The following is a 144,179-nucleotide window of genomic DNA, read 5'->3' on the forward strand; positions in this document are numbered from 1 at the left end:
GCGGTATTTTCGGACGGGCTGGAGACGAAAAACACAAAATAATATGCAGGTGATCGATGTAAATCACGCCTAGCAGTTGCCTGTGCCCGGTAGTATTTGACTAAAGGTGTAGATAGAGGCTGTGCCACCAGTAGTCGTGATTAAATACAGGTTGTCGTGCTACAGCTATGGTATTACCGACAATATAACTTTCCCTTCCCTGTGGCGTTCTATACCAGCTGTTGCCTGTGGGGTTGATTGAGTGTGTCATCGAACTCCGTGGTGTGTCTATCAGTGCTTACGTCACAGTTGTTACCCTGCTACCTGTCAAGACAACGCGGTGTTACTGAAAGCGGTGGCCATGCATTTAAAACACATTCCACATTGTCCTATATTTGAGAAACTATACAACACGCTGAGGCGAGGAACACGGGCCACCGTATGTCTGACAACAATACATACCCCACCGCCTGTTGTATAACGTGTGCCGCTGCTTGGGTAGATGTAACTACAAAGGGCACGTGGGGATTTCGGAGGACAGGTATCCTGTATCCAGTGCTTAGGTCTCCTATAACCCATGCTTAGATCCTTGTAACCCATGCTTAGGTCTCCTGTAACCCATGCTGAGATCCCTGTAACCCATGCTTAGGTCTCCTGTAACCCATGCTTAGATCCTTGTAACCCATGCTTAGGTCTCCTGTAACCTATGCTTAGGTCTCCTGTAAACCATGATAAGGTCTCCTGTAACCCATGCTTAGATTCCGTAACCCATGCTAAGGTATCCTGTAACCCATGCTTAGATCCCTGTAACCCATGCCTAGGTCTCATGTAACCCATCCTTAAATCTCTATAAGCAATGCCTAGGTCTCCTGTAACCCATGATTAGGTCTCCTTAACCCATGCCTAGGTCTCCTGTAACCCATGCTTAGATCCCAGTAACCCATGCCTAGGTCTCCTGTAACCCATGTTTAGGTCCATGTAACCCATGCCTAGGTCTCCTGTAACCCATGCCTGGGTCTCTTGTAACCCATGCTTAGATCCCTGTAACCAATGCTTAGGACTCCTGCAACCCATGCTTAGATTCCTGAACCCATGATAAGGTCTCCTGTAACCCATGCCTAGGTCTCCTGTAACCCATGCTTAGATCCATGTAACCCATGTTTAGATCCCTGTAACCCATGTTAAGATCCCTGTAACCCATGCTTAGGTCTCCTGTAACCTAGAGGTCTGCATAGCGAAATGAATTGCTTTAGAGAGGGGGGTGTCACAGTAGAGTCCACTGTGCCCTTCTAACAATATGATGTTATATGGAATTCTATCATCAAAATATTTATATGATATAACATAAAGTCCATTTAACGTTTAAAACATCATTATTGAAATATGGTGTTACCACTGTACGTGTGAATGAGACTGAGTCTACCATACTGATATGACGTCATATAGAAGTAAGTGTGTATTGAATAACCAAATTATACAAAACCAAGTAATGTATGTTTTTAAACCTTCCACTAGCCTCCAAGAGTGTGTGTTTTCACAAAGCTCCTCTGCATTAGCTTCTTGATCAATCCAGCTTGCCAGTGTTATCGTGAGCGTTTTTTTTCTTTTTTTACTTCTCAGATTGTTTGAAGTTAAACATAGATGAAATACAAGACACATACATACGTGTTGTCAATGCTGAAAGAATAATGACATTTGTTACAACTTTATTGGATTGGCGAGCTGAATTAGTTGGAGGGGATAGAATGTATTCTCACAAAGAAGCCGGCATGTGGAGATAACAATTACTGAAGGTGGTGTAATTTGCTCAGCATGACCAAAGTGCCGAGACGCGTCACTTCACACAACTAGCCAATACCATAACCCAAATGTGTTATAAATCAAACAGAGACATATGCACCAAAGTTTCAGGCGGCACGAATGGTTTGTCTTGCAATGAGGAGGAAAAGAGGGGGGGACACGCCTCCCAAATCCCCCATGGCAGTTGCCTAAACAGACGCGTGCATTTCAATATTGCCTCCACTCGCAACAGAAGCTCGTAGCATGGGATAAGCGGTTTACAATTGCTATCCATACCCTTCTGTATGTATCGAGGATCGATAGCATTGTGATCTCAGTGCATAATGAATGTAGCCTACGCCGACACCCTGAGATTGATTCAGGTTTCGAGTCTCAGGGGGAAACCAAATTGACTTTGGAGAGCCCGTAATAGACTTTGGCAAGCAGGCAGGCGCGTAACTTTCATGTCCATGTACAAAACGTGTGGTGTTTGCTGGATTCGAACCTCGGTGGACTGACTTTTGTTTGTATAGACGTCACATTCAGACTGTCCCTCTGGTTCTGCAGAAGGACGAAATTCTAAAGCCATTATTGCTATTGGAGTTGCGTGCATAATCATCCCCCAGAAGTGTAAGCGTTAGCAATGGGGATAATGGTTGGTCCTGACACCTATCAAATTTGTCAATTTCGAGATTAGTTTATCTTTTTTATCAAAAGAGTTTTCGAAGCACGTATGATGAGTGAACTGAGCACGTCGATGTGTTCCATATGTAAATGAGGTAGGTCGCGATTTCACAGATGGCGCTGCATTCATATCACAACAGAAAGTGATGCTTAGAAAATCTGGTAAATATTTCTTAAAGTTCGACACACCAAAGGTCCAGGTTCGAATCCCGACTGATGAAAATATGTAAGGTGTCCTCTACTGTGATAAAACTGTGGTTGTTGAAAAACGCTACGTAAAACTACACTCACTCACAAAACGTCTAATGATGACATCTTACGCGGACACAGGGGATTGGGGTGATAAACTACCAGGCAAAAGAAAGTATACACCCATGTTTGATGGTGGCTAAGAATGAAACAAACAACAAATGGTTATTCGATGTATTAAAACGGGTATTATAGTTGTGTTTTGGACTCTTCGGTGACTGTTTTCACCCAAGTTATGTTTTGATAACGTTTGTAATCTTTTGGTCAAATCCAATGTTCAGGTGTATACTTTCCTTTACCTAGCAGTTTATAAAATACCACGATTACTGAATGCATTTTGCCAATCACAAAATGAAGCCCTTCGTATCCTTTTGTAGGTATATATATATTGCACTGTGTGTGTTGGGGGATGGGGGGCACAAGACATGTACTGCACAACTGGGAGGGGTGGGGGCGCACACAGGACATGTCCTGCACAACTGGGGAGGTTGGGGCGCACAAAAGACATGTCCTGCACGACTTGGGAGGGGTGGGGGCGCTAACAAGACATGTTCTGCACGACTCGGAAGAGGTGGGGGCGCACACGAGACATGTGCTGCACGACTGGGGAGGGTGGGGGGTCACACAAGACATGTGCTGCACGACTGGGGAGGTGGGGGCGCACACAAGACATGTGCTACACGACTTGGGAGGGTGGGGGGGTCACACAAGGCATGTGCTGCACGACTGGGGAGGGTGGGGGCGCACACAGGACATGTCCTGCACGACTGGGGAGGTTGGGGCGCACAAAAGACATGTCCTGCACGCCTCGGAAGAGGTGGGGGCGCTAACAAGACATGTTCTGCATAACTGGGGAGGTTGGGGCGCACAAAAGACATGTCCTGCACGCCTCGGAAGAGGTGGGGGCGCTAACAAGACATGTTCTGCATAACTGGGGAGGTTGGGGCGCACAAAAGACATGTCCTGCACAACTGGGAGGGGTGGGGGCGCACACAGGACATGTCCTGCACAACTGGGGAGGGGTGGGGGCCCACACAGGACATGTCCTGCACGACTGGGGAGGGGGGGGTCACACTGGGGGAGGGAGAGCGAGACATGTCCTGGACGACATACATCGTTGTCTATGTATCGAGTGCATCTCACCCTAGAGTTTATTCAGTGTAACTGTCGTACATATACATACATATTGTGTACTCTTCGGAAACCATCACAGCTGGCGAGCAACAGCTGCAGAGAAATGCCCGTGGAAGCGACTTGCGTTGTGACTGGTGTTGTGACTGTTGCTGCGACTGGTGGTGTGACTGGCGTTATGACTGGCGTTGTGACTAGTGGTGTGACTGGCTTTATGACTGACGTTGTGACTGGTATTGTAACTGGTGTTGTGACTGGTGTTGTGACTGTCCTGTCCCTGTAGCATAAAGGGAACCATGCAGCCAACCTCTAACTCTTGCACGATGTACATACAAAGTTTCACGAAGAAATATTGAACGGTGTAAGAGTTATGTAAGAAACGATACCCTTATTTGAATCTATGTCCAACTTTATCGCCAAACATTTTTAAATAACAAATGGCACCAGTTTAGTACATGCCTGGTGTGTATGCAAAGTTTCAGGAACAAATATTAAACGGTTTATGAGTTACGCTCTGGAAACTTATCCTACCCTCATTTTTACTAAAACCCAACTTGTCCTTTGAAACGGACAAAAAAGGAGAGGTAATTTCCGAAAAGACAACAGTTCAGCACATGTTTGATGCATATCTCAAAGAATATTGAACGGTTTATGTGTTTTGCTCCGGAAACGAAACGTGACGGCCGAACAGAGATCGTTTCTTCGTTTGGGCGGGGGGTAATTACAAATTTTCCATTTTTGAAAAAATGTGTTTTACTTCCAAGGAAGATTGTTTTAACAAACGCAAATCATTCATATGAATGTATGTCAGTATATGACATTGTACTTTATACTGAAATAAACAATTTGGGAAAAAAATAGTTTGAAAGTAATGCGAGACATGTTTTATTCAGTGAAGGTTCGTCATCTCGAAGTCCTTCAGGACTTTATGTCGAGTTCTACGTATAGCTCGAGACAGGGGTGTGTGTATTATTTCATATATTGTGTAAAAATGGAACTATACCCCATGCGTGTTTGTTGTTTTACGCCGCACTCAGTAATAGTCCAGCTATATTGCCGCAATCCGTACATAATCGAGTCTGGACCAGACAATCCAGGTTTTGATATTATGAGCAACGTCCAATGCCGTCAGGATGTGGTCACACGCAAATCAACCAGGTCACTGAGCCTGATCACCCGACCTGTCAGTCACCTCATGCGACAAGCGTAGATTTTGCTGCTAACGTATTAATACATACGTATTGCATACATTCATACATAACCCTACATTTCAGTGGGGACATTGGAAATAATAATATACCTCGATTCAGGGGAGTTCAAGATGAGCAGGGTGTCTGCCCGGATAGCGGAAGGTAGGTAGTTCGATCCCCGGCCGTGTCACACCAAAAGACGTTAAAAGATGGTACTTGGTGTTACCCTGCCTGGCGCTCGGCTAAAGGGGCTAAAACAAGAACTGCTCGGCTCGGAGTCAGTATGCTGTGTCTGGTTGGAGTATCCGTGCTCAACTGTGACATGTTATTTCAGTGGGCTAGCACAATATAACCAAACCAGTACGAGCACAGTACGCGCACCAACGCCACTTTATAAGTCCTTCAATAATCTTGAACCGACATTAAATCCCATTTCACCTCGACCCACTGTATTCTAAAAAAAAGCCATATGACACGTTGGCGGTTCAGCCAGAACCTATATAGAGTTTGGTATAACTCTTTGGAATTATTTTTAATCATTGAGTTATGCCTTGTCTACACTGAGACGGAACCCAGTCGAACTAATGATCGGAAGTAAGCTGGCCAACCCCATATCGGTTACTTCCCAGATAAAGTCAGCTGCGTCAGTCAAAGGTTGTGTACTTGTAGCTGTCTATGTTTTTCTTAATAAATTTACATAAAATTATTGTTGACATGTGCTAAGGATAGCGTATTTATGCAAACTATTAGACCTGTTTGCTAGCAATTTGGCTTTCTGAAACGTAATGGTATTAGTGTCAGTATACGGCCTCATGAAATATAAGTATGTATAGATCAGATGCACTAACACCCGAGAAGGGCATATATAGTCAGTGTACTCAGTGAGTTGGCAAAAGCGTTTCATGTTAAACATCACACACTGATTGTAGTTTAAATGTTTTGATATTTAAAAATATATATAACATGATTCAGTTGAACCTATGACCAAGGCACATTCCACACACCCCTGCCATTCGTATTTACAAGGGTAAACCCGCACACGCGGTGTACATAGGTAAGCTCGTTCACCACGTGAGAATCGTGAAAACATGCATATTGTGCACGTGCTAGTGTGCCCTGAGTGTTTTACCTGACCTAAATATACCTTACAGTATATGTTACCTTCGTTATACCTCGCGGGTGTTAAAAATAGTGGTCACAGTGAGTGGGCAGTTTGAATGTATTTTTTAATGGTTTCCACTGTAAATTTGATGAAGCTGATTTGAAAGTAAACTTCTATACACAATACAACCAATCCCCATTACAGAGAGACACCCTGTTTAATCCGGCCGGTAACGAGACATTAATAAGCTATACTCGTCAACACACATACCTGGGTTTTTTAATAATTTTGCATAATTTCACAAAAGATTTATATACCAGCGTGCGCACGCACGCACGCACGCACGCACACACATACTCACACACACATTCATTCCCGTATGCAGGTCTGTGTCGGGGCCAGAATGTACTACATATATTGTTGTTATGAACTAAAAAGGACAAGCTTCTTTGAAGTGACTCCCTGTGTCTGTCCTGTCAGTTATAATCATACTCATGTGACTGTTCTAAAAACTGCCACAACTGAAACAGTCAATGTTATCTAGTGAACTGACTCAAATGGAGCATACAACAGTGGTTTTTTATCACTAACTTTGCAACAATGAGGTTTATTAGGAAAATGGTAAACTGATATTTAGAAAAACATGTGCGGTCGTCCTGTGCAGATAGCCAGGCAAATGAACTTAAGGAACCTGAAGCCATTCTTGTCATTCCCATATGTAGGTACATTAGACAAATACATACACGATACAACTGCTGTAAATGATACCAGCAACCTTTCTGTAATATGTGAAAAAGATAATAATCTCATGATTACGCTATATATATTAAGTAACAGCACTATCCTTCCTCTAGTAACTATTACCTATATGTAATATTTTTACATCATTTACCGATTTAGAAAAATTCAAGTAAAACTCTTCACCATGAAATGTCAGATAAATATTGTTGCCTGCGTGAAACATATATCCAGCGTTAAAAGGAAATTTATGAATTTAGTTTGATTGCGTTTGACTCTGGAATGTCACACATTTCATTTATTTTTCGTATGTGTAATAGCTAACTGTACCTAACGGTTTGATAACACCACACTAACCAAACAACGTTTTATCTTGAAAAGAATAGATGGAATTTGAAAGGGTATCAAAGGTGAAACTCCATCCAGGGTCAAGAAAGGTCATTGCAGCGTGCAAGCAGAATTTCTGTGAAGTGTTTTTATCTGATAGACAGCTCGACAAATGATCACAAAAAAGCTTAATTGTTAACACTGAATCGGCATTTTGCAATTCGGGTAGTATGGCATACCATAAACCCTGATTTAACGCCCTTAAACCTACAGTTTTAAAACGACATAGGCTGTCAATTGTCCCATTTTCGTCGCGTCTCCACATGGGCGCCAAAGATGATGACATGATAATAATAATATATTCATTTTAATTTAAATAGCTGTTGATTTTTTTCTATATCCTTATCATCAAAATTTGCCTTAAAGCGACCTTCTCTGGAGCTAATGGGACAACTAGGTGCATTTACGTCAATTTCATTACGTTTCTATTTTCTAAGCATTTGTTCTGTGACGTCACTTGTTTACCACGTGCGCCTTCAAGATGATGCCAAAAACAAACAAAACGAAATAACAACACGAACGTTTGTTGTCTTGTCATTCTAAGACTCTTAGCTTTCTTTGTCAATCTTCTTACAGCATTACCGTTTCATTCGACAAATTTCAACAAACCGACCGGCGTCTGAATAACGTAAAACCGTCAACATGACAGCATATATGACATCATACAATGAACTGAGATTATCATAAGTCTAACATGATTTAACGTTTACGTTTATGTAACAACGCCTCAAAATTAGCAACCATCTTCATTACAAGCCAACTATAACCGAACAAACGTTGTTTTCCTCGGGTAAACAAATCCATTGGTTAAACAAGTGTAATCAACAATGGGAACACGTTGTAAATTTCAAGTGACAGCTGACAGTAAAATATTCAGAACCAAATACTCTGCGGGAGGGTATGTCGAGCAACACCCGACTCCACACTTCATATTTCCACAATATAACTCTATAAGGGTCACGGTGTTTGGCCACAAGTAGTAACGAAGTATCTCTATCGTCCGACCTGACTACACCTGAGTGATCGATAAATTCTACCTGTCGTCAAACTGCTGTGCATATATGGTACAGGCTGCGTCCGGCGTTGGCTTACAACTATCTCTTATGATAACTCATGTCAGCTGATGCTTAATCTTTAATTTGATTTCTACCTCCTGTGCCTTATTTCCAAATGAGCGGTTAGATTGACATGGATCGATTCAGGAACGGGCCAATGAACGCAGTTCGATAGAAGGCAGGTGTCGGGCCGCTGGGTTTGGCAAAACAAAACATCGCCCAGCTTTCATCTGTGGGCCCCAGCGCATCCGGGTATTGTTTCATCATTACAGAGGTTGGGTAAGCTTATTCTCTCGGACGTAGAACGGGGAATTTACCAGTGATAAGAGAACGGATGCAGGTTTGCGGAAACGCGTGCCCGCTTGGTGTTGTGAGTGATTTTGCGGACTGTGCCGAGTTTGATGACTGAGTTAGCATTGGGAGTAAGCAGCTGCAACCGCGAGTGACAACGGAGGCGTGATTTCCCGATATTCAACATGGCGGAGACCATAACTCAAGTTTCGGGGAATGGACCTGCCGTAAAGATTGATGAAAAACTTATGAAATTGTTTACTAGAGACCCTGCGAAAGAGTTTCTTCTACAGAAAGAAAATTCAGGAACACAGACAATGCTTCACATAAACGGAACGAAGGAAATTAACGAGGAGAACAAAGAAAACAGAACGAATGGAGAGGTAAGCGTGTTTTGAATGATAGCTACTGATGACAAAGAAAAGGTGTGCTATCACAAGGACTTTGTTTAGTGAGGGGGGTGTATATGACCCAGGTAAACAGCGAGGGATTCTTTCCTGCTCGATTTGTCAACTGTCACGTTTGTCTTGGCTAAAAATGAACCTGTGGCAAATAACTAAGGAAACTAGTGTTTGAATCCCGCGGTTTATTTTCGCTCGGTGTTCTATCAATACATATACATGGCTCCGATATCATATTTGTACAGTTGTTATTCGTGGGAATTATGACTTGTGAGGAATATTGTGAACAGCTGCATCTTTATTGGAAGTATTTTTCATACACGCATTGGGGGATTAACATGAGCGTCCAATGTATTCACTTCCTTGAAGCAAGCAGGAAAATGGAGCGTCATTAGTTTCATTGTCCGATAGCCTGTCAGTGGTGGTGGCTACAGCTAGGGTTCATTTCACATTTTATTTACCCTGTACTTCACTTCATTCCCGTATGCAGGCCTTTGTCGGCGCTAGAATTACTACATAATTTCCCATGGACAAAAGCCAATATTCACCGAAGTGACTCCCAAAGTCTGTCAGTGATAATCATTCTCATGTGACTGTTTTATGACTCAACCTATTTCACTTCCTCCTAAAAACTGTTTAATACTGAAACTGTCAATGTTATCTTGTGAACTGAAACATATACCAATAGTTCTATTAATAACTTGCAACACTGTGGTGTATTGGGGAAAATGGTATGTTGAAATTTAGAAGAACTTGTGTTGTTCTGTGTAGATATCATCATGAATATGGGCAGTAGGAATCTGAAACAATTCTAATATGAATGTTAATTATACTAATGAATAAATGACACAGCTTTTTTAAAATGATACCATTTAATCCTTTCTGAAATAGGTTTTTTTTTTAAATCACATGATCAAACTATTCAGTGATAAATCTAGCACTGTACCTCTTACCAGTAACCATTGCCAATATGTTATTTTTTACATCATTTAGCCAACAGCTTGAGAAAATTCAAGGAAAACCATTCCCCATTAAATGCCAAACAAATCTTTTTCCCCAAGTTAAACATGTATCCAGCTTTAAGAGGACATTTACATGATTTCGAGACTTGAATATAAATCAACCCCATATACTTTTATTAATAGAGACTCCCAAGTATTGAAAACATATATCTGCGTTTTTCTCAGTCACACTATTGGGAGCAGTAACAGTTAAGAGGTATCTGCTGCTATGGTATTATAAACTGATACGTCTAAACTTATATTGATAGGGGGGTTAGCTGAAGTGCTTATAATCTCCCTGCAGATCAGAGGTTATCTATGCCCAGTGATATATCACCTGGGCCCTTGATACTGGGATCTAGATTACACTACTTAGGTGTCGCCCTCTTACACACTGTGCCAATCACATGTCCACTTTGTTTTTGTTGCTTTTGACGTTGTTGATGGTTAGGACTGACGCTGTAATGACCAACGGTTGAGTCTATTTTCTTTAGTTTCTGCTGTGTTTGTGTTGGGTTTTGGTGTTGGTATTGGACATATAGGGATAATTCTAGGGTGGGGCCATGTGCTTTTAGACCCTAAATTTTTTAAAAAGCCAACATTTTCAAATACAATTAGGCATTTCAACCTTGTGCTGTATGGGCATACCTCTTGAATATTTGAAATTTTCACATAAAGGGCCCATGTCAGAAAATTCTAAAAATGAACCCTGGACATATAACCATTAGAAAACAGAGGTGGATCCATAATTTTGAAGTAGTGGGGTGCATATAAAACCCATGTCACAGAGCTGACTTGGTTGAGGGCCCCATTTAAAGGGGGTGGGGCACTCCCAGCACGCACACACACACACACACACACACACACACACACACACACACACACCTCTTTCCCAACACCACCCACCCCTCTGTTTCCACCTTTGTATGAATCAGTGTAGGTAAGAACATTGTATCTCCTCAACTTAGTAGTGTGTACTCCATATGATAAATAAACATAGCTGGTATTCTACTATTTCATTGATCATTTTTATGGACCTGGTAATTTGTACTCTAACATGCCTTGTAGTATTTGATTCCATGATTAGGACATTTTATGACATTGGTGTGCTCAACTTTCATCTTTATTATATCCTACCCTAAACATTTTTTTTCAAAAATCAATATTTTTGTGCTGGCTATTTCACACAATCTGTGAATTTGTCACATTTTCATCTTTAAGAAATTATGTGAAAATCTGTTTGGAAAATGTTTTATGTTTGTTTTTGGAAGTAAACACGTCAAGTCACCTTGAGACTTGATGTAGGACCGCTCACTGAATCCGCAGCTTGTTGTGACATAGGTAATCCTCTTATGGCTGTTGACCAAACCCACATCAATAAGGCTCACCTGCATGCATGATGGATACCTTGTGCCAGGTAGTAGGATACTGCAGTCTTTACCACAAGCCTGTCGTGTCATTGCTACTCGTGCTGCAGGGTCTTAAGCCATGTTAAAGGTGCACAGCACAACTTGACCTCCAAGACTTGGCACATGAAGGGTTAGAAATTTATTTCCATTTTCGCTAGTCTTTAAACGTGATCTTCTATAGATCTCCCATCTTCCATGTTCCTAATGACAAAAGTGGTAGTCCACAAGGAAATGACACAGTACTTCCTGAACTTCTTCAGTCTCAGACTTGTGGACTTGGGTTAATTTCGAATCCTGAAATGAGTTAAGCACAGCTCTTCAGCTTCCAGGGGGTCTTGCTGATTGACCCCAGTAAATTAATAATAGCTCTCAATTTCTAAACGATATGGATTCTCTGCCCTATATTTCATACACAACGTTTTTACTGGGAACGGGTCATTTGAGTATTCTAGCCACTCTGAAGCTCAGTAGGTGCACTTATTTATGTTTAGCACTGTTACAGTATGTTCTGTATAGTAAGTAGTAGATAAAGAAATAGTATAGTAAGTATGGATGGTCTGTGTCTTGTGGGAGGGCATCCCAGAACAGACAATGTCACCTGACATCCCAACATTGGCACTTGCAGGGTGTATTGATGTTTAAGTTGTTGGAGCAATCTGATGACAGATTTTTCATATCCATGGAAAACAAGGTTCTGTGGGAGAACCATGGCTTTGACAATTATCACCGTTCAACTGGTCAAAAGTGTAAATTAAAAGGCTGATTCAGGTTTACACAGACACTCTGTTGTGTGATCAGAGACACTACGTCCTGATTCAGTCCTTGCTAACGAATGTTGAATATCCTCATTACTGGCCAGGGGTTTGTTATCAGTCGTTTACACGTGGGATAAGCATGATAAGTATCCATTTTTATAAGTCAGCGTCAGATCAATGTATATGTGGGCTGCATTCAAGGAACAAAATATGGGCTCAAAACACATAGCTAAATGTGGGCCTCTTACACAAAACACTATGCTTATAAAAAGTCATTTATTGTTTTGTTTCATGGTTTACTGTCCTGCCAATGCTACATTTCATTAATGTGGAACACAGGAACATTTCAGAGTCCTTTTCTCCCACTCAAATGACAATCTGTTAATATATTTCATTAAAACAAAAGTATTAGTATCTCTGGGATTTTCCGGTCCTGTAAAGTAAATGGTGTAATAGAGACTATGCAGTAATTGTTATAGTTGTGTTTAGGTTGCAGCAGATTTCATTTTCATGGTATTTTCAGTCTCACCTTGGGACCCTGATGTAGTGCAGAGCTCCCAAATCTAATGTTAACATATTCAGTTTCTTTATCTATTCATACTACTAAAGAATTGAATCCATGATTATCTATGTGCTGTTGAAATCATTGTGACAAAATGCTGATTCTTATTTTCGGCAAAACGAGATGATGGATCAGTTTGTAGTTAATCTAGAAGTAAAGTTATTATTTTTCAGTCAGAAATGATGAATATGAAAACTGTAATTCCCTAATCCATTATCCCTCACTTAGAAAGGAATGTTCCTGTGTAGAATGGAGGCTAATTAAAGGGATATGGTTGAATGATGGTGAGAGCTCTTGGCTGCAGAACTGTGAATGTCGATCGGTACAAATGTGCTTTGGAGAGAATGGCGGAATTGATTCCATTATACCCAGTGGTTTCAAGAGGAGGTATTATGTTTCAGTCACACCCGACTGTCTCCTTTGTGTGGTTTACATCATGTTAATATCAGGTGGTGATATAGACAATATACAATGGCCATATCAGGTGGTGATCATGGTGATATAGGCTATATACAATGGGCTATAGGTGATGATATAGACAATATACAATGGTGGTGCCCAAGTGCTGACAGTGTGTTGATTAGTCGTTGATTGCTATGAATATTGGGTATTGCTACTTTAACAACTAGAGTGCTGGGGCTGTGGTGTCAGGGCCGTAAAACCATGTATTGATCTGCTTGAAAGTATAAAATTGTTTTGTACATTTCAAATTAACATCGAAATTTTGCCATTAATCTACACTAACTGCTTCAACGATGTCAATATGATAAGTGTTAAATTCAGATATTAATTAGTGTGGTAGACTGATGGGTATGGATCAGTAGGCACACATGTGATGCTTTTGTTATATGCCATTTCTGGTGTCCCCCCTGCTGGGTTATTGCTGGAATATTGCTAAAAGCGGCAAAAAAACACATTCACTCCCTTTAGTGTGTGTGTGTGTGTGTGTGTGTGTGTGTATATGATGATTATTTTAACTGTTCCAATGAAATATTTTGATTATTATTGTAAGGTCAATGCTGTGTTACCATGGTTACAGGGCATTATATTCTAAAGCCAGAATTAACTGTCTATGAAGACAGGGAGCTTCTGCAGATGATAATGCCCGAAAAAAATAATGTAACCGTTATAATAGCTGAAGTGGAGAGAATTTGTCCATAGCATGATATATCCCTGAACCAACCCATTGAAACAATGTTTGCCAGTTGTTATTCACACGATGGACACGGCTGAGGTCGTCGGCATGACAGTTGCCTGGACACACGTCGCCAACAATGGATTACGTCACTATGTCATGGCCTTTGTTTCCGTCAGCATCAGGGGGAAACGGGTTTCTAAGTTACAAGAATGTATGTTGTCGGAGTTTGATGGAGATTGACATTGATATTGAAGTGATCGACAGTGCAATGATGGATACTGGCACCTGCAAGGAAATTCAGAGTATCTGAATACTGCCTAAACAGTGCACTTAGCTGTGGAGCGTGCTCCACCTTCCCTCTGCAATCTGAGGAGGTTTTACTCATCTAAGTCGCTACTGTTTTCCCTGAAATAATTGCACGCTACATCATCAACCCAATTATCATCGGTTGACTCTGGAGGCACTCTGTCAATCATGTGACGTTCCAATACAGTCAGACGCCATGGTTGTTTACGTTAGTATGCAGATTAGCCATGGTGTCATATGGCAGCGTGGTTGATAATGGCAACTTGTTAGACAAAATGAGGGCATTCTCATGTTGCAGTGATAAATGATATTTGCCTGATAATTTGCAGGATGTTTTATGATAATTCTATCCATTTTAGTCATAATGTTTAATACACTGTTATGAATTTGTTCAATCATTTTTTGTTAATGATTGCATACTTATACAGTTTGTGCTGGACCTGACAGCCGTGCCATCAGGTTAGCCTAACGCCAGTAAATCTGTTCAAGGACTGGTTAAAGCAAATGAAACGGTGTCACATTATTCATTTTATTGAGTGACATATCTTAATAAATGTCAAGGGTCTCAAGTTTTAGCTTTTCAAGAATGGGTCCCAGGATTTGGTACTGACTGAAGTCTCGGACTGCTTTTATTGTGTATATATCCTTTTGTATTGTCTCTGTTCACACTCAAGAGTGCTTGTGAATCTGGGGCGGTGGGATGGCCTTGTGGTTAAAGCATTTACTCATCACGCCAAATGCCCAGGTTCGATTCCCAACATGGTGAAGTCCAATTCTGGTGTACCCTACTGTGATGTTGCTGGAATATTGCTAAAAGTGGCATAAAACACTACTCATTTGTGTTCAAAGCTACTTAACGCCATTGATAGAAATTGGCACTAGTCCTAAAGACCTGACCAAAGTGATCAATAGTTAAGGTATCATAAGGACTAGAAGAAATTTGTCATTTTTAAGGGTTTCGTAGTATGTTACCATAATGACTAGTGGGATAAAAATGTTAGTTTCTATCACTGGAAACCAAAAGCAGGACAGGAATTCGTAAGAAAGATAATGACTAAGTATGCCTAGACATGTTAAACAATTCTCACGTTCTTCAAGATTTGTTTCTATTATTTGTAGCAGTATCTGATTTGGTAAATTTATGTAAGATGATGAATCATTTGCTTAGAGTAAATTCTGTGACCAATAAGCAACTACTTAAAGCAATCAGCTTGATGCCAGGCTCCAGGCTTGTGTAAAGAATGAAGGGGGAGTGTGTGGAACTGCCTGTTGTAGACTCTGCTCACACAAGATAGTGTCGGTGTGACTCATCCAGTGTCATGTGAAATAGCCATGCACAGTCACCAGGCCGGCAAATGGAAAGCTTGTTTGGGAATGATTTGGCATGAAAATCATTATTAGTGATTTTGTGCTAATATTTGGGAAAAAAATCTGATACAATGTAGAGTATTAGATTGCCATTTATAGCTATGAATCATCAAATATGACTTTATTGGACTCGAGATGATTAACACTGCATCGTGTGTCCCAATATCATACATTGCTTTAATAAGGCTAGAGCTCTCGTCATTGTCATCTGGGGGGTTTGTCCATTCATTACAAAAGGCTGTGACATTCAGACAGATGGTCAGGTTGACTTTTATGGTCTTTGAATTTCTGATGATGAAAGACTTCATTACATTGATAACAAAGGAAGGAATAGCTAAATAATCATGAAATCTGTAACCTCAGGTGAAAATTTGGAAAAGGGAAATAATGTTCCTTGCTCCAGAAGTGTAGGTAGGCAAACTTTAGATGTGCATTTATACCTTCTCTTTGTACTTTGTTATTAATGTGTGTATCATGGGTGGTGCAGTTACTAAGCCTATTGGTTAAAGCATTCACTCATCATGCCGAAGACACAGGTTTGAATTGTTTTTAATTCCGAAGTGGGTCCTGAAGGACTATGGTGTTTCCACCAATCTGAGATGTACGCTTCCAACAGGTAGAGTCAGTATAGACATGATAAAGGTAATCAACTACCCTCAGACTCAAGAGTGGAAGGAAACGCTTTAAGGAGCCACTTGGATGTAAGGAGCCAATGGTGTGTAAGGACTCACTGGTATGTAAGGAGCCAATGGTATGTAAGGAGCCAATGGTATGTAAGGAGCCAAGGTGTGTAAGAGCCAATGGTATGTAAGGAGCCAATGGTGTGTAAGAGCCAATGGTATGTAAGGAGCCAATGGTATGTAAGGAGCCAATGGTATGCAAGGAGCCAATAGTGTAAGGAGCCAATGGTATGTAAGGAGCCAATGATATGTTAGGAGCCAATGGTATGTAAGGAGCCAATGATATGTTAGGAGCCAATGGTATGTAAGGAGCCAATGGTGTGTAAGAGCCACTGGTGTGTAAGGAGCCACTGGTATGTTACGATTCACTGGTATGTTACGATTCACTTGTATGTAAGCAGTCACTGGTGTGAAAGGAACCAGTGGTATGTAATGAGTCACTGGTAAGTCACAGATGTAAGGAGCCAGGACCAGTATCTGCTAACAGCTGTTTCTGTTATAATCACAGTATATTCACCACATAGATTGTACAATAGAAAGCCAATACAGTAATATCAACTAACTTTATCAGCCTCTGTGGACAGTTGGTTTCCATTATAATCACAATATATTTGCTGTGTATTGCAAGGTATAATTGGCGATACTCATCTGAAGTAGATCATGTATTTTGTCTTGAATGTCATTGGTGACTGATGCTGTACTATGTGTCCAGGCTGACAGATATTTACAGATCCTCACAAGGGCTAGAGTATTGAAGCTAGGCCTTGCTGTTTAATTGTCTCATCAAAACTGTTGTTGCTTCTAGATGGCTGTGATAGCCTCCATGCAGACCTCCTAGTCGACAGGTTTACCAACATAGTCTGACTACAGTGTGAATATGGATTCCTTGTGCTCCACATACTGGGGACTTGTGCAGACGCTGACTGGGGTCCATTATACATGGGTGTATGGCATAGCTCTACTCTTGTCACCCCAGTGGATGTGATGTAAGCTGAGTATTTGATTAACACAAGCACCGCTCCCATACGTCGAGGTCAGCAGTGTTCACACTTGTCCAAGACATCCAGTCTTGAAATAAACTATTGATAAAAAGTTTCTCCTGAAAGGTTATGATCCCAAGTGGAGGCCCTGGTCTAGTTTGAGGAGAAGACTAGTATTGGCCAAATTAATTCCTTTAAGATGAAAGGTGTGTCCTATTTATTTTTTCATTTTGCTGGAGAGGACAGAGAGGTGCCTCAAGATAGTGCACTCGTGCATTGACTCATACCCAACCTGACATAATTTATTATAAAGGTATACACAAAAATAGGAAATTGGCACAATTGGAGAAAGAACTACGGACCCTAGAAGCATGCTTCAACTCTTGAGACTTAACCTCAACATGCAGGTCTAACAAGACAATAACCCTCGTGTAAACAGACTGCATTCTGTACTTTCAGCCCTGACTTGTGGCACTGTTATAAACATGAAATGGCATGGGGTGAATGATGGCAAGAGGATCATGTTTTCATTGTGATTATGTTTAAGATGGCGATTGTTTGTTCATTAGAGGACTGGGATTGGATCTCATAGTTTTTCCCTGCTTATTTTGCTCCCAGTCGCTATCATTTTATTATGGTAGATTCACAAGGTGCCAATAATTATTGTCCTTTGCATGCTCAAAGCAGTCATACTGCTACGATGATCGTAACTCCCATACTTTAGTGTAGACATGCGACAGTCTAAGATAGCTGTGTGGAAGTAGACCCAGGACCTCGAAGTTGCTGATGGTTTCAGCAGAGTGAGAGAGTCAAATCAACATCTTTGAACTGTTCTGTTGACATTGTGATAGAACTATAAAAGTTCATCACTGTTGTCTGCTCCTAAGGGGGAAAAACCGTTCAAGTCCCAGTGGGTACAGGTGTCCCATTATGCTTAGGTGTCCCAGTCTGGAGGCGTAGGCATTTGCTGTGGTTAGTTGGGTCCCTTAGCTATGCCAGAATCCTATGATTATGGGTTTGAATCTGAAAGTCATTCTGAATCTTGGTTTGTCAGCACCACACCCAAACTCTTGGGTTTCCACAAGTGGTAACAGTCGGTTCCTGCACCTTAACATCTGACAGGCTGTGATAGGGCTGAACAACTGTTCCAAGCTTTGTTAAACCCAACTCACTCCCCCTGAGTTCACACTGCATGAAAGTGATACAGAAATGCATTGGCATAGCGTGATTCACCTGCTAGTATCGCAGATTACGGAGTCCTATCCCAAAATTGTGTAAGCCGAAGTCTGTACTGAGTCGATAATAGAAAGATGTCACAATTATGAGTAGAAGAGCATCAAAGAGCGTTGTTCATGTTGTGTCAAAGGTCAACAGAAGCACAGATCCCTTTGTCTCGAGGGGATTGTGGTGATGAGGATCCTCTGCCTTGGGCCCTTCAACAACAAGGGAAGTAATCCTGTTAAATACCAATGGAAATACTTAACGGGATTTGTCTAAAGTCCCTGAGATGGTTGTTGACTTTTCTATTATATAGAACATTGATCCTGCCTGTGTTAACGGAAAGTTGTATGCAGAATGGCTTAACCCTTGCTGTGTTGTGATGTGATGGAGGTTTAATTGAGTGCCATCAAGTCGTGTCTGCATAAGGTTGTGAACCATGCAAGGGAGACTAATGTTCTGTATCGATTTTTGGTCGAACTGTTTGCTTACAGGATTTTCAATTTTCATCTTGCAACCCTAGGTGCAGGCAAACTGACAAGGAGACTATGTGGGTATCATGTGTAAATTTGATGAGATTTCTTGTTAGATGTAGAGATAGTGTTACACGATGTCTTCTCAGTTTAGCTGTGTAAGAGTTAGCTGGTGTGAGACATCACCGGTGTATTGGCAAGTGGCGAGGAGGTTTTCTCCCTCAGCCTCCCATTAGCTAGTATTGATGAAATAAAAGTCAGATGCATTTGAGGGAAAAAACTTTTAAGCATTCTATGATTGGAAAATTCATGACTGCTTTGAAGAGTAAATGTTGCTGATTAAATGGACTGCTCAGGTTCAAAGTAAACATTTGACTGTCATTGTCCGAATTGAAAACTGGATCATTTGGAATTCAAATAAGGCACACACCATCATCACATGGACTGTTGAAGTATTTGTTGATTTTTTTCGCAATTGAATCACAGGAGTTTTGTATGGCAGCTTCTTTGGTACGATTCTCACGTCGCTACTGTTCTGGTTCTTTATTATGATTCACTCACCTGATGAAGGGCAGCTGCTAGCACTGAAACATCACGAGAATAACAATGAAGATTTTTGTCATGTGCCCTTTTCACTTCAAGATAAATATAAAGAACTTCAGGACAAGAGTTGGTGTAAATAGGTCTATGTTCACTTGGCAGTGAGGCTGTTTCAAGGTCTCTCATTAGCCAGCTCTGATAAAAAAAACCATTGGGTAGTGGGGAGTTATTTTGCCCCAGATTCCCCACAAGGAGACCAGAGTTGGGTACTGGGGACTTATTTTGCCCCAGATTCCCCACAGCTAGACTAGTGTTGATCTTGGGGACCTATTCTGCCCCAGATTTCCCACAAGGAGACCACAGAGTTTGGTACAGGGGACTTGTTCTGCCCAAGATTCCCCACAAGGAGACCAGAGTTGGTTACTGGGGACCTGTTCTCCCTCAGATTCCCCACAGCTAGACTAGTGTTGATACTGGGGACTTGTTCTTCCCCAGATTCCCCACAAGGAGACCAGAGTTGGGTACTGGGGACATATTCTGCCCCAGATTCCCCACAGCTAGACTAGTGTTGATACTGGGGACTTGTTCTGCCCCAGATTCCCCACAAGGAGACCAGAGTTGTGTACTGGGGACCTGTTCTGCCCCAGATTCCCCACAGCTAGACTATTGTTGATACTGGGGACCTGTTCTTCCCCAGATTTCCCAAAAGGAGACCAGCATTTAGAACCTATTCTGCACAAGATTTCCCACACCTGGAGACAAGCAGAGAACATGTGCTGAAGATCATTAACAATTACCTCATCTGTAAGAAAACAATGTAATGCCATGTCTTTGGGGTATCATGTCAAAAAATATAGATTATACATGAGAAAAATAATGTTTGCCAACCGTTTAAAAACATAGTAATGTCTTAGTGTGGCAGAGAAAAGTTGCCTTGTAGAATAACAATGCCTAGTGGCAACAAAAAGCAAATATAAAATATTTATTGGACTCTGTTAGCTATCTTCTTAAAGGATCATTACTCTTATTTCAGCAATCTAACAGAAATCATTATGGGAACTGAAAGTCGTGTTTTATGTGCTTGGTAATTCCCATACTGATAGCCATGTTTACTTTACATGTTTAAAGACACTCTCTTGAAAATTTCGCCCTTTGAGCAGCAAAGTGTTCTAAAATGTATTTATGCTTTTCTGTTTGAATGTCATACATCGTTTTAAAATGTGTCAACTATCTTGAAAGAATCTGAGAAAAGGTGTGAAAGAAATCTGTAATCTAAGGAAAGTCATCGTAACTTTGAACAATTTAAAGGTGGGGGTAATCAAGCTTGGAAAGTCTGCTGTGATGAGGTTATCAACTAGGGAAGAAGGGAGGCAGGAGAGTGACTTGTCTATGAGGATGTATTTCAATTAAGTTCCATGCAAAACTTTGGCCCAAGTTAATGTTCCTTTAGACTTGATTGGACTGGAATTAGGCTTGCACAAAAAAACACTTCCTGTGCTGAATACATTGTGAAATGAAAAGAGTTGATAAGTATGGTGAACCTGGTTCATTCAGAGGTGGTAAATGGGTTCATTCAGAGGTTGTAAATGGCAGATAATAAGCGTGTGATCATTACAAAAACTGTCAAAAGTTCAATTAGCATCACTACAGAACAGTTTGTGAGTGGGAAGTGAGAGATTTGTTCAAAAGATCATTGAACTTCACTGCATCCACAAAGTCAGGTGTTCTTCATGTGTATTTGTGTTGCCATGTGAAGCAGCCGATCATAGATCACCCACTCGCAGACTATGCACCGTCCATCTTGTTTACACGAATCGGGGTGACTAAACATCATGGACATTGAGTTTTTGCTTATATTACTTAAGAATCTTCCAATTCTTTTTCAGGTAGATTTTAATCGTAGAGATGTCTCTTTGAAGTTGTAAAATCACTACTTGAAGTTGAATGAGTGCAGTTTGCCAGACTATCCATTTTCAGGCATTGTGTGGAATAGATCTTTAATAAAACATTGGCATAACTGCAAGAATCTATGCACCTTAAGTGCATTTGAATTCAAGTCTGTGTATCAGATTCCAACATGTCTGCCGTATCCATGGTTCATGGTTTGTGGTTATGGTCCAGTGAGTTGATAAAACTCTATACACAGCATGTGACGTATCAGGACTTCAACTCGCTGCCTGTTTGGTGGGAACATCAGAAGGATGTCCCAGAATCAGAAGCATTCTCCCTTATTTCACTTTGTGCATGTTAGTGCTGATCGTGAGATCTCATTGAAACAGCTTTAGTAGATGGGTTGTTTTTCCAAATTACCTCTATGTATCAACAGATATTTGCTCTTTTTTGTAACAATTTGTGCTTGTATTTATGCAGGATTATGTTGCTATAGTAATTCAGAACAGATGAAAACCATGGATCGAAAAGCTCTGACCAACATCTTTACATTTCAATAAGCTTCTCATGACAGACCCATGTTGCTCAATGTTTGATTAACTCTACAAAGTACTAGATCAATCCCACTATAAAACCCAGGCTATGGCCATCTAACAATATCTGTCCAGGGGTTTACAAACTCCCTCAAGTTTCATCAGCACTACCATTTTACCCTTAAATGCCAATACAAATCATTGGCTCGTTCCTTTTTTGTGTTTTGGAAGTCCAGCATCTGCTAGCATCCTTTAGATTTAATCAGAAAGTAGCTCCTGGAATATTTAGTCAGCTTAGTCACTTGATGATCACGGTAAGACCAACATCCAATTCAGGTCCGATTTAGATCAACCATTGATATCATATCACTGTCTCAAGTTCCATCGACACATTGATGCTTTAATTTTCCAATGCCACACTGAAGGCTGTTAAAGCTTGATGACTTTGAGAGATCAAAGGCTGGTCAAAGAGGGCTGTAAGTAATTATCTGCTCATCAATGTTTGAGTAGCACTGGCACTTGTAGCTTATCATGCATGTTGCGGGGCTGTAGAGCACTGGACTGGTTGAAGGAGGACCGGGTCGACCACTGACTCTTATGATGCCTGTCTCTGTGGGGAAGTGTGACCCTCGTCATGGCAGCTGCCACCATGCACTGGAGTTGCCATTCAGGCAGAGAAGGAATGATTTATTTATGGTATTCATTGAACATGTTACATGACAGCAGATACAATTTCAAACTCTGGAAAAAATCATTAATTACAGTATGAGGAAATTCCTACCATAATACTGTGGAATATTGCTGAACTGATAGCTTGGCAATTTTTTATTGGGTTCATACCTTCAGTGTAATGAAATATGCAGGTATGAAAGCTATGGAAGTCGTTATCCTATTTTTGCAGCATATGGAGTGAGTGAGTGAGTGTGTTTGGTTTTACTCTTCTTTTAAGAATGTTCAAGTCTTATCACATCAGGGATTCGAACATCCGATATTAGCTTCACACCAAGGGAATGAAACCAGTGTCTTCAGCTTGACCAATCTACTATTTAACCACATGGTAGATTAGCCCGTTTTTTATTGGTTGGTTTACAAACACTCAATGTAGGTGGTCCAGGGAAAATAATATAAAAATTCAACTTCCAGATATGTACTGCTACTCATGAAGGAAAAACAATCAACTTTTGACATGGCAAGATACCGAAAGATAATTGATTGGTTTAAGAAAGAATAACAATATTTATGTATTGTATACATATTATTATTATTCATTATTTTTTTTTATGAACAGCGGTGATAAAATCTATTGTCCGGTGTGTTTTTTCAACCCATGAAAAAGATTGTTTTGTTAATACATGTAGTCCTTTTTTTGGTGTTCTAATTTCATAAGTTTTTGTCGGTCGGTCTTGAATACCAACTAAATATATATAAGGCCTTAAGATGTTTTTCATGGGTCTACTGCCTGTCTTGTGACAAAATGTAAGATGAACCCATTCACATGATCGCAGTCACTGCAGTCCCCTGTTCTGTAGGGCTGAAACGATACATCGGTACACCGGTGCATCATCAGTTTTCATGTGACGGCCCTATACACAATACATGTTTTCCTGCATTGATACAAGACAATACACTTATTAAAGTAAATTACTTACCCATTTAATGACTGCCAACCCCAACACAACCCCGCTCTTAGTAGCTTTGCATGAATAATCCAGACTACATTGCTATAGTTTGTTTGGTCCAGACAATTCAGTGATTGATATCATGAGCATTGATCCACAATTGGGATTGATGACATGCTTCAAACAAGTCAGCGAGCCTGACCACCTGATCCTATTAGTTGCCACCTACGACAAGCATAGTCGCCTTTTATGGCAAGCATGGGTTGCTGAAGACCCTGGATCTTCATGGGTCTCATTGCTATGGGAAGTACTGTCAAGAAGACCTCTAGTGTTAACTTAGAATGACTGTATACATGGTAAATCACAATAAGATAAGGTTAGCTTAGCTTTTACTTTGACTGTTAAGAAGGACCTCCAGAATTACATTACATGAAACAAGGACAGTGAACACGTCTTTCATCCTCGATTTTCAAACATTTTTTCACATGAAAATGGCACATAAGTAGTAAAAAATGTAACTTAAAATAGTGATAATGCAGACAAATTTTCCAAAATCTTGGGAATGATATTTTCTGGGAGCCCTTTTCAATGCCAGCTTAAAGTCTTCCGTTTCCAAACCCAGAACAGGTCGCAGAACTCAACACCTTTCCAAGGTGAAATGTCACGAGGGTGAGCAGGGCCATTAGAAAGAGTCCTCTCTTTGGCGGTGGCTGTAGCTCCCTTGTCCCTCACAGCCTCTACAGTCAAAGCTATTGGTTTTTTGGTTATTGCTACAGGCAGGGTAACATGGCTCATACGTCAAAGTGTCCAAAATGTCTGGATGTCATTTTGGCTTGAAGCCCTAAATATTGACGTCCAGATGAGATTGTTTTAATCTGTACACATGTTTCTCACACAAGTTATTTGCAAATACAAACAAGAGGATGTTGATTTTGTGTACAGGTAGTTACTTTTTAGAATTGTTGAGTTTTAAACTTCATGATATTTATGAGTTCAATGGTTTCCCTGCTATATATCACTGCACTAATGGTGCCGAACTGCTTCTATTCCGCTACCACATCGTCTCCCCATACAATGAAAGTACTGTAACCAACCCAGAGCATTGTCCGCTTCAATCAATTCCCTTTTTAGGAATATTCATTACACTTTGCATTTTAAAGGTCTATATAATCTAGATGTGTTCATGGCAATTTGGCATAATTTGTGAATCCCCAAAGACAAATCCATGTGCATTTCCCCTCCTCATCTGTACATTCCTGCGTTCTTGGGTTTGGGATGTAGATGCTGTTTATACTTCTGATGAATAGTGTCATTGAAGTCTGTCATTGTAAGTATGATTGATCGTGGAGATTTGCACATGTCGTATTGGTTCGATTGGAATGAATGCAGGGGGAAAATGAGCTTTGTTACAACCAAGGAAACAGTTATGGGAATGTGTTTTATTATGTTTTATTGTGTTTTATTGTAGCAGGCTATATTGTTGTACAATGGGCTGGGGATTGGTGGATAATTCACAACATGCCCTGGATCGATGGTGACGTTGTGTAGCTTGCTGAGGTACAGGTTATTGCCTGGCCATCTCTATGTTTTAAATGTGTGACGTCCCCTCCCCTTCCAGCTGAAATACTTTCATTATATGTAACAAGCCTTGACTATATTCCAGCTATGTTAATTGCAGGTACTAGTGTGGTGGTCAGACTTTCTATGTGTATTAATAGTAGGTACCAGCGTGGAGGTCAAACTTTCTCTGTCCAGCATCAGTAGGTGACTAAGCCTAGTGTTTGCTGGTCGGAGATCCTAGATTTCTTTACCATTAGGGTACAATGAGTAAAGCTCATTCTCGGTGACCCTGGCTGTCATATTACTGGTACACTGCTTAAATTCTAAAAATATGTCATGTACTTGGAATATTGCCAAAAGCAACCAAATCTCAGTTCCTTCAGTGGCAACATGCACTCTGACAGAAACATATTTGAACTGATGATGTTGACCCTGTTTCCCCCCACCTGTCCCAGGGTTTGAAATATACATATAGTCTGCTGGTCCAAGACAAGTGAAATTCAGGAAGGGCTGCTGACATTTCCCTGTTGACCACTACTTTTACCATAAGGTAGATGGAAACTCAGTAGCAGATCATTTTTGCACACAAGTGAAATAAAAATTTGTTTCTAACCCTGTAACCTACTTATCCCTTGAATTTTGCTACTTAAAAGAATTAAAAAAATAATGTGGGTCAAACCATTGATGCTAAGTAGTTCTTGTCATATCCATATATGTAGCTTTTTCGATTGATAGTTTTGAACAATGTGAAAAGTTTTGGCCTTGGTGAAAAGTTGACCACACAAAGAGTGAAACAGAGTGAACAGATTTCTCTGGAATGAACTTGTTGGTTGGTTTGATGTCCTAAGGAGTGGTCCTCCTCAATCCTGGACTCGGTTGAATGACCATGGTGCTGGCTAGTTATTCCTGGATGTGTACTTTGTCTGGACTTGTTTCCAGGCGTCATGAATTATAAGAAGGCATACACTTATGTGAAGACAACCTGTCTGTCCAGACAATGAAACCAGTGTATTCCCTATCTTCCACCCTTCACCTCCTATTCACAGCCCTCACATAAGCCTGTCTTAACACATAACCTAAGGTCTCCAAACTGTTGCATTATTTCATAAGGACCTGAACTAGAAAACTATGCTGTACACTGAACTCTTGACTTGAAAAATCCATCTGCCCTGAACTTGCGGCTGAAGCAATATTGTTTTAATTTTATGAAAAAAGTATCGTTAATGCTTATCATGCTTATGCTTAGCTTACAATGTCTTTTGAGGTGATGTCTGTTTCATACAGTGTTGACTGCAGCCTCACGCGCATGTATATTCATCAAGTCAATGAAGTGTGACATCTGGATCTAAGCGATACGGTTGTGAATTCCCCTGCCGCTTTAGCGTGTTGTCTTCATCCATGGCATATACCTCCTGGTCGGACATCCGTATGCTTAGCAACTATCAACATAGCAAAACAATGAGGGGATTAAATATTTACAACCATGGAGCGAGGATTTATAGCACGGTCCGATAACAAGTCATAAAATGTTTACTCCTCCTCTGCGTACAGAGAGATCAAAGGGTGTTCAGGTGTGAGATCATCAACTATGGCCAGGCAGGCTTCAGTCCGCATGGTACACTGAGAGCTATGTGTAATTAGCTTATGATGTTCAGTTTGTGTGCATTCTTTCCCTTTGGTGATGAGTATTGTTCATTTGTTGCTTGGTTTTATTATCACCATGACTATATCACCACCGCAGGTTTCAGTGGGCGGTAGGGTAGCCTAGTGGTCAAAGCGTTTGTTCATCACACCAAATGCTAAAGTTCGATTACCCACATGGGTACAATGTGTGAAGCCCATTTCTGGTGTCCCCTGCTGTGATGTTCCTAAGAGCGGCATAAAATCCAACTCACTCACTCATTCACTCTCTTGTGTCATGATGGCTGCCCTATATCACCCATACACATTTTATTGTTGGTTCAACTCTCCTCTTGATACGTTTGCTGTTTCATACTAGTGGTTAAAGCGTTAAAGCCCGTCATGCCGAAGACCCGGGTTCAATTCCTGACATGGGTACAATGTGTGAAGCCCATTTTTGGCGTCCCCCGCCGTGATATTGCTGGAATATTGCTAAAAGCGGTGTAAAACCATACTCACTCACTAATCAATTTAATCAATGTCATCAGTGTCTAGTAGGTAGGTTAACTGATCGATTCTCTGAAGATCGATTTTGTTGGTTAATCATTTTATGCAGGCCTTTACTCAAAACGTTTACATCATTTGATGGTTCTTGGTGACAAAAAGGCAGGAAGACTCAAAACTAAGATGAATAGTTACTCATCATTGATTGCTTGTCTGTGAAGATCAACCCTGATTGATTCCCAACATCATTGTCTGTTTGGTTTACTGCTGATGTGATGCAAAACGTTTAGCCCCTCACTATATTTGGTTTATTCTGCATTTTTTCAGCCATACTTGCCATAAGAAGCGACTATAATAGTATTCTTGTCGAAAGAAGCGACTAACGGGATCAGGTGGTCAGGCTCACTGACTTGGTTGATGCATGTCATTGTATACCAATTACATGGATCGATGCTCATGATGTCAATCACTGGATTGTCTGGTCCAGACTTGGTTATTGATACAGACCACCATCATGTAGCTGGAATATTGCTGAATTTTTTATTTATTAAATTTGTTTAAGTCTTTGGCCTGTGAGGCAAACACTTTCTTTGAAGAAATAGAAATGTTTAATATATTTTGCAATTGTTAAAGCTCATGGCGATACCAGTCTTCATTGTTTAATGATTGTTGTGAATGACTTGTCATACACTTTCTCGCTATCTTTAGTGAAACCTCTAGGTCTACAAAACTTAATAGGATGATGAAATAGAGGATACCAGTAGTTGTGTCGAAATAAGAAGCTTTAGAAACTGGCACTAGTCCAGTAGTCCTTACCAAACTGCCCGATAGTAAAGGTATCCTAAGGACTAGTAGATATTTGCCCAATTTAAGGGTTTTGCTATATGTTATCATTGTAAGGACTAGTGGACAAAAACTGTTAGTTTCTAACCCTGATAAGGTTCTCTCAATTCATTATTAAACATGGGAATATAGAAATTCTTCAGCTGTTGTTGCTCACTCAGCCATTTATGTTTGTTTTTGTTGTGTATTTGCTGGCTGAACAACTCTCAACATTTGTCTCAGATTGTTTTCACATATATTTATTTTTAGCTCTGGTATGACAAGAACTGTGTCTACTGCGGAATTGTATTACCATTCAAAACCACTGGGCCTATGAAAGCCGTTGATCCAAGTAATGCTGCCTTAAAATATAGCTCAAATAAAGTTTAACCTTGCATTGCACATGCCAGCCAAACGAGACCATGGGGGTGGACCACCTGATGCCTGAGGACCGTGTTCTGTAGTAACCTTGGCATGGTTCTCTCAAGAAACACAAGTCGGAGGGAGGTCCTGTCGCTGGTGTAATTGTATCCCATATATTGGGGAACTCACGGTCCAAGTTGTCACATAATGGACTAGACCCCTCGTTGTTCTCTCTTTAAAGTGGTGTACTGGTTGCCACGGTCACATCCAGTTAAACATTGCAGTAAACACACCTGTCGGAAATGTCCTGATTGGGTAATCACATGTAATCTTCTCAATGTGTCTGGCATTTATTTACCTGTCGTATGCATGTTAGTAGGTGTTGAGGGAGGGGGGAGCATTGTCTGACTCTCATTTAGCTGACTGTGGGCTTGTGGTCATGAACATGTGTCTGGTAGGCCATGAGAGGGGGCGTATTTGTCTGACACTGTTCCATGTCACAATGCCATTGCAGTTGTTCTTTGTAGGTGTGTTTGTGTTCCAGGGTAAAGTGAAATAGTCTACTCAAAAGATGTTAAGGAACACCTGATTCAGGCTTTCTTTAACTTCTTTCGAGTTGTATATCGTTTTGGAAGTATTCTATTTGATATTGTTTTCTCATTGCTATGTTGCATAAGGGTACAGATAACGATTACTTTAAATTTGTACAAGTTTCCCCTTTTCATTCATGATCAATCATTTTTTCAAACCAAAGTTTTCAAATTTGACCCATTACAAGCACAAATGTGCCCTTTTGAAGGACTTGGGTCGGAGGACAATCGTCTAAATATTGTTTACGTGTGTTATACTTTGTTATTGGATTTGGGTTAGTGACAAGTGTACCTGTCGTGTATCGAGTACTGCTTCAGGCGGTGTGATTTTGACAGAACATGAATGAAATGAAACATGACAATTGTTTGAGTTCTGATTGTTCGTTGTTTAATGCCAGACTCCGCAATATTCAAGGACTTGGCTCCACAACGTGCTTTTAGCTCTAAGATGATCGTAACTCCCATTCTTTAGACCAGTGCTACATCACTTTGTGGGACAAATATATGAATGCGACCTGTGCATATTAGTTTGGAACAGACAAACCAGTGATTAATATTATGAGCATGGCTGGGGTACAAGGACACAATGAACCAAGACACTAAGTGTGACCATCAGGGGGCACGGATGGCCCAGTCGTCTAAGGCACCGCAATTCGCTTTGCAGAGTTGCATCCCTTGGGCACGCCAGAAACCTATGATAGTGGGTTTGAATCCCCGTTTGCCCCGATTATGTTTCTATGTCTGTCAGCATTGTACCCATGCTCATGGGCTTCACCGAAGCAGTAAACGTCTAAGACCTGCATCACTTGGAACATTCCTCCCACATTAACCTGACACAACGTGATATGACTGGAATACTCTTAAAAGTGGCGTTAAACACAGCTCACTCACTCTTTACGACCATCAGGGGACACAACATGGACTCCCAGTGGCAGAGACAACTGTCTGAAGGCGCCATTGGTATATTGTGTTAGTTGGGAGAGGAAGGGAAGGTCAACATCTCAAATTCCACATTGGATTGAGAGTTTTTATCTATGGGTTGCAGGGTTCTAGACGACGTGGCATAAATATTGAATATGTTAAACCACACCATCACACACCCTGATCAATCCATCTTAATGAAAGTTTATCCATACAGATTATGTCTCCATGCTTGTGTTAGTGAACCTGAACAGGCTCCCAGACATCTCCGAGATGGAGGTTACTGTTAATAATGCAAGGCCGTTAAGTTAATAATAGTTTGTACAATCATCGTGTCATAGGACACTGGTTGACGAGTTGGTTGCGGAACTCTGGGAGCTGATGAGTGTAGACTATGGATTTATTATAGGTTGTTGATAACCTCTGGATCCAAAGTTATGGGTTGTTGAATGTAGCCTTGTAATATGTATGTATTGTAAGCAGAATGTGCAGTTTGTGTGGTGGTCTATGGGTTTCTGTGGCTTGGTTTTGCCATGCCAAAGACACCCATCCTTTGTGATATTGCTGGAGTATTACTAGAAGCTTAGTAATCATACTCACTCGCTTGTCACCTGGAGCCCTTGATGTCCTTGACATTGTACCAAGCCAGTGAACCCGTGAAGATCTGGGTTAGAATTGGTCTTCAGAAACCAATGCTTATCATAAGGGGTGACTAACGGAGTCGGGTGCTTAGGTTCACTGACTTGGTTGATGCATGTTATCGTATCCCAATTGCATAGATCGATGCTCATGATGTCAGCACTAGATTGTCTGGTCCAGACTCGATTATTTACAGACCGCCATCATATAGCTGGAATATTGCTGAGTGTGACAAACATACAAACCAAGCCAGTGATGATGGCATGTAGAGGTCATTTAGAAATTCTGTGATGTCATGGAAGATGTGTTAAAGACTTAGGGAGCACAGAGGCCCAGTCGTCTAAGGCGCCACCATTCGTTGTGCAGAGATCTCTGATTACAGGTTCGAATACCGGTTTGTCAGCACCATAATCGTGCTCGTGGGTTTGGTAAACACCTGAGACCTGCACCACTTCGTGGCTCTCCTCCCTTTACTAACTTTGCCCTTTTGGGGCAGTCTTTTTATCAAGGCTAATATGCAGGTTTTTGTGTACATAAATTAACATTTTCTTCACTAGTTTCATTACAGTATGGTAAATAAATTGCCTGATGTGTCGTGTAGAAACAGGTCAGATGCATCATGTCTAATGTGACTGTGGTATTTCAGTATGTAGCAAATTAGGGATTGTTCAAGACATGGACAACTTTATGAAAACAACTTTGGACTGCAGCAGTGATTAGTCTTGACCTTTCGAGTTCAGACGTTAACTAGACAGACAATATAAACTAGTGCAACAGGAACACTGGGTGATGTTGAGTGAATCACCTACAGACGCAGGCTCTTGTGTTTAAATGTCAGTGTTACTTCAGCAACAGCTCGTAAAGTATGCAGTGTCCCCTCTAACAGTTCAGCACATTCAGTTTTTGCATTCTGAAATATTTTCAATTCCTCCTGATTTTTGCTACAGTATTCAAAGCAGGTCTAATGACGAGATGTTTGATTGACATAATCAATATTTCATTCCAATAAGACAGTTACTCAGCCACAAGAAGTCAATTTCTTGCTCTGTCAAAATTAACTGCCAGTGTACAATCAGTCCAGATGGCATCTTGCTATTTTCTACCTTTATTATTAAGAATTTTTCTTTTGTTATGCAGTTCGTAACTTCAGCTACATGGTGAATGTGTCAGACTTTCCGCAAAGCTTTTCGAAATAATCCAACGTTTTACGGAAGTAAAGTATGCCAGTTATAGGGCCTTTCAATTTGAATTTGGCGCAGACTTCACTTATACAAGGTAATCCCTCTCGAGCAAATTCATTAAATCCTTGAATTAAATGTAATCCTTCTTTTGTATGATAACGTCAACTTGTTTTCCCAGAAGGTTTCCTCAAGTTTGATTTGAAAGTTTTTGTTGTGTGGCTTAGTCCTATAACTAGATGGAGACACGATGGAAGTAGGGGAGAAAAAACTACTTTATCCAGGCTTTTAGCCTTTAGTCTTTAACTGAATTGGCTAAGATGTAAAGATGCCAATGTTATATTTAGATAATATTTGCCTCTGTTACTGAGGGGTTATGTCAGTGCACAGTTGGGCAAAGCAAAGTATAGTGTTTACATTCAGGATTTTTCCGCAAAAGCCTCTCTCTGAATCTATACTGGAGTTGTAAAGTGTAACAACAGTCATTACTGGTCAATCCCTAGCAAAATTTATGTATTTGATTCATACAATTTAATCCCTTGTCTGTAAATTTCTTCGTTGTAAGTAAATCTGCTTTTTAAGTGCAAGTAATGGTTTTGGGAAGGGGAGGAGGATTGTGTGGAATGAAGCCGTGTGATGTGGATTATTTAAAACATGCTTCCAAGGATTCTGGGTTGAACTACTCACTTTTATTCATTGACCAATCAGAGATTCATCGAAAAGAACGTGGGTAATGATCTGGATCCACAAATTAAGTCTGATTGTTTTATTGACATTGTGTTGGAGGCTCATCTGTGAGCTCTGGCTAAACTCCCTGCTGCTTTGAAGGAGGAATTTACGTGCAGATAATGGCCTTATGATGTACACTATCGTAAATTGGTAGATAAAATCAATAACGTCAAACTTTGTAACTCATTTGAGTTTGATAATGAGAAGGTATTGAGGTGGAGTGGTGACATTTTGGTATGGCTTCTACTAATGGCCGGCGCTGGGAAGCTTATTGAGACAATATAACTTCTATTTGTATTGTCAGCCAGATATATTTAAATGTTAAATGGGTGATAAACATTTTGTGACTTCTGATTGGGTGTAGATGTACTTAATGAAAGTGGAAGATGAGGCGATGTTGATGATGGCATGTTACTGTTTGTACTCTTTGCTGTAGGGAATGACAGGGTGGTGGATGTTTATTCTTGGCAATATTAGCCGTTTTAATCATCACAGTTCACATCAGTAGGATGCTGAATGATATTAGCCATGAGTTCGTTAGATTACCATTGCCTGCTACTACTTGATTCCTGCTGATGTGATGGCGGTAGTCTAGAGGTGGAGGTGTTAGCTCATCACGCCAAAGGCCCAGGTTGGATTCCATACAAGGTCTCATTGTGTAAAGCCCATTTCTGGTGTCCCCCTCCATGATATTGCTGGAATATTGCTAAAAGCTGCATAAAACAATACTCTGTTGCACCATACTCAGACTCTGTGGTTGAATCAATGTGTTTTAAGAAGAAAGTACTGACTCATGTGAGGTGAGGTGAAATGGGGTTTGAAGTCACGTTCAAGATTATTGCACTTATATAGCGACATGCATGTACACGTGTGTGTGTCTGTGTGGCTGCTTGTACTAGTCCGGACCGATTAAATAGTGCAAGCCCACTGAGATACGATGCCGCAATTTAACATGAATACCCCACTCAGACAACAGTCCTTGATTTAGCCCCTCATTGCCACGCACCAGGCAGCGTAACAACCAGTACCATCTTTTAACGTCTTTTGGTTTGATGCTTCCGGGGATCAGACCCCTGACCTTCCGCTCTCCGGGTGCTCTACAACTGGACCACGGAGGGAGTTGGTTGTATCAAGTGGTAAACTTTGTAGACACGTCACTTGAGACTTCTCCCTAAGTTTTTTACACACTGACATACCTTGATCTGATTGAAATCAGGGGTTCATCAAGACCTGCTCAGAGGTCGATAGTTTCGGCTCCATGTCTGCAGCAAATGTCACTCAAAATTCCAGACTTGAAATTAAAGATTTCCCATTTCACGTTAATATTTTTATTTCTGATGTTATGACTTTGTAGGGGCAACATGTATATCACTGATAACAGGACCAATAAAGACTAGGAGGCGTTAAAGCTTGGTATAACATCATTGCACTGAATGCAATATTAAACTGTCTCAAAAGTTAAGGAAACAAGAACGTAAACAAAATCCCATTTTGGAACAAAACAATTTTTTTTTCCCAGTTCGCCTGCCAAGGGCGCTTAGTTTAGAACCCAAGATAAATCAAATACATTTTGAAGTTACATTAAAATGAACTCGCCCATGATAGAAACAATAGAAACTAACAGTTTTAGTCCACTAGTTTTTGTAATGATAAGATATAGCAAATCCCTTAAAATGTGCAAATTTATAGACTGTAGGACTATAGGTTGATATACCAGTCTGCCAGCCTGAATTTGCATGGTATTGATATTATTATTGTATTGGTTGCCTTTATCTTGCTTGTTTTTGCCTCCTACTTGTTGCCATTAAAGCTTTTTATGTTTTTATACTATTTGGTGACCCTGATAACCAAAATAGCAACCAAGAAAATCAGTTTGTGTTGATGCTCAGCATTTCAATAGGCTATTGTATAACAATGCTTGACATTGAACTTTGACTTCTATACATCCTCACAGCGCCTCCCAGTACCTGCCAGAGCACATAGGCCAAGAGGGAGGAAAACATGCACTTCCTGCGTAGCCAGCCTGTTTCCTGTAAGATAAGACATGGGTCCTTGGCTTGTAATTAGCCATTAAACCCTGCTTACAAAATTAACTTGTAGTGCCCACAATTAATAAAGAGGGCCTGTACAGTATGGCCAGGAAGGCAACAATACTCAAATCAATATGAGAGACTGAAGCAGTAGTAATTTGTTAGTGGCAAGGCTTTTAGTGGGTCGCATTGTTGGATTCTTGCGTGATTTCCTGACTTGTAAGATTCTTATCTTCTCAATCGGATCAGGTAGGGTTTTTGCAATGTTCTTCAGCTGCATCTAGTCCAGTTATTCAGGTCTTGCAACATTCGCAATTTCTCATTTCAACACAGGTTCAGCGCTGTGGGCAAGATGCAGGTTTAATCATCACCAGGGGTTGATTTGCATCTGATATTTGAAATTGTGTCTTCGGGACTTAACATTGCTTAATGCAGAGTAATGGTTACTTGACTTAACGATGTGGATTTAGAGGATGTCATGAGGAGAATGGCAAAATTATGCATGCTCCAATTCATCTCATGCAGCTGCCAACAAGTAATGGGAATTTTCTGTTGTTGAATACGAACAATGTTGTGCTGTTGGTGCGAAGCCCCTTTCATTAGTTAGGGCAGTGGGGTAGCCAAGTGGTTAAATATTTGCTCGTCATGCTGAAGGCCTGGGTTTCATTCCCCACATGTGTACAATGTATGATACCCATTTCTGGTTTATCAGATGTGATGTTGCTGGAATATGGTTTTAAGCTGCTTAAAGCCATACTCATTCAATCACTAACTGACTCACTCACTCACTCACTCACTCACTCACTCACTCACTCACTCACTCACTCTGCCACTGAGACATGAAGTCCCTTCTGATTTTCAGTGATCTCAGGATTGATGGACCTGTGGTTGTGTCTAACCCTGCTAAAACATGGTGATGATATTAATTTTTCACAAATGTCTGTTGTTTACCACCACTCATCAGTATTGAACTGTTTGATAGTGGCCTGAAAGTAATCGAGTCTGGACAACAATCCACACCTCAGGGTATAGTGACTCAGTTAGCCGAGCATGCCCACCTGATACATAGTCAGCTCTCTTTACCTGTTTAGGTTGCTGGTGACCAAATCGAACCCGGAATCCCAATGGGATGGCTTTTGGTTTGGGGCTAAAACATGGTCACAGTGTAGACAGTGGATGGACAACTGATGGGCTGAGACACTGCTGGTGTTTGAACAATAAACAGTGAACTGCAGTTTTGGGCTAAACCATGGCCAAGCTGTAGACAGTGGACAGGTGACTACTGTTTTGGGCTAAACCATGGCCAAGCTGTAGACAGTGGACAGGTGACTGCTGTTTTGGGCTAAACCATGGCCAAGCTGTAGACAGTGGACATGTGACTGCTGTTTTAGGCTAAACCATGGCCAAGCTGTAGACAGTGGACAGGTGACTACTGTTTTGGTCTAAACCATGGCCAAGCTGTAGACAGTGGACAGGTGACTGCTGTTTTGGTCTAAACCATGGCCAAGCTGAAGACAGTGGACAGGTGACTGCTGTTTTGATCTAAACCATGGCCAAGCTGTAAAAAATGGACAGATGATTGCTGTTTTAGGCTAAACCATGGCCAAGCTGAAGACAGTGGACAGGTGATTGCTGTTTTAGGCTAAACCATGGCCAAGCTGTAGACAGTGGACAGGTGACTACTGTTTTGGGCTAAACCATGGCCAAGCTGTAGACAGTGGACAGGTGACTGCTGTTTTGATCTAAACCATGGCCAAGCTGTAGACAGTGGACAGGTGATTGCTGTTTTAGGCTAAACCATGGCCAAGCTGAAGACAGTGGACAGGTGATTGCTGTTTTAGGCTAAACCATGGCCAAGCTGTAGACAGTGGACAGGTGACTGCTGTTTTGGGCTAAACCATGGCCAAGCTGTAGACAGTGGACAGGTGACTGCTGTTTTGGTCTAAACCATGGCCAAGCTGTAGACAGTGGACAGGTGACTGCTGTTTTGGTCTAAACCATGGCCAAGCTGTAGACAGTAGATAGGTGACTGCTGCTTTGAGCTGAACCATTGTTTGGGTCTAAGACAAGGAAACACCATATTGTCCATCTCCTGCTCCTAATATCTTTATTGATTTCCATACTTGTAATGGATAATAATTTTCTGATTTCTATTCACATCATATATTTTTGGAATTGAGGTCTGTGCAGGGCACTCTGGGTTTTGATTGCTGGTGATAAAGATGATAGCCGAGGAACTGGCTTACAAACATCAAAGCTTGCAAAGTAGAAGGCATTCACTGCCACACTTGTTAGGTGTAGGAAGGCAGGTCTTGGACCGTACACACCATTTGGTGGGGAGGGGATATTTAGGATTATGAATTTTTATGACTTTTTCTGTTTAAGATGATTGAGGATATGGATTTTCTCATTGAAGGAGCAAAAAGAATTTACATTTAATAGAGAATGATGAAGTAATGTTGAGCTAAGGTTTAAGAGCAGCTTATGGAGCTGGCAGCTTACATAATTCAGCTGTCAGCTCACAGGCAGCTCAGCTGCGAACTGACCACCATTTCTGAAAGGAGGTCAGACTTTTGCCTTAAGTCTTACCGACAACATCTCTTCAGACACTAAATATAGTTGTTGTTTTTTCAACATTTTTACGATATTCTAAATGGTAAAAAATTTGGTCTACATATTTGAGTGGCCTTATCACGTAGAGTATCATGATCTTTATACACTTTTTGAAATTATATTTTTTGCAAGATTGCGAATACTATTCAGCCAAGTAAAGTTATGAACAGAAGCTTTGTGCAGTATTGCCTGAATTCTCAATCTCTTCAGCCTTCTAAAACATTACACTGTCTGACTTTAACCACTGGTCCATAGCCAGAATATAGTAACATTTCTGTTGGTCAAGTAAGATCTGCTAATTAAAAGTCCATACATTGACATTAAGACCTACTGGAAAGTGACAGGTCAAGCTAGTAGACTTACATGTTTTTGGCACAGACTGAGTACATGTGTGTCATATCACATGAATTCATGTTAATGAGATGGCGTGGTATTTAAGTTTCAGCTTGAGATCCGGTTTTGATTTCCTGTCCTTAACACAACACGAATCCCACTCCTTCTACCCTGATTGTTCTTGTAGAAGAGCCAGCTTAAACAGCAATAACATGCCGAAAGAGTAAACATGTTGAAAATTGTGATCTGTTTCTTCCATTTTCACTTAGCCTTGACAAACACAGCAAGTGAATCTGATGTCTAGACTGTAATATTATTAGCAGCTAGAAGCTGATCTTCAGTGTTCACTTATTAAGCAATTCCTATATCATCCCAATAGTGTAAAACTCTATTTTAGCTACAACATATAGAGTTCTCCCTACATTACTTACAAAGAGGGTCGTGCATTATTGACCTCTGATCTTGCTGATTAATAAGGTAAATTTATGTTTCTTAGTTTGTCATTTTTAACCAATGAACTGAAACAAGTTTTTCACATCATCATGTTCGCTGTAATAATAATGCTTAGAAAATGTACATTGGGAGATGCTTGTAAAGACCACACACAAGTTAAATTTGTCAGAGATTGATTTGTAGAGAACAAAATAATACAAATAGTTACTAAGCAATTACACATCCGTTCTACTCTGCTGTTACTTATAGACACAAGAAATAAGAATGTCATGTAAATTTTCGGGCTTCGGTAGTGGAGCACCGGAAGATGACTCTCAGTCCCTTCTAGTTGGTACTAGGCACTGATTGGAGTGAGTGCATAATTCGGCGAATATGGTGTAGATTCATATTCATACAGACTGAATTTTCTACACGTAAACCTCTGACCTAATTAGATGAAAACTCGATCCGGCTTTGAGTGTCACTTGATGGAGCTGACTTCCGCTGGGGATGTGAGACTGTCAACAACTCACGCACTTCCTGAATCAGTAACTAAGTCACTTAGTCATACTGGTTTGGACAGTGTGAAACATTTTCAGTTTGTTTTTTAACTCTGTGAAAATAATAAGCTCTGGGAACAGTTTCAGGAAAAGGGAGTGAGTGAGCATATACATCACATCGACACTATCGCGGCAACAAGAAAAAGGTATATTCCAGGCACCAGCTTGTTAACGCATTTCAGTTTGCCTCAAGACCCATGAAGATCCGGGGTCGAATAGGTCTTCAGCAACCCATACTAGCCGTAAAAGGAGACTATGCTTGTAGTAAGAGGCGACTAACAGGATCGGGAGGTGATGCATGTCATCGATCCCTATTGTGTGAAACAAACAAACAAACAAACAAAACAGTTAGTCTCATGTTAAATGTATCTAGTAGGTTTTCAGGCTATTTAGGGATCTACTTATATTTTAACACTATTCAGGCTAGTTAGTGTATGTTTTAGGTTAAGTTGCATAATATATTCATCAAAATCATGCTCAGCAAAACAGTAAGGTAAGTATTACAAACTGGATAGATGATAGTTAAGCATGTCTAATTCAATGTTCGACACAACAATGGTCCCCTATATCTGCTTAAGGACCATTAGTATTAAATAAATAGTGGGGGGTGGTCGGGCGTTATTTTGGAGACAAAGTAAAGCTCCAACAGCACCAGTAGATTTCTCTGTGGGCTAATCCTTTGGCCCACAGACAAATTTTGAATGAGCTTGTTTGTTTAGTGTAATTTACAAATGTTTGTTTGTTTTATTTGTTTGTTGTTTAACACCACACTCAGCAATATTACAACTATATTACAGTGGTCTGTAAATAATCGAGTCTGGAACAGACAATCCAGTGATTGACATCATGAGCATAGATCCACACAATTGGGATACGATGATATGCAACCCTTGAAGATCCGGGTTAGAATGGATCTCCAGCTACCCATGCTTGCCATAAAAGGTGACAAGGGTTGTCGTAAAAGGTGACTAACGGGATCAGGTGGTCAGACTCACTGACTAGGTTGATGCATGTCATCGATCCCAATCGCATGGATCGATGCTCATGATATTAATCACTAGATTGTCTGGTCCAGACTGGATTATTTACAGACCGCCATCATATAGCTGGAATATTGCTGAGTACCAACTAACGATGATATGCATCAACCAAGTCAGCGAGCCTGACCACAGGATCCTGTTTGTCGCCACTTTAGACTGGCTGGCATAGTCGCTTCTTACGGCAAGCATTGGTTGCTGAAGACCTATTCTACCCCGGATCTTCATGGGTGTAACGGATCTTTGTTTTCCTTGATACATAGATATTTATATCTGTAATATTCTTTCTTGTTCTATTAAGATGATAATGTTGTTCTGTTATCATTGGCAGAATAACTAGGTATCACACTGAGGGAAATGATGTCTTAAAACACTGCGATACATTGTCCCCATATTCCCATATGTTATGACAGTATAGTGGCTGAACATTTGAAACGGAAATACACATTTAACTTGGACAATGTTATGAATGTGATGAAATATTTGTTAAAGTATGAAATATGGTTATGCGGTGTTGGTGTGTACATATTTGTGGGTTGATGTGTTAGGGGTCCCTGTCATACTTGTCAGTAGTTCATGCTGGTTACAAGAGCCAGCTAATGAGAAATACTTCTTTGAGTGGCGAGGTGGTTGGGTAGCCTAGTGGTTAAAGTGTTTGCTCATAATGCCGAAGACCCGGGTTCGATTCCCCACACTGTACAATATATGAAGCCCATTTCTGGTGTCCCCCGCGGTGATAGTGCTGGAATATTGCTAAAAGCGGCATAATACCATACTCACTCACTCTTGGAATTATGAGTGGCTTGTGGAGTTTAGTATGATGAACAAGGACATCAATAAACTTCTCCTAAGTTGTAATAAGGAGTACAATATAATATCCTTGTATAATGAGGATTGGATGGTCTCATTATGACCTGGCTAATTAGTCACCAGATGCTCATGCTATCAATCACTGGTTGTCCTGGCCTAGGCTTGGTAATCACAGGCAACTGTCATATATCTCTATTATTGCTGACTGAGGCTTAAAACAACATTCACTCACTCGTTCCAAGGTGGACGGCTCCTGACTGGACACTGTCTGGGACTTTAGCCCATAGCCAAGGTCCAGGGAAATTCTTTTTGTCAAATAAAGCACCTCATTATAGCCCATATATACTCACTGACAAAAGAAATGCAAAAACCATACATGTTGGTTAATATATGAGGAATTACTCATATTCAAGAGATATTGGAATGGTTCCATGCACAAACGAACACACTTGTATGTTGCGTGAATCGACGTTCATGAAAGCATCACAAGTTACATCATATAGACCCATGACTCGAGTGCATTTGTCTGAGGAGGAGCATTTAAAGTTTGGAAATCACGTGTCACATATCACGATAAGAATAAAGACACAATTTGGTAACACTTGACTGATGTTAGTTTTGTCGTTAAGTGGTACACATTGGAAACATCTCTCCTTAACATATATATACTTCTCTATGTGTTTCTATGGTTCGTGTTTCTTTTGACACTGAGTATATCAACTCATCTTCCCAAGGCAAGGGAGTAAACTGACTATAAAAGTACAGTTTCTACCCTTGCCGAACAAGGTTGGAATTTCTCGGTTCGATTGCAGCACCACAGTGGCTAATATGAGTTATGTCCCTCCTATTAACCAATCAGATTCCACCTTTCATGTTACTTGCATTTGCTTCAAACAGAATGGCGGTGCCCATTGATAATCAAGATCTGTATTGTGATAAGACAGGTCTTACTTTGTGAAGTGCATCAAATCATGTGAGCACCTTGATTAAAAGCATGAAAACATTTAGAAAATATCTGCGGTATACATGCTTTGCTAATTAGGCAATTGATAGAAATCTGCACAGCAGTTTTTGAACCAGATGTCAATTTTGTTACGTGATTTTGATTGGACTATGCATAATTCCAGCCAAAGGGTGGAAACTGGATTTTTTAACTAGTTAATTCCCTTGCCTCAGGAAGATGATATTAACATAGAAAGCTGTGTTGCAAATAGATGGATTCAGACTGGTGTACTCAAACATCCAGGAAGTTAATGTCAAACTGCTAAACGGAAGGAGCATCCTGAGGAAGTAACCGTAATCAAATGCAAATGAGATTTGTCCATTTATGGGTTTTCTTGCTTTCCCCAGTAATTTTATCTAGGACAGGATCTTTGAAATATTCTGATCAACTTTGCACAGTTTAAAACAAGTGAAAAAATCATCCTTTGTCCTGTTATTTAAAACAATTTTTGGAAGCCAGATTAAATATATACTGATGTGAGGTCTTGACACCTTTTTGGCAGCGGATGGTAAAAAATATGGTTGGTACTTTGTAATGTCCCGAACAATATTGTTTAGCTTGTGTGCTTCTCTGACAACAGATTCTCCTTTTTGTGGCACATGGTAGGTGGTGAACAGGAAATACTTGTTCCTTTTTCAAACTGGTTATTGGCAGGATATTTGCATCCCTTCTAGTTGCTATTTCTAGAAAATTTCTGAAATATACATTATCGGTAAACACATAATGGCACACTCAAATCCATTCCACCCTCGACATTACCCCAAGAAAATTCATTGGTCACTCCCTAGGGCAGTAAGTGATCAAACTTTTGTTTGTGTTAATCAATACTTGTTCTTGTGTTTGTTTTTGTTGTTATTGTTGTTGTTTGTTTGTTTTTTGTTTTTATATTTTGTCAGGGTGCCACATCAAACAAGATAATGTATTGAAAAGTAAATGTGTGAAAGTGAACTAATACTTGAAAGAAATGGCAATTAAATGATATCAAGGCTTAACTTGAGTGTCCAAGAGCAAGTAACTCTGTTAACCTTATCTCCACTAATTATCACTGAGTTAACTCCCTTGACACACCAGCTCCCTTGAGGAAGAAAAGGACATTGTTTCTTTATGCCATTGCTCCTGAAAAAAATAGCAATAAGGGCTTTTTGTCAGAAGCGTAATGTGTCATTTCACTGCCTAGATACTCAGGTCTAAATGTGATTTCCAATGTTTGGTTATAAAATCTTTAGTCAATCAGCAAATGGAGATTGAAACAGTGATTAAAAATATAAGGTAATTTTCAAACATTCATTTCAGATTTTAATAAAAGTACTTTGTGTCTTCAAGTGAAGCTTTTATCAGAGTATGTTTGCTTTTTAGTTCAGCTAACGCAGACGAGTTAAGTCCCATGTTTTTAACTTTAGTTCTAAAATTTGATTGTCCCTACTTTTCCATGAGATATCAAATGGAGATGTACTTTGATGTGAACAGTCAAGACTAGGAGGTTTTTTGTCACAGCCAATGCGATTAGATTAGATACCCTTGTGCTTTTGTTTTGAGCGAAAGATAAGAAAAATCAATAATTCTTCAGACCTTAGAGTACTTTCATTGGTAACAAATGATGTTATTTTTATTTTTATACCTGCTTGATAAAAAATAGAAAAAATACAAATGTCCTAATCAGATCTGTTTCTTTTGTCACAGAGCTGAGGCATGAAAAAAGTCATGCTTTTCAATTGTGTTTGGTCCAATTGGTTTGTGACTATTTTATTGAGACAAAATAGCACTCGGAATGTTAATTGTGTAACTAAACATAAATAAGAGTTTCTTTAAATAAATAAATAAATAAATAAATAAATAAATGAATAAATCATAGAATGTGAAACAGTAATTTATTTGTTTTTTTGATGTAAAAGAAAATGTTTTAGGGGACTTTTTGCGAGGTATTAATGATTAAGAGTTAAACTGATTGTATTTACGCTGTGGTGGTGGTCATATTAAGGTTGAAGCACTTCACTGGCATTAAAAGGAGCAGTATATATATAATGGCAACTGTGGCCACCTTTAAGGCAACAGCAATTTTAATCGGGGTCTATATCTACTACGGGGAGTGTAATTTGATACCAACAGGTAATTGTTATTTTACCGTTAGTAATCTGGTATGGCTGGTGTTTGAGCTCTTCTGTCACGAAGTAATGAAATGTACCTGGCGTCATTGAGTAAATTGCCTCGATGTATAAGTTAATTTGACTAGAGGGAAACTAACATGTAACCATTGGCCATGTCTCATAAAACAAAGCATATGCATACATATGCATGATAGTTCTGTTCAAAATTTACGATGAATTATGAATAGAAGTTGTCATTTTTTTTGTAATATTTAATAATATTGATTTTGAGGATCCAAGATTCAGATACTACTGACAAAATCCTGAAGGGCCAGGGCCTCATGGTCAGCAGCAAGCATGGTTGATTTGGAACATTGGGATGATGATGGAGCTAGCTGTAGTTGTCTCCCTTGGACTGTGTTTGACACTGCCCTGTGTTGTGCTGACAGCTGATTAGTGTCATGGCTGACAGACGTGGTGATTCACGATCTGGACAGATCACCCGTAGTCTTTGTGTGCTAGTGTCTCACCATCTTGGGTTTCACTTTCCTTATTCTTTGTTCAGGTTTGATTTGATTTGTCAATCAGTTTGGGAAACAAAAGAAAATTTCTGACCATATTTGGATTTTGTTATTATGATTGACATTTGAAATTCGTGGTTAAAATGAATATTACTTTTTTGTCTCTAGTATTTCTATTCAATTATGAAGTCATTGAACAATTTGTGATTTTGTTCCTTGTCTGCGGAATATTTATCAGATGTGTCATGCTCTCCTTTGTCTCCTGATGCTATGGAGGAGCTTCAAGTAACATGGCTTTCTGTCTTCAGACACACTTCTTGTGAGAGTCGTCTTCTACAACATTCAGGACTTTCATCATTTAAGGCCTGTGGTTCAGGCGTTAGCCGAGTTGAATCCAGAGTTTAAAGCCCAACATCAGTACAATTTGATGACAATAGCTGTAAACAATAGCTGCTTCACAGTTTTTTGGGGGAACACAATGAATGTATTCTCACCCTGAGTGTTGGGCTGATTGTTTCAGACAAGTGCCTGATACCTTTCCTTCACTGTGTTACACATTTGACATTACTGTCATCATATAATGCACAGAGGTAGGGAATAAACACTTTTACATCCAAGAATGTGCTACCACTAACTCTAATTGTACTGAATTATAAAGCTCATTGTGGGAATTCTGGAAGTACCAATTGATCAGGTGGTCAGACTCAGTGAGTTGTTTGATTGCATGTCATTGTCCCCTGATAGCTCATAATATCAATCACTGGCTTATCTGTTCCAGACTTAATTACTCACAGGCGTCATTTAGCTGGAATTTTGCTGAGTTCAGTGCTAGACAAACAAATAAACAAAATGTACAGAAGCTGTTTGAAAAATGCTGCTGTTGACAAAACAAAAAAGGATTTTTTAAAAGTGGGTTTATTTACCCTATTTATGAATGTATATGAGAAGGTTGAGCACACACCTTGAACTTCAAGCCATTTTCTGTCAGATTCAGGAAAACAGCTACAAAATGTCTGATATGCAAGAGCATTAGGTCTGATTTACTATTTCACTGAGGCCTTCAGCAGGGACCATCCAGTGGAACACATGGGAAGGAATAGACATGTTTTGAATATAAATGTTTAGTAATAGTCAACCTTTTGAAGCACTTTCCTGAATAACAAATGACATGTGTTAAAAGTTCAACTCGCACAAAGAATACATTTAACATTGTGCAGATTGCTGTGATTGATTGGCTGAGTCTGGTAATGCATTTTACAGTGACATCAGTACAGATTGGGTTAAACATATTGGAAAGATTGATTAAAACAATCTTGATTTTGACGATAATTAATGTTCAAGAAGAATACCGTGGACGAGCTACCATGCCTGATTTCTTCTCCCTTGCTATATTTTTATTTTGATCTATACTACTCAATTTTATAAGAATACTGGGGTATTGCATATATTTACAAATGTATATTACAGATATGATTCCAGGATTGTCCCCAAATGAAATATGCTGAGTCAGATTTTATTTTGTGCGTTTTAGAGAGCAATCTAAAATAATTAAGGCCCGCCCTGTTTGGGTGATGACCCATGACATTGTCACCTGGTCCATGCTTTTGGTCAATTTTTACAAAGTGGTATTGAGACAACAGGCTTGGTGGGGTCCCATCCATCTCCAGATCTGGAATACTCCTATAAAAGTTGTGAGGTGTGTCTTTGTCTTACAAATCTCAGTGCTTGTGAGATTGATAGGTGAACATGATATCAGTATGTAACACAGCAGTGTCAGTTGGTCACACTCAATAACGGAAATGTTTCTTATCCTCATGTATTATTTACTTCCCTGAATGGGCCACCTCTGCTTCAGACTCGCCTCGTGAACTTCCCGGGTACTTGAGCTTGCTGTGTTATGCGGGGCACGTTTTTCAGCATGCTTCATGCTGGAGGGCCGAGGTTGAGTACATGTTCCAAGCTTGTGGAGCAGGAGTGGAGAGAAGTGGGAAAGAATAGGCTGTAAATGGGTGGGATTTCAACTCACCTCTGAACAATGATGTGCTTTGTTAGAGCAGAAAGCCCGATCTAGAGGCTTGCCAAGGAATAAACCATAGACGCTTTGAACTGGGATTTTTGTTGTTGAAATACTGCTTCTTTTAAATAGGATTGTCAAATAAGTTGTGTTTTGTTTATTCAACTTAACATGCTTAAAGGATTGGTAACTTGTTTTATTATTTTTCTCAATACGTGTGTCATTATAATGAAACAAACATTTAACCATGAAATTTAGCATGGTTTCTGGAGATATGCAGCACCTTTGACAATAGTAGATGTGTCATTATATATGTAGTCACCACCAAAGGAATGCAAACCATGGATAGAGAAGTATGTATGCCAAGAAGAGATGTTTCCAATGTGTACGGCTTAATGATAAGACTAACAATCAGTCAAGTGTTACCACAGGATGCCTTTATTCTTATCACGATATGCTGCAAATTTTACGCACTCATCCTGCACGAGACAAATGGTGCATCTCATCATGGGTCTACAACGTTCGTTTGTTCATCGAACAAATCTAATATCTCTTGAATATGAGTTATTCTTCATATATAAACCAACATGTATGGTATTCATGTTTCTTTTGTTGGTGAGTATACTTGGGTAGTTTGTATGTGAGACAAGACTCACAACATGAGACATACCCATTTTCCTACATACAATGTTGCTAAAATCCTTTCATTTCTTATCTGTCTCAGACATATACAATTTAAATCGTTATATTGAGCATGTGACATTTACATGTTTACAAAAATACCTAACCTCAGAACATATCTATTCCCTTGATGAGAGACTCACTAAGATTTACTGTCGTTCTCATGACTCTGTGTTCTTTGCAGGTTATGTGCATCAAAGACATTTCATCATGTCCCTTAAAACTGTAGTCAGACAAAAACTGTAATCTATCAGCGATGACTCAAATAGACTCGGCTAGCTGGCTTCTCCTGTGTCACACTGTTTCTTTTTTAATTTTATCTGAAAGAATTACTTTGTTGAGATTTCTTGTGTGGACTGGCAGAAATACAAACACAATCTGACAGTAATGGGTGTTTATGACTTTCTTTCCACATGTGAAGGTGTAATTGGCACGGGTGATACAGCTATGGCTAGCACTCTGGGTCCCATTTCACAGAGTAATTGGACCCTGAAGATAGAATAGGGGTAGAATAGGTCTTCAGCAACCCATTCTTGCTGTAAAAGGTGACTATGCTTATCGTAAGAGGCGACTAACAGGATCGGGGGTCAAGCTCGCTGACGGGTTGATGCATGCCATCATATTTCAATTTCGTGGATCAATGCTCATGATGTCAATCACTGGATTGTGTGGTCCAGACTCGATTATTATGCCGTCATATAGATGGAATATTGCTGAGTGTGGCGTTAAACAACAAATAAACAAACAAACAAACACAAAGTAATTGTTAGGCTTAAGACTGTCATAACTTCCATAATTGCAACAGTTATAGTGTTATGATTCCTGTATGAAACAGCCTTGAAAACACCACTAGATGATATCAGGTATTAGGATTCATAACTGTATTGGGGGCACCGGTGGCTGAGTTGTCCAAGGTGCCGCAATTTGCTGTGCAGAGTTGCGTCATTAGGGAACACCAGAAAACAGAACCCAATTATGTTTCTAGGTTTGTCAGCACCATACTCGTGCTCATGGGTGTCACCAAAGTGGTAAACGTTCTGAGACCTGCATCACTTCAGGCTTTCCTCCCACATTAAGCTGACATGCCGTGATATAACTGGAGTACCTTTACACTTACACAGCATTAACCTGATGAAGGAGCCAGGATTAGCTCTGAAATATTGTGACAAAGAAAAAAAGAAGTCGCACTCCATAAAAAGTTTCATGTATTCAAGTTCTTCCAACCTCCAAATGCCTATCAAAGATTGTAACTGGAATACTGTTCAAAGCCACGCAAGTCCAACCCACCATTTCTCTGCAGCACTAGATTATATCAGGTATGTGAATACACTACTCTATGCCTACCCCACTAGATCATATGTCGGGGTTCTCTCACTCTCACTCTCACCTCTGTAGTCCAATGTGTGAAACTGGGGACTATCATTGACATAGGAGTTGACCATCCCAGGTGACAAAACCTCATTTGTATGTGACAAAGTATACAAGAAAATGAAGCTTTCTAAATTAGTCAGTCCTACATATAAACAGTAAGCACACACAATTTCTCCACTGTTTGTCCTCTGTCAAGTGCTTAAATTGGCTTTCTTTTTGTGAGACAGAATGTTAATTGGGTCTATCATTGTGTTGATCATAGACTATTAAGATTGAATTTCATTTGTCTGTGTGCTAATTCTGTATGTTACATTATAGAAGACCAAGCTTTACCTATTTTATTTGTACATGTTTGTGTAGCTTATAGGGATGGGTACTGGGTGTTTAAAGTGTATCACAATGTTTTACAATGCACCAGGCCGTATTGCGATACGTATCACAATATATTGTACAATTCAAAATTTTTAATTTAGAAGCAATTTGAAACATCAATGCAGGAATTGAAGTTCATCAATGAAACAGAACAAATGGCTCGAACAGCATGATGCTTTATTATTCAGTAAATACGCAAGGATGCACGCTCTGCACAGTGATGACTTGGTGTTACACCACTGCCAGAGAAGAACTCCATTTTGAAGGCACATATATTTGGCAAGTGTGTAACATTAGACACATCACTTTTTTAAAATCACCCGATATACCAACATTAAAACATGATATTATGATACGTATCATGGAAAGAGTGAACCTCAATATACAGATATACCGGTATGTCGCACACCCTTGGTAGCTTGTCGTGTATCGCAATCATGTAACGGAATATGAACCTCCCCAGTGGGAATTCTAAATATTTAACATTCAGTATCGGTCATTTAAATAAAAAATGTCGCTATCCAATTCATATTTTTAATAGATAAGAAAATAGAAGTGAATGTACTTATTTGTCTACATTGGGTATTTAGACTTTTGCAGAACATTTAAAACAATATTTATTTATTGTTACAAATAATGAAGATGTTATCCACAAACATTGAATGTCTTCATGGATTTTCTGGGTTTCACCAAATGTACACCTGAGTGTGAACATTCTCCTGAATCAGATGAGGAGTCCCAATGAAACGCTGCCCACTCAATCATTGTATCTGGTCTGTATCTCTCTGGTCTGGTCCAGATTTTACCTGGGATTCCTACAAGTATCTGCTCACGAGAAGCAATTTGAAGCTGATTACATCTCGACTCCAGGGATAAAACTACCAGACTTTTTACTGTTGTGTGATACATCACGAAATGTGTCACTGTATGGGCTGATGCCAAGAATCACTCTTTAGGCCGTGATTTGTGCCAATGGCATCTTTTTAACCATTAAGTACGCTTAAACATATGCAAAATGAACTCCTGTATACACTACACATGTAATATGTTCTACGAAGCACATTAAATAGATACAGAATTTGTGTTTCTATGGCAACAAAAGTTTAAGCCCTCTTTAAAGCTGACATTGACAGATATAGAAATTAGGGTTACAGCGTTCTAAACCTCATTAAGAAGCAGTCAGCATGTCCATGGACAAACACAAACATTATCATCTGATTGGGCCTGCACAGTTTGTTCTTATGCAACACATACTCAACAACAGCTAAGAACAAATACCTCTAGACAGTTGGGATACTGTTTTCTACACTTATTAGCTGCAACGTCTTGATCCACAGGCCAACTCGGTGGACTGTTTTTAGCTGTGACAGGATCGATCAGCTGATGGTGGTTTGAATCTCAAATTCACTCCAATTATGAATCTCGGTTGGCACTGCATCAATGCTCACTGGTTTCACTTCATGGCATCTACGAACCTTGTCACTTTGGTCTTCAACCGACATCAGTCTGTGACATTGGCCACCAGTCTCAAGTCTGAGTCTTGTTAACTCTGTTTGATAAGGTCAACAAACTATAGTCCAATTCATGACACTAAAATGTACAGAAAGTGATGCTAAGAGCCTGTTTCAGACGAGCAGAGTACAACATTTTTGGCACATACTGCGACATTATTATGGTGGGGAATGTAACTGAAATCTTGTTCAAAGCAGCAATTAACCCAACAGACTTGCATAATTCTTAAAGGTAATCAGCGAAAAGTAATTATCTGTACATTGAGAAGTTACGAGAATCCATGATTTAACTGCTTCGTTACTTAATCATCATGGACTGGCCCACTGAAGGCCACTGTTTGTGCTATGATCATACACAACAGGAGAATTTAGTAGGCAAGAGTCAATAGCTTGTAGCCAGTATTGACCCTCAAGGGTAGATGATAGCTGGTATGTTGTGCAACAGCGATGTTGCTGAAGTCGCTGTGGCTGCTGTCAGTGTCTGTCCATGTATCTGCGCTGTTGCCATACATCATTGGGTGCGGGAGCAGCCAAGGGCTATAGAATCAATCAATATTTGGAAATAGCCTCGAGTCCGAGTTTACGAGCAGCCCGAGCATCATCTTGAGGAATATTAATTCATGTTGAACCCTAACTTGAGCTTACGTTATTACCGTGTCTGGGGCTAAGATAGGATACGTGGAAATCGATGACTTGGTTTTTGCTTACATTGACTGAACAAATGCTTGATGTTGTTTGTGCTTGCATTTTGTTGAAAGAAAACGTCCTTTCATATGATCTTCAAGGAAAATCTCTCCTGCTCGTTTCGATGAAACACTTCATCATATTGAAGTTTGTTTTTATATAAATTTTATGTTGTACATAATTTGTGGATGTTACATCTGCGCTCGTTATAAACTTTTATGTATCAAAAATAGCCATTATTAGTTGGTAGTTGCCAAAATGGAAATTATCTATGATGTCCAACTGGCATTCTAACACAACTTACCCCAATGTGTTATTAATTAATTTCTTTTTAATTCCCAGCATGATCCATGTCTTCTGCACTGATATAGATATTGTATCACTTTATTCATTCTTGAAGATAACAACTCATTAAAATTCCAAGTAAAAGCATTGCTGACTTTTATTTTTAACTTCCAATAGAATCTGAGGTTGATGGAGCCCTGAGTGAGGGTTGACTTCATGTTGTTCAGTGGATGTCAGTAATATGACTTCCTAAGTATCCACTTCCACATATTCCCCACAACTTGTTCTGTGTCCATTGTAGGGATGAGGCAATAATAACTCCTTCATAGCCCAAGCTTGAAATAACAGCCAACTAGCTGGAAATTTGGTGGTCAGGGTGTGACCGTGTAAATTTCCTCCTCGTTGATCATGATGTCAACAGTTGGTATGCCTGGTCAAGGCATCGATTATTTATAGGCTGCCATGATTTGCAAACTTCAGGGTGAAACAACGCTCCCTCTCCCTCGCTCGCTCACTCACTCACTCACTCACTCTCTCACTCCCTCTCTCACCCACTCACTAACTCAAATGAATGGTCTGTCATTGCTATCAGCATGAGGAATATATGTTCAGATGTTAGGAACATTTTCTGTAGAATTTTTATCATTTCTTTTCTCCACTAAATTTGTATTAGAGGTGCCATGCGGTGACATACGGCACACGCCTACACAACCACATGGCCAAAGCAGAGATCTCTATCAGGCTCATATTTCAGTCACCCCTCTGCATGGTGAGAATGGGCTAGGCTAATATTTTTCTCCCATGGGAGAAATACTCGGGCCTTTAAGTTTCCTTAAAAAAATAATGTTTCAGTGTTTTTATCATTTTTGTAAAATGTTTACGATTTCAAATGAGTTAATTTTATGATAAGAATGGAATTAATCTGTTATTATGTGTGTATATATATAAATATATAATCCATATATAGTTTATTGTTGATATAAAATCTTCGTTTGGATGAAGGCAAATGACTGTTTCACCCAAAGAAAAGTATGAAAATATAAAACTGTATGCTTTACTCTTTCTGTATCTTTTAGATTGCTTTTCAAATACAAAGTGACACATATCCGGAAACCTCAATATTTATATTTTAAAAAAAGTATATTTTAAAAATTATAAGATTGCCATCTGAAAGCATGTGTTGTGTATCCATTAAACATGTGGCAGAGGTAGCTATTGAAACACTTCCATCATTATTGTATTGAACAGCTAATTGCAATTACAAGGAAACTGTCAGTTGCAGTGACTTGGAAAAGGTATTGCTGACATCTTGTCACAATATTGTGCATTGTTGTCTAGGTACAAAAGGTCTGTGTATTAGGGCCTAATGTAGTGTTCCAAGTTAAGGATAAAAAGCATCATTGATTCAAATATTGAAGCCATTACCAAATAAGTGTCAAAGACACCCAGACCCTCATAATTTCCATCACTAACCTATTTATACTGTGTGTACTTGTTTTTTCATTTTGGTCATATCTGAAGAAAAAATAATAACACCAGCCTGTCTGACCTGAATTTGAAAATATTCTGACAAGAAACACTAAACTCTTTTTATGTGTCCTTAAAACGAGAAACCTGATTACCCAACTGTGAGATTCGATCCAAACTCCCACATTCATAAAGCTTGATTCACTGGTTATCTCTGTGTCCCATTCAGAAGTAAACAGATAAATCAGGCAAGTACAAGTCCCTCTTTGTGGAGGTTGACATCACTGTACACTTCTGTGTCAATCTGGTCCATGGGATAAGTTGCACAATGGGTGGTAATCCTGTAGGTGAAAGTGGGTGTCATGGCTAATGGCCTGTCAGGAGGGAGATCAGGATGTTTCAGGAGTAGAAATTAATTTATGTTTCTAAAGTCTGCAAAATGATCTGCTAGAGTTGCCATCTACTGACATACTTGATTATCCGGTGTGTCCAGAATAAATGTTCCATCAGATGACTTTGTTCTTCCATGATTTAAGCAAGCAGCGATATCACAATTGTCATCTCAACTTTTGAATGCCATCACCAAAACAACCACAGCATTTTGTCGCATAAGGATTTTCCTTCCCTTTGTAGTACTCAGGAAAACATCTTTTCCTGCATTAAATCATTTACATCTGTCTTGTAATTAGTTTAAATATGAAGCAGTGATTGTGAATGTAGATCCGTGCTGAAATCTTGTTCAGAAGAGGCATTGTGATTAGTTGTTGTCAACTTGATGATTTCAGTCTCATGATCTTCAGCAACCCATGCTTGCCGTAAAAAAGGCAATTCTGCTTGTCGTAAGATGCGACTAATGGGATATGGGGGTGAGGCTAGCTGACTTAGTTGATACATGTCATTATATCCCAATTGAGTGGATTGATGCTCATGATGTCAATCACTAGATCGTCTGGTCCAGACTCGATCATTTACAGACCGCCATCATACAGCTAGAATATTGCTGAGTGCGGTGTTAAACAACATACAAAAACTCCTGAGCAATAGGAAACCTGTGCTTGGTTAGTGATATGAGAGATGGAGATGATATACAACACATGAGTTAACATGTTGGAAGATGTAGGAATCGATGTAAATCTTTTGTGAATATAACAACATTGAAATAGTGAGAGATTTGATGTGATGGTATGACTAGAATGTGTGAGGAATATATTTCTGTTGAGAAGATGGATCATGCATTCCCTTTTTCAATTGTGATAGTCATCCCAATAGTACTTGCAACAGCTGTGTGGTAGATAACAGCTCAGCTACACTGTGTACAACATCCCACTCTCTGGTGATATATACCACTTGTCACTCCATGCCAGTTGACATAAATCAAGGCCATTCACTTCTTGAATGTATGGCTTCCCCAGTCAAGTACCCTTGTCTGTTGAAGGACTTTGTGGATGGAGGCAGGCTTTAGTCTATGCAAGTTTTCATCAATAATCCAATATTTGTATTGGTCATAAATTATTATGGAAATGATAATTTCAAAATATGTCCAAATGACCAACATCATATGACCCTGAGCTCATTTAGACTGTCTGCAATGTTTGGTATTGAACCATTTGTCTCAATTATCATCTTCTAAATAAATGGGGGGTTTTTTTCTGCTTCTCTGATGTACTCTGACAACCAGATAGAACAGATGTGTGTAATATCAAACAGAGAACACAAATAGCCCTGTGACTACTGAAGTAGACTTGCACAAGTCTTTAAGGAAATTATTATTAGTTTCCAAGATTATATGAAGAACAAGTTGTTTGTAGAAGGGACTGGTTAGACTTTCTGATTAGAAGGATGAAATTACCTCCACATCCATGGATAGCTGTGAAGATCCGGATTGACATAGGGTCATCATCAACCTATCCTTGCCATAAAAGATGACTATGCTTGTCTTGGAGGCATCTAATGGGATCGGGTGGTCAGGCCCGCTGACTTGGTTGATGCAACCGAACATGTCTGTTGCATTTTGATCGATAGTTTTTCAATTTTAGGATCAAGTTTTGGAATGGGCATTGGATATTATATTTTTTATTGCAAAATGACGTCATCATTGACGTCTTGAGCATGGAACACCCTATAAATGATTTGATTGGGTAAATATTCCAAAAGACACACCAATGGGACTTCTAAATCAAGGGCTGTTTCTAGTTATTAACACTCAATACATGCTCTTGAAAATGAATACTTTGATCCAAACGGCACAACGTTTAGTGAAGTTAAGTTAAGTTATCTGACATTATCTTGATATTTTAATTTACTCTGTTATATGATCCATTGGTATCACAAGAAAGTGTAGTCATGCACTAATTTGAATTATGTTTCAATATTTGGTGTTTAGGAACGTATTTTCTCTGTATGTATAGTGTATAATTTCAAATAATTCAGCAATGAGTTTGGTAGCTGAGTCAGCAAAAATCTGAAATCTAAAACATGAAATCTAAAACATGAAATGAATTAGGTTGTTGCTTTCATGAACACGTTTTGTCCTGGTTATAGCGCAATGTGCGCCATCTCAACCCAAGCTGCTTGGTCCATTATTGTTCTGCTTCTAAAGTTTCAATATTTTAATATTGTGTTGTATGAAATCTGTCACCTATAAGAGCCTGGGTACTTTTGTTGACAACTTTGATATCGAGACAGTAACTTTAAAAGTCACTGATGTTTTACTAATAATCATAACCTTGTCAGGGATGTTGTAATCATGGTTCGTAATTAACATAATACATAACATCAACACCAGAGAATAATCAGTCTCTATTATCTGCCTATGCAGATTCCTTTCTGCATTAAAGGCCAAATAGAGGTGAAAATTATGTGAATGGATCACACAAAATCAGTGCTGATATCAGGTTTTCATGAAGTTCAAGGACAAGCGACATTTCCTTGTGGAGTATGTATTATTACTGTCTAACTTGATTTAGTCACCATATGGCTGAAATATTGCCGATGTGACTATAAATATTCACTCACTCACTCACTATCTAGAGGTTTGATGGCAGCTCTATATAGCAGAACATTTCTTCGGACTTGTGAAAATAAGAATATAAATTTCTCCCATGATAATAAAGATGTCACTTCCTTGAGTTTCAATTTGAAACTTGCTGACTGAACAGTTCAAGTTGTATCCTAAGGGAAGTAACTCCTGTGCCAGCTTTTTCCTCACATCAACAGCTGCATGTGAAGGGGATGAGCACAGGAAACTATTGTATTTGCTCAAACTTTATCAGCTATCAGAGGACGCCTGTTTACTGATAGAGGGCGCCACTTGACCTCGGTCGCACCTCCACTGGCACAGGATTGGGTCTAATGCGGGTGGCAGGATAATCGTTGAGATAATCTATTGAACTGCATGCTTGTTTATGCTCTAAGCTTGGAAACAATTGTTATAATTGTTATGGTTGTCAGCATGCTGTGAGTTATGTCAGCTCGGCCAGATCTCCTCTCCAACTTGAAACACATTGCACAAACAGTATCTTACTTTGGTCTTATCGATCTGTTTATGTGTTTGTAGGGGCTATAGTTTAAGTTGTATGTTAAATATATCTTAAAAAGAGTGTGATTACTGACTATCTGAGATGAGTGTTTTGGTCTGATTGGCATTTTAGTGATTCATTTTTACAATCAGGTTTTTGGTTGCATGTAACACTCTTTTCTATACATGATCTATTATTTGTTGATATTTATGTTGAACAAATGGCAGAAATATTAAATTGTGTTGTTAAAATGAAACTAAAATTCATATCATGTATTAATAATTTATACTGAAATGTATCTATGTTACTTTTGTCATGTGTTCTAATAAATCAGGATTTAGCACCAGAGGTCAGTTTGACATTATCTAAATGGAGAAAGGTGACTGTTCTTGTACCTTACAATAGCAATGTGTGTCTTGGCCAAGGTAACATTCTAACATATTCATGAAATAATTGTCTTGTAGTCATTTTCAGGGGAAAGTCAAAAGTAGCACGGTTTCACAAGGCCATGAATCATTTGACAAGACTTTCACACTGCAGCGTCACACTCATTTTTGGTATTAGCATGAAATGAACTGGCTCAGCTTATTCATTACGTTCCCGAACCATGTCCCAGCACCAGGTAATATACACATATACATTCACCTCACTGCTTTATTTTCCTGCCTTGGGCCATTGTATGAAAGAAATTCTAATAAAAATAAATACAGGGTTTTGTGATCGACCTGGCAGACATGCTTCATCGGGCTTGACATAGCCCAGGAGGCAAGTTAACATGGCTGTTACATTATCCCTATGGCTACCATGAAGTGAGACACGCTCACATTTGTCAGAGTGATGTTCCTGACAGAGGTGTTACGGTCCACCGGTCCCTAAATCAAGTCCATTATTTACACTGTCCGCCTCATCTCTGACCGCTTGTCATTGTTGTCACAGTGTGGAGGGAGACAGAGAGTGCTGGCAGCAACCAACCAGCCTGGCTATCTCGGTTATTGATGGCAAACTGACTCTGGCAGAACAGACTATTTTGTCAGAAAGGGAGTGAGGGTCAGGTTTCATGCCTCTCCTCACATCACACATCACACACCCATCCTGCCATCTCGGACATCCACCTTCTGCAGCTTCATCAGGCAGGGGATCAATTTTTGAAGTGGACTGAGGGCAGTCTTTTTCTGTCGATCCCATCCCCCAGTCTACCTGGCTCCCCAGTTGACGGGACGAAACTCTCTCGCTACCTGTGTAAATTGCATTCCTACTGTCAGGTGACCTAGTTTACACAGGTATCCTCGGCAATAGGCAGGAGGACATTTTCATTGTTGGAGTGTGGATTGTTTGTGAAACCGGGACTGATGCGGCTGTCTTAGCATCCCTTGACGACGATGTTGCTGACAGCCCCTGTCTATGCATCTGTAAGTAACAATGTCACTTTCTCTGTCACTTTATGCCTAGTATGAAAATCGCGGGAGTCTGGCTCGTGCGACATGGGGTTGGTTGTCTTGGTTTCCAGCAATGAGCAAGCCTCTGTCAACATCAGTGCTCGGGATATTTCAACCACCTGTGATTTTCTCTTAAACTCTGTCACCCTCCATCTTGCTATTAATTGATTTAATTAGTCTGTACTGAGGTTTAAAGTTTTTTGTTTCTATGGATGATGGAAGTGGCCTAAAAATGTTGGCGATGTGAGGTATGTGTGATGAATGGTTTACACATGGGTTAGGCTTGTGAGTCACTGGAGACCTCTGATGTTGATCTGGGATGGCCCAACTACTGAGACTCTCAATGAGGTCAGTCAGAGTGAATCTATAAGGTACCAACAAAACACATGAACAGAAACACTGATAACATCAGTCGTTTGGGATATTATCATCAGATAAGTTCAGAATTCCTCAGTGTGGTCTTTGTTTGGATTACATAAGTTAAAATTCATCCCAGATGATGTGTCAGAAAAACGTTTATATTTTGGCTTTTGTATAAATAACCGTTGCAAATTCAGTTGTTAGAAAATTGATTAATAAGTAATGACACAATATCACTTAACATAAGCTGCAATGGCTGCCTTGTTGACATCCCATAGAAGAATGAATAGATGGCGGTGACAGAGACCAGGGTTGTATTTCTCTCCTGTGGTCATTACTACTGTGATTAACTCTACCACCAATGGAATACTATGAAACACTGATATGTGCGAAGATGAATGGTTGCAGCACTTCAAATACAGCCAAACTGTTCAAAGGTTAAAGTTGAATGGGACATGTTATTTGATTCTATTCTTGTGCCAATTCCTGTTTTGATGCATCAATTGCCTCCATCCTACTCTTGTGTGGATGTGTGCTCTGTGTGGCTGGCACGGTGGGACAGGAATTTACATATGTAAGCCAAACTAATTTACATTCCAGTAGAGTTGTATGTGTGTGTTGTGACTCTGCTAACACTGTCCGTTTGTTTCTTTCCTATTCTGGCCGATGATGAACTTTAGGGTTAGGGTTAGGGTCAGGTCCGGTGGGTGTGCTGTGGCCAGGTAGTTAGTGTGGGCGTGGCTTGTCCAGGTTGTCTGGTTCTCACATGGCTTGATGTCTCATGGACATTTTGGTCTTGGTATCTTACGGCCTTGGACTTAGTGTCTCTTGTGGTTGTTTGGTCCTGGTGTCTCATGGACAGTTAGTTATGAGTGTCTCGAGGAAGACAACTTAATTTCTACTTAGCCCTTGCCCAATTAATGACAAAAAAACAAACTATTATTGAAAAGAATTGTCAGTTCACCAAAAGATCTAACAGTGCAGATTCCTTCTGGTCATATGGAGGACGCAAGTGGCCAAGTGGTGTAATGGTGCTACAAGTTGCTGAGTGGAGTTGCCACCCTTGAGCCACCAGGATCTGCTGCTCATGGGTTTGAATCCAAGTTTTGCCCAATAACTTACCTTGATCTTTCAACGCCATGCAAGAGGATTTCATCATGCTTTTAAACATTTACAACCTGTCACTTTCCTCCCACATGAAACCACAATTTAACTGAAAAACTGTTTAAACCCACTCATAATATTTCACAGCCATTTTGTGTTTGTGATTAATGTGTCCCTTTTGGGATATATATTCAGCTCATTTGGAGGCCCAATGTAAAATAAGTCCAGATGTCTTTTTGTAAAGCAAAATCTAAATAGTTCACGCAACAAAGTTAATCATTGTGTGTTGTCACTATATAAGAATGTATTTGGAATATGATTTGACAATTCAATCACACCAAAGTGCTCCAGTTTTGAAGAACATTGATTTTCTCTTGTCATTGTTTTGACAAGAGTCAACATTCCTGCTTTTGTATTGAACTAATTGCTGCATAATTGTTCACCATGTTCGATGACTGTCTATGATGGCGTTCTGGGCTCTCCAATTGTTAACTATTACCTGAGTGTATTGACGACAGTATTGATTGTTTTCTTGGCTTCACCTGTGCAGTGGAGGCCATTACGACGACAGGTAGCCAGGCAGCCAGATGTTCCACATTGCTTTGTGTGAGGGATATTAGGCTGCTGTGGATGATTCATTAATACAGGATCATTAAGCGGATGCAAACAGCAGCCATTTTGTTTGTCTTGATGGTCGATCACCCTGGCCATGACTATGGACTGCCCTGATGGCCCATGTTTCAGCTGATGTTGGTGTGTACATGACAGGCTGCAGGCTCTGCAGATTAGTTTATCCTGTGTCAGCAGTTTTAGTAATACTGTACCAAACATAGAGCTGACTTAACTCAGCTTAAAAACTAAATTCACAATTTATAGATTATGTCACAGTTACATGACAAACAGTTTTGATGTTGAGAAAAGGAAACAAACATGGATTTAGATAGAAAACGGTCTTTTTTCGTACGTAATATGTATAAGACAGATTGAACACGTAGGGTGCTATTCTAGATCCCGTTCCAACCAGTACATCGTAGAGGTCAGGTCTTAGCAGACTGGATGTGTGTTTTGAGATTGTCATCATTATATGGATGTAAACTATTAGCTGCAACAATACATGCAGTCATCTCTTACATGAATATTATGATGCAGTTTTGAACTGAGTCAGTTGTGATCTACAGAAAGTACATTGGATCATATGCATTTAGCATTGTACTTTCATGTCCATACACTGGTGGAATTCAGGGACTAGATTCCCAGGACCGGAAACTTGATGTAAATCTTGAAAGGGGATTCGAAGTTGGATATTATTAGGACAAGTGTTAGTCATCTTTTTTTTAAATATATGTCTTCAATATGAAAAAGAGAATCCTAATGGAGCCCAGAACAAGGCGAATTTCAGACTTCCAAAATCATTTGAGCTAGCCTAATTGGGATTCAATTTTGTTGTTTTTTCTCAGAGGTCTGGGATACAGACTAGGCTACTTCCTGCCCATTCACTTGATGAAGGGGGGCAAGAAGTAGCCTGAAACGTATGTATAATAAAGTTGTTATCCTTAATACGCCTTGTCACAAATGCTTGTTGTTAGAGCGTGTTAATGAGGACACACTGGTTATAACAGTAGCGTGTGACCTGGTTGATTGTGTCATCGTGCACTGATAGCATGGATCACAACTGATGGCAGTCAACGCCTGGGTTGTCTGTCTTGTACTTAATTATTTATTTGTGCCATGATATAGCTGGAATATCGCTGATGTGGCTCAAAACAACTATCACTGTTGAAAAGTGACAGTTTATCGAGTCATTGTGAGACTTGTCAGTGTTAAAATATGCATGGATTGTCATGTATATCAACTGTGACACTGTGGCTTTGTAAGCAGCAACATTAATATGTCTTTACACTTCACCTATGTAGCAGAACCAAAATTTAAATTCACAACTCGACATGAATATTTCATGTATTTCAAGCCACACATTGAACAATGGGTCGTGTACAGGCTGTCGCATCCTGTTGCTCTCAGACTTTCACTCCGGTGCTGGAGAAGAAACCGTTTATTAATTCAATCTCACAAACAAGAGTTAGAGAGATTCAGGTCCAGTAGACAGTCAGTTCCATCACAGAGAACACAATATTGTGGCTTAGGTCATTGTCTGTACCTTTCAACATTGTGAATTATTTTAAACACATTATGGTAGCAAAAAGGATTTCCTTTTCACTATTGTGGCTCTCATTGTGGAATATTATTTTCAAATACATTCATGAATGCATCCATCGGTTTGGATGAAGAGATGGGTTTGAAAGGAGGACAGTGTTATTTGTTTAACAATCTCTAAACACAAATGTGCAGTTTGTTCAAGTCAGAATAAATCTGTATGCTTGAATTATTTCTGTTCCAAACCGCTAGCTGAAATACTTAGTCTTGACATTCATGCATGAAGCAATTGGATTTATATATAAATTCCCTTCCTAGTAGGATGTATAAACAACCAAAATTTAGTGTCCTGTCCAAAAGTGGTGACCTTTAGACTGCGGGTAGGAGGCAGATGGAGACTTGACATTTAGCTGTGACAAACCGACCCAACAGAGATGGACTGCCCTGGTGGTGTGAGAGTTGTGTGTGTCACTGTGAGGTAAACAAATCCTGATGTATGCCCCGTCAGGTCCTACTCTACATGCCACAACATTAGCTATCTGGATTGGTGAACTGTTATAGGATATAGTTCTACAACCTCTGCTTCTGTTACCTGAAATATTCATACATAACACTAATGGTAGTTGAAGAGAATTTTGTGGACGTTTATGAATTAATATACTACTCATAAGAAGTTAAAGAACACCTGATTCTTTCATAGTACTATAGTTAACCTGTCATGCACAACAGTAATTATTAAGTTGAAATAGGACTTTGTAAAGTAGTTGTAGTTGTAAATGTAAAGTAATGTGATTGGTTTTTTTAACTCCTTTCTGTCGTAATATTTGCTTATTTGGGCAGTCTTTGCAACTACTTTTGTGGAGATTATTTACATTATTTTTCAAAAAGGTAGTAGACTCACTATCCAAATTCATTCATGTTCGTGTAAGCAGCTTATAACAAGGTAACTTCAGCATTTAACTTTTCTTCACAAAGATGTATTGTTGGCGGATGCATGTGAAAATAACATGTTTGACAAGCTTTACGGAAATGTACCACAAAGAGGCCTGTACCCAACGTTACTGAAGAACTACAAGTAGGTACATGTAGATGTCAGGTTCTAGAATGTAACATTTTATCATGGAGGAATGCTTTTAATTGGATCAAAGGGGGACAGTCTGACTTTGTAGAGAATTAGAGAGATATGGTAACTGACAGATAAAACAAGCTTGTTCAGCAGGCATGGCCACTGCTATCCTTGACCCTTTCTCTCCGGGGTCTGACATCACCTGTCCCCTCTTACTACATGGTTGCTGGTGCTTGTCAGTGGAGGGGTTAAGTTGTGACAGTTGGGGCAGGTACATCATGTGTCCCCACAGCTGACTATCAATCAGTCTCTACAGCTGGGGAACTGCCTTGGGCAGGCTTGTTAACCCTTCATATCCTTCTCTTGACATATAAATCTTTAGGCTTTTTTAGTATCTTTTCACTTATCCATGTCAGATTTGGAAGGGTCAAAGAGATTTATGTTCGGTTATGTGGGAGGGAGGAATACCTTTCATTATTACTACATGTGCTATGATGATGATGATGATGATATGAATATTTATGCCTTGTGGTTCATTGAGGGACATTTTGCTGGCCAATATATGTGGTGAGTAAGTATGGTTTTACACCACTGTTAACCTTTTTCTCCCAGCGTCACAAGCAGTGACACAAACAAAATGCTTCTGTCATTGTATTCATGTCATAATCGGACCTGGGTCTTCAGGGTCTGTTAAATTAGGCAACCCGATCACCTTGTACAAGTTCGGTAGAAAGTCTGTAATGAAACAGTTTCCGAAATTAAGGGGAGGCCGGTCCCATGGTCTTGGAGGTTTGCTCCTTAAGTATTTGAAGCTAGTGAACCTTTAATCTTGAACTTGGTAATGGGAGGGTTATCTTAAAACCCTCTATTTTCCTACTTAATTTCAAACACTGATGTACCATACAAAGGTTGTTTAACAGAACTGGGTTAAGTGTGTTACACATATTGACCCTCACATTAGGTACGTACTGTTACACTTGAATCATCAGGGACTGGTCACTGAGAACAGCCTGCCACAACATCCACAAATTAAAGTCAATAAGGGGGTATTAGTTACAAAGACGAGTCAGAGTGTGCTGTGATACCACAAACCTGATGATGATGAAATTATAATACGAAACACAATGTGTGACTTTCAGTACCAATTCACAGAAACAAATAAGATTGATTCTACAAGTAAGTATTGATAAATGAAAATAGCAGTTGAATGTTAAGGGGGATTGGGGGTCTTTGTGGTTTCCTGCAATAATATTTTGATCTAGGGATCCCCTAAGTCTTTACCTTTTGACATTAGGGTCATGTGGTGTTGAACACATATATCACACACCTTGGCTATGCACACAATATCTCTAAAATACCTTTGAATCCACCAGAGCCTTTTGCAAAAATTATCTCCAGTTTCATTCACAAAATGTTCAGGCAAAGAAAATCTGCATCTCCTCTCTAGCAATATAATCATAGCAATATTTGTATTCTTCTTCTTCTTCTTCTTCTTCTTCTTCTATATTATTGCAAAAACCTTTCAAAATATTAAGTGAACCGGTATCTAATTAAAGACAGAGGTTCCAAGCACCTGCAGGAATATCATCAATACTTGTTAGTTGTATATCAATACTTGTATATCAATCAAAATAATTAGCTTGTCCAAAGTGGAACCTTTAGCATGGGTCAGATATCTTTGATCAGTCAGCGTTTTCTGTCCTAGCAATGTGGATGACTTGAGCTGCCCAAGTCCTGCTTCCAGTAATTAGACTGTGAACACAGCATGACAGCCACATGAACATTGATTGCAATACACCAATACCAGCATGTCTTGTTACGCGACTGATTTTTCTGGTTTGAGTCTGAATAGGTGATGACAAGACTATCACCAGGTAACAAAACATGTTACTGTTTTAAGCATTGATAATTAGGTCACATCTTCTTCATTCAAGGAAATCTTTGCAATATATGGCATCTGTCTGCAACACTTCTAGAACAAGTCGGACAAAAGCCAGTATCTATCAATCGATATACACAGTGACGCCGTGCTAAATCAAACACCCTCATCTTGAAAGATTGTTTAGGACAAAGTAACTTGAATCAAACCAGAATCCTTTTATTCACTGCAGTCTAATATCAACTCTCTGCTTGTTGAGACTGACAAATATATCGACATATATCCACTTGTTCTCACTGTATTGTAATGTTGCTGTGAAGAATGTTAGACTTGAGATTCAAAATTAATTGTTGTGATAATGTTTCAATGAAATAGAAAAAGAAAGGTGTCTTTGACATTTTAAGATGATTTATCAAATTCTTGCGGTTTATACTACTGATAAAAAGTCAACAGTCCTCTGTGGATGATCATATTCTGAATACTTCCCACTAATTTTCTTTGGTATGGGTTAAACAAGTCTTGAGGAATTTTTGGCTTCACCTTTTAGCAAATACTTTCTGGATCCCTGTAGGGGTGGTGTTTTTCAGTGCGTTTATTGAGATAACAAAGCCTATTTGTTCAGCGTGTACATGCTGCCTCTCTCCATCAGTGATGGGTCTTCCTGGACATGTTTGATCATCCCCGTGTTCGCACCTTTAAATGAAATACACACACGCGATGGCGTCAATGCCACTGCACAAGGATTGGTGGTTACTGTCCACTGCTCTCTCCTGTAGTATTATGTATATACATCTATGATGGCATTGTATAGACAATGTATAGACAATAACTGTGCAACAGTATATACATCTATGATGGTATTGTATAGACAATGTATAGACAATTTGTTGACAACAGTATATACATCTCTGGAGCTGAAAAAAATCTGGTCTCAATTCAAACTGAGGAAACACCACATACGTGTGACTCTGCTTCAGTGTGGGGCAGAACACCTCTAAGAAACTCTCAACAGATAAGCTGCTTAACACAGTCACCTATCCATCTACTTTCTCAGACCAACATTTCTTAACCTCACCTGATATTTGACTTGTTTGACCACTAAGTATTATGCAGCACTTGGAATGAACCTTAAAGCTGACTCACGACTTCAATAATGTAAGGCCACTCATTATATACTTATAAGGCTTTGTTCTTAGTTTGGAAGGGGGCACGGGTGGCCCAGTCATCTAAGGCGCCGCTACCTATGATTGTGGGCTCGAATTCCGGTTCTCCCCAATTATGTTTCTAGGTTTGTCAGCACCATACACATGCTCACTTCAGGCTTTCTTCCCACATTAAGCTGACACGCCATGATATAGCTGGAATACTGTTAAAAGCGGCGTTAAACCCAACTCACACTTAGTTTGGAAGCCTGCTATAATGTGCATATTACAATGTGAAACACACATTGATGTACAAGCCTACAGGAAGTCTGTGTTGTCTTTAGGTGTTGATTGACTTCATTGATCAGTGCACATCAAAGGGGACATTGATTTACTTCTGAATGAACTAGAAGACTAGCCTGAAACTAAAGGCCAACTGTATGATGATAGTATTGATGCTGTGTGTTACCTGCAACACATGCTATTGCTGTGTTTGCACCGGAAATTGTTCTACACTTCAGGTGTGAGGGGTAAAATTACTGATTTAATGATTATGGAATCAGCTCAAGCACTTGACGATTGAGAACAATATTACTATTAGATTACTACAAGATTAGAATGTTTCAATGTGTTGTTAAACGCCAACTTCCACTCTTCTCTAGTTTCATTTGTAGGTTGAAGTGTTCACCTGATATGCTGAAGACCCGGGTTCAGTTCCCAACATTGGTACAATATGTGAAGCCTGTTCCTGATGGGGGCGGCCGGGTAGCCTAGTGGTTAAAGCGTTCGCTCGTCACGCCGAAGACCTGTGTTCAATTATTGACATGGGTACAATGTGTGAAGCCCATTAGTGGTGTCCCCCGCTGTGATATTACTGGAATATTGCTAAAAGCGGCGTAAAACCTCACTCACTCACTCACTGTTTGTTCTGGATGCGCCAAGCTGTTGTCGTGCGGGAATATTAAAAGTGATGTAAACCATACTCGCTGACTGTCTCATTCACTTACTCACTCCAGAGTCATATCTATTTCCCTCAGTGTAGAATCAGTTGTGCCACCTTATGGATTGATTGTAGTGCTTGAGAACAAGTTTGCATAAGATGATGTAAAAATGTCCTAAATCAATAATCGACATAAAACCCACATGATTATACATTGTATTTCATTTTGTGCCTACAATGGAACTTTAACTAGTCTTAACGGAAAGAGGATCTTTGAGTAACATTATTAGCATCCACTAATGGAAGCAGATTGAGTTGCTGTTGAGCCCCAGCTGTGATGGCAGTATGTCCAAGTCCCGCAACTGTAGGAGCCCATGATCCAGATTACAGGCTCAGATCTCTACTAAATCCCAGTGCTTCCTTTGAAGCCTGGATATTGAGTAAACATAGGTTTTAATGGAGAAAGAGTATGTAGAAAGATGACAAAGATAGCATTCAGACTGTGATTTTCAGAATGTAAATTGATGTATGCTGATGTCTTTGTGAATCAAATGTATCAGTAATAATTGGTGTTTAATTTTCGTACAAGGTAAAGCTTTTATAAGCTTTGATGAACAGATAGTGAACGATTTTATGGACGTGCTGTGAACATCCTGATGTCACAGAGGTTCAGGTAACCCAGTTGTTTGAGATGACTCAGTTTACTGTGCAGTGTGCAGAGTTGTGTCCCCTTAGTTTGAATACCAGATTCACAAGACACCATTATGATCATTGGGTCTTTCAGCTTATTCGCATGCATTTGTTTCTTGTTCCATGTAGACAGCTTGGTTAGGTCACATCATGGTACCTGGTATATATATGTTTTATATAAATCTGCAAGATAGACCAGGAATTCTGGTTTTCAAAAATGTATCTGAAAGTGGAATAAATGCATATGAATGGATAGGTTGATTAGACAATCATTTCCTTGGTCCCTGTGTTATTTGTATTGAATGACCGTCATGCTAGGTAACACAGCGTTCGATCACCAATAGTTGTTTGATTAAATTAATCAAACTTTGCAGACTAGGGCACTAAAGTTTGTGTATTGTGCAGTAGGATGGTGTGTTGCTAGGCAGTTATTTGTCTGGTACACACCGGATACCAGTTGATGGGCCTTAGAAGAGTGCCATTGAAGTGTCTGGGTAGCAATTCAGGGCATAATCATGTCTGGATTGCTGTATTTATGGGTGTATTATAACTTGCCCTGGTTCGGCTTCAGTCATTATTCAGTTTGTCCCTGACATGTATAGTAGTTCTATTTACAACAAAGATAATAGACACAACTATCAAGCCTCTAAGGCTGTTGAAATTAATAATAGTTCAGAAAGTTGGATTTTATTTCACTTAATGGGGACAGCTTCATTGCCAAATCCCTTGTAAGGAGAGGCATGTTTTCCGAAACTATGGATATTTGTTTTTCTTGGCTCAAGTTATCGGTAACGTGTTTGACTTGTACAAGAGTTGCAACATCAAACTGAGGACATTTGAGGAATTCATATGAAGACTTTGTTCATGTAACTCAACTTTGAACCAGAAAAAAAAAAAGGTTTTTCATTCGACAAGAATTGAATCATTGTTTCAACATCAAAAGCCAACACAGCATGGTTTCTTGCATGAGTCTGCCTGTCTGGAGCTGATGTTCCCCACAGAGACATCAGTCTGGTTGACATATCGGTGTCCAGGTCCTGCAAGAAGCCTCACCCCAGGCATGCTCGCCTTCATCCTGCAACATCACAACCAGATGAATGGCCTTCAAAACCATGCCAAAGCATTGTATATTTGATAGCTGTAGGTCCCTGGGGATGCTTGGTGTCTGTGCTGTTTTTCCATTACTGCCTTTCTTCAGGGATGTGTCATGGTCTGTAACTTTTGTATCCTTGTAATGGCATCTCCCAGCATGAAGTTGGTGGATTGATTCCTGCAGGACATTGAACTTTGTGTTTCCATGCTCATCCGTTGCTTTGTGTCTTTGGGTAGACTTTACCTTGGTGTGCATGGAAAGTGATTGTGTTCCGTCAGTGTCACAAATGGAATATATTTGTTTGTAAAGGTCATTTGGGGCCTTGGGGTAGACTAGTGGTTAAATGTGTGAAGGCCAGTTCTGGTGTCCCACTCCATGATGTTGCTTGAATATTGCTAAAAGCTGTACTGTATTGCTACTCACTCACTGTAAAGGTTATTTAGTTTCTGGTCTGATTTTATCATTGCTTAAGTTGTTCAAGGTCAAATTATGTATTAATGCTTCACTTTTCAAGCACAGTTCCTTCCTTTTTAAATGATTTTCATTCACAAATTCTGAAACAAGACATTAGTCAACCAAAGTTGCCAAACTTTCATTGGATGTTCCAAGTTGGAACATGTGAGTTTGAGTTATGCCAAGGGTGTTTGGGATGTTTGGTTTTTAAAACCAAAACATGTTTTAGAGTTTCTCCTTCAGGAATTGGCCTGAAGCATTCTGATTTTGAATGAATGTGTCTTTCCCTCATATGATTTATGATGAGAGTTTTGCAAAGCATATTGATTTTAGATTTTTAAATAAGGTCATAAGATTACTTATGTGTACATGGAGATGATCCCATTTCAGCAGGAGCAGTGAGGATCAGCTGCCATTATCCAACTAGGATTGAGTTCTGGGGGGAAGTACTAACTAACAGGGCTCTACATTGCAATACCTAGCTACCATATCCAATGTAACAACATCCAATAGCTATTTCAAAATGCCATTGATTTGCTACTTACGCAGGATTGCACAGGCGAAGTGGCGATTAGAACCTTTCTGTAGCAGTGAATCCGAGAGATGGGCGGTATTGATCCGGGTGGTGGAAAATAGCTTTTCATAATGGCCTTTCAACAAACTTACACCAGGATGAGATAATGATCCTTGGTGTGTAGGGTTTTTCATCATGTACAAGCATTGACGGAAACCAAAACTATTTACAAGACTGTACACACATTGTATACTTAAGTTATCTTTTCATGGGCCATACAGGATGTGAATATGACTGCTCTTGACACAAGTAATAGATGTTGAATATGTACACTAAGCATACATCTCATATATAACCCTTAAATAATACCGACATAAGGCTGCCTGCAGCTGACGAACCCGTTATGATGTAAATGTACTTCAAAATTAACATGGAAAGCAGAGATGTTCCATGCTCATATTGGGCATATTTTGTTATTCCTGTTAAAACAGCAATGAGCCTATTCAATAAGACATGGATGGGGTAGCCCAGTGGTTAAAGCATTCGCTAGTCACTCCAGGTTTGATTCCCCTTCGTGGGTACAAGTTGCAAAGCCCATATCCAGTGTCCCTCGCCATGATATTGCTCGAATATTGATAACAGCAGTGTAGAAACATCTTCACTCACTCAATAAGATATGGTGTTGGAAACTAAATGAAGACTGCTGACAATTCAGTACAGAACAATTTCAATTTCAATTGATGTTAAAAACACATGTACTCAAACAGTGTTTAGAACTACAGGTCCTGGTGTCTTTGAGGTTTGCTCCTGAAGTATTTGAATCTAGGGACCCCTCAACATTTTGACTTTTCACTGCATTGGCATTATGACAGGTACACCCTGCCTTTCATGCTTAAAGTGTTAAGTTTGGAGGTCGTAGAACTGGTAAGAGACACTTCATTTGAGTAGATAGTAGCTGCCTTTTTCTGCATGAAGGGCCATAACTCTTGAGGAATTTCTTGATCGTCTTTATATTATCAGAACTTGACCATACATATTTTTCAAAGTACAAGTACCTCTTTGACACTATGTCCAGGTTACTTGGCCTGCTTTGTTGATGGTTCTGTGAAGGTTAACTTCATCTGGATACAGGGGGCGATCGGGTAGCCTCATGGTTAAAGCATTCGCTCTTCATGCCGAAGACCCAGGTTCTATTCCCGACATGCCCATTTCTAGTGTCCCCCGCCGTGATATTGCTGGAATATTGCTAAAAGCGGCATAAAACCATACTCACTCACTCACTCACTCACTCACTCACTCAAGGCAAAATCTCCATTATCCTAAATATCAACTGTATTTCATTGACCAAAAATAGGCCATCGTAATTTGTTCAAAGGATCATTTTAAGATGGACTAAACGCTTGGATATAAAACTGGGTACGGCATATTACTTTGGGCAAGTGTTTTGTTTCCTCTGAACAATAGGTTCTAATAATGACACTGTCGAAACAAGATCCTAGTTATCAAAATTGGTCCATTTGGAAGTACTACTATCTAAGATGTGCCAAAGAATTTGTAAAAACTGATGATGACAAAGAAACATTGAAAGTCGATAACATAATGGCAAAAATCTTCATGTCCATTGTTTCCAGCAAAATCCCTGACCCACAGCAACAATATAGGCATTTATTGTCATAACCATGTGATGTATCAGCATAATTTCTGCAGTTACCAACACATGTGACCTCTGTATATGCATATATGCTTTTGTCTAGACAAAGGAATTAGCACCCCATTATGGACTGACTAATCTGTAAACAAAGAATGTGAAAAACTGTTTCCATGAAAAAGTGTGTAAAATAGATTTGAAAGTGGATCCTTCCACAGAAGTGTCATTAATATACAACCTGGCGTAATTATTTCATATCTCATCCTTTGTACAATTTAAAACTATCATTAGTTTTTGCGATCAGTAGTTGCTAGCTTCTTATTAATATTATCTGCCAAGATAGCTTGGAATGAAGGCTGATGAATCACAGCTGTACTAATTGCAGTTGGCCATTGTTCCATTGTCCTTGTTCCATTGTTATGGGAGGGTGTCAAAGGGGGGACAATTGCGGGTGGGGGAAGGACTAGGGTACATTGTTATTGTCGCGCCTGGATGAGTCACATGACTCCTTGCATCTGTCTGCTGCATCTGTCAAATCGTGGGTAGCCCTCAGTTGCTCATTGGACCCAGAATAAAATTTGGCTGAGGATAATCTTTTGTTATCTTGCACAAGTCTCAGTTTTGTCAACTTTACACTGAGAGTGGTACATTTTCCTGAGCCCCAGGAGTTTGAATTGTGACAGGAAAACAGTGTGTTCACACAGATAGCGGTAGGTTTTTTCTTTATAAATATTCTTGTGTTTCTTACTGACTTCTAATGTTTCAAAACAAGGAGACCTTTATGCTTTGTCCATACTTCATGTTTATGTGAAGATCGTGTACAGGAAGTAGTCTCTCAGTATAATTTGTAAATAATCACCTGCACTGATTGACCTTCCAGTGTTTTGTATAGAGTAAATTTTGAAATATATGTCAAATATATAAATAATATTTTGGGCCATTCAAATGACTTACTGGTGACAGTTGCTTCAGACCAGGAAACAGAGAATTTCAGTATGTAATTATTAATCAGGAAGAACGGATTGAAAGTACTGACGTTTTATGGTATTGCTTGTACCGGTAGTTGTTAAATAATGTATGATGGGGACCGACATTTGTAGCCAGCAATACTCTGTGTGTTATGGTCTGTTTATGACCTATTTTGTAACTGTATGTGTGTGTCTGTATTGATTGTCACATGCGTATCCCACCTCAGTGCTATATTACAGGCAGTGGATAACGTCTCCAGTCTGATCGATATTTGTTGATCTTATCTCTGATAGGTGGGATGTGCCTAATGGTCCCTTGCTTGTAATTATTATGTTTATAAAAGGTTTCTTGCAACCTATGATATTAAAATGTGTCATATTCACACGGCTTGATGTAGAACTATCATTTCTTATTCCGTCTCCTGAGAGGTTCTCAGAAATGATAGGTTTGTCAGAATATTTGTGGTGTTTGCATACTCAGCATTATTTGCCAAATATTTTGTTTCAGTAATGATGAAGTATGCTTTGGCATTGAAAAAATGACTGTTTATCAATCTTCAGTTTTTCGTAAATGCCGTGATTGGTCATGTTGATAACCTGATTAATATATTGTAGCACATAGATATGTCAGTTTATACAATATTACAGAGACTCAAATAGAAATTCCCATGCTACATATTAAAGGTTTTGTATCCAAACCTCCATAATATACTACTCAAAAGAGTTAAAGAATAACTGATTTTTGCATACAGCTGTTGTTGGTCTGTCATGGCTGGTCGGTATTGCAAACAGCCTTCCAATTGTGGGTGTTCTTATTTTGAGTGGTATATTTTCAGCAATTATTTTGGTATGAGAAAAGGCAAAGGTATGTGTATGCATGTATGTAGATATGTCATGCAATTTGTATGTATACATTGAAAGAACTGTTTCTTTCAGTGTGCCATGAGAATAAAATGGCCTAGCTTGTTAACAATGTTTGAATTATCTCCCTTCAACTGTGTTAACTCAAAAGACACACTTTATACAAAGTATATTAGTAGTCTTCCTGTTGGTGAAAATAACATGGCATACTCTTAGAACAACTTGCTGAAAGTGTCAATCTAAACATATGTTAAAATCAAACATCCTTTTAGTGTTTATTTTCAAATTTCAAATAATTTATCAATTTTTCAATCAATATCGTATGGTATAGTCAGATTAATGTGTGATGTAAATATAAAGAATATATGTATTAAAATCTGTTTTCTTAGTCATTTATTTTAAACATTTTAACATTTAGCTTCTTTATTAAATTAGTGGTCCAACATTTTACATAATCTGCCCCATGTTAAAGGTATGCTTTGGGTAACTGTTTTATAGTCATGTAATTACTTTAGTAAGTATGTCACGATAAAAAGTTATTTTCTATGGATAGGTAGCTCAGCTGGTCGTAGATTGTATATATTAATGGCCAGTAGACATGACATATATGTAAGACGGTAATATTGAATTAGATGTAAACAAACATCATGACAGGTTGAAAATTAAAGATGTAGTCAACCCCTGACCCTCAAAGCTTGAATATTGACCAAACTTTTATCATATCAGAATTCATTATTGTTCAGATGTTTGCAGAGTGGTATTATTTCACTGTTTGCAATAATTGTGGTTTAGATTAGCGTTACTCCAATAACTCAAATTTAGCATTGATCACTTACATGAAACTTTTGCTTGACATGTCAAGTTCATAAACATTAATAGATGAACAAAGGACAGATAAAACATCTGCTTGTTACAACACAATTTATCCAGGCAAGGTTACATAGAAATTATTTATCCATAATCTAAATGACTTTGGTAGATCATCATGTTTATGGTGACCAACCAAAGTTTATTGAATACAGAATGACAGGCCAGTAAATGACATTTATGTATTAAAGTTATGGATTTTTTAAATACCTGATTACTGAAGATCTTCTCTCATGTCTGTCAGGTCTGAAAGTGTAAAATTGTTGAAATTGTTGTCACCAGCTAAGCCATTCAAACGTTTGTGAAGCCTGGCAGCCATATTGTGTATATTTCAAGTGTCAATCAAAACTATTTTTGACGTCTGCTGCCTCAGAAACTCTAAAGACCATATAAATATAACTGCATGATTTCTACCTGCAATTCATGGCATGTACCCAGTGTTTGATACAAGCCAGAAGGTGTTCAGAGATTCTGCAGGAGATAATGGCTGGGAGGCCATTAACACAGAACTTTGGGTAGGACAAGAATAATGATGGATAGTCTAAACAAATGGTACAATCCATAAACAAAAGCTTTCCAGTTGTATTCCCTACAGTAAATTTCTGGCAAAATTAGGAGGGTAATTTATCATACAATAGATATTCCAAGTAGATAATTGTCTTGATATTTTCCAGATCTGAGAATAAACTACATATTTATTGATTGGACATTATCATTTTGTTAAACAAATTCCAGAGTGTTTCATGTTTTACATATAAGATTATTGTGAGTGACAATTTGATGTTGTCTCTATATACTGCATCAAAATAATTGTCTTGAACTTGTATAATACCTTTTAGACTTAAACATATCTGTAAACTTCAAATTCTGTGAAAACTGAACTGAAGGGCTCATATATATATATGTTGAAGCACAATAGCCATATTCTATAGTTATTATTATATCAACTTCATTATATAGTTATGCCAAAGAATTCCATCCATCCGTCATTCCAAGGACACTTTTGTGTGCAACCTATAACTTGAAACTACTGCATATATTCTTTTCAAACTTGATGAACACTTTCTATACCAATAGGAGGGGTACAGTTCAAAGTTTAATTTCAATATTTGGATTTTCTGGAAAAGAAAAATACAGGTATTTTTCTTTCTTTTTTACTTAGAATGTTTTTAACTTCAACATTCGTGCAACCTATAACTTGGGATTTTATTCAAGTAAGGAACACTTTCTATGCTAATAGGAGAGGTGTATTTTCTGACATAAATATGATTGTTTTCATGTTTTGAACTTAAAATGTTTGTTGTTTACTTCAACATTTGTGCGACCTATAACTTGAGAACTACATCATGTACTCTTTTCCAATTTCGGGTACAGTTTCTATACCAACAGGAGAGGTGCAGTGCAACGTTTGATTTCGATCAGCAGATTTTCTGAGAAAATATTGCTTCTTTTTTTTCATATTTTGAACTGAGAAATATATTGGAGTTGTTGTCGGGGTTATCAGTGAGCCCTGCTGACTTTTTGCCTTGTTGCTTTTAGTAATAAAGTTGCAAAACAATATTTCATAGAATAGTGGAAATGAAGTATTAATGATAATATCCAGTTTCAGATATGAATTGCTTAATGATTGATCTCTTGGCCAGGACAAAATTAAAACTTGCCAACCCAGATATGGTATTGGACAATGTTTTGAAAATGCAGAATGTGTGCTATGATTATCTAAAGGTGGAAAAGGCAGTTCTCTATCACACAGGTAGAAATAAAATGCCCATTGACTTATTCAAATATACAGTGGTACTTTGAATAATAATAAGAAATGATGATGATGACATAAAAACATGCGCTCTTGTATGTGGGCAAAACAGCATATTTTTAGGGTTGCAAGGCACTTACTTATTTATTGATTACCAATGTTTGCACACTGATACTGAACAGGTCTTGTATCAATTTCTTTTGTTGTGACTGTTGAGAGAGACAGCTGATGCAGTAATAAACAGCCGATTCACTCAGCAAGTGTAAGCAAGATCCGATTATCATATTGATCTCACAAAGAAGTAAGTTATTTAGCATAAAACCTGGTTCTTGTGAAGAGACATCACATCTCCTTTGCAGACTCCACAGATTATCGCGTTAGTGCTTTTGTTACCTGACACTTTTGTGATACCTTACTCAATCATCACATCATTCTTAAAGAAATATTTATTTAACATAAACACAGGTTAAAATCAGTCAAATCCAACTAGTCTACTTGTAATTTCAGACTAGTTGTTTGTGTAATATACTAAAAATTAGTGCTTCAAAAAGATTTGCTAGTTTTAGACTAATCTGTCATACAGACCCTGATGCAAATATATCCAATACAGCCCATGCAAGTCTATAATATTTGGCAAGTCTAGATTACTGCAGTATCTGAAAATGAAGAGAGTCTCTGGGCTCCTTTTTATTATCATTTTATTAAGATAATTTAACAACTTGTTTTTTTTCTGTAAGATATGTTCAGACTAGATGTTAGTCTTGTCTTGGACTAAGCTTCCTCGCTTATCCTGTGCAATATATATCCATTTCTTTCTATTTACCTTGGACTGATTCTAATGACATGTTGCTAAAATTACTATCCAATCAACTCACACCATGAACGAGAGAAATGACATGCTAAGTTAGTGACAGGAGACATGGAGATAGTGTCACTTCTGTAACGTGGCGATTGGGTCCAGGGTATTGATCATGATAGAAGGGAGATATTATGCACTGGATGTGGACCGAATGGTTGCAGTGCATAACTTGGCAAACAGATTTTGTTCATTATCTATTCACTTCAAATCGAATGTCAATTTCAGCTTCTCAAATATGGATCGCTAAGACAAGCTGTGAATGAATCTCATAAGATAAAAAAGAAGCTGTCGTTGAATTCTGGTTTTCTTTAATTGATTATCAGTAAATCACAGTTGGCTTTAATGACTGCCAGTTATGACCATCAATAATGTTATAAAATAAATTTCCCTCATTGATAATCATGCATTAAAAGTGTCGGCAGCAATGAATTTTGATCAGTTTGGTTACGTTCAATTGGATCATGTGTCTTCAGAATTTAAAGTAAAACATCCACTGGAAAGTATTTTGTCTGCATTGCCAAATTATCATCCTTTCAAGACATGTTATTGTAAGTCATATTTCTAACATATGCTTAGAATTAGGAAGCTTAGAAGATTTTTATATATTGATATCAAAGTTTTAAAACCATATGAAAAGCAACCTCTGTATGAAACAAACATGGAGATTTGTTTGAAATATCTGCTGTATTTTATTGAAACATTCTTTCTCAAAAAATATTTTCTGGCAAGAACTAGACATGTTGAAAAAGAGTGTACTCTCGTATTGATCCTAGCCCAGTTACAGCAGCTCTCTGAGGCATCACTTCAGAGGCTTCGGATTTCAATAAAAATAAAAACGAAGCATCTTTCTGGGAGCAGCTGATGAATTCTGCCCAGGACCATGATGCATCCAGGATCTGCACACCCTGGGAAGTCATTAAATAGTTTTTTAGAATGTTAAATATCATCTCTCTACATTCCCACGACAATTTTCTTGAACAAAAAATCCAACAGTGTTTTGACAAAAAAGAAAAGTACAAGAATGTCTTGTATCACCATAAGCACCACTGCATGGTGGTTGTTAAAGTTCATATTTCACGACTCATTTACCCAGTCGTGTATTTGCAACAATTTTAGTAGATCAGTTTCAGATAATTTCCTCCTTCAACAAGCACCATTGACACATAACAGAAATGTCTCAGAAGATGGAAACAAAGTTATGAATAGTTAAACTAAACCTTTGACTGCGAAGACCATATTACATACTACTCAAAAGAAATTCCTGAGCACCTGATGCGTTCACATTACAATAGATAATCTGTCAAAGCGTTCCCCAAAATAACTGTAGTTAGTTTGTATTATTTATTAAGAATTAAAACTGAAATACAGAATACAAAGTCAGAATGACCCTTGAGAAGCACCCTCATGCATGCTCCTTTCTCTCCACATGTGTTGATGACTAATCTCCCTCCTATCTGTAGGTGTATCTGTGGAACCCGCCAGTATTATGGCCTGCTGAGGTTGTGTTGGTGATGATGGAGACAGGATTTGTTTAGTCTGAAGAAATAGCCACCTTACTACAGGAATAATGATTGAAAAAGATACTGTTGTACTTTTTCTTTATACTTGTCAATGATATGTTCAGAGGTATGATTATAATATGTCATAGCTGAAATAATTCAGCGTTAAGTGAGCTTTTTCTTTGGGTGTTAGTGTTCATTTATTATTTTTATATCTTTAGATAACAACAAAGAATTCTTTTTCTTAGAATATATTGTAGATGATTTTAAACCTTTTTTTCTCTTGGGATTAATTTTTTAAAAACATAAACATCTCATTAAAGATCAGATAAATACACTGGGTAAGTGATTATTTAATGTTGTATTTTCAATATTTCACATATTGTTTGACACGGGGAATTTACATAAGAAAAGTTTAAATCATCAGTTTCAGTACAGCATAAAGAGTATGAAATAATCACTAGATTATGATATATACATGAATAATTCCAAGAATATATACATAAAACTTTCCAAATTTCTAATTCACCACGTAAAACTGTCCGGTGCCAGTTATGGTCCCAGTCTGGAATGCAGTAACTCTAGTCCACTCTGGCAGAGGAATGAATGGTAGGCACAACTGTCAGAAGTTGGGTATGGAGGAGGGGGGTCCCAGATCTGAAAGGGGGGCCCACGGGAGGGTGGAGCGGTTTCAAATATCAGATATGGTGTGTATCAGCAGCCCAGTCAAACATGCCAACTTGTAAACCCACCAACCATCAGGAGCCATTGGTGCCATCTGACCCGCCCCCCCTCCCAAGTCGGGAATGGGATAATTTATACCAGATAGGCTTGTCTTACTCTCAGGCAGTGCCTCCACACTCTTCCCAACTGCATACAAGTTTATAGGAACTGCTTCACACAGGCAGAGACAAGGGAAGGGAGTACTGCGCCATTTTTGTGTTGTTTTGCTTCCAATCCGTCCAGATTTTTGACACTGCTGATAGTTTGACCTCCTCATGATGTGGCCGGCGCCCATAGCAGCAAAACCTCTGGTAACTAACCATTTCCTATTGTTTAGCTATGCCTGTTGAAAAGTTAGTAACTTGTGTTGATATGTGTCTGATGCACCAGTCAGATCCATGAAATGCTTGTCATGAGATAGAATAAATTGGTCATTGCCGGTAACATGTGGCACTGTGAATATGCAGTTTGTAATTTTGAACGTATTCTATATTGTGGGTCACCCAGGGATCGCTTTAACATTGAAACAGTCTAGGGGGAATTTACACTAATTACGGGACTTGCGGCCATGTGGGCATCGTCAGGAAAGTTAGACTGAGTTACCACCAAATTGGCCCAGCTTTTTCTTGTTCATTTGCTCAGCTTGTTCATATTGATGTGGGTCCCGCTTAGATTGGCACCTCAAGGCTTGGTAAATATGATCGCTCTTTCTGTTTCACACTATGCTTGAAAACCTTCAACACTATAACTATGCTCAGCATCCAACATGGCCGCCATGTTGGATAGATAGTGTATTGTGCCAGGAGAGCATGGAAAAGTTTGACAAGTTTTTATTTGGATTCATGAAGCCTGAGAGGAAAGTACTGAGCAAAAATGAATAATTTCTATTCTTGGCACAAAGTTTAGCACTTTGGACAAGAGTTTTAATTACTCTTGGAGTTGGGTGTTGCCATGAAAGTACTTAGGACACAGGGGTACATCTGGCAGTAATCATGTGCATGGCAAATTGTATTGACCCTGCTGAGACAGGCTAAAAATAGGAATGATACACACTTCTACAGTACTGGTGTTCTAGTAAATGTTGCCTGCAGGAACACTGTGTCCTAGTTATGAAATATTTGAAATATTCCTGTTACCATCACAACGGATATGCATGATATCATGTTCTTATCATATTGGATTAACACTGCTCTAATTTGGTTGTGCTTTATTGATTTGGAATGGGGTCTTTTTTTGCCAATTTCCTTGCTTTCATGTTTATGGAAATAATTCCTATCTCTTCATATTCACTCCAAAACGAGACAGGAAATTCAGATTGTGCATTTAGTTTGAACCTACACATGTTCATGCAAATAGTGTCCTCCAAACCACAGAGATTTTCTGGATTTTGAAATGTAGGATAATATATGGTAACTAGAAATTACAGTTAACTCAACTAGTAACTGAATATTTGAATACATTAAGGAAGTCAGCCATGATACAATTACCTTTATCTATGAATCATAATTGCTATTAACATCTCAGATGCAACATCTGCTCACAAAACAGTCAGAAACAGGGCACTTAGCCACTTGCATCCACCATAAAATCAAGTCACTAAACCCTAATATCAATATGAATGTCTCTTTAAAAAACTGCAATGACAGAAGCTTGTTTTTTCAATATCGTTTTTCTCTTAGTTTTCAAGGATTTTCTCAATTAAGAGATACTTGATACAGGGGACTGTATGACAGAATCGAGCAAAGAAAATACACTAAAAAATACATTCATAGCAACCTCTATACATTCATCAGTAGACGTATTTCAGGGTAAGTAGCAGTCATTGTGGTAGATGCAGTTACAATGCCATATCATTCATCCATGTTTCTAACCAATTTCTGTTTGGCACCACTGCACCCTGACTGTGGAATATACATGTACAGTCAAACTTGAACCTTGGTGTTGTATTCCTGGTTGTCTGAAACTCGTTTGGGACTCCCAAGTATCCAAATTAAGCTTAAAATTTTCCTGATTCCTGAGTCGAACTTTTTTCCAGGTACCATGAATTCCCCATTTTGACTGTATTTTCTTAAACCAAAACCAATCTAGATTGTACAAAGGTCTAGCAAGTTCAGCACCATCATTGAGGAGATAACTGACTTGTCATTACATATTTTGTAGACTATGTTAGTCTGGGCTGCAATTGTGTTCTGGAATATACAGCACACTTTTAAACTCTTGGCTGCAAAGTCTTAAATATCTCTGGAAACTGAATCAGTTGCATGTCTTAAAATCATTTCACATTCTGTATTTAAGAACTTTCATTAGGGACTTGTGTCAGAAAACCAAACCCGTAGTAATTTTTATGGAAATGTGGACCACAGCATTTTCAAAATTACTTCTTATTTTCAATTAGGAATTATATTTTCATCCGTAGTTGATGATGTTTTTGTCTCTTGGGTATCTTTAGACAGAAATTAGTTACCCATCTCTTTCCTCACACGTACCACACACAAAGCATGTGATAAAGCTGCACAAGTTATCTCCCTTCCTTTTATTCCCTTGAAGCCTTCCTACATAAATATGCTAAAAATGTTATTGGGTCCTAATCTTGCTTTTGTGAAGGGTGTTATAGTAAGTCCAGTGATAGTGAAAGGGTTTTCTGATGCTATATCCTTCACCCCATATTGATTTTTAAGCTGTAATGTTAGTTTCAAATAATGTATTTGTAGTAAACTGGAGAACATGAGCCATGGATGAAACTCTGTTCTCAGTTGCTCAAAAAGGAATCAAAGTTTATGAAAGCATAGCCTTATAAGGATATCTAAGTTGAGTTAAGACCAAGGTTGATCTCTGCCAAGAATTTGTCATCTGATACATGCAAAATCTGTAAAAACTCGTTTTATCAGTATATATATTTAAGCTTGGGATATTTGGGTACACTCAGATTGTGAATATCTTTCCCCGCTTCCACACTGTGAATAGTGTTTCCTGACCCCATCAAGCTCCCAGGGGTCTCCCCTGGTTCCAGAAGCTACACCATGGCCGCCCCTCCCCAGGATAAGGAAGATGGGCAGATGATAAGCACCTGTTTGTGTCTGATTCTCCTGGATGAAGATAAGATGGGACTCCTGCTTCCACCATTATCACTATTTACTTGACATTTTCAGGCAGGAGGGAGGAACTAGAAAAATGAGAGGCACTGTAAGGGTGATCCTGATTTACAGTCCTATCAGGAAGTGCTTGAGCATGTGAACTTCCTGCTTCAGGTTCTGGTTGAGCATGATGACGGCATTGTTTAACATGTGCCACGTAGTGTGTAACTGGACTGCTGTGTTAGGTGATATATAGTCCATATCTGCTACTCCAGTATTATATACAAATTTTAGGTGGGTTTAATATGGTGTTTCCTGTTCTCTAAAATTAAAAAAAATTGACTTGTTGTGGTTATCATATGGTTTTGAGTTCAGTTATAACTAGTCTTATAACAAAATAATAACTAAAGCTACTAACTAAACTTGCTGTACTATCAGATGTAAGAATACGGCTTGTAAGGCCTTTTCCTTCCTTCCTGTAGGCCACACGTTTGAAATGCCAACACCTGAGTACATTCTGGAGATTGACCTAAATCTCCTGCAGATGCCCATGTGATGAATGCCAGCCTTTGCTTTGTTTATGACAATCATCACAGATGGACTTTGGTGCAACCCAAACAGGGCCTTGTGATAGCAGCTGATGTGCAGCTGTGGGTCTGTGCTACTGTGGACTATCAACAGCCAAATATAGAGGAGGAATTCTGAATGTGGCCAAGATTCACTGCCAGATCAAATTCCTGAAATCCCTCAGAACATGGGAGACCAGGGTGGTCATGGGCTGGTTGCAGGCTACCCATGTAATTACCTGACACTTCCTGGCTTAACTGTGCAACCCATCTTGCTTGTAGACAGCCACTATTCTTGAGAGGAAGGCCAACAAAGAATAAGGATTGAATAGGTAATTGAAGAAAGTTTTTTTTGATAGAATCACAATTGTTGATTTAATGATGGCAAGTCTGCGAGCTAAATATTTTACAATATATATATATTTAGAAATAGGTATCCTGGTCATGAAATATATGTACATAAAAACTAATGAAACATTTGGTGTTATTAATACATCTTTCTGTTTGTAAGGGTGATTTGTTTGAAAGGGAATATTTCGAGTTCTCAATACTGATATGAATAAAATAATTTCCTTGTCAAACATAATCTTGCATCAGTATTAGCAAAGTGACGCCGCTCCCTTGTATGATTTATTCCCAAAATATAGAGGGGGAGGGGAGTCCCAAGTTCCTGCGGATATGACTATGCCAGACCTTTATACATATAATTGGTACTCCAAGAGTATGTTTGATCAGCTAATAATTTTCACTTTGAGAAAACTATGTGTGCTAGTTCCATCAGTTCATCAGATGGGAATTCCAAGCTCCTGTCATATCTGTTTTGATAAGTCTTCTGATAGGCATATTGGTAAGACGCCAGCAACACTATTTGGAGACTGGTCGTAAACTTCTTGATGTCTTAAAGACATGCTAAAATTAGGCCTTGCATTGCTCTCTATCTTGTTTTAGTCACACGTCTTCATGTAATTCATATGCATTTAGGTGGTTGAAGAAAAACTTGGTAACGTATCAGCAGAATATATAAAGTGAAGAATGTTAATAACATAGGGCCTGTCAAAGATGTAAAATAAGTTAACATTCCTTAATAGGGCGTGTGGCTCCAGTATTTTGTTGACTCAAGCAGCTATCAAGCAATGTTGCAAGATTCAGATATCAGATTAGCAAGAGGTTTAAGAATGTTTTGTGTCTCCGGTTTATTTTTTCAAGACAAAATTTGATAAGAACTGAAACCCTGTATGCTTGCATGATCTGAGAAAGTAATTCAACCTTTTTGCAGAACAGCTGTTGGGTAGAAGAATCAGGATGGGGTTTTTTTTCATGCTGTCTGCCCTTGGAAGAATTTTTTGCTTTGATTGTTTGAATCTAAATTATAATGTGTAAATTAGTACATTTGTTTTTCCCAAAAGCAGATGTTTTGTAAAAAAAATTACCATTTTAAACTCCATCAGTTCATATTCAACTTGAAATTAAAACGTTTTAGGAAAACACTTTCTGTCCAATTTTTATATTTCATATATATTTATTCATTCATTGATCCTACATAAGATATCATTTAGCTGATCAATGCAATGTAAACATGACTAGCAGTACATGAAATCGGATTACATTTTAGATGTTATTTTTCTGTATTGATTGCATAGCAACTTGCTACAACTGCTTCAGAAGGATGTAAATGTAGCTGATTTCAAAGCTAAAAATGCAGTCTCCATTTACCGTGTATGATATGGTTTTGGCAGTGGGCATCTGATAAATGCTTAACAAGAGGCTGGTGAGAATGCAACACATATTCATACACATTTAGGTTTGAAAGGAAATGATCCATCACAAGTGAGCCAGTCAAGGCTGTAGGCACACAGGCCCCAACTGTAGGAATACATTCATTCAGACTTTTTTTTGTGGTCTGCAATTCTGGTAGTTCCATTATTCACCGACTGTTTTGCAGATGTGTCTGCTTTAAAATGATAAATTATCATCTTTGTAGAATTGAGGGGAAGTCAGAGCAAAGGTGTAGTAGTAATAGTTTTTGCAGCATGGTTAGAGCGCGAGTTTCAGCTGTAAGTGGGAAGGGGCTTCAGACATGTTAAGTACATGTGCATAAATAAGGACAATTCTATCGTTTCTTACACTTTATCGTGACTTGCAGTAAATGGAATTAAAGTTATTTGGCTAGTTGAGATATACAAGGATCATATCTGTGTCAGAAAATCATTATTTCTGAAGTGAAGACCGCAAATTGAGTCGCTGCAGTGATTTTCATGAGCAGTTAGTTGCCATGGAAACGTGAGAAAATCACACAGAGGCAGTGTCTTGTAGATCAATTACAAACATGGCCGGACTGATAAACATGTATCTCAGTCTCCTGTCACAAGCTAAGAATCGGAACCTTCAGTACCTCACTGCTGTATCACAGCTTCAGGTTAGTTAGTTCTCCATGCCTACTGTCCATCCTGCCATACACCATTCCTATATCCAGCTCAGCCATGCTGCTCTCTCTCCATTCCCTACCTAGAAGGAGACGGAGGCAGCTACAGTCAGCATATGTCAGTCAACAGCAGGGTCAGCTGGTCATGTAGCCTCTGAAGTCTTCCGAAATATTTCATGTTTCAAGACTTTTCAATTGCCATTCAGTTCTAGCTTGACCTGTTTTAGCTGATGCCCTGATAACGAGGGTATCTGACTGCTAACACAATATTGTGTTATTATGGTCATTGATTGAGCATGTAATGATGTAAACAGTCTGCATGCTGCCATGTTATTCACTCTTTGAAGTGGGATTTAAATGGACACTGTGTTGCTAGATGTTCATGGAAGCATCGTATAGTGTGATATATCTTGAAAATAGGATGTATTTTCCCATAGTATTTATCAAGCCATATTGATTATCATAGAACTGCATAATGTTTGGCACACAATGAATGTCAAGTAGTGAATATTCTTCACCTTGGCACTTTTGAGTTCAATAGGTGTTGTTTTGCACTTGATTTCTTGAACATTCCACCTCTTGAAATACGGGGATGAAGATACCGTGTGCCCTCATTTTGTGTTGTGTTATGAATTGATAGTGAATAGTATAATGTAATATGATGCTTGTTCTGTACAGTAACAGTGATGGGGAGAGGTGAATAACATTATATGATACATGTGCTGTACAATAACAGTGATGGGGAGTAGTGAATCACATTATATGATACATTTGCTGTACAATAACAGTGATGGGGAGTGGTGAATAACATCACATGATACATGTGCTGTACAATAACAGTGATGGGGAGTGGTGAATAACATCACATGATACATCTGCTGTACAATAACAGTGATGGGGAGTGGTGAATAACATCACATGATACATGTGCTGTACAATAACAGTGATGGGAGTAGTGAATAACATCATATGATACTTGTGCTGTACAATAACAGTGATGGGGAGTGGTGAATAACATCATATGATACTTCTATAGAACAATAGTGATGGGGAGTAGTAAATAACATCATATGATACTTGCGCTGTACAATAACATTGATGGGGAGTGGTGAATAACATCATACAATACTTTGGATGTACAATAACATTGATGGATAGTTGTGAATTACATATGATACTTGTGCTGTACAGTAACATTGATGGGGAGTAGTGAATTACATCATATGATAGATGTGCTGTACAATAACTGATGGGGAGTAGTGAATAACATCATATGATACTTGTGCTGTACAATAACAGTGACGGGGAGGGGTGAATAACATAATACAATACTTTTGATGTACAATAACAGTGATGGGTAGTTGTGAATGACATATGATACTTGTGCTGTACAATAACTGATGGGGAGTAGTGAATATCATAACATGATACATGTGCTGTTCATTGACAGTGATTGTGAGTGATGAGTGACATATGATACTTATGCTGTATAATCACTGATGGGGAGTGGTGAATAACATCATACACAGTGTTCAAAGTGAGGGGTGATTGGGTCCTTGAGTTTTTTAATCTGGGCCCCCTAAATCTTTAACGTTAGGAGTATGACTGGGATCTCCTGGCTATCATGCCTATAATCTTAAACACTTCAAACATGTGCTGTATGATACCGAGGATGGGAATTTCCGAATTGGTCATGAATGAGAAAAGGAAAAATACAATTAATGTATTTTGTCTTCATATCCTTCATGTATATTCTGGGCGGTCGGGTAACCTTGTTGGTTAAGCATTCACTTGTCACGCCGAAGATCCGGGTTCGATTCCCAACATGGGTACAATGTGTGAAGCCCATTTCTAATGACCCCCGCCGTGATATTGCTGGAACATTGCTTAAAACAGCATAAAACGCTACTCACTCACTGATGTATTTAGCAATATGATAAATTAAATAACAAAGCTCTACATAGGAAGCATTGTCGTAGTAAAATGTAGACCCTGAAACAGTATCTGTTATCGACATCTGTGATTTGATGCATGTTATGCTCAATTATATTATTGTGCATGTCATACTCTTATTATTTATTTGGGGCAGTCGGGTAGCTAGTGGTTAAAGCGTTTGCCCGTCACGCCGAAGACCCAGGTTTGATTCCCGACATGGGTAGAATGTGTGAAGCCCATTTCTGGTGTCCCCCACCGTGATATTGCTGGAATATTGCTAAAAGGGGCGTAAAATCAAACTCACTCACTCACTAACTATTATTTATTTAATCATAACATTAACATTACAGTTGGAAAATAACAGCTCACCCTTGTCTTGATGAATTCCTAGAGAGACTGTAACCAACTGATCCTCTTTGAAAACATTTAATTTGGAACAATGTAGGAAGTAGGGATTAAAAATAAGTACAAGAGCCTCGCCTCTATGCCCAGCTGAATTTTTACACTGTTGGAATGAAGAAGTAAGGGCAGTGTTTTGTTTATTTCTGTCTTTGAGGTTAAAAGGTCAGTCAGAAATAAAACTTGGAGTTTTTAAGATAAAAAAAAACATTTTGTAAATTTCTCGCACTTTATTGCAGTAACATAGGTTGTAGAATAAAATGTTATAATTTCTAAAGGATTTAACTCTTTTGTGTGAAGTTTCTTTCTCTGTAATTAGTCAGAGGTCAAAGTTTTATCATATTATTTGGCAAAAATATGTGTATGGAATTGGGAAATGTAGTTGGCAAGGCAATGAGTAACACAGAATTAAAACATGTCACCCTAAATACATGACTCCAGTTAAACAAATGAAAGGAAAACTGTTGTCAGAATCATGTACAAGATTATCAGTTAATCAGTATTGAACTAATACTGACAAAGAAGTTGTTGACAGTGATATGATCACATTCATTCTGCATTATTGAATATCAGTTAGACAGGGGCATTCACATGGACAGTAGTAGACTAACATTTAGTCTCTGAAATCTTATATTACACAATATCCTTCTTGACTAAAAATTAAATAAAAATCCCTATGCTGATTATAGCTAGCTTGAGCTGGCTAGACTTGCTTTTGTATGCATTTCTAGATTATTATTTTTTTCATAAAATAAATATATTCCACGGTCATGGTACAGGACTAGGACAGTAGTACCAATAGTGTTTCTATATATATATGTTTTTATTGCCATTTTTTTCATATGTTTACCCATTAGCCTTATTGTGATGACAGTAATTTCTACATTTTCTGCATATGTGTCATGTTGAATAAACATTTAGTCTTCCAAATGCCATGATGAGTACATGATCAAAACAGAAACTGAATGAATTTAATAAGATATTAATGATTGTTATGATTATCAGTCAATAACAGTAGGAAAAGAATTATTCAGCAAGTATTCAGTTCCAATGGTTCAAGAGGAAATACACACGTCTCCAATCAGCAGATTCCATTACAATTAGATAAATGCATTCTAAGGTTAATGTGAGAGTTGTTCCATTGCCATTGATGGATAACTTCACCAATCTGCAGAAGATCTCCACTGTTAAGACAACCTATATGTGAATTAAGTGCTGTTATATAAGAGTGTGGAGATCCATTCTATAATTGTGCTCGACCTGTTTCATCACAGAAACAAGAGTTGTTGCTGAGGAGCCCCATCACAGAAGCTGCATACATACAGCTAGTGACATGTTTTGACACTCCTCCTTCACACTTGTTTAGGTGGGGTTGTGAGTAGGGAAACCTGGAATAATGATGGTATTCTCGTTGTCTATTTTGGTTTGTAAGTGATCTCCAAGTAGTAACTCGGAAATAACTTGTAATTTTCATTCACAAAGTGAATTAGTTAAAATACTGAACATTTTGGGACATACTTATGTTTTTTCAATATAAGTACTTGGGGTTAGTTTTACAGTTGAGGTTGTTTGTAAAACACTTAATTTAAGAAAATTTATCTATGAATTAATGTAATTTAAAAAATGAAACCCAGTTCTGGTGTCCCCTTTCCAAGATATTAACAATACCATACTCACCAACTCACTCAAGCAAGACCGGTGAAGATCCAGGGTAGAATAGGTCTCCAGCACCCCATGCTTGCTGTAAAAGGCGACTATGCTTGTCGTAAGAGGTGACGAAAGGGATCATGCTCGCTGACTTGGTTGATGCATGTCATTGTATCCCAATCCGCGGATCGATTCGCATGATGTTTATCACTGGATTGTCTGGTCCAGACTCGATTATTTACAGACTATCGTCATATGGCTGGACGGAGAGGTGTTGAAACAGGTTGAATCTGTTCACCAATCCCATTCCCTTTTCTTGGAAATAAATATTGTTTAAATCATGGCTGGAATATTGTTGAGTGCGGCATTAAACATCAAACAAACAAACATTCAAGCAAATGTTTTTACAAATGATATTATGTTACATATATCTGCAACAACTTGATGTTCAACTGTTTATTGAATAATTATTGGTTTAAACTTGAAGCTTCAGAACAACATGTGTCACCTGACGTTATGAAATAACAGTTTCTGTTAATTGTACACTTCCTTCTGAGCAATCAATCAGCCATCTTCTCCAGCTCACAAGAGGATTATTGAAACCAGATGGCCTTGAACCCTTTGTAGTTGTCATAGTAATTAACTTGAAAGAAATGAAGCTAGGGGAGGGGTTGGGGGGGATGTTGACTTCAAAGGGTTGTATGGTTAGGTGTGTAATTGGAGAAGTTGCATGTGCAGGGGGGGTATATTCTATATTCTGGGGGGTGATTATGAGAGATCAAATGTTTAGGAGGTATACTTACAGTTGATTTGGGGGGATGGGGGCTGTACTCATATGTTGTATTTGATTCTTTTAGAAAAATATGGGTACAATGTGTGAAGCCCTATTTCTGGTGTCCCCCGCCGTGATATTGCTGGAATATTGCTAAAAGCGGCGTAAATTCATACTCACTCACTCACTCATATTTAGAAAAATAAGGCAAGAATTGCAAAAGAAATCATGGACATTAGAAAATATCACCATTATGAACGTTAATGAAACATTAGGGGTTTTTTTCGGTACATACCTATATATTTTATGAATTGTTGTCAAAATAAAGTAGAGAAGTATGTTGTAAAGAGCTGAATCTAGTCTCTGGTGTGAGTTGACAGTCCCAGGATTAATGGGCATCATGGGTGTAAACTCCGTCATTATGCCTTTTGACATTTACAATGATATTTCCTAACATTGAACTCAAGCTGAGGTACATGAAACCGTTGTATCAAGCTCTTGTTTGCCTTCTCTGAAGCATCGTTACTTACAAAAATATGAGAACACACACTATGGAGTTAGTAAGTAATATTTCATGTCTTGTGAAAAAGAATGCATGGTGTGACATTTGTTATTAGTGAACCTGATACAAAACAGTGTCTTGGTCAAAATTAGGCTTTGATATTTCATAAATGACAGTTTTTAATGAAAAATACTGATCTTATTCTTCATCACTGCTACATTTACATTATACATTATCATTTGACCATCTGCTTTTAGGGGAGAGCATAATTATATTCAGTATCTGATATATTGTAATGCAAGATCAATATCATGAGTGATTTTATGTTGATACACACAGTTAGGTCGTATATACTGATTATTGCTGCATGAATAAGATCACATACCCAGTGAGCCAATTTAAAAGTGTTTCTATGGAAACAGCGTTGAGAACAATAGAAGAGGCTGTGCTGATATGTCATTTTGCAAAGCACGACAGCTGTTATATGTGTCATTTGTTGTCATAACTTGTGATCTTGTGTCTATTTGTGTCTCTCCTGTTAGAGAAGGCCCCAGAACAAGGGGAATTGGAATATTTAGAGGACCGTTACTTGTGATGTAGGAAGATGAACTTGTGATTATGGTCATGTGTTGAAGAATGTAAAGAAAGTGGAGTGATGTAGTGATCCTGTAGTGTGGTAGAGCAGTGTCCTGTGCTGAAAAGGCCATCAGGTTTTGATACCATCCTGTTTCCTGACAAGTGATACATTATGGAAAAGGATATTATATTGGATTTGTTATTCTGATATAAATCACCTGTCACTTATGAAGATCTTTGACACTGTTAACATCAGATCAGTCTCAAGCATCAATGCCAATGCCAAAAAATTGTTTTACATTGATGTACTTCATTTTGACGGTGTTTATGACCCTCCCAGCTCATATCAATGGAGTAACATTGGTACATTGATTAATTTACATCCTAAGAGAGTGGTAATAAGTAGATTGTGTTTGACAAAGGGTGTACAACCTGCTGTATCACTGATGGTACATTGTTCCAGGTGATCGCCCCCCAGGATATTGATATACACACATTCCCAGTGCTAATTAATTCAGAGTGCAAGGAGAGGCCAGAGTGTCAGGCAGGAGTACATTGGTAGATATACAGAGCAACACATGTGTGTGTGGTGTCACAGTGGGGGCTAATCAGTGAGTTGTCAAAAGCAGGCCTGTTTCCTGCTCAGCCCAGCTTATTGTCTGGTCATCCCTATAAACAGGAACAGATTTGGGCCGGCCAGCAGTTGACCTCTGCATCTCACAAGCAACATTTCCTTAAGACACAATTAAGGCTTGCCATCTCGGTTATTAAGTTTTTAAATTTGATTAGTCAGATTTATTTGCAACTCAGAAGGAATTTGATTTTCAAAGACTCTTTGACTAGTTAACGAATTCTTGAAACATGGAAATGCTTCTTCCGACCGAGGTTCACCAGTCAGCTCTTGCTCCCTTTGCCCAGGTCAGTATCAGTGTTAGATATCAGTTCAGGCTCCTTCCCCAACCCTCCAAATATCGATATTGAAGTTCCCAATTGCCGTTTCCCCTGCCGATCAGTAAATTGTCTCAGCGAGCAGTTGTGTTCCACAAAGACAGTCCAATGTTTTTGAGAGGCAGAGCTGTCTGATAGTAAGGGGCAGTCTGAATAGAGATGTGTGCGCCTCCATTGATTATGAATAATTTATGTTTTGACATTCTCATCAGTTCCTAAGCCCATGACCCTCAGAAATGGCTGACAGGGGGGCAGAGGGACCTGGCATTCCAGTTCCATAATTGTGTGAGCTTCGCCATCCCCCTGGGTTTTTACAACTGACTCTAATTGCTTTCTGTGTTGGAGTGCCTATTGCATCTAGTACTTTTGAAAATTACCAACGTTTTCCAATGCCAGTCCATCGTGTGAATATTGGTGGCAGCAGGATGGGTATATTTGCTATGGAAAAGGGTGTTCAAGTCGGTCTGGAAGACTGTCGGAATATTCGTCTGGTATGTACTTATGATCTTGTCGTTGTATCAGCATGGAGGATCTAGGTCATTCACTGTTTATCGCACACATGGCAGGGAGAAAATGGCTGCTGCTAGTGCCTCGTGGAATAAATACTGAGCTCAATCCGCTTATTATTTTATTAGTCAGGGTTTGAATACGAAATTAGATATTTTCTGTAATTAAGTAATTGTGTTTAATTAACTGTTTGTAACTACCACTGCTGTGCAAGATTAACTAGGCAATATGAAATTATTTTTGACATTTGAATTAGTATATTTGACATAACGAGGCATTATTAACATTTTCAACCGATGCGTAATGACTATGACTACTGTTTGAGGGTTGGGCAGTGTAGTGTGGTTTCCTTCCTCTCAATGCCTCGCAGTGTGCTAGGATCTTGTTCTGGAACAGGGAAGTAACTCAAACACTTGATCCAAACTCTAGACTTGGTTACATCAAATGTGGGTGAGTACTTGTCTTACAAAGACAGGACATTTAATATTTACGGGATATGATGAACTGCTTACAAATAGTAGAATTATGATTTACAGTTTTCAAAATATGTAACTAGAAGAATCATTATTCTCATGCTAATCTTGTGCATCATTTATATTCATTGAGTTTGCTGAATAAAACCTGATCATCTAATCAAGTCGCAACTTCATAGCTTTTCCATCAGTCTTTTTAACAGGGTTATCCTGAATATTCATGTTTCAGAGTGAACAGAATTGTGTTATTGGAAATGAAAGCACACAGTTTGTAGCATGAGCCCTTGAAATGTCCTCATGAAAGACTCGGACAGCTTTGGTGATTCAACATCAATAATTGATGTGGTAAATTTGAAAAGTGTAACGTCTTCATTCTTACCATATTGTGAACACATGTAAGTGATACTGTTTTCCCCGAAAACTTTGCCTCCATTTAGTCGGTTCCTCAAGGGAGATAGCGGAAACCACAGAAAGTATCGATTGGAGATTGGTGTGTAATTTGTGAGGGCATTTTTCTGCCTTTTCCAACACCACAGTGAAACAGAGTGTCATGCCTGAACCTCAATAATTAATTTGTGTGTCTAATCAGAAGTCAGAATAAGTAGGGTAGAAACACAAAGGGAGTGAATGTGAAGCAGTTCTTGAATTTGAAACCGTATCAGTCCAACATGTTGTAAGGGAAATGCAATGCCATTTGTAAACATTGGTTGATGCATAATGTGGTATGGATATTAATTTTACTATTTGTAGTACTTGGATCTATGTTGATAAACCTGTGGTCTTTCTGCAGCATAACAGGAACAGTCAGATGATAGGCATCAGCCATATTGGAATAGGATCCATCCCCTTATGCAGTGGTTTCCTATTTACATGACAATTAACACCAAACTCAGAGTCTGAGTCAAATCTGCTGGTTGGGACGTGAAACATGGCTGCTGCCTTCAACCACATGGTATAGAGTCTGTGAACGTTTAGCTTGTTAGTTGTTGTTGAAGATCACCTACTGCCTTATCATGGACGTTGTCACGGTACAGCAAAGTGCAGAAAGTTTATTTGTTTGTTTTGTACCCTGTTTCAAGAACTATGGCCTTGGTCGTTTCCTGAAATTGTTGGCCGAGGACTATGCTGTACTTGTATACTAATGAATTTGTAATTGTGTTTTCAGCACATGGTGCAAAACCAGATGACTCCGACATACACATATCCACAGACGGGGGTGCCCGGGGTGCCCGGGGTGACAGGCATCACAGGCGTGCCAACAGTACCAGGAGTCCCAGGCGTCACCAGCCTCGAAGACTACCATCATCAAGTTGTCGCCAGTCAAGCCACAAGTGTGGCGTCAGAGCAGCCTCCAACCACTGTGTACGCATCGCCTGCTGCCGTCACGCCCAATGGAGCAATAGAGCAGCAGACGGTAAGGGCAGCTCGGCCCTTTAATGTACGTCGTCAGTCTGGAAGTACCATTGCATGAACTATAGATGTGCTTGTTGTTGTTCGTAATCATTCATTTGGTGGAATTTTTGGTTGATCGGTGTTGGGTTAATTGTACTAACTGTTCACTTTAATTCTGCATGTAGAACAGTTTTGATGCCCTTCATACATATTAGAGAGTATAATGCACATTATGTCATGAATTGTGTAATTCCAATCACTATTTATCGTGTGCCCATCTTCAACCCCCCTTCACATGTACCCTGGTAGTCCTGTAAGAAGGTAGTCGAGGTCTTTCAATTGTCTGTCCAATGAAGCTGCAAGGATTCAATCATTCAAATATTACAATCATACTTGTCTGAAAGATACATGATATTTCATCAAAGGTGCTTGTTTTGCTTTTAGCACCATTAACCAATGTAATGCACATCAACCCTTGCTACAACACTGGAAAATGAATATTAACATTTATCACATAGCAATGCATCCCACTTTTGAAGAAATATATGCATCTTGTTGTACTGGTGTGTTAAGCATGGTATAAATGCTTGTTACATCTCCCTCTGTGTCTCCTGTGCCTGCCAGATGGCGTCTCGCTGCATACTGGAATCATTAACTAAAACATCTCGACTTCCATACCATCAGAGATGATAGCTTGGCTTCCAGCCAGAACATGGCTTCTTGAAGGGAGCCTGTACACCTTGTGGTATTTTTGCTGCAAGGTTAGAAAGGCTGTTTACTCGCCATTTCCTTTAGCAATGATTTGGTGATAGTAGCTGACTTAATACCATGGAATAACATGGGAGCTAATTGGTATGGAATTATTATTGTATTTTCACAGGCAGTACTACAAACTAACTCATTTTGTGGAAACTAACAGCTTATTTGCATGCTTGTGTCCCTAATGTCAGTAAAACAAATTATTCTTGGTTATTAATAACAAGACTCTGGACCTATCATGTTTCAGTGTGTAGTGTATCATTTGTTCCAAGTCATGTTGAACAGTGAAAAGGAAGTTTAATTTGGTTTGAGGCCATCTGATGTCTGCAACGATTTTAGGCAATTTGACACTTGCGTTGAGACAGCGTTGTTGCCACCGTTCTTGTGGAAGTGGGTGACTCACCAGCTGACAGGCTGTGGTCGGAATTAGAGATGCTTCCCAGCGAACACTACTGGCCTTTGGTCATGTATGGTGTTTGATGAAGATGTTTTGAAGCAGCTTTGTTTGCTTGCCCATAGCATATTACAGTCGGTTTAGCTTCTTCAGAAATAGGAATTCCTTACATTTGACATTTTAGAATAATGTTCATCACTGGAAGGTGACATACAGTGTCATGTTACTTTTAAGCTCTTTAAAGGAAAAATAAATGGCATTTGTCATCAGTAAAATTGTCAGTTTCCATCACGAGCTGAGCTGAGATCCCTGATATGCAGGCAGCGTAGAAACAGATGATGTAGAAAGATGTATTTTAGATAAGCGGTGGTGGATGTGGGTATGCAAGAAATGTGGTTTCCTTTTCATCCTACATTACCTCTCTCATATTTGTTCCCATTATCTAACTGCTTTTTTCTTGGTTTCCACTACTAACCAATGTGCTTTTGTATTATTAACCTACACATACTGATTGTATTTTTGTGATTTTATTATAAAGAAGTGCACTGTTTTGTAGTAAACAACAATGAAATAAACTACAAGAATGTATAACATGATTTAAATATGGTAGACGATATACATCGATGATAATATAATAAATAATAATAAAATAATAAAGAAGTTATAAAAGTAAAAGTCCTTGACAATATTCTCCAGTCTTTGTTGTCCACTAGTCCACTTCATGGTCCCCTGTTGTATTTCAGCAAACAGACTTGCCCGTGGAAGGGGATATCCAGCCATCCTCCCCACAGCCACAGGGCTCGCAAGGACCCAACTCAGGACCTAAAAGATTGCATGTATCAAATATTCCATTCAGGTTCAGAGAAGCTGACTTGCGCCAACTCTTAGGGGTGAGTATGGTTTGAAATACTAATTGTAGACTAGAGGATGAAAGTGTTTATGTTATATACTTTCAGAGGATTTACCCAGCTGAACCATACCAAAATGTCATATAGTTAAAAATAATAATAAACCCATCCATTATACTACGTATTTATATGCAGAACCAATCAAAAGGTCCGCCCTATGTGCATCATAAAACAACTGACTAATTAAATGATACAGAAAATCAGTTCAAAATGTTCAGGGAGGGCTTAATAAATTCATTTTTTCATTTTGAATTTCGTTCTCTTTCATTCTGGTCCAACAACAGTTCGGCCCAATCTTAGATGTGGAAATCATTTTTAACGAAAGGGGATCAAAGGTAAGTCACTTTGCTTCAATCCAGTATCCTTGATTGTGTAACGACAGTACTGTGCCATACCAAGAGAAATGGCTTTCTCATTTATAAATTAAGAAATTACGGGGGGAAAAGAAATACTCCCATTATGCATTGATCTCATAAAGTAAAAGTATCAGAGAACTATTTCTACTTGAAACCCTGTAACAAAGGAAAAGCAAAGGGCATGAATCCATTACGGTGCCACTGGTGACATCCCTCACTATTGTAACAGGTGACTCATTTTATTGTTGCTATGATTGTATACCACATGTAGGCATCTCTTGGTGTGGCACATGTTATCAAATTACCAATTTTGAAAAGAAACATCAGATACATACTAATTGAACATTGAGTATTGACAAGAGGTATGACTGCAGCATACTTGGAAACAGCAATACACAAGTGTTACTATGGGACAGCCTGACAAGTTCCATGAATTAAAACTATTTGCAGAAAATGATTTCTCTAATTGTACACTTCCCGAATCAATGTATGCAAGGATTGATTTACACCTGTGGCAGTATTCCCTCAAGGGTAAAAGGTGTTACAGTTGTTGTTGACAATGAAATGGTAGGAATGATCAATAACTCTCAGAAAACTGAAAGTCACAGACCACTGTGACAGGAGGCCCTTCACAGGTGCTTCACATCTGTTGTTAGTGGTCAATAAATTGTGATAGATGTATTCAGGAAAAGCATTTGGTATAAATGCCATTAGGAGTGATCCGGATGGTTATCCATTCTGTTTGGCATCACTTTTGTGACCATTGTATGGCGGAAGACCTGATTTACATCTGTCCATGAGAGAAATAAATTAAAAAATCACTTATAGCTTAAGCTGCTGCAGTTGTATCTCTGTCTTACCTCTACCAGTGAATATTTTCTTTGTCTAAATACATGTATGTTTATTATGAATTTGAAATGATTACATTTTTGTTTCAAAATCAACATTATTTGATTTGGCATCAAGATTAATTAATGACATTAATTGTGCATTACAACTTTCAAAAGTCGATGTTTAAAAAAATGTAGAACATTTATATTGTGAAATTTCAACATTGCCTATTCACTGACTTGTGAGGAGAGCCAGTGTCTAAAGCTTGGAACAAAAATGATATCATTTCAAATGAATGTGATATTTTTCACTGTTTATCAAATAAGATGTTGCATATGTAAGAATTGTTCAGTATGTCAATGATTTCATCTTTCTCGTACATTCAGCAGTTTAAATATTGAAGCGTATTTTACGATATACTGCCCCTTTGCAGCATGTGCTAGGAGAGGCCGAATCAAATGCTTCATTGTATTTCAAAAACATTGATAAAATCATGTTTCCAAATTGAACAATTTTGTAACAAAATTACCTTTTACCTTAGTTTCACTGAACTTCTTTTCGATTAACTGAAATATTTAATAAATAAATCATTATGTTAACTTAATGGTTATTGCTTTGAAGCGCCCTCACCTGGCCAGCTCTTGTAAGGGGAGGTAATTGAGCTGATGCTATAACAGTCATTTTCAAATGTTTTCAAATTAGTTTGTGTGTCACGTGCTGTCTTACCAAATCTTGTTGGAAAGTTGTTTGTGATGCTCCTTGCAGCATTCCGTGCTCCTTGCCCCCTGATTGTAGTGTATACAAGGTGTACATATATAACATCTGTTTGCAAGCCTTCTCTTACTGTAGTATACCCCTCTTTAACAGAGGTCTCTGGGCGCCAATAGAGATTTCCTCACTTGCTAATGTTGTGCTTCTACTCCTTGTACTCATTCTAACTTGTTCATATTCTGCAACTGGATTTACATTTTCTTTTGATTTGTTTTGGACTTTGGTGGGAAATTTTGTGAATTAACATTAGGCACACAGACAACTTTCACAAGCTTATATGAAATTGAAATTGAATTAAACAAAATTGACTAACTGACTTGGAAGCACCAAAAACTAATGCCCCCTCCCCTAAAGTCTTAAGTATTGAAATTGTTCGTCCCCATTGGGGTGGCATCTGTTAGTATATTTGGCCTAGAGGCATGAAGAAGCATGCCGCTTCTAGTTTCTAAGCATGCTATCCCCTCACCCCCCATTTCATATATTTGATAGAAATCATACATGAAAATCATGCATGATGAATTATTGACAATAAAAATGCCATATAATTTATGTTGATTTGCACGATTTTAATGCATGCTCCTTATTTTCCTTGTGCATGCAGGGATTCGGTTTCGTAACTTTCGCAAATAGCGCGGATGCAGACCGAGCACGAGAGAAATTGAACGGCACAGTGGTTGAGGGACGAAAGATAGAGGTGCCTGCATGAGTATTTTACTATTTGTGGTAGCACAAATGAGACTCGCTAAGTATTCCTATCTACATTGTGCAGTATGAAGAAATGCCTGCTAAGTGTATGTCGTGTACTGTTGTAATGTCTTGTGCTTAGGGTTTTCCAAAATATCAGAATCGTGTTTCTTAAGAGATTTTCTCACTGCCTAGGATATCGTGGCGAGTCCTGAAGATGGGTGACTAGGCCCCCTTCTATGTAAATACAGGACAAGTATGTTTGTCTGTGTCAGAACCATGCATTCGTATGCACGCCAATGAAAATTCATATCGACTTTTAACTCTGCATAGCTCACATTTGTCTGGCATTTCTTGATGCTGTTTTGATTGTGTTTACCATTTTTAATGACTTTTTACGTGTTTATCCTTGATATAAGAACCTCACATTAGAGAAAGGTGCAAATCTTCGGCTTCATTTCATTCCCTTAGTGGTAAAAAAGCGGAAAGGCGAAAAGTTGCGCACCTATGCAAAGATAAATGGGGGATTAACTGGTAGGTAGATACGCTAAAGTATGGTCACGTGATTCGTCGTCTGCCCATATTGTAATGTCTAAAGTAGCCATTCTAGACAGACCTTCTTCTCTGTAGTACTGACAATGAATAATTTTAGTTAGTATTGGTTCAGTTCAGTGATAGTCGTAGAGTAATTGTCAAATTTGGATAGCTTCTTTGTTAGTCACACGTAACGATGAACATACGAAGATACAAACTTGAAGACTAACATTTAACAAACAAATTTTGTATGAATGTACCATGTGCATACCATTTGCTCTCACTGTAGATTTAATATTCAGTTGAAACATTACTATATTTTCTGAATTTCCCATTTCACATTGCGTGCTAGTCTTTACTACAGTCTACAGTGTTTTAGTTTGAAGGAAGGAGGTCTGTCCAGATGCAGCTACTCGCCATAAGAAATACTATCTTGCTTCTTACAATGACCAATCTTCTGTGGAGACATCCTTCACTGTATGTCCAATGTCCATTGGTATTCATTCAGCTAAATACCCCCATAAATCTAACCGGTATCATCCAATCTAGCTTAGTATGTGAGGAAAAGGGCATTCATGTTTGACAGTGCACACTGCATGTACTTCCGAAAGACCAGGGTTTCAACAAGATATGTTTCACAAATCATTGCCAATTTGAACAGTTTGTAGAACTAACGAAATATTTTCCTGACAAATTGAGACAACTTGTCTATTCAATATCCCCACCAGGACTAGCCTTCCTTTGTCCTGTAATTTGGGACTCTGTATTTCGGACATGGGATTTTCCGGTTAAATGTGAAATAGCGAGCAAATTCTGACTTTTGTCCTAACGACTGCAGAAGTAAGGCATTTGATCCAGTAAGGAGAGAATTTGATTAAGCTGAGACTGCAAATCCAACAGGATGGGGCAATTTCCATTATTTAAGGGTCATATACATGCAGCGTGCACTTATCATAGCTTTCTTGGCTGGCTCCAACACCATCAGGGACCTGTTCACCATGGAAACCGAGTAGATCTTGATTCCAATCTGAATAAGAATTGACAAATGTTAGGGTTATGACGGCTCTAACTCCTAGTTGTGCTTTCCGCTGTAAATAGACGATATGCCTTCATCGGCGTAATCTGTTTACTTAGCGTGCATTCCACTTAAATGTAAAGAATTTTTAGAATTTCCTTTACAAATTCCTCACTTGCGACTTGTGAGAAGTGAATGATTCTTTATTGTTTCTGTTGAAACATTTTAAGCTGTGTGTTACAACATGCAGCAAATTCATTTAAATTCTATTAAAAATAAATAAAAGTTGGGTGTTAAAGCATGTTGCAGCAGTATTGCTAGGGTCCATAGTCCTGCTGTCACAGCGGTAGACAGTGGTCACCCACAGCAAGCTGAGCATGATTGTACACATTTTTCTTTAAACTTTGGTTGGTCCTAAGTGTCGGTATCCATGGGAACGGTTTGTTGGTTAGATAGAACTGGGTTTCTCTTATTTTGCTCCCTGACTGCCCTGAGGGTGTTAGCCAGATTTTGATGGAAAATCGGGCTAATTGGAAGACAAGCAGTGGCTGCTACTGCAAGTTTGGCTGTAATTGAGACAGTTAAAGGTCAATTTCAGTACAAGAATTAAAGGTTGCAGACTTTCATTTAAACAGTGAATGGTACAAATTTGAACTGAAAAATTTGAAAAAGTTGGTAATTTTGTTTTGCATATTCCAAATTAGAAAAGCCCAATTTTCCTACTTTTTGTTGCTGATTGGCTGTGTGATACTTTAATATGTGGACCTGACATGGCTACCGTTTTTATCTGCATAAATGGTAATCTACATACAAATTATGGCAGTTCGTGGCATTTTCAAGGTAATTAATGGAATCATAATTGGCACTTAATAGAAAAACTTCATAAGGCTGTCGCCAATTATATTAATGAGAGCCAGCGTAAACTGTTTCTCCCATGGTTAACCTTTTCAGTCGTCATATTTCTTTCTAATTTTGACAGCTAAAGTTTTGTAATTACATTAGTCATTTCAAAGAGAGCCATGCCATTCTGAATTGCCTGTAACACATCACTGAAATTATTGTAATTTGGCAATTATATAACCTTTCAAAATTTCACAAGTTTTGTCTTGAAAAACAAAGTGAAAACTCCTATTTAAATTTTAATTCTTAATGTGCTAAAGGCAGTGAGGAAAGAGGTCCACATTATGTTTTGAAGATTTGTGATTTTTGTGACAAAGAGAATGCTAAATTTTAACGTTCCACAATTTTATGAAATAGGTTAACAATGCCACTGCCCGTGTCATGACCAAAAAAGCTGCTGCACCAACCATCCCCAATGGTAAGCCAGTAACCACGTTCTGTGTGGAGAGAGACAAGGGTGCAGATAGCTACTAGCCCACAACACTCCAGTTCCTTCATATGCAGCAGCTTTTGTCATTGGAGTTTTATTGTCAAGTGTCAGCTTGAAAGCTATCCATGCAGTCCCACTACTTACCCAGTGCCTCGTGTTTCTTGTATTATATGTATTTTCAGTATTATTTTTTTCGTTTCTGTATGGGTTGTGTCCACACGTAGTGGAGCCATCATTTTGCTGAGTATATTCCTGCAAGGGTCATGGAAATGAATGGTACACAGATAAAATGCTGAACTGGGTATCCTTTTAACAAATTTGAAATTATAATCATCTGTGATTTGTAATTTGTGATACATCATTCACCTGATTTTGAAAAAAATGAGGCTAACAAGCACAAAAGCTATGACTATTAAGATAGGCTTGTTGACAAGTTTAATTGGATACCCAGTTTCAATGGATGGTAATTTTTTTCTCGAATGATGTGATATGGCATTTTTTCTAATTAACACAATGCGCGTGCTTTGTCACTGCATACATAAGACCTGCATGTGGACTGCTGGATGTGATGATGGTAAACTATCTGCATTCTTTTCCCTCCACATTGTCAATTGAGACACGTAACCTTGATTTCAAACATTGCTCACCAGGCTCATTTGCTGAGCTGCTTTAATGCCAAAATCTAATTTATTAGCATCCCACATCCAGACCGGACTAAGAAGGTCTCTTGGCGTGGGTTATTTGTTAAGCAGATTCCACAGGGAGAACACTGTTGGCCTCTGTCCAATTGATTTTGCTACTGCAACTCCAAAATTTATTGATTTTTTAAGAGAACTCCTTCAGCGTTTGCAAATTTGCCTGAAAGGATTATTTGTAACCGATTTATAAGAAAGGATATTATCTGTACTTAGTTCATATTCAAAAGGATGTATCCAGATAAGACTGAGACATAATCTGATTGTTAAATACTCTCAGACTGTAAAATTGTTATTTGTGTTTTATTTGATCAAAATTGTAGATTTATCGTCAATTTACATACTCTCTACTCTGGTTAAATGAGCTATGTGAGCATTCGTGTAGCATAAGTTACACATGGTTAGCGGTTTTAGTCAGACAAATTTTCTGTTTTATCTTATTAGGCAGAACGTCCAGCACAGTGTGATTAATACTATACAATCATTTGTTTGCATGGGGATTCAAGAAATTAGCTGAAGGGTTGCATCGTCTGCTGGGCTGGTCAACAACTTTAAGGGGTTAGAAAATGCCCTCAGTCCCAGTCCATTAACCAGACCCACAAGTATTGATTGTCTCTGTAGCCCCTCCATGGGGAGCATGATTGCCAACTATTAACTTCACATTGTTCCCCAAGCTCGTCTAATAGGGACAGTTTGGGAGCCTTGTTCTAGATAGCCCTGAAGGGGAGGTCACCGTAGTCTTTGTTTTTGCCGAGGACGGTGCGGACCCCTCGTTAGGGCGTCTACAACATGCGTGAACACCCGTGGGGAATGTGATGCATTTGGGATTTGTGAAAACATTGATGATGCATCGGTGATGAGAGATGTGCAGTGCTTGCCCTATAAACAGGCTTCAAGTTATTTGTGAATAATGCTCACTGTGGAGTGACGTAACTGTCATGAACCCCTGTAAAGTTTGATATGCTTTTTTTCTTGAGTGGAAAACCAAATAAACGGATTGGATAGATTTTAGCCCATTTTACCATAATTTTTAGCAGTATGTGATATTAACATAATTCCCAGCGATTGTTACATGAAGCCTGCTGAATGGATCAATTTTGAAGGCCTGTAGCCCACTTTGTACATAATAAGGTAATTGTCTGGAATGGGAATGGCGTAGAGTAGGGAAAGTGTGCATAACTGATCAAAGACTGGTGACTGTATGAAGTTTGTAGTTTCCTTCCCTTTTACAAGTTACTATCAACATGAAATAATCCGTTTTAATTTTGTAAGTTTGCTTGCTCTTATTGATTTTTTTTTGGTAATATCTGATCAACGTTTTAATTAAATTTTTGACATAAGAAAATTGTTCTTTATGAAATGCATATTAAAATTATTTGTTTATTGCACCCTCGTTGATGGTAACTTGAAAAATGAATGAATGTTAATGAGACACTGCCCTTTTTGTCAAACATTCAGTGCATACAACATCTTAATGTAAAACATCATGTGTATGAATGAACCTGGGAACTTGAATCATTTATATGGTTTAATATCACATTTGTGAACATGGCCATTTTCAGCTGCTGCGCTCCGAGGTGTCGCGTTGACGCGGGGTCGGGCTGCGGCTGCGGGACTAGCTGCACGTGGTGCATACACTGCAGCAGCTGCAGCGGCAGCGGCGGCATTCAGGCATCCCACTCCACTGGCAGCTACAGCAACTGCATTACCGTATGCAGCGTAAGTAACAATTCATTTGATGCACACTAGTTCTAGTGTGACCTAGCTTTGCTATTTCACCTGAATTGAAATAATTAATTTGTATAAGCATTTATTTGAAGTATTATTGACAGCAAACATACCAGTAGAGCAGGCATGCCACTATGACCTTCTCAGGTTTCCACTCCCCATTCTCTTTAATGTTAATGCAGATTCTCATATTCCTATAAAAGATCTTTTGGTTCTGAGCTCGAAGATTTATGGACTGGAAATATTAAGTTACTTATTTTCCCCAACAGGAATTTGAAATGTTACATGCTCTGGATACATAAATTTCTAGGTTGCCATATGAAGATGTGTGAGTGCACATTCTAAAGACATGCAATTATGTTTTCAGTGGGGTGTACCAGGACCCATTCCTGGCCACGTATGATGCTGCAACGGCCAGATATCAGGTACACATCGTCATGGAAACGACAGATGATAGAAAATGGATGGGGAATATAAGTTATTGCAACGTGTAACAGAAATTATCTGTAACTGGACAGTGCGCTGCTAACACTTGGTTCTGATTGGTTTCGCAGAGGTTTCTGCACAGGGCTGGTTCCTGGATCTGTATTGAAGCATGTTGTGCCGGTTTATGTTCTTACATTAAATGTCACAGTCCTTTCATAAAAATAACCCACACAAGTGCTTCCTACTTATGGAAATACCTTGATAACATGGGTTGAAATCTGTACATTGATCTCAAAGTGGCTCTTGATCTAAAAGCAGGGCCCACCTTCTACTGCCTGTGGTATAGTTTTCTAACGAGATAATATGAACGAGGTATAAAGATTATGAATTTATGAATGTTCCTCTACTCCTTACAAGGGAAATGTGCTAACATTACAGGCTAAGAGGATGTGAAACTGCAAAGTGTTACTAGTTTATTGAAGTCATGACGAACACCATTTGATGTCAATGTGTGTTGTGTTGCAGTTGGTGACGACTCAGCCATACGCGTCGGCCGCAGGGTACCCGGGAGCTGCCACAAGATATGCAATTCCAGCTGTAGCCACAGCCGCCACATACCCTGCAGGGTAAACACTCCCCCATTCTCATCACAGGACCCGTGAAGATCCGGGCTAGAATAGGTCGTCCGCAAACCATGCTTGCCGTAAAAGGCGACTATGTGTTGTAAGAATCGGAAACGGAATCGAGTGGTCAGGCTCGCTGACTTGGTTGATGCATGTCATTGTATCTCAGTTGCGTGGATTGATGCTCATGATATCAATCACTGGATTATCTGGTCCAGACTCGATTATATACAGACCACCATCATATAGCTGCAATATTGCCGAGTGCAAACCACAAACCAACCAACTCTTCACCCAGCACCACAGCTGACATTAAGTGTTCGTCCGCGCTGGGATGCCTGTTAAAATTTTAGCCTTAGCATATGGAACTATAGCCATCATGTTCGAAATTTACATATCTGCTAGCACTGGACAGGTTGTCCCAGGAAAGTGTAGTGAAATTTCCAAGATAGCAACTGTGTAGCAGATCTTGTTTGCCCATCTTAGATTTTACTAGTGGATTAAGGAGCAGACTTTTAAGTGTCGTCATCTTGGGTCTTATTGGGTAGGGATTAAGGTTTCTGCTTTATTTCTATATTATATTTCAACATCAATTTTCAGGTATGAAGAGTATAATATGCAAAGCAGAAAAAACAAACAAAACAGGAAAATCACAGAAATAATATTTTAGGTATTGGTAGTTCTCATTCCCTAGTGACAGCAATACATTTGGATTATTATCATGACATTAAAGTAATCCATGACAAAACCTTTTTCAGTTACGGGAGAGAGTATGCCGCAGACCCCTACCTCGGACATGGTATTGGTCCTGTCACTGGATATGGCGTAAGTTGATATGCAGCTTTCATGGCTTTGGTTTGTAGTTTATAAATGATATTCAGTTATTATCAGTGCCTCAGCATTTCAAGTGGTATATTTCGCAATTGGTTTGTTTTTTGTATTTCCTTCATATTCTGTTCTGTTTTATTATTTGTTACTACAACTACTGCAGTATTTATTTCAATGCACACTGTCATCTGCTGATGTTTCAAAATAGTCAAACATTTCCATTTATGTTTTTCCCTTATTCTTTGCTTGTACTTGATGTTCCATGTTTCTACATTCAACACATCGTACAGAAACACCACATTGTGTTTAATTTGTCAGATCAGCGATATATATATATATTGTGCACTCCATTGTGCATGCTTGTTATAGAAGTAGAATGTTGTTACTAGCTGTATTACAAAGCTAGAGTGTAATGTTAATGGCCAACTAATTTCAAGATTGAAATGAACAATTGGGTATTTATGCAAATAAGATTAAGCATACTTGTTTGCTATCCAACAAACAACAGCTCAGATTCGACCATTCCTCAATGAAGTGTCCTCAATGGGGGTTTATTGATGTCCCAGGGTTATTTGGCCATACTTTTAGAATAATCTGATGAATCTATTTTTAGCAGGTAACTGAGATGGGATTGCCCCTTAGTCTAACATCCGATATCTTCGCACAGCGCGAGGTAATAAATGTCATATTTTGGGAATTAACTTCCCGTATCAAGTTAAACAAACATCCATCATATAAGGTGGGATTCTCTACCCAGAAAACAAGCATGACTTTCGAGTGAGACCGTTACCGTATCTCATGCCTTCTTTTCTGCCAGCAGGCTACAGTCTACCGAGGAGGATACCAAAGGTTTGCACCATACTAACTCGTGACATCTGCAAGAAGCATGAAAATGGCAGGGACTGAGGTTAGTCATGGTACATGTCATGTGACCAGAAGAGGCTGAAGAGGGGATGAAGCCGTGACTTCCAAATGCTGAAACTTGACATCTTGTGCAATGGCTGTTACAATTCAGCTGGCAACCTTGCTTTGCTGTTTTCGATGTTCCTCGTTGGCGACAACCTCGGAGCCTTGTTATCTCCACACCATGGAAGGAGAAATGACCGAAGGTGGAACCAGAACTATGTCAAGAATACTCATACTGCAAGCTTTATTTTTGAACAAACACATCTAGTCATTTGTACATGTTATGTATCTACTTTTACCTCTTAAGTTGTTATTTTATTTGTACTATGTTAGAGCTACTTGCGTTACTCAGCTGTCCCGAAGTCAGCTTCGGCTATTCTGAACGTGCTATGGCAGACGAATACCAGTCATTTGGTTTGCTGTTGTCTTGCTTGACGGAAGTATGCATACTCAGCACAAGTGTTGCATCAGAGAGGGACAATTTCAACACAGACACTTTAATTTTTTAGCCTGTCCTATGCAGACCTGTATAATTTGGGTGCGAAGTCGCCACCCATGCTTTATCAACTTCTGTAGATGTTGCTTTCTGTAGCATTGTAGTTTTGGCTCTTTCAACATGTTGTACAAAAAATCCAAAATTGAAATCCGTTGTGAAAGTTTTGTAAAACTGTTGAAAAGTCCCTCCTTGTTTCCGACAATCCTGCATTGTTCTTCATTGTCTTGTTCCCAGCTGTTCACTTCATATTATTACTGAATCCTAGTCTTCGCACATTGTACATACTCATCTTTGCCAAAATTTTGATACACGTCTTACACTCATAGCCTGGTGCATAGACACAGCTGACATCTTCTTGTTCTTCTGTTGCCTCAAGCATTTTAATGAGCATTACTCTGTTTTTAAGTGTAAATAATCATTCTTTAACAACTCATTGAGGGCTGTAGATTGGGACACGGGGACTTCAAGTGCTGATCTGTTGATGAATCTCAAGTATTATAGGACCAGGTAATATGGAGTGAACAAGTATATAGTCATCTCATACCTTCACTTCGAGGATAGTCGTCAGTTGGGCCAGTACTGGCATTGACAAACTTTGTGTCCGAATGGACTGCTTCATATATATATCTGCGCATATATTTGAACCCACTTAGCAGGTGCCCCCTAGCACCTCCACACAGACAGCTGTGTTTTTGCAGTGCCACAGTGTTCCAACCAGGTAACACAATCGTGCAATGTTGAAACCAAGTCACTGTATAAAGATATGTTCCAGTAGTCAGTTACCATTATCACGAAGCTGGGGCTGGCTTCATGGTAAGTGATAGTTTGTCGTCAAACTTCTTCGATGCCAAAATAGATCATCCTGCGTTACCACAGGATATCGACCTACAAGTAATTGGAGCTTCTTACTGCCCAGAATGATGATAACATGTGCCCATCCTTTCCACCATGCTCTTGACCCTGTTCTGCTTATAGGATATAGATTGTAGTGTTGTTTAGTGAAGCCAATTTCAAATCATGATTTCAAGAAATTTCATGAGCTGCCATGGTTGGGCACATGGTTATTTTTGTGATATATTATTAACAATATATGCACAAAACTGTTTATACGAAATGTAGTTCATCATTTAGAGATTGTGTAAGTCAAAATTCTATATTGTAGCATTTACACTCCATATCTAGTCGATACTCTCTACCCCATGTATTTGCTGTTTTGTGCATCGTTATTGTTGCAAGGGCCATTACACATTTCATTGGATCATATGTGAAAGTCAGAAAGCAAGTTGTCTACGTCTTCAAAACTTATTTATATCTTTATCTAATCTTTTGTCTCGTGCCGTGTCTGTCTTTGTGTGACTTTCACATTTGAGCTGGAAATGTTCAACGGCAAAGTTGCGATGTGATCCAGACATTGCAGGGTTTGCCGACAATGAAACCATCAGTAGTTCATTCTGTAAGTAAACATCCAGGCTTTGTTACGCTTACAACCCTTTGCCAGTACCAGAATTGCCCAAAAGTGATGTGTGTATTTATGTAGTAACATTGTGTAAAAGATTACATGTTACTTCATAATTTGCCTTTTGGTTATAGATAATGTTCGAAAATTGAAAAAGGTTCAATTTGTTAATCAGGTCTAGAATCCCTGAGTTGGCAGTGTGCAAAGGTTGTGTAAGGTAACAGAGACCCATTAGTTATTGTACCATAGGAATGTATGAGAGATGTATGGATGAGTGAGTGGAGAAGAATTTGTCACGAAAAGATTGGTGCTAAGATTGAAAATACTTGTTGAGGTTCCAATATTTCTTCCTCGTTGCAATTCAAGTAACAGGGTGCTGGAGAATCTTTGTTAAGGTCATTGAAAAGTTTGGGTCTAATTTCAATTACAAACATTATTCAGACGCATTTCCTTGCCAAAACATTCTTGCCTTGATTACTTTTTGAGGAATATCAAGTGCTGTATGTTACATATTGACTATTTATGATGGAGATCGGGGTTCCATCATTCTTGGGTTGTCTGCCCTTGGATAATTTCCCAGAATCTCAAGTTGATATTGAAATATAATAAAAATTCTTTGAAAGAAGGCATTTTGTTTTGAAATTATTGATTTATTAATGGGTTTTCATTTGACTTTTCCTGGAAAAGTGGGATTGGATTTACATCATTAACAGATTAGTCAAGGATGGACAACTCAAATATTTTAGTCAGCACTGTTGGTTGAATGAAAGGTGGATGTTAACACTGAAATACTCTTTCCACGAGTTGTCAAATAACAACAAGCATTATATTACAGTCTTCCAAGAAATATGAATGTTCTCTCTGAAACTGTCAGCTGTTTTAGTTGTCAAACTTTGCTATTCACTAAATTCAAAATCCAAAAAATCGATAAGTGTTGCGTGTATGACGAGATGCCACATGGTGAAGGGTAGGTAACTCTGTCTGAATGCCCTCACCCAGGACTTGCTGATCAGATCCTGATAGTGGAAAAAGTGTGTCCGGTTTTAATATCTGCCTTATTGTATGCCACATTCGAAGTTGAATTTATTGTTTCACATTGAAATCTCAGTTTTTTAAAACAGTTTGAATTTCTATTGCCAATTCTGTTTAACTATTTATTTATATGGTTTTTGCGCATTATACGCAATTAAAACATTGAATTATTAAAAATCAAAAGTTGAATCTGTTTACTTGATCAATCAAGAAATTGTGTAATGATGTGATCTGTGTTTGTAACATGTAATGTTTTTGTCCTGTTGGTGTAAATCTGTGGTTTATCTTGTGATGGACCGATGGTGACTAGATTTGGAATTCTTACTAATTTTTTGATTGATCACTATTAATGCATCATCTCAAGTTAAAATACTCCTTGGTTTTCTTTCAGCCCCAAATAGTTTTAGTTATGAACACTTTGTTATGTATTATATGTGCATTTGAGAAGTTATGAGCTAAATCAAAACAAGAGCAAATACTGAAAATCTGGGCAGGTTGGCGATAATTTTTTTCACATGTTGGCGCAACAGCAAAATGTAATCAATCCTAAAGTTTAAAATTCAATATGGCTTTTAGTAAGTAACTGGTGTATTTTTGGGCTAAAAAATGTTACTGCTAACCTGTGAAAATAATATTTCCAGCTTCCCTGTAACCCCCTCCTCAAACAGGGTGAACGGTACATCAGGAAAGCCCTGACAGTGTATGTGCATGAAAATTGGTATGTTCCTCATGATGGTAACAAGTCTTGTCAAGTCTGCTACCCAAAATCCACGGCGGCAGCCATTACTCCGCCAATATAGTTCTTCCATGGTGGCATGGCATGGGGCGCATGCAAGGCATTTTGTCCTACCCAACCCGACATGATTGGGTAGGTGTGAATGGAATGGTTGATGGTGTTATTACATACTTTGCGAAGTCATATTCACATTGTCCTAGTGTGAGATTATTATTTTCCATAATGCCTCACTTCGAAGGAGATTCGTTTTCTCAGATAGATGATCGATAGCAGTATGCCACAAAATATGGAATCAAGAGGACGGAAAATGATTTTTGAAATGTGGCCAATTGACTTCATTTGCTTGTTGGAATGAAGGGCAATATTGTCTGTGCACGTAAACTGCTCAATTTATGAAAGAATTGGTTTTGAAAACAGCATTGCTTGAGACACAACGTGTCTGATTATCTTGTGGTGTATTGCTATGTGACCTTGACATTGGTGTGTGGCATATGGTTTACCTTGCATGATAAGTGCTACTGTACGAGGCTGCAATCAAATCACGTGGCATGGTGTTGGTTTTTTAACACCATGGACCTTGTTATGTCTTAATATAACATTACTTGTATGAATAAAATAGTATAGTGGCTCTTTGCATTATTTATAGTATTACACAATATTGTCTTGTAGACTTGCAGTACATTTGTAGTAGCTATAGAATTTGTTATTGTGCGAACAATGAAAACTTTTTTACAGTTCAATATTACCTAAGGATAATAATCAACCTTGCTGTAGTGAGTTGTGGAAAAAGTATATATATATTGCCACAATGTTGCCACAGTTTGTTCTGTCGATGTGCTTTTAATCAAGTGTAGAATACGATGCCCATATTGCCTGTTTTGTGTATGTAGTGTAATTTGTCTGATGACTCCTTTGGCTTTCTTTGGTATACTCTCTGCACTTTGACCTTCCATATAGCACTTTTTTCATGCAATAAACAGTTCCTTCTGACCATCTAGCACTAGCATCACTAGACTTGTTGTGGTGTTTGCATGCATGTTGGAATGCCTCTCCATCAATGTGCATGTTGAGGAGGCGGGGAATGGGAGATTAATATACATGTCTCCATGGTAACCATGAAACTAACCTGCATCATCTTCTGAAATGTGGTAACCTCCCTTTGCATTTCAGCATACATTGTATTTTGCATGAAACACTCTTAGCTCATTGAATACTGCAGCTTCAATAGACTGTAAGTGATTTATTTCACAAATTTATTTCAACATTATGATCAGTTACGCCAGACCAATTGCTATCTTGTTTACATTGTTACAAAAAACTATATAAAAAATTGTTTCCAACTGGGAATCTTAAGAAATGAAAGTTTTAACATCACCAAGAAAACTTGGTTTACGTAGTTCAATTGTAATACAACAATTTCTTTAAGTGGTATTAAATTCTTCAGAAACGAAAGTCGTAACATGTTCAAGAAATATTCTTTGTGAGCATATATTTCATTAAACACCCATTCCTTAATTATGTATTATAAAAAAAAATACTTTTGGTTCAACTACATTAAGCCAGAAGACAAATTGGCCTGAGCGTACAATGAAATCAAAGCTGTTCATGTTTTGGTAGTTAAGTTCTTTGATTGTAAAATGAATTGGTTGATAAGCTGCAGTATGCAATGTGTTGTGAGTGATTTACTTCTGTTGTCATGGTTGTTAAAGTCGGCCATGCAAGGAAGGAGTGTTACTGCATGATACCACCATTGCATGATGTGAATCTCTGTCCACTGCCATACAGCAGCCATCATCACCCTGGCAGGCCACTGCCGCCGTCGCCGCCACCATACACGGCCATTCTCAGCAAATCTAGTTTACACTTGCTACTAACCAGATGTTTCAGGGTAAATATTCTATTTATATGTGAAAATATGTGAAACACTGAAATAATATATATATATTTTTTTAATTTTTTTTTTAATCCAAAATTAAAGATGTAACTAAACCTAGAAATTAATTCTCCAGAATAATTATGATTCAATGTTAAAAGATATTTAAGACATTAGTAAAAAAAACCCTTCTATATATGTGGAAAAAATAGTCTATAGAACACTGAATTTTAAAAACTTGAACCCACAATGTAAGAGGCTTTTGACCAAAATTTTTTTTAGAGTATTTATGATTCAATGTTGAAAGAAATTAAGAATTCAAGAAAACCTAATTGTGGGTAAAAAAAATCCTAGAGCTATGGAAAGAAATATATCCAGTAAAAACTTTAAACCACAGACTGATAATGAAGTATGCTGATATAGCTTATTGAGTGTGAGAAGACTTAAGTCAGTGCCAATGAATCAGACCAGACGGCCGGCCTTGTAGGTACTCTTTGGGGAAACAGAAAGAATGTGAGTCAGTTTCATTCTTGGTTGTCAGGGGCTATCAACAGAAGGGACAATAATTGATGGCTACTTTTTATTTTTCCTTTTCACAAAAACTAAAATTTTTGCCACTTGGGTAGCCAGTTGCTTTCACAGTAAACATTAAGGTAAACAGAAGTCATCACAAGAGGACCAGTTTTTCTCATTCAATTATGAGGGTTTTTTTCTCCTATTGCGATTTCTGCCATACCTAAAGTAAAAGGGGGGAAATCTTGAGCATTTGTATTCTTTAATTCTGCAGAATATACTACCTTTTTATTGACGTGGAAAATATGCATACATTGTTATGTTGACAGACTATTATGTCTCACTAAACATGTCAAAATGTTAAGGTAATATGTTAAAATTGTTATCAATAAGAATAAATAAATCTATTTAAATATGCGGACCCTATCAATAAAAATAAATAAATTTAATTGAATTTGCTGACCCTAATAGATAAATAAATAAATTGTTTAGGGAAAAGTGTTTTCACACCCATAAACTTTTTTTCTTAATGTATAGTTGCTTCATTCTGATTTGATAATACAAAAGGCACAGAGGTAATTAAGCCTGAACGTCAGGTTGATGTATTCTGCTGGTGGCAGTGTATGGAGATATAGATGTAATAGCCATTAACTTGCTGCTTCAGACATAATGAATGCACATGCATTATCAAACATTACAGATTCTACATTCACACACTTTCCAACACACAAATTCTGTTGTCTCAATTACAAAATATGTGAACATTATTAGAGTCTACCCAAATCAAAAGGCATGTTCCCTTTGACCACGAACTGAACCCACTTGGGACGTCAACTCCTTATTCTGAATTTGTCCTACGAGACACTGGCAATAGGAGCTAGGACGAAAACATGATTGAAAGATTCATTCAAGACAACTGTATTTGAGCATTGCCTGCTCCGATTATGTAGATCACCAGACATATATATGTTCTATGTCTTCGATACAACATTACCAAATCTTCATGAATACATCAGACCTAGACCTCACGATGATAAACTGAAGTTGATGAACAACAGACATGGTAAATCATTAGAGAGATCCCTCACATCCACATACTAAACATTGACTTTACTGTCCTTTCCTCATTATTCACAGGAGGAGACAATGTATACAGGATCCATTCTATTTAGCAATTATGACACAAGCATAGCGTATTTCATATGACCATAGATTTGCCATAGTCTTGTCATAGACTGCCATAGTCATGTCATAGACTGCTGTATGGAACAAGACAAGAGTTCTGTGTAGTGTTTTTGGCTTTGACAACCACAGCTCTCATTTTCTAACAGTCTTACCATAGTCTCTGGTCAGGTTGCTTTGGGGATCTAGGCCAGGGTGAGGCCCACAAATCTATTTTGGCACTAATTTAACACAGACGAAATGACAATGTAAGTGAGTAAGTTGATCAAGTCTTTGAAAGGCTTTTAGAAGTGATACACATAAGGAGGAGAATTTATGGATGTCAACTTCTTTTTTATTTCGGAGAATAAGCTTACTGCTTCATCTGGTGATGGCATTTCACCTGATGAAGGAGTAAGCACATACTCCCAAACATTCTGTCCCTCATAAAAAGAAGTTGACATCCATAAATTTTCTTCCTTAAGTAAGATGATGTTAAAATGTACAGTATAGGAAATATCATTGTAAAACCAAGGTTGTTGCTGGGGAACAATATCCTGGTTTAATTTGCATCAGATGTACAATCCTCAAACTGGTCTGATTTCTATCATCTGTGATTTAGTGAAGCCCATTGCAATGAAATAGGTTCAATACAGATAATAATAAGAAAATATATATATTGCAGATTTGCTCACTTTTCTGTGTGAAAAAGACAAGGTATGTGCGGAGAGAAACTAGTGTAGCCACCACAATCTGGATCTAGACATTGTCGTTTCGGCCTTGTATTAAATTGATGACATTATCGCTTGGAATTTTAAACATTATTGAGCTATACCCGTAGCTAAAGACCATAGGTCATCTTAAGTAGAGTGATTATTTTAATTGAAAATACAAATTTACATCATTTTTGTTTGTGACAGTAGCCACCTATAAATGGTTTAAAGAAGGGAACACAAATATACACTATAGTGTCCAGGTGTCATTTCACAAAGCAATCCTAGTACTTTAACTGCCAGAGAGTTCAGTTTGTGGACAGGCCCCAGTTCATGAAGTCACCACAGACTGCAAATTTAAAAAGTGAAGAATTTATGCCAAATTTACCCACAACCATTTAATATGAATGTCTAAATCAAATACAACTACGTACTTGGGGTTCCAAATTGAACAAATTGTGAGGGGATTCTGGTTCGAAATAGGTCCCCAGCAACATATACTGGTGGGAGGTGACCAATTGGATTGGGTGGTCAGCTTGGTGTATCGGTTGATGATGTGTCATTCTGCCCACACAGCATGGGTCATAGCTCGCAATATCAATCACTGGATTGTCTGGGCTTGGCTCCCCATATTTGCAGGTCACCAAATAGCTGGAATATTGCTGAGTTTGGCATTTAACAACAAAACAAACAAATTGAACAATCAAGAGTTTCAAAAGAATAACAAGAAAAAAGCTTGTTAAAATGTTTTAGCCAACCAAACAAGGACAGCATACATGCATTCCCATAAGAAGAATACTAACATATCTGCACAAGCAACAGATAGTGAAACTACAGCTTCTATGCTGCTGTTGATGTTGTTTCTGAACAAACTATTATCCCACCATTTCATATCTCTAAGCACCATTAAGGATTTTAAACCAGGTACCTTTGTTGTAAAAGTAATGTGAGTTTCTGTCTGTAGATAACGATTTTTGCCCATTGTACAATTTGAAAATCTACTCTCAATAATCAGGTTTGTGGTCAAAGGGAGATAACCCAAAATATGAAGTCTGCATTGAATGTCAATACAGTGCAAGAACGCTTCAACACCAGGATATTTACACAAACCTGGTTGCTTCACTTGATTGGTGATCAATAATAACACAGAAAACATCTTATAAAGAACCATATTTCACATGATAAAAAGACAACAACAAAATGCGTTACAGTAAACGTGATTATTCACAGGTTCTCATTGAATGTACAATCAGAAGTAGTATTGACATGACTGGAATCTCTGGCTTTTCCCAAAGGTTCTAAAATACAGAGGATACACCACTTTAAACGTGCAACTGTGGAATTACTTTGCACATCAGCTGTTTGTTGAAAACCTCGACAAGAAAGAGGAGTACCTTGAACCAAATCAAAGCTGACATGCTTTTATAATGCATACACCGTTATAATCAACACCAGCGAGCGTCACATCGTTACACTAGACCATGTGTCGGTGATAAACGCTGCTGAAAATGTTTGTAAAAGATTACTTCAATTGGTAAATACTACACGATGATACAGGGTAATATACACCCCACTATCGCAGCAGTCAGTGGTGCACTACCTACCCGTGGCAAGTGGTTTGCTTGTTTAACGCCGCACTCAGTAATATTGACGGCGGTCTGTAAATAACCGAGTCTGGACCAGACAATCCAGTGAGTGACATCATGAGCATCGATCTTCGGAATTGGGATATGATGACATGCATCAACTAAGTCAGCGAGCCTGAACACCCGATCCCGTTAGTCGCCTCTTACAAGCAAAGTTCCCTTTTACGGCAAGCATGGGTTGCTGAAGACCTATTATAACCCGGATCTTCACGGGTCTGCCGCAATTAAGTGTGCAGAGTTGCGTCCCTTAGACGTGCCAGAACGTGTGGTTGCCCTGGTGTTTCTTGGTTTGTTGGCACCATTCCCTTGGGTTTCACCAAAGTGGTACACGTCCCAGACCTTCATTACTTCGGATTTCCCTCACGTATTTCCGACACGACGACATATAACCGAGTTAGATTGGCGTTCAGCCAAACTCATGAACAATTAATCAAATTGTCAAATGGTCGCGCAGGTCGACTCTTATCCATCAAAGGCTCCGCTAGACGTTAGTTTAAATCCTGATTATGATTCTTTATTTGTGAACACCATATCACCGCCAAGCCGTGATGTAACTGCAATGTACGCCAAAATGGCATCAAACATTCACTGAAAGTAGGTCATGATTGTGATATATCAATGCCAGATCCTACTTAATGTTTCAACGTGCTTCACCATGTCGTTCACTCACAAGACATTTCATGTGTGCATTCCTGATTTAATACAACGTCTGAAAATATCCGTCATTTTTCAGACACTTAAACCTGTATCTATATGCTTTCATCCCTAATACCATCTAACCGCCTCCGTGGTCTGGTAGAAAGAGCTTCTGCCCAGGGAGCGGAATGTCCGGGGTTCGATTCCCAGCGGCGTCATACCAAAGGATGGTACTTAATGTTACCTAGGCTGGAGCTGGGCATTAAAGGGCTCAAACAAGGTCTGGTCGGCTCGGAATCGGTATACTTCTTTTCTGAGTTGAGTATTCATGTTAATTTGTGGCAGGGTATCTTAGTGGTCCGGCACTATAAAACCGGAATAGCACGCACGCACACGTTGAGGCAGTGTAACGTCAATATCAGGTTTACTATCAGAAGACATAACAGTGTGAATATACATGATTGGTATTATTACATACTGATATTAAGTATAAAGTGCCTTCTTAGACTTGGAGAGTGTACGCCTTTCTTATGTATTTTTTGTTTGTTCTTTTACTCCGCACTCAGCAATATTCCACCTATATTACGGCGGCCCGCAAACAATCGTGTCTGGACCAGACAAACATGTGACTGATATTATGAACAACGACTCACGCCGTCAGTGTACGAGTTAACGTCATCTACAACGTCACTGATGCTGAGTATCCTATCCAGGTGGCAGACCAGCATTTGTTGCTGGGGTCCTGTTTTAACCCCGTACGGAAATGGCAAGTATCTAAAACATGAGGCTGTCTTATTAAAATCTCGTTCCAACATGAAAAATGTAATATAACGATAAAGAATGTTCTCAAACTCAAAGGCCCTTACACATGTCATATGTCATACGAGATGAAACTTTTGGTTTAACGCCGTGTTCAGCGTTCCAGCTCTATGACAGCGGCAAAGGTGTAGACTTGGCTTTATAGGTTACTCACTCTGGTATGTCGGAACAGCAATGAACATATATCTTAGTGAGTGTCAAAGACGTATTGTCCACCAAATTGAGGGCGACATATTATTGTTGGCTAGAATTACTGAAAATGCCACCGCTAAGAGCAATGTAATGTTTTAGCTAGAGATATAATTCCCACCATATAATGAATCATCTACTGATGTGTCTACTAAATAGAAGGAAATCATCTGACTAAAGATGACACAAACACGCCTTTCTGATCATGCGCACCACACGAGACAGGCTGGAGCCCGGCTAACTGATGCATCCAGGAACATTTTACAGGCGTTTCGCTGTCTTGGGCTGATAAACATTAATATCTGGTAAACGGAGAAATGAGGTTCTCTCAACTAGATCTCGCCTCGGGCATTAAGGTCTTAATGCATATGCCAAGACTCTCAATAAAGACTCAAATTGTACAGTTGGTAATAAGCTTGAAAATGACAGGTCTCTCAAAGGCCTAAATAGTGACCTCTCACTGACTGGTCTATTATGTTCTAGGAATATCGTTCCCCTTGAAGTTTAGAATGTGATTCTTGATATGGCAAAGGTATGGCCATTTTTGTCTGCTTTTATAAAATTTTGAGAAAATTAGCAAACGCTGATTATGGGCAAGGGCCTAGTTGTGCGAACGCCTGTAAAACTTCCAGATCAGTCAGACAAAAAAGATGTTCTTTTTATAGCAATTACGAATCAGACACTAATTAATATGAGTAACATAATTAATAACATCGCTCACTAGAAGATCCAGATCCATATCAGTCAGTCAGAAAAAAGGATATTCTTTTTATAGTAATTACGAATCTGACACTAATTAGTTTTGTTTGTTTGTTGTTTAACGCCGCACTCAGCAACAGTCCAGCTATATGACGGCGGTCTGTATATAATCGAGTCTGCACCAGACAATCTAGTGATTGACACCATGAGCATCGATCCACGCAATTGGGATCAATGACATGTATCAACCAAGTCAGCGAGCCTGACCACCCGATCCCGTTAGTCGCCTCTGAGGACAAGCCGAGTCGCTTTTTACAGCAAGCGTGGGTTGCTGAAGACCTACCATCCCCGGATCCGCACGGGTCCTGACACTATTTAATATGAGTAGCCAATAGCCAATAACATCGCCCACTAGAAGAATGAGAAACTGATAACATCGCTCGAAGTTGTAAATGAACCTGTGGCGGTTACATGTGTGAACCATACTTGATCAGTTGGCCGATCATTGAAAGGTAACAATAACGATGTTTCAAATAAATACTAAGGTAGCTTCTTGGATTGTTGTAGACTGTAATTGTCAGTCAAGACATGGATGGAGTCGATACTACGATAGTGGATGTGTTCTACGTTTTGTTCACCAGGATGGGTCGTAGCGAGGATGGATATTCGTGAACGATCATGCAGTCAATCTCTCTGACGTTTTTCAACGTATGCTAAAAAGCTGAGTTTAAGATTAAATTGTCTAAATGATCACAATCTCATTAAAATCAGATCTGAGTTCTCGCTGGCGCTAAACAAAGATCTGAGGGCATCCCATTACGGGTCACGTCAGGACGACCTTTCGCGAACTTTGACCGACCACTGAAACGACTAACAAGAAGTCGACATCAGCCAATTAGAAAGCAGCTTTCTCGAGCTATAAGGCACTCGTTTCAACCTGGCGACTTCCATTTCAGACTACGCTTGAAAAATATGTTGACACAGTTCTCGGTTAAAATTTTGAAAACTGAACAAACGAACATTCCGGAATGTCTCACGAACTGTGCAACGCCTCCTCCGTTCAAATGTTTATCCCACGGAAACGAGAGATAGACGATACTTTTGACGGAATCAGTCGTATGGGCCGTAACTGTCGTTCGGAATACCCCGTGTTAACCTTTTCGAGGTTGCATGATTAGAAAACACATTCCGACTGTCACTTTCATGATCTAGTAAGCGACGCTTTGATTGGTCGGATGAAAGGTCGTTCTGACGTCACCCGTAAGGGGATGTCCTCAGATCCTTGTTTAGCGATAGCGAGAACTATGATTTGATTTTAATGAGACTGAAATGATCAGAAACAACGCTTTTGTATGTATTCGTTCAAGGGAATTCCCAGGGTTTTCCCCAGGATTGTGGAAGTAGTCCGTCAATGTTTACGTCATTTCAAGAATAAATTGTGTCGTTCATACGCTTAGAAACGTCAGTTTCGCGGTCACGTGACCGGCCTCTCTTCCAATGGAAAAGCTGTATATCGTGTAAACTTCAAATTTAAAAAATTATGACATGATAAATCCGAAATATTACTGAATGTGGCGATAAACAATATACACTCACAAAATTTAGTGACGAACACATTTAAAGGGGCACTGTTCTAACGCCATTCCCCGGACTGGTTGTTGCCTTTGTTATTGTTTTTTCCCCCGTGAGTACCCGGATGATACGCAACGCAACTGAGCGTGACCAGAGACTGGGCTACCGTCTGCAAGGACAGCTAAATAAACTTGGAGGCTGGAGGCAATATTTGTTTTACGCATTTTTGCATAAACACTGATTGGTTGCAAGTCAAAATAGTGTAAACGAAAATCGCAAAATTACCAAGCAAGTGACTTATCAAAACTTCGTCACCATTACCGATGGTACCCACAAAGATGCCTACATTTCCTTATTATCTCGAAAACTGTATTTCATTTTGTTGATCAATGTGACCATACGCTCTTATTACTACCGGTATCCATAAAAGTGACTAATGCGCTTACGAATGGCGCAACAGAGGTCGCGAGCTAGTCTAGATTTCTGCTCTACATCCGGGTACTCACTGGGAAAAAACAATTACAAAGGCAACAACCAGTCCCGGGGAATTGCGTTAGATCAGTGCCCCTTTAAATCTCCCCTCTATCCGTGTAATACACATTAATTACAGCCTGTGCCAGCAATCCTTCTACAACGCACTGATAGCTCCACCTGTTATCAAACTGCCTTTGTTGACAAACCTGTCAGTACACATGTATCAGACCGGAAATATCGGTGACACACACTCTGTGCACATTTTTAAATCCTATCTCAGCTGGTTCTATTTCTGTCCCTGACAATCCCGTCATCAGGCATACAACCACGTGTTTACATTATTAGCTATACATGTTGACAATATTCCTTGTGTAGGGTGTCGTAATATTACAGATATACGGTTGCACACGCGACGTCACTCGTTTCCCCGACAACACATACTTGGATGCACGTGCAAATTGATTGTTTTGTTTCAATATATGGAGGGAACAGCAGACGACAGTTTCCAATTGTGTTCAGGTAAATCGATCTGAATTTTTGCCAATTGATTATTGTCTTGTCATTTGAGAAATCGCCCCATGATTGTCGTAAGATATGACTAAAAGGAGGATCGGTTGGCTCCAATTAATGTTGACCTGACTCACCTGGGAAAGGTGAGGGGAATTGGGGTTTAACGTCGCGTCGAAGATTATTGCACTTATATAGCGATGTGCAAACACGCGTGCGTGTGCGTGCGTGCGTGCGTGCTTGTACTAGTCCGGACTGATGCTGATTTATAGTGCTAGCTCACTGAGATACCATGCTGCAGTTTAACATGAATACCCCACTCAGACACAGTTCCGACCAGTCCTTGTTTTAGCCCCTTAATGCCGAGTGCCAGGCAGGGTAACAAGTACCATCTTTTAACGTCACTTGGTGTGACGCGTGTCGAACCCCGGCGCTTCCACCACTAGACAAAGGATGTGGTCGCAAGTGTAGGAAAGAGAAAAACCTTGTTTAACATGTCAGATAAGTTGTATACCAGTGGGCCCCAAAACGCCCTTATCTGACGTCCTTTTAGCTGTATAAACGTACTTGTTTATCAGTGGGTCAGTGAGATTTTAGAAAAGTGAAATATGCGGCAAACATGGGGAAACACGAGGTTTGTCTGTATTGAAGAATTAATTTCCTCTTTAATTTGTCAATCGATAAACCATGTTGGTCAGCGAAACAACAGAATGTTCTCCCTACATTCATGATCTATTTTGGATAAAACAAACAAGTTATTTTAAGACCTCTACAACAACCAGGACAAAGTTTGCCGGATATATGTATATTTGTTTGTTTGATGTTTAACGTCGTACTCAGCAGCAATATTCCAGCTACGGCCCGGCGGTCTGTAAACAAATCGAGTCTGCACCAGAAAAGCCAGTGATTGACATCATGAGCATCGATGTACGCAATTGGGATAAGATGACTCGCATCAACCAAGTCACCGAGACTGACCACCCGACCCCGTTAGTCGCCTCTTACGACATATGCATGGGTTCCTGAAGACCAATCCTAACCCGGATCTGCATGGGGAGGAAATAATAATAATAATAATAATAATGTGCACTCATAATGCGGTAGCCTCCATGTATCAGTTCATGCTCAAAGCGCAAATGACTGACTGGTCTTGTGAGATCCCAGGTCCTTCGTAGTAAGTAAAGACCGCGTGCTACATATAAGTATTGTTTATGAAAGGTAAGTAATATTAATAACCATCGAATTGCGTTGCTTACGTGCTACTTCATATAAACTACTGGGCTAAAGTAAGTATACACCCCTGTTTGATGGTGGCTTAAAATGAAACCAACAAGAAATGGTTATTCGATGGAGATGTATTTGATACCGGTATCGATACCGAGTTGTGTTTTGGATCTTAGATTTGCAGTGTTTCGGCGACGGTTTTCAGCCAAGTAACGTTTTGTTACATTTTTGTAAATTTTCGGTCAAATCAAATTCCTTTTGCCCAGTAGTTGTATTACATTCAGACTGGTAGGTGTAGACATATTACCGGCGATATATAAAAATCATACAATATTCTCTTGGTGTTCAAAGTTTTGTTTATCCCTATTTATCATTATTGGCCATCAAATATAGAATTTTTCAATTATTTTCAGTCTGAATACAACAATCTCGTTAGGTTAAAAAAAAAGTTACGAAGCTTTTCGGCTTTGAACGATACATGCCAGAAGCCAGTTAAGTAATCTGAGAAATTGAATGTAGTTTAATTATTAGCTGAACTATTACGCGTTGAGGATGTACTGCTCCTATATTTAAGATATTAACGACTAGTGGGAGTTGTTTATCGTACAATAAACACTACAGGGAGAATAAACCATGATAGGCGCAGCCCGAGTGGTTTATCCTCCCTGCAGTGTTTTATTGTACGATAATCAACGACCACGAGTCGATTATTTCTTTTATGAGATATCAATATTATGTACACCCTCTTTAAGGATGTTACTAGAAAGTACAAGCTTTTAAACAGTGTTTTAATGTACGATAAACAACTCCCACTCGTCGTTTATTTCTTAAATAAACCATACCTCGTTCTTGTTCTTGGTTATTTATCGCGTAGCTATCTTATATAAGATGTTAATATTCCCGGTGTGTAACCGCCAGTTCATAATCGCCATGAACATACCGCCCCATCACTTCCACTTGGATCTCTTTCACATACTTTTTTTCATCCGAGATGTGGGAGTGGTCGGGTAGCCTAGTGGTTAAAGCGTTCGCTCGTCACGCCTAAGAGCGGGTTCGATTCCGGACATGTGTACAACGTGTGAAGCCCATTTCTGGTGTCCCCCATCGTGATATTGCTGGAATATTGCTAAAAGCGGCGTAAGACACAATTAACTCACTCATCCGAGATGTACTTCTCAACAAAACATGGACAAATACAATATATATATTAAAACAACACCACCCAGCGAAGATTGAATTGCTGATGAAAATGTAGTTTCAATGTTACACAGGCGTGGGAGGTAACCGGTCAATCAGGATATTTAGTAATACTAGGGTTCTTTTCAAAACGGGTGGTGGGGCAGCCTAGCGGTTAAAGCGTTCGCTCGTCCCAACATAGGTACAATGTGTGAAGCCCATTTCTGGTGCCCCCCAAATGATATTGCTGGAATAACGCTAAATGCGGCGTAAAACCAAACTCTCTCACGCTTTTACAAACCGGGTTATGTAATGTTTAATATCTTTATATACAAAGAAATACAGCTTGTCTAAAACAGAGCGCATGCATTAAAACACAGTTGTATTATTTATGTCACTGGCATCCATGCTGTTTCCAGGTCGTTAAGGTTGCAGGACGGTGAAGACTGCCGGTGTATCTGGGCCTAGTGTGGGGTGTACGTGAGTACTGGACGGGGTATGGCAGACGAGTGGCAACCTGTTTGTCAAGGTATTTACATATAGGAAGATAAACAATGAAAACTTAATCACTTAACTGAAACTTCATTTTGACCATAAATTGCAAATCAACATTTTAAATAATATATATTAACATATATACGGTAATACCATTGCATGTAAAGTTATAAGCCTCAGAGCTATGCTATAATATCACTGCACTTTGCTGCCCGAGTTGGTGAGATTGCCCAGACGTTAAACCTTTCGTTCGCTACGCGACAAATATGTGTTCGATTCCCCACACGGATAGTGAATATATCTCATGCATGAGTATCTTATTTTAATGCAGGCAATTTAATCAGAATAAAAGGTTTAGACAAACTGTAAATTATGTATTTATGTCGTTTACATTTCTTTTAGATCCGTCTTGTTCACCCTCAGACGAGATCGAGGCCCTGCGCCTGGTCCCCGGGATCTGGGTGGTCATCGTGTGTCTGTCTGTGTGTCTGCTACTGATGCTGCTCGTCCTCGCGTGCTTCAGGGACGTGTGTTTAAACACTGAACTTAAGACCTGTCCAAGCAGACGACACAAACAGTTTATAGAGGACAAGACGTTTACAATCAATGACGCGGATTTTGTGTGAAAGAATTTCAAACCGATGTTATTTACGACACAACAGATTGGAATATTACGATATATTGCCGACTGTTACTATAGGCATTCTGTCCCCGGGCAGTGTTGATACGTGTTAAGGAGTTAGACGAGTTATTAAAATTATTTTTGAAATTTAAGCAGGAGGTTGGAAGTTTTCAAACGTCCCATGAGTTTACAACCTCGCGTGGAGATGAAGGTGGCGCCTGCATCATGTGTTCGACACTTGAAACCATCCAGACCAGTAAACTCTCCACCGGGCACATCTGATATTGACGATGTTGAAACTTCTAATCTGGTACATGGTGAACGGAGGCTCAGAGAAACTCAGGTGGAATATCTCAAATCAGGGTGGGTGACACAGCTCTGACATGGCGGCTGATTTCAGAGACGAGTTGTGTGACTATTTTACAACTGATGGACAGGTCTCGTGTCTCAGTGGGATATATAGTGTGAATAAATCAGTGTTACATACATGTGCACGACAATCATCATCCACTTCGACTGGTAGCTGGTCAATCCTGCCCAACTGGACTTGTTGACCGTATGCTGATCTTTCATCTGAGACTGCTCAACTTCTTAGAGAGCTGATCTGCTATATCTAGATCCCAAACCATATTGTGTTGCCTTTCGCCGTGCCCTAGCTGCAATGGTACAACTGTAATTGAAGCAGTCTAGATTTCCACAGGTTCTGAATCTCCCATCCCATTGGGGCTCCTTTTCAATTTAAATGTAGTTGCTTGGCTCTATAAACGATATTTCTGTGTCTATGCTATTTCATGCATTGTGTTTAAAGATCACATTTAAGTGTTGTATAAGTTACATACATGCTCTCAGATAGGATATTTTTCATGTTCGTTGTTTAAGACTGCACTCAGCAATATTATTGCTATGTAACTTCGGTCTGTAAATTATCGAGTCTGGACCAAACAATCCAGTGATTGACATCATGAACATCGATATACCCAATTGGGATACGATGACATGCATCAACAAAGTCAGCGAACCTAACCACCTGATCCCGTTACATCCCACTTACTACAAGCATGGGTTGCTGAAGACCAATTCTAACCCGGATCTTTTCGGGCTTTCTTTGTGCATGTATGGATAATTGACCGACCATTTGTTATTCTTGGTGAGGGGGATGAATTATGCTTCAGTCTGGCGGGGAAAAAACTGCCTGCCACAAAAAAATTTGTAACTTTCTTGCAATGTTTTTTTTACAAAAAATCAGGATCATAGTTTCAAATAAAAATATATCTGGTTTAGTAGCTTTAGGTTAACTATATCTAATATCGATACTAGCACACACACACACACACACACACACACTCTAACACACACACACACACACTCTAACACTAACGCACACACACACGAATATCAAATGGTCGGTCCATGATGATATGTGATATATTATATAATTCTGTGAGAAACGTGATATTCTCTTTGCAATGATCACACCGCTTGATATTTCACTGCAGTTTGCATACATTGTTATACAAGAGCTACCTCCCCGTAAATTGTCTCCCTTTATCGTATGTGTCCGGCCTTTACACAAACTGTTGACTTCCTTTCTTTACCTTTGTACCTCGTTAATGTCACTTGTTTTTCGTTGGAAAATGTTTCCTTATAAACTGTAAATGTCTCATTTAACTCGTCAATAGTGACTGTTCGTTTCGCAAAGCGCCATGCTTGTCTCGTTGCTTTCAAGAATATTTTGATTTTGATTTTAAGTTGATTTTGTGTATAATCATATCCAAATGAATGATGAAGAATTTTAGTGACCTCAAATATTTTTTAATTCTTTTGTTTATATTTTTAAGATTTTGCAAACTCGGGACTACCTTTTGAGTCGCAAATATAAGGTTTTGTGAAACGACCATGCGTGTTAGGTAGGGAGAATTTACGTTTCACGGTTTTACATTTGTAATAAATCCGATACACAACTACACAAAAGTATTTAATAAATAGCATATTCCATGTGTCTCGTGAAATATTATGTTTCTCTCATCGCCACTCGTTTTAGTGTAACACAGTGCCCCAATAAACAACGAGTGTGAGTGAGTTTGGTTTAACGCCGCTTAATGACCAGTATTCCAGTTATAATACGGCCTGTCGGTTTCATGCGGGTGGATACCCGGAGTAATGCAGGTCTTAGACGTTTACCACTTGGGAGAAACTCACGAATACGGGTATAATGATGGCAAACCTAAAATCATGATCCGGAATTCGAACCCATAGGTTCGATCATATGTTTCTATCAAGCCCAAGAACGCAACTCTGCACATCGAATTGCGGCGCCTAAGCGACAGTGCTCATCTCCCAACCAGTGACGTTTTTCCGGGCTTGACGGAAACAGCCGAACGTGAGATTGGATGGTGCTCACATTGTGAATGACGTCACAGTAGTAATGACGTCATAGAATGGTTCCATGACGACGTTCCTGATCCCAAAGCCATCTGTTCACATCACACTGTCTTTGTGTTCAGACGTACTTGGTGTTTCGTGTCACGAAGATCAGAATTTGTTACTGTTGACGATTGTTTGATTATTCATCCCATAACTTCCAACAACTGCTGATGAGGTAAGCAAATCTATTTAATTTATTCAAGTTGACTTAATGTTTTTCCGCTACGAAATAAGTGTCGTTACATAGAAATACTTTGACTTTAGAGCTCAGCTGCATTTGCTGCCAAATCGCGATAATGCCTACAAAAGTGTGCTGATATGAACTGGCAGTAAGCAAAGTACTTGTTCAAATTTCGAAAAGCTAAAAGACAAAATATTTATCAATCAACAGATGGCTTTGAAACAACGAAAGCTACTGTCTCCCATCCTCGAGACGGAAGAGAGAGAGTCTTGTCCGCCAAGTCCAGGATCAACCAAACTACACCATGATTTACTCGGTAGGTCATCAACTGTTGGATTAGAAGTATTTTGATATCATGTGTGCCAATGGAATAACGAAACATAATTAGATTAGCTGGCATTCTAGATGTTGGTGAATGAATAAGAAAACATGCAACTTTAAGGTTAACAGTTTCAGGTTGTAAGTTTTCGAATAACTTAGACTGTTTTGTGTAAGAGTCACCTAAATTGAACTGAAAGTATTGTAGGTAGCGGATGTAGAATGTTTATCAATACATGGACATTCAGGAGGGACTTGCTGTTGCGTTCACTCCACTTCGTAACGTGCAGATGTGGAACTTGTTTCCCGAGGTTGTACACAATTCACGTCTTTGTTTTTCAGGTCAATACATGGATCTAAAATCACGAGTTGGAGACACGGAGGAGAGGTAAGCAGAATCATGTGTAGCCATCTCTTAGTTCACCAGTAGCCTGATTTATAAATAAGTCATAAATGCATATTATGAAGATCGAGAGATTAAACTGGGCCGCTTTATGACACAGCAAGCAGAATCATGAAATTTTATTGCTCTGCACAAAAATAAACAAATTTAACCGTCCTACAGGTATTTTGAGAAAATGTCACGGTATTTTCTCTATAATCAGTATTTTCTGATGCAATCTTTTTCTCTTCCTCAGCCTCCTAGATCAAATTCTCAAAGAAAATCAGAGGCTGCGCCAAATGAATGAGCGACAGAGCTGCGAGCTCCGACATGAACGTGAGCTAAGACTGAAGGCTCAAGAAGAAAGACGCGAGTTCCGTGTAGAATATCTCAACTACAAGCTCAGTTTAACAATGGAACATGCGGAGCTGCAGGAAGTGAGGAAGACGATGGAGGAGCTCGCCAGCAGCTGGGAGAAGGAGAAGCAGGCGGAGGTGGAGCAGAGGAAGAAGTTGGAGGAAGAGCTTAGGAACCTCAGATCTTCCCTCCAGCTTGCAACCCTCCAGCCCAAGACTCTGCCTCTGACCTGTCAAACTCCAGGCAAGATTAAGGCAAGTTTCCCGACAATAGCTCCTCCAGCCCACCCAAAGAAGGCACACAGACCGTATACTGGATATACAAAAAGCAAAGTTCCATGCACGGTCCAGCCTGCACAAAACAGGGACACACCCTCTTCTTGTGGGGACAGCAAGCTGAAGACCACAACTGAACGCAAGGGCAATGTCACTCCTGGCATAGAACTCACGTCGAAGGACACCCAGAGAGGCCAAAGTGTTCCTAAACGGTCACTAAGATTCTCAAGAAGAGTTCGCCAATTGCATTAAGATATATTCAATCGTTTTATGAAAACACTTTCTACACAGTGTATGAACATTTCCACGTGAAATATTGTAGCTTTCATTTGATCATCACAATATATGTAAATTTGAATTTAATTTGTAAGTCTCCTTGAATTGTAGAATTGTTCTGGCGATGATTATACTTACTGATCTATTACGTTTAGTGTTGTTTTGTTTTTTTAATTCGCCTATTTACGGCAACTTTAAATTACCTCATAAAAATGTAAGTAAGTCTAGCGATCATGCGGTGGTACTGCTGAAGTGGGTCTACTGATCATGTAGTAAAACTGCTGAAGAGACATTACTGATAATATGGTGATATTGCTCAGCAAGTTCACCAAACACCAGCTCTGCTAAATCTATACTATTGTAGTCACTGCTGTAGTCATTCTTCTGACCAGGTTCTCGAGGCTCTGTTGTAGTCATTCTACTGACCACGTCCTCGGACCATTCTAACCACAACATTCTGGGTGGTCATCGTGTGTCTGTCTGTGTGTCTGCTACTGATGTTGTTCGTCCCCGGATGCTTCAGGGACGTCTGCTCAAACACTGAACTTAAGACCTGTCCAAGCAGACGACACAAACAGTATACAGAGGACAACCCGTTTGCAATCAATGACGCGGATTTTGTGTCAAAGAATTTCAAACAGATGTTATTTACGACACAACAGATTGGTATATTACGATATATGGCCGACTGTTACTATAGGCGTTCTGTCCCCGGGCAGTGTTGATACGTGTTAAGGAGTTAGACGAGTTATTAAAATTATTTTTGAAATTTAAGCAGGAGGTTGGAAGTTTTCAAACGTCCCATGTGTTTACAACCTCGCGTGGAGATGAAGGTGGCGCCTGCATCATATTGACGATGTTGAAACTTCTAATCTGGTACATGGTGAACGGAGGCTCAGAGAAACTCGGGTGGAATATCTCAAATCAGGGTGGGTGACACAGCTCTGACATGGCTGCAGATTTCAGAGACGAGCTGTGTGACTATTTTACAACTGATGGACAGGTCTCGTGTCTCAGTGGGATATATAGAGGTTATCACGCGAGTGTGTTTGGGGATGGTAAATATCCTGCATTAGGAATAAACCTTGTATTTAGCGAGCCTTGGCGAGCTATATACATAGTGTTTATTCCTAAAACAGGATATCTACCATCCCCAGACACACAAGCGTGATAACCTCTTTATCATATAATGTCATTCTTTAAATCTGTGCTTTAAAATCGCTTTCCCTCTCTCACAAACATTACCGAAACATTGCGAGTTTTCCTGGAATGCGCGCATTATTATATATTACGTCACAGGGTAAGTGATGTGTCAGTCGGACAGTGACAGTAGCCAATATAGTTCCAACCGAAATCTGTTTCTTATACAGTGGTGGAGCAACATATACGCAAAACAACAATTGTTTTTAATTGCCTTACGCGGCAATCCATCGGTCTTTCCGCTAGAGTAACTGCCCTTTGTCAAAGGGAAGCTACTCTAACCATATTCTATGAGACGTCACGGCCACGGTCAGACGTTGTTGACAGTCGGTCTGTCCTGTCATAACGTTAAGAAGTGTAGTCAGATGTACACACAGCGACAAAACCAAACAAGGTAACAATTCAAACATATTTCGGCCAAATCCAACTATTTTAATTTGTGGAGAAGGTTTCAAGCCGCAGAGGTCTACAAGCACAGATTGGCTACTGATCCCGCTTGGCTAGGCCTCGTGCCCTCGCAAAACTGTTTCGAAATATATATCTCCAAAGTTGCCAAAAGTTATAAAATGCCTTAGCTACGTCACAGTTAGACACTGATTTTCAGTATATTAGACTGTTCTTTTGATAATGATAGCAATTATCCCTGTAGTTTATCCAGATTCCCGATGGTTAATTCTGACTCGATCGCCGAATGACGAGGACGACGCCATGTTTGTTTATAAACAGTGAAAGTAGTCCTACTTGACCTTTGATGTTTGCATCTCCATCCGCATATGACCCCAACGGATATCGTTTTTATCCGTTGCAGACTATTGGCTTTATCCTGCAGAGAAACCTACCCCTTATATGATAAACATATATTTTGAGTATTACATACATGTACATGACAATCATTATCCACTTAGTCAGGTAGCTGGTCAATCCTGAGCAACTGGACTTGTTGACCGTGTGCAGATCTTTCATCTGAGACTGCTCAACTTTTAAGAGAACTGATCTGCTGATCTAGTCTGTCTCACAGTCCCTAAACCATCCTGTGTTCCCTTTCGCCGTGCCCTAGCTGCAATGCTACAGCTGTAAACGAAGCAGTCTAGATTTTTCACAGGTTCTGAATCTCCCATCCCATTGGGGTGCCTTTTCAATTTGAATGTAGTTGCTTGGCTCTATAAACGATATTTCTTGTGTCTGCTATATCATGCATTGTGTTTAATGATCACATTAAAGTGTTGTATAAGTTACATACATGCTCTCAGATAGGATATTTTTTACATGTTTGTTCGTTGTTTGACTTTACTCAGCAATATTATTGCTATGTGACTTCGGTCTGTAAATTATCGAGTCTGGACCAAACAATCCAGTGATTGACATCATGAACATCGATATACCCAATTGGGATACGATGACATGCATCAACAAAGTCAGCGAGCCTGAACACTTGATCCTGTTACATCCCACTTACTACAAGCATGGGTTGCTGAAGACCAACTCCAACACGGACCTTCACGGGCTTTCACACACACACACACACACTGACACACCCTCAAACACACACTCACTAACACACACACAATCACACACACACAATCACATAACATAACACTTGATATTTCACTGCAGTGAACATACACTGTTATACAAGAGCTACCTCCCCGTCAGTTGTCTCCCTTTATGGTATGTGGCCGGCCTGTTCACAAACTGTTGACTTCCTTTTTACGTTTGTTCCACATTGACAAGGCAAATAAATGACAGATGGTCATTTATGGCCTTAATGTTGCTTGTTTTTCTCTCGAAAATGTTTCTCTCGACCATGCGTGTTAGGTAGGGAGAATTTACGTTTCACGGTTTTACATTTGTAATAAATCCGATACACAACTACACAAAAGTATTTAATAAATAGCATATTCCATGTGTCTCGTGAAATATTATGTTTCTCTCATCGCCACTCGTGAAAATATCTCCTTTTCCGATCTTCACAATACACAACATACGTTTTAGTGTAACACAGTGCCCCAATAAACAACGTGTGTGAGTGAGTTTGGTTTAACGCCGCTTAATGACCAGTATTCCAGTTATAATACGGCCTGTCGGTTTCATGCGGGTGGATACCCGGAGTAATGCAGGTCTTAGACGTTTACCACTTGGGAGAAACTCACGAATACGGGTATAATGATGGCAAACCTAAAATCATGATCCGGAATTCGAACCCATAGGTTCGATCATATGTTTCTATCAAGCCCAAGAACGCAACTCTGCACATCGAATTGCGGCGCCTAAGCGACAGTGCTCATCTCCCAACCAGTGACGTTTTTCCGGGCTTGACGGAAACAGCCGAACGTGAGATTGGATGGTGCTCACATTGTGAATGACGTCACAGTAGTAATGACGTCATAGAATGGTTCCATGACGACGTTCCTGATCCCAAAGCCATCTGTTCACATCACACTGTCTTTGTGTTCAGACGTACTTGGTGTTTCGTGTCACGAAGATCAGAATTTGTTACTGTTGACGATTGTTTGATTATTCATCCCATAACTTCCAACAACTGCTGATGAGGTAAGCAAATCTATTTAATTTATTCAAGTTGACTTAATGTTTTTCCGCTACGAAATAAGTGTCGTTACATAGAAATACTTTGACTTTAGAGCTCAGCTGCATTTGCTGCCAAATCGCGATAATGCCTACAAAAGTGTGCTGATATGAACTGGCAGTAAGCAAAGTACTTGTTCAAATTTCGAAAAGCTAAAAGACAAAATATTTATCAATCAACAGATGGCTTTGAAACAACGAAAGCTACTGTCTCCCATCCTCGAGACGGAAGAGAGAGAGTCTTGTCCGCCAAGTCCAGGATCAACCAAACTACACCATGATTTACTCGGTAGGTCATCAACTGTTGGATTAGAAGTATTTTGATATCATGTGTGCCAATGGAATAGCGAAACATAATTTAGATTAGCTGGCATTCTAGATGTTGGTGAATGAATAAGAAAACATGCAACTTTAAGGTTAACAGTTTCAGGTTGTAAGTTTTCGAATAACTTAGACTGTTTTGTGTAAGAGTCACCTAAATTGGATTGAAAGTATTGTAGGTAGCGGATGTAGTATGTTTATCAATACATGGACATTCAGGAGGGACTTGCTGTTGCGTACACTCCACTTCGTAACGTGCAGATGTGGAACTTGTTTCCCGAGGTTGTACACAATTCACGTCTTTGTTTTTCAGGTCAATACATGGATCTAAAATCACAAGTTGGAGACACGGAGGAGAGGTAAGCAGAATCATGTGTAGCCATCTCTTAGTTCACCAGTAGCCTGATTTATAAATAAGTCATAAATGCATATTATGAAGATCGAGAGATTAAACTGGGCCGCGTTATGACACAGCAAGCAGAATCATGAATTTTTATTGCTCTGCACAAAAATAAACAAATTTAACCATCTGACAGGTATTTTGAGAATATGTCACGGTATTTTCTCTATAATCAGTATATTCTAATGCAATCTTTTTCTCTTCCTCAGCCTCCTAGATCAACTTTTCAAAGAAAATCAGAGGCTGCGCCAAATGAATGAGCGACAGAGCTGCGAGCTCCGACATGAACGTGAGCTAAGACTGAAGGCTCAAGAAGAAAGACGCGAGTTCCGTGTAGAATATCTCAACTACAAGCTCAGTTTAACAATGGAGCATGCGGAGCTGCAGGAAGTGAGGAAGACGATGGAGGAGCTCGCCAGCAGCTGGGAGAAGGAGAAGCAGGCGGAGGTGGAGCAGAGGAAGAAGTTGGAGGAAGAGCTTAGGAACCTCAGATCTTCCCTCCAGCTTGCAACCCTCCATCCAAAGGCTCTGCCTCTGACCTGTCAAACTCCAGGCAAGATTCAGGCCAGTTTCCCGACAATAGCTCCTCCAGCCCACCCAAAGAAGGCACACAGACCGTATACTGGATATACAAAAAGCAAAGTTCCATGCACGGTCCAGCCTGCACAAAACAGGGACACACCCTCTTCTTGTGGGGACAGCAAGCTGAAGACCACAGCTGGACGCAAGGGCAATGTCACTCCTGGCATAGAACTCACGTCGAAGGACACCCAGAGAGGCCAAAGTGTTCCTAAACGGTCACTAAGATTCTCAAGAAGAGTTCGTCAATTGCATTAAGATATATTCAATCGTTTTATGAAAACACTTTCTACACAGTGTATGAACATTTCCACGTGAAATATTGTAGCTTTCATTTGATCATCACAATATATGTAAGTTTTGAATTAATTTGTAAGCCTCTATGAATTGTAGAATTGATCTTGCGATGATTATACTTACTGATCTTTTACGTTTAGTGTTGTTTGTTTTGTTTTAATTCGCCCATTTACGGCAACTTTAAATTACCTCATAAAAATCAGTTTGTAAGTCTAGCGATCATGCGGTGGTACTGCTGAAGTGGGTCTACTGATCATGTAGTAATACTGCTGTTTGGTTTGGTTTGTTGTTTTACGCCGCTCTCAGCAATATTCCAGTGGCCTGTAAATAATCGAGTCTGGACCAGACAATCCAGTGATCGATATCACAACATCGATCCACGCAATTGGGATCGATGACATGCTTCAACCAAGTCAGCGATCCTGACCACCAGATCCCGTGAGTCGCCTCTTACGACAAGCATAGTCGCCTATTACGGCAAGCATGGGTTGCTGAGGACCTATTCTACCCCGGATGTTCACGGGTTAGTAAAACTGCTGAAGAGACTTTACTGATGATATAGTGATATTTCCAGCAAGTTCACCAACCACCAGCTCTGCTAAATCTATGCTGTTGTAGTCCCTGCTGTAGTCATTCTTCTGACCAGGTCCTCGGGGCTCTGTCATAGTCATTCTTCTGACCAGGTCCTCGGGGCTCTGTCATAGTCATTCTACTGACCAGGTCCTCGGGGCTCTGTCGTAGTCATTCTACTGACCAGGTCCTCGGGGCTCTGTCATAGTCATTCTACTGACCAGGTCCTCGGGGCTCTGTCATAGTCATTCTTCTGACCAGGTCCTCGGGGCTCTGTCATAGTCATTCTACTGACCAGGTCCTCGGGGCTCTGTCATAGTCATTCTTCTGACCAGGTCCTCGGGGCTCTGTCATAGTCATTCTACTGACCAGGTTCTCGGGGCTCTGTCATAGTCATTCTACTGACCAGGTCCTCGGGGCTCTGTCATAGTCATTCTACTGACCAGGTTCTCGGGGCTCTGTCATAGTCATTCTACTGACCAGGTCCTCGGGGCTCTGTCATAGTCATTCTACTGACCAGGTTCTCGGACCATTCTAACCCCGGATCTTTCCTGGTCGCAATATAAGTACACGCATTATTAACGAAATGTGATTTTTCCCCCGTTTAACAAAGCTAATGACAAAACAAGGGAAACAAGTCACACAATTATGATGTCTTGTTTAGTGTTAGCAACGATGGAGGGCTTGTTAAGGGCTTGTTACATCTTCGCGCACGGGGGTATCGTATCGCATTAAAAGAACTGATTTCAGTGAAACTGAATTTTTGTAGTGTGATATGCCCTCCTTCTTGAAGCGTTCGTAAATATCATCAGTCTGCAAGTTTTAGAAATTGTAGTTGCATTCCTATCGAAAAAATAACATAAGTGAAACTTTGTTTAGGTGTATAGACACGCCTATGCGACGCTGTAAGGAAACACAACGCACTCATAACGCAGTTATTAAGCCACACATGTATGTTGTTGAATGAATCGCCGTAAATGAAATAAACGACTACAAGTATATGTAGCACGTGTCTGCATTTTATGTGAATAACGTGCACCTCATCCCCACAGTGTGTCCACGTCCATCTCTTCGGGGAGGTGCGGCGAGGAGCGCAGAGATCACTGCCCGTCCCGGACAAGAACTCTCCATGTTATTGTCTTCTAGAGAATCAACTCTTTTATTCAATCTCCAGGACTTACTTTCGACGGTCTTGTGCTACAGAGATCTGTACTCTGTATCTCACGCAGATTTGGTCAAATATCAACCAAGTTCATAAATACAAATTGCTATATAGTGTCACTGTTCATTCTTAAAATCAGCGTGGAAAACAAAAGTCAAAACAATTCCCAGATTTTATTACAAATGGAATGTTTTCTGCCAACAAAGCAGCCAATGTCAGGTATAATCATCAATATAACAATATTTCATTTAAAACATTTGAAAATAGTTTTGTTTCACAATATTTATTGCTATAAGGCCACAACAATGTATTCACCGGAGTCCTCGCCTCATATATAAGTTGCTTGTTTTGGGGTTGTGTTCTTAGTTGCTGTCTTTGCAATAGTCGAATGGTTATCTTGGCCCTAGTTAAATGGTCATCTTTGGAATAGTGAAAGGGTTATTTTTGGAAAAGCCAAACAGTTATCATTAGAATAGTCAAATGGTCATCTTTGGAATAGTCAAAGGGTTATCTTTGGAAAAGCCTAATAGTTACCGTTAGAATAGTCAAATGGTCATCTTTGGAATAGTCAAAGGGTTATCTTTGGAATAGTTAAAGGGTTATCTTTGGAAAAGTCAAAGGGTTACCGTTATAATAGTCAAATGGTCATCTTTGGAATAGTCAAAGGGTTATCTTTGGAAAAGCCAAATAGTTAGCATTAGAATAGTCAAATGGTCATCTTTGAAATATCTAAAGGGTTATCTTTGGAATAGTCAAAGGGGTATCTTTGAAAAAGCCAAATAGCAGTAGAATGGTCATCTTTGAAATAGTCAAAGGGTTATCTTTGGAATAGTCAAAGGGTTATCTTTGGAAAAGTCAAAGGGTTACCGTTATAATAGTCAAATGGTCATCTTTGGAATAGTCAAAGGGTTATCTTTGGAAAAGCCAAATTGTTAGCATTAGAATAGTCAAATGGTCATCTTTGAAATAGTCAAAGGGTTATCTTTGGAATAGTCAAAGGGGTATCTTTGAAAAAGCCTAATAGTAATCATTAGAATAGTCAAATGGTCATCTTTGGAATAGTCAAAGGGTTATCTTTTGAAAAGCCAAATAGCAGTAGAATAGTCAAATGGTCATCTTTGAAATAGTCAAAGGGTTATCTTTGGAAAAGCCTAACAGTTACGGTTAGAATAGTCAAATGGTCATCTTTGAAATAGTCAAAGGGTTATTTTTGGAAAAGTCAAATAGTTACCGATAGAATAGTCAAATGGTCATCTTTGAAATAGCCAAAGGGTCATCTTTGAAAGAGCCAAAGGGTCATCTTGGAATAGTCAAAGGGTTATCTTTGGAATAGTTATCGTTGGAATAGTCAACCAGAAAGAAACTTGAGGAACTCGAATGTTTCGTCAGTCCATGTGGGAAAGTAAGAGACTTTGTTGTGGCCTCACTCACATTCCTTACATTAAGTTTCGGTTAAATAACAGTAAATATAAGTAGAAATTACCCTGGCGGAAGTTGTTGTATTGTTGAAACCATTGTTTATTGCTGCATTGTTTACATATCCCGTGACTATTGCTGCATTGTAAATATGTAGATACATGTATTCTGTCTCTCAAATTGTTTCAACACACCATACGACCAGTGAATCAAACTGAATCAACTACAGATGGTTTTATCACCATGTCTGTTATCGTAATTGTTGTTATTCATTTTCAATGGGGGCAGTTACTCACACATGGATATGGCAATTTCGTATGAGACGAACACACTTAAAACTAAAGCATACTGATTCGCTGTGTTCGCGATTTATCTGAGAACCGAATAGAATTATGGCATCGTATATATTGCTGGAGCCCAGAAAGATGGTGGCTATATTCCAAATCAGTGTAATTTATTAACTTTCAAAAACTATACAAAACGGGATGAGAAAGAAATGTTTAGTTAATCAACAATGAACGAAAACTTTGAATGGGTTGCAGTCTCACTCAGGAATTCATGAAGAAATGGTTGGAATGTGCACGTGTGAGATGCTACCTCATTGGCCGGGTAGAGGATGACGTAGCGAACCAAGCACCAATGAGAGCAGCTTAAGATGCACCACGTGGCACTAGTGATAAATCAACGTCTGGTTTTGATGGTTTGTTGAAACAGTTTGGTCTATAACTTAAATACTGAGTCACCGTATAAACGCACCACCACTCCACTTGTTTACATACAGCATGTCTGGGTACAAACAGTCCTATCATGTTAAGTAGAAACCGAATAATTAGAAACAACAAATAAGTAGAAATGTTTGTTGGTCAGGACTGCTTCCGTTGAAATCGGATAACTAGAATCCCGTAAGTACAAAACACCCCGTTAGCAAAACGTTTCCGTGGCCGCAAATAATTTTATATGGAGAATTAATTACAAAACTTGAAAAGGCTTTTTTATGTTACAATTCCGGTGGTGTCAACTCCTAGCAACTGAGCAACTATTAAAACATTTTGATGCAAGACAATGATTGGTATTTGCTGTCTTTACCAATCTTTGCTTACAGTGCAAACACCTCACTAAGAAAAGACCCTCTGTAAATGGTGTTAACCACAGAAGTAAGTGATATACAATTTTGATGCCTTGTTAGATAAGTAGACACCTTAGTGCCTGATGATAGTAGATAGTAGACAGTCTATTGCCACTTAACGAGAGTCGGCTGTAGTGACGTTCGGTCTGAATTAACTTCAGTTAAGTGAGTGAGTATGGTTGTACGCCGCTTTTAGCAATATTCCAGCAATATTACAGCGGGGGACACCAGAAATGGGCTTCACACATTGTACCCATGTCGGGAATCGAACCCGGGTCTTCGGCGTGACCGCCCCCAGTTAAGTGAAAGGAAAGTGGGATCTGTTCGAGTGTCAGTGTTCTCACGTGTGTACCAGAGTTCATTATGCCCAAATATGCAAAACATGTTTAACGTGGATAACATGAGACCACATAAAACCGGACAACACTGAAAGTAAACAAATACTTGGACCTGAATCAAATTTAAAAAAATATTAGAAATATTTGGATAAAGAGATGTTGTACATTTGTCAATTTATCTACAGCCATAAGGACGGTGCATCGCGTTAGTTTACAAAATCTAAAACTAAAATAGATAATTTTGGTTGAAAGTTATCAACATCCTGTTAAAATGTGCACTTTACTCCGTGACAATTTGTACATGACTACCACTCAAAATATGAATATGACAATAATTAATATCATTACGTAACTTGGTGGTGCGTTTTTAAAGTGTCTCAATACACGTGCACAGTCAAAGGTACGTAGCTCACCTGACTCGGCTGTCTCACAGCATACATCTTTTTCAAAGACATAAAATGTAATGGATCTATGACGTAATAAGCCGCCAACAAAGCTGATTAACAGATGGCCCACCATAGTGGACGGCTTGACACGTAACACCGGAAGCAGCCCCACCGGAAGTAACCCCACCACCGCCTCATCATAGGGACCCCAAACACATCACCATACCCCTAGCCTACTCAATGAGTGACTGAATGTTGTAAAACGCCAATGTCAGTAATATTCCAGCTACCGTATTCGACGTAATAAGCGCCCCGCTCTAATAAGCGCCCACGGCGTTATTTGCTAATATATTGGCAAGTGAACAATCCCAGTTAGCACCCCTTCCGATTGATCAATGAACACAAGACTTATTTATTCGTGTGTAATACGCACTCGTTTGTTATATGCACCCTTAATTATGGGCAATTAAATTCTCGAAAATATATCTATCTTGTAAAATACACACAAATTCTTCTTTTATATCATTTCAGGCTGACCACAAAATTTACAATCTTTCAACCTCGTTTTTAATCTCACCAAAATTATATTCTAATAAGAGCCCCCTATTTCTAGGGAGCGCCCTTTGAGAGCGCCCTGTGCGCTTATTACGTCGAATACGGTATATCACGGCGGCATGCTAATAGTCGAGTAGGAGCTTGACATAAAATTGGTTCATATACTTCTCAAAAGAAGTAAAAGACCACCCGATTCTTTCATATGACAGATTAACTGTAGTAATGTGAAAGGATCGATCGGTCCTTAACTTCTTTCGAGTAGCATAATAAGATAAAACTTCCACATTGGGTACGATGACACGATACAGTTTAGTCGTCTTAACGACAACCGGGTCCGTACGGAGCGGTTTACACAATGAGAAGGTTCTATGCACTTTCGATCTTGTTTGGAATACACCTGCAGGTTGTAATGGTGAGGTGAGGTGATTATTGCACTTATATAGCGACGTGCATGCACGTGTGTGTGGCTGCTTGTACTGCTCCGGATTGATGCCGATTTATAGTGGTAGCTCACTGAGATACCATGCTGCAGTTTAACATGAATACCCCACTCAGACACAGTATACTGACTCCGAGCCGACCAGTCCTTGTTTTAGACCGTTAATGTCGAGCGCAGACAGGGTAACAACAAGTACCATCTTTTAACGTCTTTTGGCATGATGCGGCTGGGGATTGAACCCCGGACCTTCCCTTCTCCGGGCGGACTGTCTACCACTAGACCACGGAGGTGGTCAGCAGGTTGAAATGTGTGACACATACAATGGTCTAATACTAGCTTGACCAATTATATAATTAAACCTTAAATACAATTTGAGACATTTTGAGACAGACTAACCGCAAACGTTCAAGTGAACAGTCATCTCGTGAGCTTCACCTTTGAACATGTGCCAAGATCAACATACTCTCATGATAATAATCCGTTGTGTCAATGAGTAAAATCACCTACAGTGGCGGTCAAAAAACAATGTATGATTGGCCCTATGTTGGCCCACATGGTGTATAAAATTTAAATAAGGATTTACTGTACCCGTAAGAGAACTAGATGTGTTTGCAAGTTCATTAGCAGCCCCTTTCACGGCCATTTCCCCAAAGCTCCCAGCAACTTAACATACCATGTCCTTCCAGTCCGAAAACACTACTTCTAGGCCTTGACCTTAATGAAGGCAACTTCTTCAGATGTACCAAGTACCACGTCTCAGGATCATACCAGTTCCAGCGCAACAGAAATTGGCTATGAATGACAATTACGAACCTGAATACTGACCTTGTCCTTGACGTTTTTTTACCAAAAGAAGGTATGCACCAAGTTTCATGATAATGCAAGAATACTCTTTGAGAAAGTGTAACCACAAACATTTTAATGGTTTATTTCTATCTTGTGACCTTGGCCTTTGACCTTTTTATAGCAAGTGTGTTGATCAATACGTGTGACCTTTCATATCTGATATGTACACAGAAAAATCATTCGATTTTGACGTTACTACGTTGCTAAAATAATATTTCATCTAATTCTTCTGTGTCTGTTGGGTTGGACGCTAGACCCATCCTCAGTCACCTTCACACCAGAAACTAGATGCGCCATTTTGTTCGGCAGAACACAACATGGAAGGACACAACCAATATCGGCGCACGATGCCAGCCTTGGAGACAAACAATAGATCTATACCAGGCGAGTCGACTGTACCCGACTGAATTCTCATTATCACAACCACCGATGCACTATATATATAAATAAACCTTCTTATGATTTAATCTATGAATAGAAAATAGCTTTTAAGAGATTCCTATGTGCATGTCCACTTAATAAGTTTATGGTTGCTTAACTAATGACCATGTATTTAAGCAGCTGTAAAGAACAATCTTGATGCAATGGATGACATTTGAATGTGAGTGAGTATGGTTTGACGCCGCTTTTAGCAATATTCCAGCAATATCACGGCGGTGGACACCAGAAATGGGCTTCACACTTTGTACCCATGTCAAGAATCGAACCCGGGTCTACGGCGTGACGAGCGAATGCTTTAACCATTAGGCTATCCGACCGCCTCCTTTGAATGTGATAAAACGCTAAAGGGATGAAGGTATTGCCCCAATTACCAGCGTAATCGTTAAACGTTGACAGACATGTTGTAAGATGGATGGATGGAGGATGGAGGCCACAGTCACCCGGCCCGGTGGGCTAGGCGGTACATTATGTGTAGACAGAGAGACAAAATACATGTACCGTTATCAAGAAACATGGTCCATTTGTTCGTATAAATAATAAAACATGATATTAATATGTGTGATAAATAGTATATATGGACTATGGACCTATGCATCCATCTAAAACAGTTTGTTTAACACGTCAAACATCAAGATTAGGCCACATTAAATTAATCTTGTTTCTCATACATTTTGTATTAGTTACTTTATATATCTTTAAACTCCATCTGCTGTGCCACAACCGGCACTGCGAAATGGTAATATGCACTTCTTCAAACAAAGGAATCAAAAACGAAATATGCATATGTAACTATAGTGCCATGACACTGTAGCTCACCTATAGGCAATATAAGGCATACAGTCAACAGCATTTGAGAGATTGGAAGGGCATAGTGAAGTTCGAATGTAAAAAAAAGTCCAATAGTGAAATTATGGCACAACCTTTAGAAGCATATGTAGTTACATTAAACATTTACAAGATATTAAATTTAGATTCACTTTACAAAACCAATCTCTGGCTAAAGGTCATAAACAGGGTTCTCAAAATGTCTGTGTTGGCGAACATATTGAAAATCGAATTTCAAACAACTGAAGGCGCCCAAACAGGCAACGACATGAGCTCACTTTACCTTCGGTGAGGTGAGCTACAGTATCACGTGCCAGGCAATTTTTGTGCCCGATGACGACAAGAAACAAGATTTCTTTAATACGGCCATTTTATTACAAGTGATAATGATGTAATAAGGTCTTCTCAGAGTTCATAAACGTAAAGCACCCACATTGAAATCACAGAGTAGTAAACACGCATGCAGCTGCTGAGAGAACGTTTGTATAACTACCACTATTATCTGCCATTATTTCGTGCCACGTGTTCGCCTTAGTGAGTCTTACTTCCTGAAATACACTTTACCTAAAACAATACTAATTCACTCTGAAGTGAGTTAAGATTTCGGCCCAGCTTGAAACCAAGTGACCTTGAGGTATCATGGCCACATTGCATGTAATGGTCCATATATGTCTAATTACCAGAATCTACGACCATTAGAATGTGCCTTTTCATTGATGAACTTCATTTTTAACAACGCAAAACTGACTGTTAAATTAATCAAACCCTCTTTTTCGTCAAGTTCTGATAATTTGGTACACCTTATATTGACGATGTAAACAGTTTTGTGTGGCTATCCATAGGAATGTAACCGACTCAATGTGTTCATCTGACTAGCCAATTTACTGATGTCTTGAGTTACATTTATTTAAAACAGTGTTAGAGAAAGTTTAAGTAGTGACACAAACGTTTCCCAGCAGCTTACTAAAATGTCAACAACTTAGGTCTTAAAATGAGTTTATACTTTTTTTTATTTTGTATATCAAAGTTACAATTTAATCTGGCCATACTTTTCCAGAAAATATAACAACTATCTGAAAATTTTGGGGGGTAAAATTCACTGTTAATACATAGTTTGAGCCAATCAAAATGACAAAGTGTTGCCAAAGTTACAGTATATAATATACACATCAATAACTCAGTACACATGGAGTCAGTAGATCAGTTCCACGGGACCAAAAGTTACTTAACAAATATATTTTTAAAATAGCACGCATTTATAAGGTGTAAGTAAATAGGAACAATTACAAACGCTTCTATCATATGTTGTAAAAGTGGGAAAACTGTCTTTGGTCTAGTCGCCGGAATTCTCGCTTCACCTATCAGTGTACATGATCAGCTTACAGAGATAAGCTCCATACTATAACCTCCCAACACACTGACGTCTCGTCTACGGCGTGGCTTCCGAAGAAGTGAATATCACCACCTCTTCGTATTATATGACCAAATAAAGGGTAGAGAATTATAAAGATAATAAATCCTAAGAATGAAAATAGGATTCTCGTATTCTTGAAACATTTGAGAAATAATCTTTAAATTCACTTTCAACGAATGTTAAACATTTAGATATTTTCAACGAATCAATCCGCTTTAATATCATGTACATTATTCTGTATAGTTTCTAGCAAAAATCAGAGAGGCGAAAGAGGTAATGATTTTGCTTCTTGGGTGTCAACCGCCACTCGCTATAAAGATACCATGAAATAACGTTCAAGACATACGACATGTAACACGTGACATGACGGATCCATCTGGGACTTACAGGATGCGCAGACAAAGGTGAACTATTTAATATGATATACCCGTGTATACCCGTGTATACCCGTGTAAAACAAGTCAACCCGTACCCCTGGAATAATAGCGTGATCAGCATTCCTGGAAATTCACGTACAAAAGGTCATAGTCATTTTGAACTTGACATGTTTGTTTTTTATAAACGTTGTTATAAACATATTGAACGGCCCGTATAAACATATTGAAATATGTTTACAAACAGATATGTGATGCATACAATCTCCATAAACGTAAAAACAAGGATTATCTCCCCTGTCACTACAACAACTTGAAGCACAAACCTAAAATGATCAAAGGGTAATTCACCGAAAACATTTCTGACCCATTACGTATATTTAAAAGGTGTTGAGCAGGATTTTATTTTTGATACTAAAGCGTGTTCCCTTACGAGACCCCAGTATACAATAACAATGTTTATAGAGATTGTAAGGGTAAATTTTGACAGTTCCCAATACAAAAGAAATATATATATATATTAAAGTTTTACGGGGGTGTATTCTAAATGTATATTTGAAGGCATTTATTAGAATATATTATTTCATAACATCATATTTTAAACATGTCAACTCTATTTCTCTATCCTGCATCCTGCTCGTCCATCGGGGAACGTACCATGCACGGTTGGCGTGGGGAGGTCACGACCTAGGAAACAGTCTTATAGTGTATGGTGTATGGAGTGAGTGAGTGAGTGAATATGGTTTTACGTCGCTTTTAGCAATATTCCAGTACTTCACACATTGTACCCATGCCGGGAATCGAACCCGGGTCTTCGGCGTGACGATTTGGTGTATGGATGTTTTACCAATAGATTAGCCAGGTCAGGTGAAAGAAAGGTGGCTAAATCGATGTTTGTGAATATATATGTCCTGGCTTGACATTGCGTGGCCCGGCAC

The 144,179-nt window shown here is 39.1% G+C and overlaps 3 protein-coding genes across 22 annotated transcripts; all 3 read left to right on the forward strand.

Annotated features, from left to right (window-relative positions):
* Positions 1-8,470: 8,470 nt before the first annotated feature.
* LOC139467908 (RNA binding protein fox-1 homolog 2-like) lies at positions 8,471-110,449 on the forward strand. 20 transcript variants are annotated; one of them, XM_071249468.1, is made up of 12 exons: positions 8,471-8,968; positions 92,703-92,975; positions 94,826-94,971; positions 95,262-95,325; positions 97,550-97,642; positions 100,439-100,499; positions 102,769-102,925; positions 103,302-103,359; positions 103,886-103,986; positions 104,742-104,808; positions 105,428-105,484; positions 105,629-110,449. In XM_071249468.1, exons 1-12 carry the CDS (start codon positions 8,771-8,773, stop codon positions 105,674-105,676), a joined length of 1,323 nt encoding a protein of 440 aa, XP_071105569.1. In that variant the 5' UTR covers positions 8,471-8,770; the 3' UTR covers positions 105,677-110,449. The 20 variants fall into 20 exon arrangements, with proteins under 20 accessions (XP_071105569.1, XP_071105572.1, XP_071105567.1 ...); XM_071249471.1 differs by having other exon boundaries at positions 92,703-92,951; positions 105,425-105,484; XM_071249466.1 differs by having other exon boundaries at positions 8,472-8,968; positions 105,425-105,484.
* Positions 110,450-126,571: 16,122 nt separating this feature from the next.
* On the forward strand, positions 126,572-127,945 carry LOC139469728 (mitogen-activated protein kinase kinase kinase kinase 4-like). Its single transcript, XM_071251984.1, has 3 exons — positions 126,572-126,677; positions 127,022-127,067; positions 127,318-127,945. The coding sequence occupies exons 1-3, from the start codon at positions 126,572-126,574 to the stop codon at positions 127,943-127,945; spliced, it is 780 nt and encodes a 259-aa protein (XP_071108085.1).
* A 3,990-nt stretch (positions 127,946-131,935) lies between these two features.
* On the forward strand, positions 131,936-133,310 carry LOC139469887 (mitogen-activated protein kinase kinase kinase kinase 4-like). The gene is made up of 3 exons (XM_071252208.1): positions 131,936-132,041; positions 132,387-132,432; positions 132,683-133,310. Exons 1-3 carry the CDS (start codon positions 131,936-131,938, stop codon positions 133,308-133,310), a joined length of 780 nt encoding a protein of 259 aa, XP_071108309.1.
* Positions 133,311-144,179: the final 10,869 nt, after the last annotated feature.

Source organism: Haliotis cracherodii, unplaced genomic scaffold, assembly GCF_022045235.1.
Source record: "Haliotis cracherodii isolate W230 unplaced genomic scaffold, xgHalCrac1.p SCAF_2, whole genome shotgun sequence".
NCBI classification, from domain to species: Eukaryota; Metazoa; Mollusca; class Gastropoda; order Lepetellida; family Haliotidae; genus Haliotis; species Haliotis cracherodii.

What these genes read in the sequence shown, in the direction of transcription:
- LOC139467908 (XM_071249466.1), top strand. Translation starts at nt 8,771, where the DNA reads ATGGCGGAGACCATAACTCAAGTTTCGGGGAATGGACCTGCCGTAAAG. An exon ending in TTGAGGGACGAAAGATAGAG is followed by an intron (nt 97,643 to 100,438) that starts GTGCCTGCATGA and finishes TTTATGAAATAG; the next exon opens with GTTAACAATGCCACTGCCCG. An exon ending in ACTGCATTACCGTATGCAGC is followed by an intron (nt 102,926 to 103,301) that starts GTAAGTAACAAT and finishes TTATGTTTTCAG; the next exon opens with TGGGGTGTACCAGGACCCAT.
- LOC139469728 (XM_071251984.1), top strand. Translation starts at nt 126,572, where the DNA reads ATGGCTTTGAAACAACGAAAGCTACTGTCTCCCATCCTCGAGACGGAA. An exon ending in ACTACACCATGATTTACTCG is followed by an intron (nt 126,678 to 127,021) that starts GTAGGTCATCAA and finishes TTTGTTTTTCAG; the next exon opens with GTCAATACATGGATCTAAAA. An exon ending in GTTGGAGACACGGAGGAGAG is followed by an intron (nt 127,068 to 127,317) that starts GTAAGCAGAATC and finishes TCTCTTCCTCAG; the next exon opens with CCTCCTAGATCAAATTCTCA.
- LOC139469887 (XM_071252208.1), top strand. Translation starts at nt 131,936, where the DNA reads ATGGCTTTGAAACAACGAAAGCTACTGTCTCCCATCCTCGAGACGGAA. An exon ending in ACTACACCATGATTTACTCG is followed by an intron (nt 132,042 to 132,386) that starts GTAGGTCATCAA and finishes TTTGTTTTTCAG; the next exon opens with GTCAATACATGGATCTAAAA. An exon ending in GTTGGAGACACGGAGGAGAG is followed by an intron (nt 132,433 to 132,682) that starts GTAAGCAGAATC and finishes TCTCTTCCTCAG; the next exon opens with CCTCCTAGATCAACTTTTCA.